The 144,179-nt window shown below is 39.2% G+C and overlaps 4 protein-coding genes and 1 long non-coding RNA gene across 7 annotated transcripts; all 5 read left to right on the top strand.

Moving 5' to 3' along the window:
• The first annotated feature begins 41,532 nt into the window (after positions 1–41,532).
• LOC115745822 (disease resistance protein At4g27190-like) lies at positions 41,533–47,445 on the top strand. Its single transcript, XM_048279794.1, has 4 exons — positions 41,533–44,421; positions 45,486–45,738; positions 45,859–45,911; positions 46,813–47,445. Exons 1-4 carry the CDS (start codon positions 41,533–41,535, stop codon positions 47,443–47,445), a joined length of 3,828 nt encoding a protein of 1,275 aa, XP_048135751.1.
• A 6,385-nt stretch (positions 47,446–53,830) lies between these two features.
• On the top strand, positions 53,831–54,541 carry LOC125315332. The gene has a single exon (XM_048279792.1). The coding sequence runs from the start codon at positions 53,831–53,833 to the stop codon at positions 54,539–54,541; it is 711 nt and encodes a 236-aa protein (XP_048135749.1).
• A 672-nt stretch (positions 54,542–55,213) lies between these two features.
• Positions 55,214–60,384, top strand: LOC115745824. Its single transcript, XM_030681425.2, has 4 exons — positions 55,214–55,888; positions 55,996–56,712; positions 58,246–58,731; positions 59,554–60,384. Exons 1-4 carry the CDS (start codon positions 55,214–55,216, stop codon positions 60,382–60,384), a joined length of 2,709 nt encoding a protein of 902 aa, XP_030537285.2.
• Positions 60,385–61,612: 1,228 nt separating this feature from the next.
• LOC115733483 lies at positions 61,613–64,243 on the top strand. 3 transcript variants are annotated; one of them, XR_007198526.1, is made up of 5 exons: positions 61,613–61,670; positions 61,931–62,161; positions 62,746–62,923; positions 63,096–63,207; positions 64,044–64,243. It is a non-coding gene; the product is annotated as an uncharacterized LOC115733483 (long non-coding RNA). The 3 variants fall into 3 exon arrangements; XR_007198525.1 differs by lacking the exon at positions 61,613–61,670 and having other exon boundaries at positions 61,688–62,161; XR_007198527.1 differs by lacking the exons at positions 61,613–61,670; positions 62,746–62,923 and having other exon boundaries at positions 61,688–62,266.
• A 464-nt stretch (positions 64,244–64,707) lies between these two features.
• LOC115733030 lies at positions 64,708–66,131 on the top strand. The gene is made up of 2 exons (XM_030663704.2): positions 64,708–64,948; positions 65,477–66,131. The coding sequence occupies exons 1-2, from the start codon at positions 64,756–64,758 to the stop codon at positions 65,617–65,619; spliced, it is 336 nt and encodes a 111-aa protein (XP_030519564.2). The 5' UTR covers positions 64,708–64,755; the 3' UTR covers positions 65,620–66,131.
• The last annotated feature ends 78,048 nt before the right edge of the window (positions 66,132–144,179 follow it).

Raw genomic sequence — 144,179 nt, 5'->3', positions numbered from 1 at the left:
AATCAATTAAAGAATAAGGTCGTGGAAATAACCGATTTTGCAATTAGGGACCCAGCCTAACGCTACCAAAGAGACGGCCACACTTGATGGTTGCCACCATCGAAGATGTGCCCCCTCCCCGCTTCCCCATTCCCTCCCTCACCCACCCCCCCCCCCCCCCGCGAAAGACTTTACTGTTGCTACCCTCGGCACGGCGAAGAGTCGGACTAATACCGAGGAGAAGCAATGGTTGTGGAACAAACCTGATTACGCTTGTGCCTGCTCTCTTCAAAAATTTCATCCTAGTTTTTCATACTCTCTCCCCTGAGATTTCTTTTATCCTGGTTAATCCCTTATGTTCTATCCTAGATAGTTACTAAACAACTAAAGTACACTAGAAGTGCCAAAACTTGTGTACGACGCTCACTTTAGTACGAAAACCTTCAAAACGATCAATTAAGTGCCAATTTTTTTTTTTAAATGATCACTTAAGTGCCAACTTTTTTTAAAAACTATCATTTCGGTGCCAATTTAATTTGAGCTGATGTGGCTTACCGGAAATCCGACACGTGCTATTTTTTATTCATATTCGAGCTGACGTGGCTCGGTGAAGTTGACACTCGAAGTGATCGTTTTTAAAAAATTGGCACTTAAGTAATCGTTTTGAAAGTTTAGGCACTAAAGTGATTGTTTTTCAAAAAAATTTGGCATTTAAGTGATCGTTTTGAAAGTTTTGACACTAAAGTGAGTGCCGTATACAAGTTTTGGCACTTGTAGTATACTTAAGCCGTTACTAAACATAGGATAGATTAAAATATATCACATCTTAACTTATATCATGACGATCAAATGCAATATTAATTACGGGCCTGTTTGGTTCAGCATTTGGCTAAGGGACTTTAAGAAAATATAAATACCTTTCGGCTAAAGGCCTTTTCCAAAATGCAAGTAGTGTTTGGTAAAATGTATTTTAAAAACACATTTGAAAATAACTTTGACGTAAATGTTGTTTGATGAAAAATGAATTTTGTAAAGCATTGTTTCTTTTTCCAAAAAAAGAGAGGCGGTGGTCGGCGGCGGTTGGTGGTGGCAATGATCGGTGGTGGCGGCGACAATCGATGGTTGTGGCGATAGGTGGGGCCAACGGCGAGCAGCGACGGTTGGCGGAAGGTGGTGGGCAGAGGCGACAGGCGGGCGGCGATCGCCGGGTGGCTGCGGTGGCAAGCGGCGGGTGGCAGCAGCCGTCGGTAGTTGGCGTAGGGGGCGGTGGCGGACGGTAGGCGGGTAGCGGGCGAGGGGTGGCTAGTGGCCGTGAGTGGCGGGGACGAGTGGCGGCAAGTTAATGTGACAAATTTAAAAGAAAAAAAATAGTTGCATTTCATAAAAGTCCTTTATCCCAAAGTACTTATAGTGGTACTTTGAGCTAAAGGACTTTAGAGAGCATTTGAGATACAATTGCATCTCTCTAAAGTGAGTCAAAAAATAAATCAAATACCATTTACATTTGGCTAAGGGACTTTAGAGTCTTAATACTCATTCTCAATGCTGAACCAAACATGGCTTACATTTTGCTTTATAGGCAATGTTAGACTATTAAAGTCCTTATTAAACCAGCGATAAATCCAGTCCAATCATTTCTTACTTCGATAGCTGGTAACCATTTGTTTGATTATTTTTCTTAACGCACTTGATGGACCTGCGAAGAAATCAATTTGAGTCCACAACAGATTGAGAAGACCGGTGATTTAGGTCATTTTCCATTTCTGTTTCAGGTCAGTGAGGACTTGGAGCAGTGTGCTGTCAAATTTCTTCCCAAGGATCTGACTAGTGCTTTAATAAGGCCTTAACTCAGCTGAGACAACCGATGTGCATAAATAATAACATATGTCAGCAAAAACTTGCCGCGTTTCCATCACCGGAATCTGACGAATATCGGCCTGTCAAGGATTCAAAGAATGGGAAAGAAAAATGGAAAGGACACAAAGAAAAAGTGATGCTTAGTTACAAATTTCAGATTAGACGATACGTGTCATATTTTAATCGGAGCACGTACGTACATAAATTGATGATGTTATGATGACAAACCACTTAATATTTTCTCGTGAAAAAAGCTTCGAGTCACCGCTACTACTCACCACTACCAGACTTTGATCCTAAAAATATGATTCAAGCTAGCCAGCATTTGGCTCGCGCGTGTGTAGAGAGATGGGGATACCAAACCTATCGATCAAAATGAAATTTACCTTTTATCTTGTGAAGAGGGCAGCTGTTAAGGAGAATTGCTTTAAATTTTTGAAAAGAAGATCCCGTGCACTGTACAAGAATATAAATTATGGTTAATAACATGAAAAACTCCAAACTGTGTTATAAAACTAGTAAAATGTCCATTCATTGCATGGGTATGAGACAATATTTTTTATATTATTTTTAAGCGGTATTCTCGCTCTATTTTTCCTTTGCACCCACTTCATGTCAGTTATTTTCATAAGTTTTTAAATGTTAAGTGTGTTTTTTTTTTTTTTTGGTAAGGTAAGTAGTATATTAATTTTTCGCAACACAACTTACAGTGAGATAGCCGAATACAAAAAATCTCGTACCCGTTATAACACGGGGAAGTGTCATAGCGGGTGGAAAGGTGTTACGGCTAGATAAAAGCAAAGAGTGAGTCCGAATCACATATACACGGCAACTAAGAACAAATGGGCAAAACATATAGCCCAACAAGAAAGTACCGCCGCAAACAAGTGCAGCGACTCCCTAATCAAAGATAGAACCCGAGATCCCCAATTTAAGTTGCATCCGCCTATTTCGTGGTGTGTCCTCCACATGATGAAAAGTGAGGGCTTTGTCGCGGACGACCCTCTCCAAATGCTTCAAAAGTGCGGGGCCAAAGAAAGCGCGATCTCCGAATAGAATGTGATTGCGTTCTGTCCATATAATGTAGCATAGAGCTGCGAAGGATAACCGAGCAATGCATTGATAGAATTGCTGGCCACTAGTATTGTTAATGACCCAATGGAGATTGTCCCGCCACTTCTGGTTCCGCCATACCAAATTGCATCTCTCGCCCGAGGCCGGAATAAGGGTGGCCGTGGATTTACAAGCAAAATATAAATGATTGATGGAGTCTGGTCTACAACGACAAAAGCTACAAACCCCATCCGTAATTCTACGGTAGTTCAGCAAAAATACCCGGGTCGGGAGTCGGTTGAGGGTGGCTAGCCAAAGGAGGAAACCATGCCTCGGCGTAATGCATTTATCCCATATGAAAGAGGCCCATGGAACAGAATTCCTCCTGCGTCTGATTGTGTCCCATGCCGAAGCTATAGAAAAGGAACCCGAATGATGTTTCACCCATGAAAATCGATCCGGGCGTCCCGTGATGAGAACCGGTGCACCCTCGGGCCAAGAAGTAATGGTAGTTAGCGCATAAGAGGGTTGCCACACCGACGACACAAAATCCTTAACCGAGGCCTTCCTTGGGATACCCGATCTATATATAACTACATTGGAGAAGAGCTTATACGGTGGACCCCTATCATGCCGGTGATCAAACCAGAAGGAGATGGAGCACCCATCCCCTAGCTGCCAAATAAAGTGTAACTGGAATTCCTCTCGGAGATCAAGAATCTTCTTCCATGCCCATGAACAAACCGTGGGCTTCGTGGCAATCCAGAAGTTCTTATTCTTTAAGAACGTCGAATGTATCCATCTGCACCATAATGACTCCTTATCCGAAAATAAAATCCATATATGTTTGAGCATAGCAGCACGGTTGCAATCAAAGAGTCCACGTATGCCCAGCCCGCCCTCCTCTCTAGGCAAGCAAACATCACTCCACGATACCTTAGCTCCACCGGTACCTAGGCCCGGGCCCTTCCAAAGAAATTGTCGAAGAATTAATTCAATCCTCGAAAGGATTGACATAGGAAGGGTAAAGACACTAGCCCAATGGACATGGATTGCGTGGAGAACCGACTTAATAAGCTGAAGCCTACCGGCAAAAGATAGGAATCGTTGCGACCATGATTGTGCTCTAGCCATTATAGAATTAACAAGCGAATTGCAGTCTGCCTTGGTGAGCCTAGAGGCAATAATAGGGACTCCAAGATACCGAAAGGGTAGCCTACCTCGTCGGAATCCAAAAGTATGGATGATGTGATCTGCAAGAGAGGTAGAGCCACCCGAGATATACACCTCACTCTTATTAGGATTCGGCTTTAGGCCGGACCATGTTGAGAATTTGTGTAGACCATCCCTTAGTAACTCAGTAGATTGTGAGTTTGCTTCCGAGAAGATAAGGACATCATCGGCGAAGAACAAGTGGGACAGCTGAGTACCTTTGCATCGCCGTAAGAACTTGAACCCGGGGAGCTGAGTTTGAACATTGAGGATTCCAAAGAAGGTCTCCATGACAAGTGTGAATAGGTAAGGAGAGATAGGATCACCTTGACGTATTCCTCGCCCGCTCGGAAAGAAGCCATGGAGTTCCCCATTAATAGCCACCGAGAATTTCGGGAGCGAGACACATGCCATGATAAGTTCGATGAAGAATTGAGGGAACCTAAATGCCTCCCGAACCAGCTGCGGGTATCCCCAATCAACCGTGTCATAAGCCTTCTGAAAATCCACTTTAACGGCACTCTTCGGTAAATATGGTTCATGATGAAAACCGGCAAAAAGTTCCTGTGCAATAAGGATATTGTCACTTATCCTCCGCCCCTTGACAAATGCACTTTGCGGCATGCTTATGAGTGTAGGCAATACATGTGCTATTCGGTTTGCCATAATTTTGGTGATGCATTTATATACCGTGTTGCAACATGCAATGGGCCGGAAATCATTCATAGTCGATGCATTGGGGACTTTAGGCACCAATGTAAGAATGGTGGCATTGAGCTCCCCGAGGAGGCACCCGGATATAAAGAAATCTTTGATGGCTTCCACTACGAAAGGACCAACAATCTCCCAAGAAGATTTGAAGAAGTCAACGTTGTATCCATCCGGCCCTGGAGCCTTACCTTTTGCAAGGGAGAACATGGTGTTCCGAATTTCTGCCTCGTTAACCTGCCGGGAGAGGAACCGCACCTGTTGGTCATCAAGGGTGTTAGCCAATATAGATCGAATCTCCAAGACGTCCGGTCTAGTGGGTGGATCGTTGCCATTGAATAGATCCTCAAAATGAGAGATGATGTGTCCACGAACCAGACCTGGCTCCGTGATAACGGACCCATTCTCGTCCACAACCGAGATGATGCGGTTGCTAAGCTGCCTTTTGTTCACGAAGTGATGAAAGTACTTGGTGTTTTGATCCCCTTCACGGAGCCATTTTACCCGCGATTTCTGCCTGTAGAATGATTCTTCTTGCAATCTAAGCTCAGCAAAAGTAGCAAGCTGTTCCTTTTCTTGAATAGCTAGCATTTGATTAAAAGGGTCTAGAGTAATAGCATCTTGGGTAGAAGTCAATGCTAACCCGGCCTGCGAAGAACGGGCGCAGATATCCGAGAAAGAATCCCGGTTTAGCTGTTTAAGGCGTTGCTTAAGCGACTTCATTTTCTGGCACAAAATGTACATCGGAGTGCCTTCCAACCGAGTGTCCCAAATCCGTGTAACAATAGTTGAAAAGTTGGGATGGGAAAGCCAGAAATTGAAGAATTTGAAGGGCTTCCTCGATCACGTGGGTGACAAAATTCTTATAAGTATCGGTGTATGATCAGATATCCCAGGAGCAAGGAAAGTTGCCTCGTAGTATGAAAATTCCAGGCACCACCGGGCATTCACAAGAACCCTGTCTATCTTTCTTTGCTTACGCCTGGGACCGGATGAAGTCGACCAAGTGAACCTATGGCCAATATATCTCAGATCTTCAAGCCCCGCCTGAGTATGTTAAGTGTGTTGTGTCATGATTATTTGTCAATATCTTTTTAATGCACGTTAATATGTTTAACAAACTACGTAAACATTCCTGTCAAAATAGACAAATATTTGATGGCCCATATTTAACATCCCTAATAGGAAAATTGATATAAAATTAAAAAGAGTACGAGGCGTGTTTGGAAGCTTAAAAAAAAGTTTGGATAAAATAAAACTTAAAAACTAATGCAGAAACAACTTTGAACTTAATGTTGCCACAGTAACATGCTTTCAAATATTAATCTAAGATTGACAACTTCAACGTCGCATTTTATAGAAAATTTCAAGAAAAACCCATGCATGTATTAGAAAAAAATGTATTTAATGAATCTCTTACATTCTAAATTCCGATTCAAAAAATCGCGGTTATGGAAAATTTGAAGAAACCCATGTCAACATCTTTTTAACGTACATAGTATATTTAACAAAATACATGAACATTCATGTCGAAATAGACAAATATTTTATGGCATGAAGAGAGATCTCAGGCATGTTGGGGAGATTTTTGTTGGCAAATTCACTGCTGGTGTGTCTATATGCGCGTTATAAGTGCTTTATATGATCGTTGCTGAAGTGCCCACCGGGAAGCGTTCATATTAATAATCTGAATGACGAATCGCATTTATTGCGATGTGTGTTTGTCTGTTAGATGGTCGATACTTGTTTAATTCTTCCTGCAAAAATGTCTTGCAAAGATGATTCCGTCTACGTGTATGTCACTTTGAGATCGCCAGTTGTAGGTTGCTCTCTTCGGTGGATTCTGGATTAATGTTCCATCCGGGAGGAGAAAGAAATTCTCAGGATTGTCTCTGGAATGCTTAAAATTTCTTTTCCATTGATTTGTGTGTTAATGCCTCATTTGTCTGGAATATGAATATGGTGGCTGGGAGCTTCCTCGGCAAATAACTTTGGTGCCTGTTAAGGTCCGCTTTCAGTATATGAGTCATCATTTCTCAATATGTTTCCTCAGTGAAACGTTGGCCTTAGTTGTTTTGAGTGGAAGGATACGTTTACTTGATTTTTTAACTTATTAAGAAAGAGAGTGAAGCGGGCTACAGTTTGTTGTGTAAACGAAACAAGCAACAGTTGCTGAATTTCTATTCTGTAGGAAGTGGAATCGAACTAGAATAACTATTATGCTTGTTGGTTAACGATGCAGATTTCTGGATTATCTTTATGAACAAATGTTGTCTTTATTTCTGTTGCGAAAGTTTGGTATTTGCTCTGCTCTCTTTCTGATAACCAGACGGCGCACTTCTCGGTTAATTAATGCTTGTTTCTGCAAATAACTTGGGCGCCTGTTATGGCGTGCTCTCAGTATATGGGTGATCATTTCTCAATATGTTTCCCAGACGTTGCATGTTGTGATTTGTAGTCTTATTAGTCATGTTTTGCGGACCACGTAAAATGTAGAATTTCTTATTTCTCTGCCCTTCTCTGCGCTTTGCTTTTTGGATTTATTTTGTGATAATTAGGGCCCTGGACATACTTTAAGTTATGTCGTCACAAGCGGTTCCACCTGGACAAACTAGAAAAGAGTAAAAACCACGAGGTTTGCTAGCAGAATTTTATGAAGCATTGCTCCATTGGTCGGGGTCACCTCATCCTTTTCCTAGACGGAGGCAACTTCGTCTTTGAGGAGATACTATTCTATCCGAGATAGATTATTCCTCAAGCGTTGCAGAAATAATCAGGCCCTGAGGATCGATTTCTCACATAGAAAGGGATGACGTCGTCGTCGAACTCGAAGATTTATATGACTTAACGCCATGTTGAAAACAAGAGAACTCCTCGTCACTCACTCATCATGAGAATTTGATGCTATGATTTGCTTTCTTATTATTTCTGCCTCTCTCACTATATTTTCTTTGATTTTTTTTTCAAATTTTTTAATGATTTTTTATGAGCTTTTCGAATCTAAGATGATACCATAATAATTGGGTATGAAGAGCATAATCAATTGGTTGGTAACTAGCTCTAATATCGAATATCAATTCTGTTAAAACTCCTGAATCTAGTAATTAATACTGCCGTTGCCATCTATAATTTCTTGTGCTTCTCTGATGAGCCTATGCTAATGTCTTGGTCTTCTCTTACATTGGTGGTTCAAACATGCGTATCCAATTGACCGTTCCTTACGGTTTCATCCTGAACCATACCCAAGAAAACAAGAGAATCGTGACTCTCGTGTATTTAGATAATTCATTGCTAGCGAGTTAATTACCTATCCACGCACCGCACCAGCTCTCCTATGTGTCGGTTGGTCCACATTTGTGAGATAAACACATCTACGTGCGAGAGGCGTCTGCCTATTTGATCTCGTTGATTGGAATGATATCGCGATCAGAGTCTAAATTTTCAAAGAATCTGGTAAGGACCCAATTACAGTTGACTGATTGGAATTTGTAGCTATACCTCCTTTATGCTGTTTGATAAACAATGAGAAGTGCATTTTTCTGCTTATGTTGTCTTCCTTTTCTTTTTGGTTGTTAGTTACTTCAGATTCGAGTGAGAGATGAATGTTTAGCTTTCAAGATCATACAATTTGATATGCAAACAACTTCTTTGATGTTTTCATGCTAAATAGAATCATGAAAATTCAGACCATCGACTGTAGAGTTGTCCTTTCTTTGTGTAGGCCCGACCAATCTAATGGCAAGAGCCGTTTTGAAAGGTAACATATGTAATGTGGTAGCTTTTCATTTATTTGTATCATTCACATGTGACTAGTAATTTTCTTATACGTGAAAGTACTTTTGAGATGCTTACTAAATTTCTGCGATAGATATCATTTAGTCAGTACATTATATTATGCTTTGGTAAGTCGCATTTGTTTGAAGTTAATTTGGCCACCGAATTCTTTTATGTGTCGCTTATCCAAAAATGAATGACTGACGATGGACCTAATGAAAATCCAAAAAGGTATTAAAATTAATAGGGATTGTGTTTTTCCAGCTAAATTATAAACTCAGTCTCAAATTTATGATCAGCTCTAACTATATTGACCTAATGCTTCGGCTGACAATTCAACAGTCCTAAAGAAGAAATTGGGCTTATTATCGACACTTAATTGAGATGACCGCTCAACTTAAGTCTTAAGGTATCTTCAAACAATTCCTTTTGATTTACATTTAGGTTTCTAGCCCACTTGGATCTCCGAGAAAAAATTAAGTGTCACGACTTTTGCTTTCTAACAAGAGCCTTGGAATCGGGTAAACTGAGATGCAAAAAGGAATCTTTCATTTGATTATAACTATTGTATTTTCAAAGTAGAGTTTAATAAAGAAAAAAGCCTTAAAAGGCAAAAAGACACAGAAATCAAAGCAGGACTTGACAAACAACATAAAGTTCAAGCAAAGTTAATGACAAATGAAATCACGTGAAAAGCAATATCGCAGTGCGGTCATTGTTTATTCTTATTCTTGTCCAATGACATATTTGAAAAGCGTGCTACGGAGTTTTCAGCTTCCCAACTGTTTGATGATGCTTAGTTAATTTAACTAAGGTTACATTATTAATCTCCTTAATCAATACCCATCTCCTCATTTCTAGTGGTTTGGGTCTTTGTTAAAATTTTGAATCGTTGGATATCCCGTATTTAATCTCCACCTCGATAAGTAGAACATTATCAACACTTGCTGCTGTTTATATAAATAAAAAAAGTACCACGACTCATTTTGTTGAGATGCTGGCCCCACTTTAGTCTTAAGGAATCCTTGCGCAACTCGTTTTGTTGTTCATTTAGGTTTTTGGCCCTCTTGGATCTCGGAGAAAAAAAACAAGTTTCATGACTCCTTGGTTTCTAACAAGAGCCTTGAAATCGGGCAAAGTAAGATGCAAAAGAAAATCTTTCCCATTTGATTATAATTGCAACGGCTTTTGATGTAGAGTTTAATAAACAAAAAATCCTTGAAAGGCACAAAGTAATGGAGATAGAAGTAGGGGTCAACAAACACATAAAGTTTAAACAAGGCTAATGTCTCACTAAGTAAGCTGATCACGTGAAGAGCAATATCATTGAGAAAGCAAACTTGATTGAGAAGACCGAAAGTGGTCATTGTTTATTCTTATTTTTGTCCAATGCCAGACTTGAATGGCGTGCTATCAAGTTTTTAGCTTCCTAACGATTTGATGGTGCTTAATTAACTTAAGTAAGGTTACATTACGAATCTCCATGATCGATACCCATCTCCTCTTGTTTTCTAGTGGTTTGGATCTTTCTTAAGATTTTGAATCGTTGGATCTCTCATACTAAATTTAGATTGTGAATAGGTAGAACATTATCAACACTTGCTAAATCAATAACATGGCCACTTTATGTTTTAGAGATTTTTCGATCTATATACCCTTTTGAAAATTGAACTTCAATATTTTTTTTTCTCGTTCAATTAGGTTAATTATGATGTTACTTCTACAATTTTTTTATATAGGTTCATTGGCCGGCACAAGTAGGGGGTTCGGGACTTATACGTAATGAACATATGTCGAATGATGAAAGTTCCAACTGTTTGCGAGAATTATCCTTTCTTTATGCGAACTGGATCAGTCTAAATGTTGAGTGCCCTTTTGAAAGGTAAAATATGTGATGGTATAACTTTATATTTTTTTATACCATTTACGTGTGATTAGTTATTTTTGTATACATCAGAATAACTTACATTATGTTTAGTAAACCTTATCGCCCTTGTATCTGGAGTTAATTTGGCAGCTAAATTCTTCCACGTGTCACTCATCCAAGTGAATGTGTATATTATATTTCAGAGTGATGGAGAACCTAATGAAAATCCAAAAAGGTATTAAAATTAATATGGCTAGTGCTTTTCCAATTAAATTATAAACTCAATATTGAATTTGAGACCAGTTCTAAATACATTGACCTAATGTTTTGGGCCGACAAACATTTCAAAAGTCCTATGAAGAATTTGGGCTTATTCTGAACACTCAATTGAGCTGACGGGCCCAACTTTAGTCTTAAGGTAATCTCACACCACTCACCCCCTCGGACCTTTGCGAGAAAATAAGTACCGCGACTGTTTGCTTTCTCACCAGAACCTTGGAATTGGGTAAGGTTAGGTGCAAAAGGGTATCTTTCCATTTCATTATAACTATTGTGATTTCCAAGTAGAGCTCGATAAACCTAAAGCCTTAAAGGCACAGAGAAACAAGATCGAAGCGTGCTCGACAAACAACAAAGGTTAAGCGAAGTTTTTTTTTTTGGTCGGAAAAGTTTAAGCTAAGTTAAGAGCAATATAATTGGGTACCACGCATCACAGCAGCATGCGTAGTTGAATAGTAATTTACTAACAATTTGAGCGTTCCAAGGCTATTCACAACTCTTTTGAAGGTGTTTAATAAATTTGAAATCCTAGTCGTCACCTTGTGTTGATTCTCCCAAGCAGCCACATACGCACATCGATGAGAATAGTACCATCGTGACGGGGCTATAAAAATTATTTTTTAAACAAGCGGTAAAACTTGTCGAACCTTTTTCTTACTTTAACAGCTGGAAATCGTTTGTTTTATATTCCTTTTAGCCACTTAATGGAACTGCAACTTATACTTTTATAATGCAAAAGAAACCATTTTTTTTTTTTGGTCAAGCAAAAGAAACCAATTAAAGTTCACATTTTTCGTCTTTGGCTGTCAAGACCGACGACGGTCATTTTTTATTCTTATTTTTGGCCGGTGGAATTGAATAGTGCGCTACCAAGTTTTCCGCTTCCCAAGGATTTGAGATTATTGCTATACTGCAATTTTGCTTGAAAGATTTTTTTTTTTTTATGTTCGAAGTTTGAAAGAGTTGGTAATTCCTCCGTATAACATGCTTAGATCGATGGAAACATTAATATAATGAGAAAGATTAAAGATGCCTTTCTCATATTTTCATGAATTCTTTGGCAATTCCGAAAGGACCACATGTGCGTTTGCCTTGGTATATGGTCCACACCAAAATTTAATTGAAGACATATTGTACATGTCACGTGGTATTGATTTTTTTATGCCACTTGGTGCACATGCAATTTAATAAAGTGCAAAAAGCAATCCATTTCTGTATGGATTGACGTGTTCACAGCAGTTTCTTTCTATTTTTATATTTGGCTATTAAGTTATTAGATTCTCGAGGAATTGATTGTAGTTTAGTTAGGACTTTAATTAAGTTATAGTTTGGTACGATTTGTCAATTTAGTTTTAGATCTTTTAATTATGTTAGTTTAATCCTAACTCATATGATGGTCCGTCAATCTAAACAAACTATAGACATTTGTGGCAAATTAGACAAATGTGAATGACCCCATACATCGACATTTCACGAGAAAAATTGTCATCAATTTAAAGAGAGTATGAGATATGTTTAGAACAGTTAATACCATAAAAAACTCTAAATTGATATACATGTAATAAGTTTACTCAAACTAAATTTTTGTCCACTAAAAATCCTAAACTGATATACCTATAATAAATTTGATTTTATTAGTTTTCCTTAAATTTTACCATCAAATTGTTAAGTTAGATGATATGTGGCAGTTGATGGATATATTAGTTTTGGGTTTTTACCCTCTATTTATAACTAGTGTATCGGTTTGGGATTTTTCGTGGTATTAACACAATTTTTATGGAATGGAAATCCATTTGGGGTTAATGAGGCATTTGTACATTGGTTTGAAATATTTTGTGGTGTTAACTTTGATAAAAATATAGGAGTAAATTTGACATTCCTTTTCCTTATAGACCGAGTTTTTCTTTTTCCACTTAAAAGGGATGATTTGAGGGGGGCATTATCAACAAATCTATGAAGAATTGAAAGTTGATACATTACAGGTAAGATTATTTCACTAAATATTAATTAGGTATGAGGGTTTAAACTAGCCCAAATCTTAATGTCAGTAAGTAAAACATTCTCAAAAATTGATATTCAATAAAATAATAAGATGGTCATTTTATGTTTTAGAGCTGTTATAATCTCTATACCATTTTTACGTTTAAACTTCAAAATTTTTTCCTGTTCAATTAGTTTAATGATAACGTTACTTCAATATTTTAACATTTTTTCATGGACTTGCGCAAGGACGAGGTTCAGAACGAGAAAAGTAAATTGAGCTAACAAACATTATAAAGGTCCTTATACTAGAAAGTTCCTTGGAAGTTGGAAAATTAAGAAGCAAAAGGGAATCTTTCATTTGCTCATAACAATTATGAACCTCAAAGCAGGTTTAAAAAAAATGCCTTAAAATATGCAAGGAAACAGAGACCGAAGCAGCTCACGACAAACAATAAAACGTTTAAGGAATGTCGGGTACCCCCTTCGATTGCTCGCATGCTAAGATACATTTAATTTTAAATTTTTTAATTGTGCCAATTTAATTTTGACTCGTTCAATGATTTGTCAAATTAGTTGACATGAACTATAAACCTTCATGGCAAATTAGATAGACATGGACAGCCTTGTACTTTGACATTTTACGAGAAAAATTGGTATGAATTTAAAGAGAGTATGAGATATCTTTAGAAGTTAAAATTGTTGGGAGAAACCCCTAATATCTAAATTAATGCAGTGAAATATTATTTTACAAATCATTCACAAGTGTATGGATTAAGTTACAAAGGATTGAAATTGGCAAGATAGGCTCAAATGATATTTTGAGGGACTCAAACACTGCATGGAGTTTAGACGGTGGCAAGTAGCTCAAACTTTGTACGTTGAGCGAGGAGCTCAGATGTTATAGCAAGACTTAAGCTTTAAGGGATTATTTCATGCACAACAATCAAATTATTATGAGGTATATTCAAAATGATTTAATTGACATATTACATCATCCCAATGGCTAGCAAATCAAGTTGGATTTGCACTTGAACATTCTCAATCGTGAAAATCAATCAAGGACATGGATTAAAGGAGATGAGAATGATTCACCTAATGAAGAACTCTATCAATAGAAATCCAAGATCATAATTGTATGGTCGATTTAATCTAATGGGAGAATTCTTTTTTTTGGTTAACCTCAATGACTACAAAATCATTTGTATACAATCTCATCCAAACATGAAAGATTGGAGAGCGATCATTTAGAGATCTTGCAATGGGAAGTTAGAGATGGAGAAGTACAAAAGGAGATCTCAAAGCTGAAGCTCGAACGCACGAGAGAACAAAATTTTAAATTTCAAGATCAAGAGAGCTTCTTATTCTCTACATTCCTTTGATGGAAAAGTAAATGTTAACAGTAAAAGACTCCAAACATACCCAAGCATTTGAAAGGAATGGGGGAAATTGCAATCGGAATGAGAGACCACAAAACAATATTTAATGGTGACTTGGAAGCTTTTCCCATATTAAATTTGTGCTGTAAAGAGTATCAGTATTCAAGAAAGTAAACTAGTTAAAAATGTTATAAAAATGGCAAAAGTTTAATTTATTTAGAAATTTTCATCTAACAATTCAGATTGAAGTTGCGTTTGATGTAACAATTACAATAGATATTTTAATCCAACAATTTATTCAATTATGATGTTACTCCTGTATTTTAAATATGATTTTATTGACCCGCCCAAAAAGCAGGTTTAGGACTAGTACCTAGACAGTTCTTGTCCATTAATGGTGATGAAAAGGATGGACTAGGACTAGTGCATTAACGGTGGAAAATGATGAAAGGATTATTTGCGCTGGTAAAGGGTGAAAAGACAGATAAATCATAAATGTCTATCCATTAACGATGAAGGAAATGATGGAAATATGGACATTGATGACAGCAACGGGTCAGAAAATCATCCATTTCTATGCCTAAGGAATTGGCCGATGTTTAGTTACCGCCGAGTAAGGTTAGGTTAACGAGCTCCATAGTCAGTATCCCATCTTCTCTTTCTTCCTTGTTATTTGGGTCTTTGCTAGAAAGTCATCCATTTCTTGGTCTATTGACTGGTGGTAGTGTTATAACTTTCAAAACAATCGATCATTTAAGTATCATAAAATTTTTAAGATGTTTATCCCAAATAGCGAAAATCCAACGTAGCATGGCATTTAAGACGAATGCTTTAAAAATTTTATGACACTCAAGTAATAGAAAAGAAAAGAAGTTATGATATGTAAGGGACCACAATATAAAAGCTACCACACTTCTTTTTTGAGTGGATGTCATATTGGGTTTTTCTTGGATTGTTACGAAATTTAATATTGAGTAAGGTTGGCCTTTGAAATCAATGACGATATCGTATATGTATCTCTAATCTTCCACTCATAATTGCTTCATTGGATAGATAGGTAAAACTTACCAAACTATAAAAGAAAATTTCCCTATAGTTGGCCTTCGGTTCCACCGGAACTTTTGAAAATTAGTTAGGAAGTCCTAAGCCAGTTAATTGAATCAATGTAGTCCTAAATTTTTAAAGAAAAATGCAATCTAATCATTCGGTCAAGTCACACGTAATTTGTCCAACATTAATGCTATCAAATAATTGTCAAATATTCCACAGATCTCTTATCTTTTCTTAGAAATTGTGAAAAAATTGAAATGACACTTATTCTCCAATACATGTAAATTATACTTACATAACATTCTATCTTGCAATTATAGAACATGAATAATATGATAATTTTATTTTAATGTTGTTGTTTTCTCAAGAAAGAACACGTAATGCAAAATTAACTCATTTTTACGATAAGAAACTATGCATGCTTAACCTATTTGGTTTGTAGGATTATGTGCACCTATTCCTCATAAACTAGATAGTTATCACACAAAAGATCCTTATCAACTTAATTACAAAGAAAACGCCCTTCCTGCTATTTGATAAGTCATGAAACTTTTTATTATGTACTGGTCACTATAAATATACAAGTTTAGGAATGATTTTACATTTTCACGTTACGAGTTTCTTTTCGCATAAAGGGATAATTTGAGGGGCTTTTTGTCAGCAAACCTATGAGAATTTGAAAGATGAAACATGAAAGGTAAGACTTATTTCAGCTAATGGTTAACATTAATCGGATGAAAGAATACATGCGACATCCCGAATTCCGACCCACTTTCGAAGCTATGAATAAATGAAATGTCTCATTGATGTATTTCGGTCGAATCTCTCTCAGAATTGATCCCTCTCTAGCAAGCTAACCAAATGACAATGGCTAGCTAGGAAAATCAAGTACGTGGACCTAAGAACTTGATCCTGGATTGACTCTTTGGCCATGAAAATTGTCGAGGGAATATTCTGGACCAATATAGGCTAATCTTAGAATGATTAAGGAACGATTTGGATAATACCCTACGCTTGGATCACGGGTGATTCCGTTTGATCTCGTATGAGTTCCGAACATCCCTAAATTATTTTCAAACGATCGTGTTCATCGGGACTAGTGGTTGACCCTCACAATTGAATGACAACCAAAGTTGCCATGGCTCGAGTAATTCTTACATGTTATATTAATCACCGGTCGATACGCGTAACTCCTAAAAGCCGCCCGTTAGTTTGAGATACGCTAAAATTTCTATTGATCGAGATTGATCGCGAATCGAGCTTCGGAATTTGACGTCGGACCTTCAGGGGTTTCAATAATTAAATTTTGGACGTTTCCTCATCCAGTGTATGAATTCTTCACGGTTCGGCCTAAATGGTTTAGGAAAAATAAAAATTTGGACTGGAAATGGGGAAAAACCCATTTACCCTTGAAGAATACCCAATTTTTTACTTGGACCGAAGGGTATTTTGGTCATTTTTCCCCTTGGCCGAGATTGACTAGTCAACATAGAGGAAAATTCCATTTTTTGCACTTATTGACTTTGAAGACCCCAAAATATCTACCCTTGAATTATCCTACCCTTTTATTAATAAAATTTTTAGTCTTCTTCTTGCTCAAAAATTTCAAGAACCCTTTCTCTCTGTAGCTCACTCCCTCTCTTGGCCGAACTCACCCTTGCTCACTCTCTCTCTCACCGAAAATTCTTCAAACAACCGCCGGTGTCGCCTTGAACCGCCGGAGCTTGACTATCGCCGTGAGCTACTCGGAGTCGCCGGATTTCCGTGGGTTAAAGCCGGTCAAGAGGAGTTGCCGGAGCCGCCGGATTGGGTCAAGATTTCTCCCGTTTTCTCGCGGGAAAACTTACTAAAATAGTGGTAAGTTGGTCCCTAACCTTATATTAGGTATCTAGGATGCTACTGGACTTGAGATTTGGTAGATTTGGGAGAAAAATTGGTTGTTTTTGGCCATTTTTATGCCTTGGCCGAGAATGAATATTTGGGGAGAGAGAAACCATGTTCTTGAAGTGAATAGTGAAGTCAAGAGGATTTGTGTATGGTCAAAGTTGGACCATGATTACTTTATGCCTAACTCTAGTTACTTTATGCCATTATTTAATCATGGTTAGGTTAGTTATTGACTCTAGTTAATTTTTGAACCATGGTTAGATTATATTTTAACTATAGTTAATTTTATGTGACAAAATGTTGTTATGCCATGGTGTTAATTAAATATGGTATTATTATAGCTTAGTACTATAGTAGTGAATTAATTGCACGTTAGAATATTTAAATTGTTCAGCCCCGATAAATTCCTACATTGGTATAATTAAATTGTATGGTGCGTATTAATTGCACGTTAGTATAATTTTAATGTTCGTTGGTGAAATTTTGATTATACGGTGGTTATTAATTGCTACATTGGTAGAATTAATATCGTGTGGCGTAGATTAATTTTAGTAGTGACAAAAATTAATCGTGTGGCCCGATTGGCCATTGGTCTTGTGTGACCTAATCGGATGGTCCCGATTTATTAATTCTCTAACGTGAGCGAATCACGTGGTCTCGATCTATTCTCGGAAAATATGAGGGTCATATTCAATCAAGTCGTCTGAGGCCAAAGTGAGCCATATTCGTTTGATTGTCCGAGACCGAGAAAATATGAGGGTCGTATTCAATCAAGTCGTCCGACGCCAAAGTAAGCCATATTCGTCAGATTTTACGAGACCGAGAAAATATGAGGGTCGTATTCAATCAAGTCGTCTGAAGCCAAAGTGAGCTGTATTCGTCTGATTGTGCGGGACCGAGAAGGTATGAGGGTCGTATTCAATCAAATCGTCTGAGGCCAAAGTGAGCCGTACTCGTTTGATTGTGCGAGACCGAGAAAATATGAGGGTCGTATTCAATCAAGTCGTCCGAGGCCAAAGTGATGCGTATTCGTCTCATTGTTTGAGACCGAGAAAATATGAGGGTTGTATTCAATCAAGTCGTTCGAGGCCAAAGTGAGCTGTATTCGTCTGATTGTCCGAGACCGAGAAGGTATGAGGGTCGTATTCAATCAAGTCGTCCGAGGCCAAAGTGAGTCGTATTCGTCTGATTGTCTAAGAACGAGAAGGTATTAGGGTCGTATTCAATCAAGTCGTCTGAGGCCAAAGTGAGCCGTATTCATTTGATTGTGCGAGACCGAGAAGGTATGAGGGTCTTATTCAATCAAGTCATCCGAGGCCAAAATGAGCCGTATTCGTTTGATTGTCCGAGACCGAGAATGTATGAAAGTTGTGTTCAATTAAGTCGTTCGAGACCAAAGTGAGACGTGTTCAACTAATTGTCCGAGACTTAATCTGGTCGTGTTCCTATGTGTCCGAGACCGAGATTTATGGGTCTTATTCCTTTGTGTCCGAGACCCTAGTATATATACATAGAGTCGTGTTCTATAAAGGTCCGAGACTCAATGTTTTGAACTTGTATGATGTCGGTGGAGTAACGTGGAATTTTCTATGACAGCCTGATATGTTAAACGCGGGCTTTGGATCAATGTGTATATTTATATTATGGCCTGGTGCGTTAAACGCGGGCCTCGGAGCACATGGAATATTTTATTGTCGAGCTAAGGCGTGGAACGCCGAAACGGGAGTAACATAGAATATTTGAGAAGGTGTGGGAATTTTCGGAGAAAGAACGGCATTTTCTAGAATTAAATTGTAGAATTTTTAGTAAGAAAGAAGAGTTGTTGGAAATTGTTCACTGAAAATGTGTCCCAAGGCACTAGAGCCTTAATCTAGGATTATGGGCTAGCTTATCGAGATTTTATCTCACCCCTTCATGGGTTCGTTGTTTTTTCGAACACTCCGCCTCAACAATGAATGATCCGCCCGGGAGATTCGGTATTCCCCGAGGTCATGGTACCGGGAGAAGATGGGGAGGTTGTAGAGCCATTGGATGCGGAACGGCCCCCTGAGCTCGACGAGAATGAGTTGGAGACGAGAGAAGATATAGTACTGGATAGCGAGGACGAGGCCTAGGGTAGTTGGCCTCTTGACTTTTGCTGATTGTTTTATTTTGGATGTATAGTAGGCTTCGACCACGTAATCTTGTTGTTTTAGTGGTCATAGGCTTGTACGGTGGTCTTTGAAGCCGTAGGTTTGGAAAATTGTATAGAACGTGTGGATATGTATATAAGTTTATTTTTACCGTCCCAAGTCATCGTGATGTTAATTGTTTCTGTACGGGGATTCGTTTTTGCTTCCGCACGTGTTGTTTTCGTTGGCCTTTGAATCTCGGAGAACTGTACATAAGCGTGGCCAGGTGGGATGTCGACGAGCTCGCGGGGTTCGGGTCGTAACTTCACCGTTTGGAGTGGTATCAGAGCAAGGTTTGCTTGATCAAATGAGATTGAGACTTGGAGTAATAAGGAGTGATGACTTGAGGACGATTAGATATTGGGACCCTTAGGATAAGGCATTGATTTCCGAATCTTGAGGATTATAGGCTTGAACTTGTACTATATTCTAATGGTTCTAGTATCGTTTTGTTTTATTGGTAATCTTGGGTGATAATATTATTGAGGTTTATAAGTGAGCAAGTAGGAAATTGAGGAGCCATAAGTATGGATTTTGAGGTTGTACATGTGGTTGAGGCTAATAGCGGATTGCCTTTGAGTGAAGGGTCGGTTGGATTATATGACTATGATTATGATTTGTCAATGACTCAACTTGAAGAATATGCTAGAACATAGGCACTGGATCTATGAGACGTAGCGATCGTTGGTGGAATTAGAGATCTTCTATGGATAAGAATTGATTTGGAAGCAACTATGGTACGTCGAGTAACGAGGACAATCATGCGATACAGGTGTTTGCGGCATTAAAACGAAAGTCGATGAATGTGCATGCATGAGCTTATCACGATTGGACTTGATAAATTGTCGCTTGGTATGGGACAAGTGACGGGATACCTATAAACCGTAATGAAGCATGATATGGGTCATGTGGAATAGGACTCTCTCCGTAGAAATATGGCTTATGACAACCCGCAACGATCGGGTCCGATGAGGGCAGGGAGTGATCGCCGAGACAAAGAGGTCCGGACAAAGAGCGGCTCCTGGCAAGTTTCTAAGATAGCAAGGAGGTAGGAATGACCCAAGTCATAATTTGAAAGTGAGAGTTTATGTATCAAATTGAGTCCGATTTCGGTTAAGAGATGTAGTGTACGGAGTTGATCCTCATATTGAATTTTGTAGTGGCTTGACATTTGTAAGGGCGCTTGTGATTGGCGTGATTATGAGTTTCGTACTTGGCGGCGGGAGCCGTTTGAGAAGAAAATTGATGCTTGTGATTGACATTGGCTAAGCTAAGGCTTGCTTGGTATACGACTATTAATTGAGAAACTACCTAGTTGAGGCTGGCTTGTTATGTGGTTGCTGCTTGAGGATGATTTGGGATCATTAGACAATGGGCAATTAGTTGAGAGTTGCCTAAGAACCACTGGATGGTTGATTGCTAGTGATAGATAATGAGATGAGCAGCCTGAAACTGCTAGACTTGAGTAGATGACTTAAGTCTTTAAATTCCTAGAGGGAATTGCAGTGGTTCAAGTGCTATAAGAACCTAATGAGGTCGAAGGACTAAAGTATGGTCACTAGAGAATCATTTGGCTCGAGTATGCAAGATATGAGAAGATTCAAGAATTGAAAGGAATCATGACAAGTGAGTAAAGATGAACCACGAGAGTAGGAGCGCTGGTGGAGCGTTTGGGCCGATCTTGTAATTTGTGCAAGACCCAAGAGTTGAAGGGGTCAAGAGAAACTTGAGAGGAATTTGAAATTCGATGGGTAGGCGGACTAAAGAAGGAGCTGCCATTATTGCCCAAAGCAGATAAGACTGCTACTGTTGATCGTGTTGTTAGCAAAGTAAATGGTAGAGATCGCGAGAAAAACGATAGAGAATGGAAAAGAAAATCGTTTGAAAGAAAGCTTGTAAAAGGATGCATAAGAGTGAGATTGATTAAGTTCGATGGAGAGAGAGTGAATTTAAAACTGCATTTCTCTGGATTGGGGATTATGTAAGGAAACCTCGGAGGTTACGGGTGCACGAATGAAAAGGAGTGACCCTGGCGATTACTAGCCTCAAGAGGTCGTTGTTGATTGGTGAAAGGTCACCAAAGGAAGAGTTTTCCTTGAAGGTATGATATCTTCCTGGATTGTCTTCGTTGCATTGTCCAATGGAAAGTACCTTTCTAAGGTTACTCGAGAACAAGGATTGTCCGAACTTTAATAGCTTTGCAAAGATCCGAAGGCGATCCACTAATGCGAGACAGAGTTCTCAAGGTTGTCTAGGTGTACTAAGGTGGTTAATGACCCTATTAATAAGACGTGAAGTTTCTATGTGGATTGGAATTCGAAAGCCTTATGGCTAGTTGTTACTCCTCGATTCGAGGAATGGTAATGGGTCATAATGAATGAAGTGGATGATCGGAAGAGGAATAAGCAAGAGAATTTCCATTCATGGATTGTGAGTAAGGGAATTTTCACTTATGGAGCATGGAATGTGCCTGTGAGGAATAGCTATTACCTTGGCGTAGAGGCTGTAATGAAAGATTGACGTTTATTATCTTACATCACGGAAAAAAAAAATTGGAAAAGTTATGTCGGTTGTCTAACTTTGTTGATTTATATGCGATGGACTGAGGTTGAATCGGGACCACTGGAAGTGACATTGTAAGTTATCATCCTAAAGGATAGGACGTCGTTTTTAAAGGGTGATTGGATCATGAGATGGTCGTTAATGAAAAGGAAAGGGAATGGACTTGATAATCCCGACTACCCACAGTGTTCATGGATGGAGGAGTAAGCAAAAAGGGGTACTTGGATTGTAACCGCAAGGTGAATTGATTTAATCAATTAAGATATACAAGGTGTGGATGTGCGGAGACCGAGGAAGAACCTCGACTCCTTTGAACCTTGTCACTAAAGATGACTGGGTTATTAGAAGAGAATGTCAAGTGTGGGGGCATTTGAATCCTAGAGTAAGAACACCGCTATTGGCGTGAACTCCAAGGACGAAGTGGATTCGAAGTAGAAGAATGCCACCGTAGTGTATCGTTTCCTTCATAGGGTAAGAGACCCTAGTGTGGAAGGAAGAGAAAGTTCTAATTGTCGTGGCATTAAGATTGAACATCTAGACTGAGAAAGAAAACGCAGAACTCAAATGATCTCCGTAAAATTATTCTAAGGAATTGTCTTGTAGACAATGTTGAATTCCAGGAAATGTCGATGTTCATTGGAATGAATGAAATGGGGATAAGATCGCATTAGCTGGTTGTGGAACCAAGAGATTGAGGCACCGATGCTTCCCGAGGAAAGAGTAACAACAATGAACAAAATGCGGCATGGTCTAACTGGAAATCTATAAAGATAGAGAGCCAAAGTATAAGCTATCAAGTGGATGGTACGAATGATAGTTTAAACGAATCGACACCTGGTAGCAAGAGCTAACAATAGTCGGATTGTGTATCCAAAGAATAAATGAATTAATTGTTACCCTCTTTAGAGACGGTGATCATACTCGTTTAAGGAGTCACGAGAAGCATGACCTTAAGGAAACAATCATTGTATGCTAAGTATGAAGAGTGCGAATTTTGGGTCTAATAAGGTGAAATTCATTGGTCGTGTGAAGTCCGAAAGAGGGGATCCCTATGAATCCTTCGGGAGTAAAAAGTGATGATGGATTGACTAAGGTCGATGTGAGTTATTGAAATTTGAAGTTTCTTGAAATTGATGGATTGTCATAGATGGATCGTAGGAAGATTCCCCACAAGAATTATTCCATTGATGAAAAGGACTAAGGACGAGACGTACAACGAATGGATGAAATTGTTTACGGAGATGGGAGTGTTGCTTGTGCAAGGAATGACCTCGCAACTATGTGAACTACAAGAGTTAGAAATATTGACTGCCCCAAAGGGAACTGAAGGAAAGGTCATGATTGCGATGTCCTTATCGCTAAGGAATGGTGAATTAGGTAGCTGAGGCATACAATTGAAAATTGAGCATCTTGCATTTGGCAACGAAGGGACAGACCTCACCTTGAAGAATAAGAGATTCAACTTCTAAATTGGAAGTTTACCAATTGACTAGTTTGATGGCTACTTGAAGCATCAAGCTTGAAGGTCGAAAAGGAATTGAGAGGTGGCGATGAATGGACCCGGACTTCTAAGGGTCATGGAAACGAATAGAACAAGGAGGACATCCATACTTTTGAGTACTTGAAAAAGAAACCTCGAAGTTGAGGATAGAAATCTTGAAGTTCAATAGACGAGTATACGAGTTCAATATTGGAGAGGAATCTAAAGACATGACCTCATCGGAATTTGAGGGGAGAATTACGGTGTCCAATGGAATGGATTGAAGGTTGGATCAGTCTTACATGTGGTCAAGGATGAGACATGCCGGCCAGGAAGATGCATGACTTTGAAGATCGAAAGATTACTATGATCGTTGGAGATTTTCGAATGGGATTGAGAGCGGATTACTACGAAAGTAATCTTGAACTTGCTTAAGGAGTTAAGAAGGTTACAGCTCGATTTGGATAATAGAGGGCAAGTTGATGAAGGCCACGAGTCTTATGCAATGCTTTGGAAAGACCTTCAGTCCCGAATTAGAAAAAGTTGGATTGTAGCAAAGTATGCATGTTATTCTTGGACCAATAGATAATTGAAGCGGTGATTTGAATAATCGAGGGCGTACTACCAACAAATATTGTGAATGTCGAAAGGGAAGAGGAAGGTGAACACGGTTGAGAACCAAAGAAAACGAGTTTTGAAGGATGAAAACCGTTGCTGTTAAGGACGTTATCGAAGTGTCAAATGACGACAAGAACTACTTTGGAAAGCGTGGTAGCGATGAGGCGTCAGTACCCCCATAAGACGAGATGATTGGAGGATTGCAAATTTCAAGGACGAAACTTTTGTAAGGGGGGAAGAATTGTGACATCCCGAATTCCGACCCATTTTCGAAGCTATGAATAAATGAAATGTCTCATTGATGTATTTCAATCGAATCTCACTCAGAATTGATCCCTCTCTAGCAGACTAACCAAATGGGAATAGCTAGCTAGGAAAATCAAGTACGTGGACCTAAGAACTTGATCCTAGATTGACTCTTTGGCCATGAAAATTGTTGAGGGAATATTCCGGACCAATATAGGCCGATTTTAGAATGATTAAGGAACGATTTGGATAATACCCTACGCTTGGATCACCGGTGATTCCGTTTGATCTCGTATGGGTTCCGAATGTCCCTAAATTATTTTTTAACGATCGTGTCCATCGGGATTAGTGATTGACCCTCACAATTGAATGACAACCAAAGTTGCCATGGCTCGAGTAATTCTTAAATGTGATATTAATCACGGGTCGATACGCGTAACTCCTAAAAGCCGCCCGTTAGTTTGAGATATGCTGAAATTTCTATTGATCGACATTGATCGCGAATCGAGCTTCAGAATTTGACGTCGGACCTTCAAGGGTTTCAATAATTAAATTTTGGACGTTTCCTCATTCAGTGTATGAATTCTTCACGGTTCGGCCTAAAGGGTTCAGGAAAAATAAAAATTTGGACTGGAAATGGGAAAAAACTCATTTACCCTTGAAGAATACCCAATTTTTTACTTGGACCGAAGGGTATTTTGGTCATTTTTTCCCTTGGCCGAGATTGACTAGTCAACATAGAGGAAAATTCCATTTTTTGCCCTTCTTGACTTTGAAGACCCCAAAATATCTACCCTTAAATTATCCTACCCTTTTATTAATAAAATTTTTAGTCTTCTTCTTGCTCAAAAATTTCAAGAACCCTTTCTCTTTGTAGCTCACTTCCTCTCTTGGCCGAACTCACCCTTGCTCACTCTCTCCCTCACCGAAAATTTTTTAAACAGCCGCCGGTGTCGCCTTGAACCGCCGGAGCTCGACTACTGCCGTGAGCTACTCGGAGTCGCCGGATTTCCATGGGTTAAAGCCGGTCAAGGGGAGTTGCCGGAGCCGCCGGATTGGGGTCAAGATTTCTCCTGTTTTCTTGCCGGAAAACTTGCTAAAATAGTGGTAAGTTGGTCCCTAACCTTATATTAGGTATCTAGAATGCTAATGGACTTGAGATTTGGTAGATTTGGGTGAAAAATTGATTATTTTTGGCCATTTTTATGCCTTGGCCGAGAATGAATATTTGGGGAGAGAGAAACCATGTTCTTGAAGTGAACAGTGAAGTCAAGAGGATTTGTGTATGGTCAAAGTTGGACCATGGTTACTTTATGCCTAACTCTAGTTACTTTATGCCATTATTTAATCATGGTTAGGTTAGTTATTGACTCTAGTTAATTTTTGAACCATGGTTAGATTATATTTTAACTATAGTTAATTTTATGTGACAAAATGTTGTTATACCATGATGTTAATTAAATATGGTATTATTATAGTTTAGTACTATAGTAGTGAATTAATTGCTCGTTAGAATATTTAAATTGTTCAGCCCCGATAAATTCCTACGTTGGTATAATTAAATTGTATGGTGCGTATTAATTGCACGTTAGTATAATTTTAATGTACGTTGGTGAAATTTTGATTATACGGTGGTTATTAATTGCTTCATTGGTAGAATTAATATCGTGTGGCGTAGATTAATTTTAGTAGTGACAAAAATTAATCGTGTGGCCCGATTGGCCATTGGTCTTGTGTGACCTAATCGGATGGTCCCGATTTATTAATTCTCTAATGTGAGCAAATCACGTGGTCTCGATCTATTCTCGAAAAATATGAGGGTCATATTCAATCAAGTCGTCCGAGCCCAAAGTGAGCCGTATTCGTCCGATTGTCCGAGACCGAAAAAATATGAGGGTCGTATTCAATCAAGTCGTCCGAGGCCAAAGTGAGCCGTATTCGTCCGATTGTCCGAGAATGAGAAAATATGAGGGTCGTATTCAATCAAGTCGTCCGAGGCCAAAGTGAGTTGTATTCTTCTGATTGTCCGAGACCGAGAAATATGAGGGTCGTATTCAATCAAATCGTCCGAGGCCAAAGTGAGCCGTATTCGTCCGATTGTTTGAGACCGAGAAGGTATGAGGGTCGTATTCAATCAAGTCGTTTGAGGTCAAAGTGAGCCGTATTCGTCTGATTGTCCGAGACCGAGAAGGTATGAAAGTCGTGTTCGATTAGGTCGTCCGAGACCAAAGTGGATCGTGTTCGACTAATTGTCCGAGACTTAATCCGGTCGTGTTCCTATGTGTCCGAGACCGAGATTTATGGGTCGTATTCCTTTGTGTATGAGAACCTGGTATATATACATAGAGCCGTGTTCTATAAAGGTCCGAGGCTCAATGTTTTGAACTTGTATGATGTCGGTGGAGTAACGTGGAATTTGCTATGACAGCTTGATACGTTAAACACGGGCTTTGGATCAATGTGGATATTTATATTATGGCATGGTGCGTTAAACGCGGGCCCCGGAGCACGTGGAATATTTTATTGTTAGGCCGAGGCGTGGAACGCCGAAATGGGAGTAATGTAGAATATTTAAGTGTGGGAATTTTCTGAGAAAGAACGGAATTTTCTAGAATTAAATTGTGGAAGTTTTAGTAAGAAAGAAGAGTTGTTGGAAATTGTTCACTGAAAATATGTCTGGAGGCACTAGAGCCCTAATCTAGGATTAGGGGCTAGCTTACTAAGATTTTATCTCACCCCATCATGGGTTCGTTGTTTTTCAGACACTTTGCCTCAACAATGAATGATCCGCCCGGGAGATTCGGTATTCCCCGAGGTCATGGTACCGGGAGAAGATAGGGAGGTTGTAGAGCCATCGGATGCGGAACAGCCCCCCGAGCTCGACGAGGATGAGTTGGAGGCGAGAAAGGATATAGTACTAGATAGCGAGGACGAGGCTTAGGGTAGTTGGCCTTTTGACTTTTGCTGACTGTTTTATTTTGGATGTATAGTAGGCTTCGACCACGTAATCTTGTTGTTTTAGTGGTCATAGGGTTGTACAGTGGCCTCCGAAGCCGTAGGTTTGGAAAATTGTATAGAACGTGTGGATATGTATATAAGTTTGTTTTTACCGTCTCAAGTCATCGTGATGTTAATTGTTTCTGTACGGGGATTCGTTTTTGCTTCCGCACGTATTGTTTTCGTTGGTCTTTGGATCCTGGAGAACTTTACATAAGCGTGACCAGGTGGGATGTCGACGAGCTCGCAAGGTTCGGGTCGTGACAATACACATCTTCAATTTTTTTTTGTGAACTTTTTTTTTTCACCTAAAGGGACTCCTCAACTCGAGGATCTTTCTACCAACAAATTTAGAAAAGATAATACGTGAAAAGTCAAGATTCATTTCAATAAGGGTCAAAGTTAGCCCAAGCCTAATGTGCCAATAAGGAGGACATTATAAAAAATTGGTGTTCATTATATAATCTTTATGTTGGTAAATCATCGAGATTCTCCGGCTCTTTATTTCTCAAAGAGGATGCTAAGAGGAAGTTGTCGCATCAAGCGCCATCACTGCTCCCTCGACTAGTCTCATTTAATCTCTCTCTCTCTCTCTCTCTCTCTCTCTCTCTCTCTCTCTCTCTCTCTCTCAGAGTCACAATTACCCTAGTTACAGCAATCTTACGTACCCTCAGATGCTTGTCCCAGTGGCGGGAGACGAAAAGACGTGGAGATGGACACCAGTTATGGAGTCTGGTCAAAAAAAGAAGCAACAGTAAAATGTAGAAAAGCCATTCACTTCCAGAAGGAGGACTTGCCGTGTTACCAGTTACCACGAATGATAGCCCTTATCTTCCCCTTCTCTTCCTAAAACAATTTTTATTTTTTGAACGAATTTTTGAATAGAGGGATGAGTTTAATAACGATACAAAATTTTCATTCTCGAAATATAAATTTATTTAACAAGAGCATAAAATTATTACGGTAATTGGTAGTTGGTGACCGGAGATTGACAGATGGCAATCGGGGAATGATGCACGCGACTGGCGGATAGTGACTAGCGGATGGGTATAGATGAGGAAAATAGTTTTTATTTTTATTGTAAAAATAGAAAATAGAAAAGTAAAAAAAAATTTACTTGTTATTTCTATTTCAAATCTACTTTTGAGTTAAAATTTATTCAAAAAATAAAAAATAAAATTATGTTATTAAACGAATTTTTATTTTAAATCTATTCTCAAGGAAAAAAAAAAAACAGAATGATTATGCCATGTCTAACCTCCCACAACGAACCTCGATTACTCTTTCTCTTTCTCTTTATCTCCCTCTCCCACAACTACCATAGTTAAAGCAGTCTTTCGAATATTTAAATGGTTTTCCATGAGCGGTAGGAGGAAAGGCCTGGAGATTTGGACATCAATGACCGAGACTGATCAAGGGCCAACACAACGCGAAAAAACTATCCATTTCTATCACTGGGTGGAGGCGACCGACCTCTGCAGTGGTCTCTTTGTATTTTTACTTTTTTGGCCATTGTCTACATTGGGGCTGTCTGCTTACCATTCAACTTCCCAAGTGTAGCTCCATCCATTCCCATCTTCTCGTTCTTCCCAGTACATAAACTCAGCCCTTTCTTATGAACCAAAGCATTTCAGGAAAATGTTGCTGATTTTTTGGCTCCCTGTCCTTTGAAAAGATTAAAACGAAAGCAAAATTAGGTTCATAAATGATGAAAAGCCGCATATCTTTACTTGTCAATAATTGCATGTTTTTTAAAAATTTTAAAACCGGTTTGGGATGGCTATAATATTTGAAAAGTAAAAGGCTCCAAATAGATCCAAGCATTTGAAAGAAAAGGAAGAAACTTCAATCAGAATGAGAGACCACGAAATAATGTTAGTGGTGACTTGGAATCGTTTCTCATATTAATTTTGTCCAGTAATGAGGAGCACTATTCAAGAACATAAACCGATTTAGATTGTCAATAAAGAATGGTAAAAGTTTAATTTACTTAAAAGTTTTGATCTAACAATTCTACCCGAAGTTATGTCTAATGTAACCATTACCATTGACATTTTAATTTATCAATTTTCTTAATTATAACGATACTTTTATATTTCAAATATGATCACGTTGACCCGTGCAAGGAATGGGTTTAAGACTAGTAACTAATTAGTGTTTGTCCATTAATAGTGGAGGACAAGCGCAGCGGATGGATTGGACTAATACTTAAAGGTGGAAAAAGGTCGAAAGGATCATTTACAGTGGCAAAAGATGAAAGAGTGATTAACTCATCAATATCTATCCATTAGATGTGGAGGAAAGGATGGAGTAAAGGAACAAAAATCATCAATTTCTATGCCTAAGGAATTGACTATTGTTTCGTTTACAATAAACTAAGGTTAGATCATAGTCCATGTACATCTCCTCTTTTTTCCTCGTGGTTTGAGCCTTCGCTAGAAAAACATCCATTTCTATGTCCATTGACAAGTGTTTGTGTCTTGAAATGTTCACTTGATTGTCATATCTTATACTCGATACTTAGTGATCATAATTTTTTTAAAATGTTCATCTCAAGTGTCAGAAATTTAACATGGTATGACACTCGAGATAAAATATATTTAAAAAATTGTGACAATCAAGTGATTTCATGTCACAAATTATGAGAGTTTGATTGTTAAGTCCAGCACGCCTCCTATAGCATGCAGCCAGTCAAACTAATTATTAACTTTTTCAGCAAAAAGTAGCTGTGTTTCTATGCTTTCGTTCCTCCATCCTTCTTCGCACTCAAATCGCTTCGCCTCTTCTATGTATCTCATCGTTTTTGCTATGCTCTGCTTTTTCTTCTTATCGGCACAACTACTCGTCCTGCTTCCTTCTTTTTCTTCGGCATCAATCATCATCAACTCTGTTTGCATGTTTGACAAAAAGGATTGGAAAGGATAAAAAATGAATACATAATATACGTACGTAAATGGAAAAAAAAAAAAAGAGCTCAAAGACCAACTGACAACAGTTCTATTTTTTATTTTTTCATTTTTCTGTTCTGCAAGAACAGATTTAAACAAAAAACCGTTTGGTGTGCAATTTCAATTTTTTGTTTTTGGGATAAATTCATTTACACAAAAACGAGTTTGGAATTGAAACAGGAAGTATAAATTATATATTTTTACAAATAAAAATAAAAATTCTTCTTATTGTTCACTCCTTCTCTCCTGCATTACTACCGTCGGTCGCCGGATGTCGGTTGCCATGACCGCTGGTCGCCTCTCTCGCGTCCCCGCAACCGGCAGTCGGTCGCCAACCACTGTTCTCCGATCCTCAGCTCCTGTTTGCCATTCGATGTTCGCTATCCATAGATCTATTCTCTACCCATAAATCTATTCTAAAAAAAAAAAAACTGATGTACACAAATGAATTACTGTTCTTTTTCTATTTCGGTGCATAAAAGAATAGAAAAAAAAAAGCCACGAAATGTACCCTTAATCTCTTCCTCACGGCTAACCTAGTTACAAGAGTATTACGAATCTAAATAATTGAAATAATGCTTAAAAAAAAAATCTGATAACGCAAATGCACTAAATTACTTAACTTCGTTTGGGAGCGCATGAGATTTTGTCATATAGTAAGCCATATCAGTTACACCAAATGTTTCATGGGATCCATATGATTTTATAATTTTATTGTACAAACTTTTTCTTATGTCTTTAGCTCGTCCGAGGAGAATCGACAAAGTAAAATTGGAATATACATCTCTCGGAGGAAAACTGGCCTAAAGTTGTCCGTAAAGCAACTTTCACACATCGCTTCATGGTCGCTCCTTTTTTTCACTTCCCATCAGTGTCTTAACTGTTTTGGATTTGAATAAATTCTTAAACTACTTCGTCTGAAAATTCGAGGATATTTCCTTCCTTTTCCTAGCAAGGGAAGAAAAAATAAATTGTTAGGAATTGGAGGAAGCAATGACAGGAAAGGTAGACTCTGTTGGCTTTGGCTGGCTACTGCCACGTAAGCTGCGGCTAAATAACCCCACCCGCGCCTTGGGTGAGTCACTGGAGCGAAAACTCCTCCACTGTCAGCTTGTGCTTATCAAAAGCTTGTTAAACACCTTTGCTGGCGTAGTACCCCTTGTTAACAAGCTTGAGTGCATATTCCCCTCGCTCACCAAGCGATCTATTTGTGCTTTTTCAAACTGTTATGATATGAATTTATGAATATCTGCATAGGATTCCCCATCAATAGAGCTTTGTCATTGCTTACTATTATTCTTGCTCTGTTTCTCTCTTTCTTCTTCCCGGCACAACCATTTTTCCTCCTTCCTTCCTTTTCTTCGGCTCCCCATGGCACGGTAGTAAGACGATATCCAATATATATAGTCCACATCATCACCAACTCGGTTCGCATGTTCGACAAAAAGGATTGGAAAGAATAAAAATTAAATATATAATGTACTGACACAATTTATAAAGAAAAAAAAAAGAGTTCAAAGACCTACCAACAACGTTTGCAAAAAATTCAATTACTACGACGCCTAAATCCCTTCCGGAGCTAGCTCGAGCCATAATCTATTTCTTGGAAAATGCACTGAATAATATCGAGACACTCTACTTACCCGAAAAAAAAAAAAACATTGAGACACTCGTTTAAATTGTGTTAGAAAAGTGCCACATCAAAGAATTGATGTGTTGTGGAGTAGTTAATATATAAGTTGACTTATAACTCAATAGTTTTAATTTTTAAGTGAAGATTTTAATTTGATATATTGACATGGTCAAACTTAGACCTTCTTTTAATGAGATTTGTGCTGCGCGCTCTTGACAAATGAAAACTTTTTGTTTTTCAATCTTTGCTAAAAATATGCATAGCAACTCACAAGACATTACTGAGTATCATTCGAGGTGCACACATTTGAAGTGTCTAGAACTGTTTTGTTTTCCAGGTTGCCTTATTTTTTTTATTTTATTTTCTTGGGTTCAACACGTGCATGAAACTACTTCCATTTTGTGGGTCATTGCAAACACATGTCCCTGTGACCACCATTGATATACCACCAGGACAGACTATTGTTTCGGTTGTGGAAAATGGAGCAGCTCCTAAAGAAATTTGAAAGAGAAAAGGATGAAAGTTCTGACCGCTAAGACGAGGACTTCGAGTGAACACATCACCACACTGCACACTGTTTGTACTGTGTAAGGCATCTTGCACGATGCCCTCACAAGTCTGTATTATTGAGTCCACTATGCATTATTGGTGTGAGACTCTGCTCTTTCTTTCTCGAAAGAAAAATCAAAGAAAATTGTCCATCAATGCTGCCGTTTGAGAATAATTGAAAAAATTTACCTTAATCTCATGTCAAGAAGTAATTTTAAAAAGAGCAAGAACAGAGAGACTAGAGAATTTCAACCGTAGCATCACATGGCCATTTTATGATAATTATTTCACATTCCAATCTAATAATTATGGTTAGCATAACAATTAAACAACTTGAATTTTATTTGGTGAACTGAATTTTCTGTTTTCCACTTAAATAATGGCCTAGAGAGACTTTCTACCAACAAATCTGCTAAATATAATACATGAAATGTTAAGACTTATTCTGAATTAATGGTTAATATTGATTAGATATGAGGGTCTAATTTAGCGTAAATCTAATATGTCAACAAGGAGAACATCTCTACATGGGCTAATCATCGAGATCACCCGTCTCTTTTAACTCTTACTTGGACATCACATATCCTCACATAACTAAAGGTTTTGTTGAAGTGAAGGGAAAGCTTCTTTCCAATCACTTATCATATTAACGATACAAATTAATAAAGGAACAGTAAAATGCAGAAGAAGATACCCATTCTACAGAGAGGGACTTGTCACATCGAAGGCCATCTCATCTCCCACAACTGCCATATAATTAAAGCAATATTTGGTATATTTAGATTGTTGTCCATGATCGGCGAAAGAAAGGACGTGGAGACCTAGACATTAATGACGGTCACCGATCAAGAAACAGTAAAATGCAGAAAAAGTAATCCAAATTGTTTAAAAGTCTATTGTTCTTATCTTGACGGAGGCGATCAACGTGTACAGTGGTCTTTGCTTAGTTATAAAGTCACTTTTATATTTTGAATACGATTTTATTGACCCGCGCAAAAAGCAAATTTAAGATTAGCACCTAATTAGTGTTTGTCCATCAACGGTGGAGTTAATGATGAAAAGATGGATTAAGAGTAACACATTAGCGATGGAAAAGGATGATTGACAATTTACTATGACAAGAGTACAAGGACCAGTTACTCATTAATATTTATTCATTAGTGGTGAAGAAAATGATGGAGACATGGACATTGGTGATGTGCTTGGCTCCACTAAAGAGATAATTGGGTTCATTCAATTAAAGAGGCAAATTGGTTTCTTCAAATTTTGGCTTCGACGGCAACAAGGAACATCCTTCGCTTATGCGTGATGGATTTTCCTAAGCCATGGTTATAGGCAAGGTCAAGCTAACATTTTCTATTTTTCTTATTTTACAATTGTTTAAGTCGAAATAGCTCATCTTTTGTATCCTTTCTTATTTTTCTCATTATGTGTGCTTATATTATGGTCTTTCGCATTCACACATTGCTTGTTCAAATATGCATGCGGGCAGACAATTCTCTTTGCATTCTTCAAGGTATATATCGAGGGAAATAATCAAATTACAACTCTTGGGCACTAAGACAAATCGCGTATAGTGAAGCCGAAGATCCATTACATCTTGTCAAAAGAGGATGACTAAATTACATTTATCTTATTATATGCCAAGCCCGAACTGCAATTAAAGAGTTTGGTTGTGTCGATTATTTTTTATAAGCCATATTTTTTCTCGTACCGCTATCTTTTAACTGGTGTAAAATCGAATCGCATTTTTCATGAAGGGCAGGTACTTGAAAATATGAGTTCCTATCGACGATAAGCATTACACGGCGAATTATTTATGATAGCACTCAGTACTCTTAATCTATGCTTTCATTTTCCATGACACCATTTCTAAAGTTATTATTCCATCATTGAAACATGCATGCGGTAGGTGGGGGTCCATATGTGCTCTTCTGTCTGATAGAGCTCCGTCATTGGAAAATAGCTGTGCATGTCGCTCGGGCTCAGAAGATGTAATAATTAAACTAGACATTAAAAGTGGGATGTCCGGCCTCTCTTTCTAGTCCATATTTAATAAAGATGCTTTTAATAATAAAAAAAAGACAAATAGAAGAAAGTGAAGCAGCAAACAGGAGATTTTGGCTACAATGTTAAATCAATAGATTAATGATAAAAGCCAAGATGGCTATCACCAGATCTTTGGCAGTAATATACAAGGAGGAGAATCATGAAAGTTTTAATTGTTAGGTCCAAGCATGCCTCACGCAGCAAGCAATCCTTCAATTCTTTTTTTATTTTATTTTTGCACTCAAATCTCTTCGCCTTCTTCATCCCCCTTCATTCTTGCTCTGTTTCACTCTTTCTTCTCCTCCTCCTTCCTTCCTTTTCTTTGTTCTCCCTGTCTCTCTGTTTTTTTTTTTGGTTGCCTTTTGATTCGTGCGTGATGTGCACAATCTCCAAGCACATGTTGCTGTGAGCTCCGTTGATCTTTGATGAACCATCAAGTTCCTGTGACATCCTGAATTCCGACCCACTTTCGAAGTTATGAATGAATGAAATATCTCATAGATGTATTTCAGCTAAATTTCACTCGGAATTGATCTCTTTCGACGAGACTAACCAAATGGGAATGGCTAGTTAGGAAAATCAAGTACGTGGACCTAAGAACTTGATCCTGGATTGACTCTTTGGCCATGAAAATTGTCCAGAGAATATTCTAGACCAATACATGCCGATCCTATAATGATTAAGGAACGATTTGGCTAATACCCTACCCTTGGATCATGGGTGATTCCATTTGACCTCGTATGGGTTCCGAACGTCCCTAAATTATTTTTTAATGATCGTATCCATCGGAACTAGTGATTGACCCTCGCAATTGAATGACAACCAAAATCGCCACGGCTCAAGAAATTCTTAAACGTGATATTAATCACAGGTCGATACGGGTAACTCCTAAAAGCCACCCGTTAGTTTGAGATACGCTGAAATTTCAATTGATCGAGATTGATCGTGAATCGAGCTTGAGAATTGACGTCGAACCTTCGGAGGTTTTAATAATTAAATTTTGGACGTTTCCTCATCCAGGGTACGATTATTTCGCGGTTCGCCTTAAAGGGTTCGAGAAAAAATAAAATTTGAATTGGAAATGGGAAAAGACCCATTTGCCCTTAGAGAATATCCAATTTTTCACCTTGGTCGAAGGGCATTTCGGTCAAATCACCCCTTGGCCGAATTTGACTAGTCTTTGATAGGGGGAAATTACCTTTTTGCCCTTATTGATTTTTAGACCAAAATATCCAACCTTTTATTATCAATTTTCTTGGCCTTCTTCTTCATTTTTTTCAAGAACACTTTCTCTCTCTTGCTCACTCCCTCTCTTGGCCGAACTCACCATTTCTCTCCCTTTCTCTCACCGAAAATTTTTCCAAGCTTCCACCGGTGTCACCTTGAACCGCCGGAGCTCAACCTCCACCGTGAACCGCCCGGGATCGCCGGAGTAACTTGAGTTGAAGCCGATCAAAGGGAGTCACCGGAGCATCTGGTTGGAATCAAATTTTCTCCAGACTTTTTCGCCAGAAAATTTGCTAGAATTGTGGTAAGTTGGTTCCTAACCTTAGGTTAGATATCTAGGATGCTAATAGACTTGAGATTGAGTTGTTGTGATGAAGAATTTGATGAATTTGTGCTTGATTATCGTGTTGGTCGAAAATGAGAGGGAGAGGAGAGAGAAAAAGATGTGTTCTTGAGTGAATAGTAAAATGCAATGAGTAGAAATGAATGACTAGGATTTAATCTAGTTGATCTTGCTTTAATTGGACGGTCCATGTCGAATCTTGCTTAGAAAGATTAATCTGACGGTCGAGATTAATTCCTGCTTGGTATAGATTAATCGAGTGGTGGAGATTTATCGTACGTGAAGATATTTTAATCGTACGGCCCTGATTAATTGCCACGTTAGTATAGTTTAATTATATGGTACGAATTAATTGTATGTTAGTATAATTTCGATCGTACGGTGATTATTAATTGTTACGTGGGTACAATTAATATAGTGTGGCGTAGATTAATTTTTGTAGTGACAAAAATTAATCGTGTGGCCTGATTGGCCGAAGGTTTGAGTGTGATCTAATCGGGTGGTCCCAATTTATTAATTATTCAATGTGAGTGAATCACATGGTATCGATCAATGATTTGTACAGTACAATTTAATCGAGTGGTCTCGATTGGGCAATTGAGGAAAATTAAAAAGATCGTGTGGTCCCGATCTTTTGTTGGAGAAAAATAGAGAAGATCGTGTGGTTTCGATCTTTTGTCGGAGGAAATTGGCGAGATCATATGGTCTCGATCTGCTAATCAGAAAATTTAGCAAGATCACGTGGCGAAGATTGATCAATCGGAAGGATTTAAGTGATCGTGAGGTATCGGATGAGTGATCGATGAATTATTGTTATTATATGGTCTTAAGTGGAATAATTGAGAGGGAATGTGGAATTTCACCCTGAAGCGTTATGACGCGGGGTTCATATTCTATAAGACCATAAATTGCCTGAGGCGTTATGACGCGGGCTCTGTTATTATTATTTTACCATGAGGCGTTAAACGCGGGGTTGTGCTTATTATGTTATCCCGAGGGGTTAAACGCGGGATAGTGACATGAGGCATTATCACGCGGGTCCGGACTATATAATGGCTTGAGGCGTTATTACGCGGGTCTGTCCGGTTATAATATAGCACGATGCGTTAAACGCGGGCATTTGAGTAACGTGGAATTTTATATGATAGCCCGATGCGTTAAACGCAGGCTTTGGATCAACGTGAAATATTTATAATATAGCTTGATGCATTAAATGCGGGCATTTGAGTAACATGAAATTTTATATGATAGCCTGATGCATTAAACGCGGGCTTTGGATCCACGTGAAATATTTATAATATAGCCTAATGCGTTAAACGCGGACATTTGAGTAACGTGGAATTTTATATGATAGCCCGATGCATTAAATGCGGGCATTGGATCCACGTGGAATAATTATATTATAGCATGAGGCGTTAAACGCGGGCTCTGGTATACGTGGAATATTTTTTATGACGGTCCGAGGCGTGGAATGCCGATATGGGAGTAACGTGGAATATTTGTGAAGGTGTGGCAATTTATGGAAAAGGAATGGATTGTTCAAGAATTTATTTGTGGAATTTTTTATTGAAGAAGGAATTGTTGGAAATTGCTCACCTAGGATGTGTCTGGAGGCACTAACGCCCTAACCTAGGATTATGGACTTTCTTACTGAAATTTATTCTCACCCCGTCGTGGGATTAACATTTTCAGGTCTCAAGTGATGGATCATGTGATTGCCATGGAGTGACATAGGAAGCCATCTTTGGGAGGACTTAGATATTAAGCTCTATTCGGATGTAACCTTTTGTAGCCTTAAGAAATTGATAATTTTATATTGTCTACTTTGACTATGTAGCCAGTTTGGTGAATACTAAGAGAGGTACCATCTTTCGTCCTAAGTCATCTCTATTTATAATGAAAGGAGTTTGCATTCGCTTCCGCATGTGCATTTCTTTTACATTAAGCTCGAGTTTGATGGCCGAGGGATCCCGGGAGACTAAAGGTAGTCGAACGGCCTGGTGAGATGTTCGCGTGCCTGCTGGGTTTGAGGCGTGACGGTTCCCATCAATCCTCAAAAGATGCGCCTATTCGAGTCTGAATTAGTGAGTCCAATCTATGTTATTGGTTTGAGACTTAGCTTTTTCTTTGTCCAGAAGAAAAATCAAAGAAAATTGCCGACGTTTGAGAACAATAGGGAAAATTTACATTAAACTCATATCAATAGGTAATTTTTAAAAGAGCAAGAACAGAGATACAACAACCAAATTCAAACCATTTCATCATATGGCAATTTTGTGATTGTTATTTCACATTCTAATCTAATAATTGTGGTCGGTGTAAAGAATACACAACTTCAATTTTATTTTGTGAATTGAGTGTTTTTTTTCCACTTAAAAGGACTCCTCAACTTGAGGGGCTTTCTATCAACAAATCTAGAAAAGATAGTACGTGAAAAGTCAAGATTCATTTTCAATTAATGGTTGATATTAGTGAGATGTGAGGGTCTAAGTTAGCCTAAGTCTAATGTACCATTAAGGAGAACGCTATCAAAATTGACGTTCATTATATAATCTTTACATTGGCAAATCATGGAGATTCCCTGGCTCTTTAATTCTCAAAGAGGATGCCAAGAGGAAGTTGTCGCTTCATGTGCCATCACTGCTCCCCCAAATATTCTCATTTAATATCTCTCTCTCTCTCTCTCTCTCTCTCTCTCTCTCTCAATTACCCTAATTGCAGCAATCTTACGTATGCTCAGATGCTAGTCCAGTAGTGAGGGACGAATAGAAGTTGAGATGGACACTAGTGATGGTGTCTGGTCAAGTAAAGCAACAGTAGTAAAATGCAGAAATGCCATTCATTTCTAGAAGGGGGACTTGTCGTGTTACCATGGATGATCGCCGTTCACTTCCTAAAACAATTTTTAATAAAGAGATGCATTTAATAATGGTACAAAATTTTTATTTTCGAAATAAAAATTTATCTAATGAGAGCATAAAATTACCATGGTGATCGATGACCGGTGACTGGAGATCGACGGATGGCGATCGAGGATTGATGCACGGCGACCGGCAAATAGTGATTGGCGGACGGGCATTGATGGCAAGAAGAGTTTTTATTTTTGTTTTTGTTGCAAAAATAGAAAAATAGATAATTTTTACTTGTTTTTTCTATTCCAAATCTACTTCTGAGTTAAAAATTTGTTCAAAAAATAAAAAAAATAAAATTATGTTATCAAACAAATTTCTATTTTAAATCTATTCTCAAAAATAAAATAAAATAAAATAAAAATATATATAAACAGAATGATTATCCCATGTCTAAGCTCCCACGACTACCCCCGATTACTCTCTTTCTATTTCTCTCTCTCTCTCCCTCCGTGTCCCACGACTACCCTGGTTCAAGCAGTCTTTCTAGACGGTTTTCCATGAGCGGTAGAAGGAAAGACCTGGAGACTTGGATATCAGTGACGGTGACTGATCAAGGAACAACAAAATTGCAAAAAAATCATCCATTTCTATCCCTGGATGGAGGTGACCGACTTGTGCAGTGATATCTCTTTGTAGGGGCTGTCTGCTTACCATTCAACTTCCCAAGTGTAGCTCCATCCTTTCCCATCTTCTCTTTTTTCCCTAGTATTAAAACTCAGCCGTTTATTATAAACCAAAGCGTTTCAGGAAAAATGTTGCTGATTTTTTTTGCTCCCGTCTTTCGAAAACGAGAGAAAAATTAGGTTCATAAATGATGAAAACCCGCATATCTTTACTTGTCAATAATTGCATGTTTTTGGAAAATTTTAAAATCGATTTAGGATGACTGCAATATTTGAAAAGTGAATGTTAAAAGTGAAAGACTCCGAATAGACCCAAGCATTTTGAAAAAAAGGAGGGAAACTTCAATTGGAATCACGAAACAGTGTTAGTAGTAAGTATTCAAGAAAGTAAACTGGTTTAAAATGTTAATAAAGGATGGCAACAGTTTAATTTTGGTAGAAGTTTTGACCTAACAATTCTAATTGAAGTTAGGTTGACATTCTAATCTATCAATTTGTTTAATTATAATGTTACTTCCATATTTTAAATATGATCTCGTTGACCCACACAAGGGCAGGCTTAGGACTAGTAACTAATCAATGTTTGTCCATTAACGGTGGAGGACAAGCTGAGTGGATGGATTAGGACTTGTATACTAGCAATGGAAAAAAGGACGAAAGAACCATTTTCCATGGTAAAAGATGAAATGATGGATAATTTATCAATGTCTATCCATTAACGGTGGAGGAAATGATGGAGACATGGACATTGATGGTGGTGGCTAGTCCAATAAAAGAACAGTAATGCAGAAAATCATCAATTTTCTTAGGAGCACCGCCCATCTCCTCTTCCTTCCTCGTGGTTTGAGTCTTTCCTAGAAAATGATCCATTCTATGTCCAATGACTGGTGTTTACAAATTAAAATGTTGACTTGATTGTCATGTCTTGAACTTAATCACTTAAGTATAATGTTTTTTTTTTTAAACATTCATTCCAACTGCTGAAAATTTGAACATGACATAACACTTGAGATAAAACACTTAAAAAGTTATGGCAATTAATCGATCACTTAAGTATATCGTGTTACACCTTTTGTTTTGTCAAATCGCATTACACATGTAGCCCTATTGATTCGTGCATGATGTGCTCAGTCTGCAAATTACTTCAACTTTGAGGTCAATGCCAGCACAGTCTCTGTTTGATGTACCATCATGTTCCCATAATTCTACGCCAAAGAAGATGAATTTGTCTGACACACATCCGAGTTTGAATTGTTGAGTCCATTGGTGCCAGACTCACTCTTTCTTTCTAAGAAGAAAAATCAAACGAAATTGTCAATTGATGTTACTGTTTGAGCTATTCGACTTTCTTTAATACGATGTTCTATTGAATTTTAATTGTCGAGAATTCGAGTTTAACCATACATACCTTCATTGATTAGACCATTACAATTGCCCCAAATGCGCTTTTATTCCAAATTAATATATCCTAAATATCTGATTTTGGCTTTTATTTTGGTTAATCATTATTCAATTCAGCTGATTGACATTTGTTGGAATTACACTGATGGAAAAAGTGCACATTATTAAAACTAACATTCCTTTTTTTTTTTGGGTTTTGTGGTTTTTGTGGGGGGGGGCGTGGGGAGGGAGGGGCATTTTCGAGTTGTAGTCTTCTTCTACCAAGCAGCAACCTAAGTAATTAACTGATGTTTAGTTAAGACCTTAAATAAGGTTAGATTACAGGCCTTTCTTTTCTCGCTTAAGTAGATTTGTCTTCGTCGCTCCCCTTCCTTCATCCTCATCTGCACACAAATCTCCTGGCCTTCTTCGTCTCCCATCCCTCTTGCTCTGTTTCGCTGTTCTCCTCATTTGCACTCAAATCTCTGTTTCGTTCTTGCTCCCTTTCCTTCATCCTCATTTGAACTGAAACTCCCGGCCTTCTTCGTCTCCTACCGTTCTTGCTCTGTTCCGCTCGTCTCCTCATTTGCACTCAATTCTCTGTTTCTTTCTTCCTCCCCTTCCTTCATCCTCATCTACACTCAAGTCTCTTGGCCTTCTCCCATCGCTCTTGCTCTGTTTCGCTCTGTTTTCCATCATTCTCTCTCGGTCTCTCTGTTTTCTCGCTCTTTGTTTCTTGGAAAGTAAATAAAAAAAAAATCAAAGAGAAATGTCGATCGAGTGTGGCCTTCCTACTGTATCTGTATGGCAACTCTTGAAGGAGGCATATAATTTGCTCAAGGATCCGGTGGTATACGCCATGTCCTCCAAGAGCTTCTTCGACAGTCTTAAGGAGGAAGTCGGGAAACTGGAGAACGAGGCTCGAAGGGTCGAAGCTTTGGCACAAGCGGCCAGAAACAATCTTCGGAATCTCAATGAAGTCTTCACGGAGTGGAAGAAAAGGGCCGACAAGGCCTCGGAGGACGCGCGGAACCGGTGGGAGGCCTTCGAGGATAGCAAGAGTTGCTGCTACGGGAGACTTCCCAACCCCTATTGTCACTATAAGTTCAGCACGGAGGCCGAGGCCGAGATCAAAGTCATTCAGGATCTCGCTCAAGAAAGCATCAGATTCAGGGGTGTGGACGACATCTGCCTCGTCGGTCCTGCTCCTGCTCCGACTTCCGCCAGGAGAGAAGGCAAAGATGTCGTCCAGCCGACCACTGCAGCGGCCTCCATTTCGTCTGCATCGATGTCGGTTAAGCTTAGGGACCGTGGCGTCTTCGAATCCAGAGCTTCGATGATACGGAACATCATGGACGCTCTTGCTGATAACAGCAAGAGCGTGGTCGGGGTTTACGGGATGGGCGGGGTGGGCAAGTCCACCCTTTTGAATGAGGTGAAAAGGATACTAAGCGAAGGGAAGTTGTTTGATTGGGTGGCTAAGGCCGACGTGTCAAAAAATCCAGACAACGAGACGATTCAAGGAGAGATTGCCGCCGGCTTGGAACTTACTGACATGGAGACCAAAAAGATTATTAGCGTGCGAGCGGAGCTTCTGCGCAACAGGTTGGAGAAGGAGGAGAAAGAGAAAAAGAAGGTGCTCATAATACTGGATAACCTGTGGGAGGGCTTGGACTTAAACAAAGTCGGCATTCCTTGCGGAGATGACAACAAAGCTAGAGGATGCAAGCTGTTGTTGACGTCCAGAGATCTTAATGTTTTGCAAAGGGGAATGGGCTGCGACAAGGCCTTCCCTCTTGGTGGGCTGCTGGAGGAAGAGGCAAGAGCTTTGTTTGAGAGGCTGGTGGGAGACAAAGTTCATCAGGACGAGTTCAGACCCTTGGTGAATGAAGCACTCGACAGATGTGCAGGTGTGCCTTTCCTGATTATTGCTATGGCAAAACGTTTTAAAAATGCCAAATCATTTGAATGGAAGGACGCTTTGAGCAAAATGGACAAGTTTGTAGACAGAGAAAACAACGGTTTGATAGGTGACATGTTGAAATGGAGTTATGATAAGTTAGAACCGGAGGTAAAGGCATTATTACGACTCTGCGTTGTTTCTAGTGTCTCCAAGCCTTCTCTTGACGACTTGGTGAGGTACGGCTTCGGTTTGGGGTTATTTGAACAAGTTGGCAGCCTGGAAGAAGCTACAAATAGGTTGCGCTCTCATATCCGCGCTCTTCAGGCCTCCGCTCTTCTGTTAGACAGCGAAGACGTTGAAGGTTTCAAGATCCATGACTTGGTTTGCGAGTTTGTTGCCTCAGTCTCTTGGAGAGATCACCACCCTCTTCTCATGTTGGAAGATAAAGTTAAGTCGGTAACAGAGTTGCCGAAGGACAAGCTCAAAAATTGTGAGGCGATGTGCTTTCCCAACATGAAGGAGCTTCCGCAAGAGTTAAATTGCCCCGAATTGCGCATCCTTTTGCTGTCCACAAACGACGATTCTCTTCCCATCCCAGACGATTATCTTCCCATCCCAGATTCATATTTCAACTCTATGAGGAATCTCATGGTCTTAAATCTCATAGGAATACGCCTCACTTGCTCTCCTTCGCCGTTTCAATCCTTGGTGAACTTACACGCCCTATGTTTTCAGGATTGTTCATTTGAGGATGTGGCCATTCTTGGCAATCTAAAGGGGTTACAGATTCTCAGCATTGTGGACTCTGAAATTCAGCGATTGCCGAAAGAAATTGGGCAACTGGTAGAGCTCAGGTTGTTAGAATTGAGCCGCTGTTCAAATCTTGAGATAATTGAACCGGGTGTACTTGAAAGCTTGACCAACTTGGAGGAGTTGTACATGGAGCATAGCTTTGATCAATGGAATGCCGTGGAGCAAACTCCAGCAACTAATGCCAGTCTTATTGAGTTGAATAACATGAAGAATCTCCGCACTCTGTATGTATCCATTCCCAATCCAAGTGCGCTCCCAAGGCATCTAGATGTGGAGAAGTTAACCAAGTACAAAATCCGAATTGGTGATGCATGGCGCTGGAGTGTGTACAAAGGATCGAGGACATTGGAGCTGGAGTTGAATTCAAAAAGCGATATTCTTTGGGAAAAATGCATACAAAGTGTCTTATGCAAAACCAACGATCTGTTTTTGAAAGATTTGAACAGAATTGAGCAAAGTATCTGCCGGTTATCCCAAGAAGGTTTTCCACAATTAAAGCATCTAGAGGTCGAGGATAGTTCCTCCCTCCATTACATCCTCGATTGCTCTTCCCTTCCCACTTTTAAGGCGTTGGAGTCATTACTTCTCAAGTGTCTCATCAATTTGGAGAAGATATGCCACAACCGCATCTCCATCGAGTCCTTCAGTACATTGAAAGTAGTACAAGTTGAAAGTTGCGACAAGATCGAAGTTCTATTTCCTCGTTCCGTGGTGAGACGACTTCCATACCTAGAAAAGATCAAAGTTAAAGGTTGCCGGTTAATGCGGGGGATTGTAGAAGCTGATGATGGTCATGGTAAACTTGAGTTGCCCAAGTTGCGCGTATTGAAATTGCATGAATTGCCAAATATCCAGAATTTTATCACCGCTTGTTCGGCTCCTTCGAGCAGTACATCAAACGACCAAGTTGGCACTCAAATTGCATTCTTAAATGGACGACAGGTAACTTTCTTTTAAAAGAAGATTAATTATTAATTACTTTTTCCTCCCTTTGCTAATTAGATGCAGCACATATTATGATGCCTATTCATTTTGTTATTTTCAGTTTATTTTCTTCATAATTGCCTTGTCCGTTCATGCCTTCCTTGCAATTAGATAAAACAAAATCTTCCGTTTCTCCTAATTGAGTAGAAATTCAACTAATTGAATGAAATCCATGTAAATTTAGTTTGTGAGAGGTTGCGAGTTATTTTAAATTTACATTCTGCAAGCGTATTGATATTACTTGGGTTTCACAAAGCAAAATTGAAGGGAACGTTTTTGGCATTAAATTAATTTCATAAGTAAAGTTATTTATACTCCTTCGAAATGGATTCCATTGATGCACGGTTTTTTTATTTTATGTGTATTGTGTTTAAATAAGCACTTAGTCATTGCATAGGCCCCATAATTGTACGAGCGCAGAATTTCGTGCATGCTTATGCACGCCTACAGCATGGATAGAGATGTATTTGTACGGACTTTTGGCATTTGATATCCTGTTTAAATTGGTGGGGCCCAATACTCCAGCAACATGATAGTTTTCCTCGTCCATAAAGAGTCGGTGGAAATATAAATTGTGGGCCCCCACATGCTATTATGCCTGAGTACTTCTTAAATCTTCTTTTCATGCTTTGAGCTTCCACGGAGAGAGAGAGAGAGAGCTTTGCTTTATATGATAATGGAACTATTAACTAGTACTTCTCATTAGACACACTGGCCAAGCATTGCATATTTCGTTGGTTTCCTTCCTTTATTCTACGGATGGAATAAAACTGGCTCACTAGTCAAATTAAGCTCTGCATTGCAACTTTTTTACCGAAGGAAAGACTAGAAACTAGAAACGACATTAGTATGGTGATGCTGATTTTCTTAGTCCGTTTGTTCATTTTATTCTTCTTTTTTTTTTTCATTTTGTGTAACTCAATAATTCCTCTCACCCCTTGGTACTCATCTATATTTACATTTTGGAAGTTCATGAATTCGAGATTTAACTAAATCATCAATTTCATGAACGAATTCCGCAGGTTGCCTTTCCAAGTTTGGAGACATTAGAAGTCAATGGCTTGGACAATGTCGGGTTTATGTTTTCCCCATCCGTGGTTAAATCCCTTGCAAACTTGAGAAAACTAGCAGTAAACAATTGCAAGAAGATGAAGGCGATCATTATGGAGGAAGAAGGGTTGGGAGTGGAAATATCAGAAACTCTGTCATTCCCAATGTTGACCGATTTACTCTTAACTAATTTGGGACGTTGGACGTCCTTCTTTCTCAAAAAATGTAAGGTTTATCTTTTGTTTTCATCATCGAAGATCTTCGGGTAGATGGATTCATCTCCGGAATGCAAATTTTAACAATTCATTTCATCCAATGAAAAATTGATGACGAGTTCACAAGAAGGTCGGAGTCCGGACCGCGTCCAATCATGCTCCAGTGTGCTTTTCAACCGAGAGGTACGTGATTAATCGGAAGCTAAAGCATAGCCAAAATTAAAACTAACTAAATTTACTTACAATCTTTACTTTGGTTGAAATATCTCACAAGAAAATTAGTAGCGCACAAGCACAAATATTTAGAGTTGCCGCAGACATGTGCGGGTTGCAATTTCTTACCGTTAATTTCCTGGTCGAAGGAAGCTTTACTCTCCCCTGGCCCTAGGTTCACCAGCAGAAGAACGAATCTGAGCGCACTACCCGTCAGGAAAGAGCCGTGGAAATTTTAGTCGTGGGTCCCACATGCATGTTGGGGATGACAACAGTCCAATGAAAGAAACACAAAAAAAAAAAAAAAAAGTCAAAAACTACTTGTATGGATGGGAGCGATGGATGGGCGAAGGATTGTCTAGAGTTTTAGGTTCTAGAGTTTTAGCAATGAACCTTTGGAAAAATAGAAAATAAAGCTTTCCATTGTAGATCAGAGACAATTGGGTCTTTTCATCTAAAATCTTATGGTCTCATACATGTAGGCTGCGTATAAAGACTCATCTTTAAAGAAATTTCGACAACGAGGAAGATTAATTGAGATGGGTTATATGAGCTTACCTTACGGGAAGTAATTTACCTTGAAAGCTTTATTTTCCTTTCGCTTTATGGGTGACTAGTTTTTGTTATCACGGGAAAATTGATGGTCGAGTTCATTAGTTGTCTTTTGGGGTCATCTAATTGCATTTTGTATTGTAAATTAGCTTTTGTTTATCATAAATTTTGGTGATGGAAAAAATTATCTAAAGGTTGTGAAGTATCTTGCTTGTAAATTTTCTTCAGTGACCAATTATGATAACTTGCTCTAAGCACATAAATTTCCTGCCCGTCCTTTGTAATTGTAAATTCTATTGTTGATGGGTCCGTTCATCAGGTTTCATTTCCATTCTTGGACTCATTGACAATAGAAGGACTTCTCAATTTAAAAGAGATATGGAGCGATGAATCTCCACTAGAGTCGAGCAATCTCCGATCTCTCAAAGTGGTGCGGTGCGAATCTCTCTTGAAGGTTATCAGCTCCAAATCGTTGGTAAAGCTCCACAAGTTGCAAACTTTAAGTATCAATGATTGCAGTTTGGTGCAAGAAATTTTTTACCTTGAAGGACCAAGCACCAATGGAGATGTTGAGACTCTGTCAGAGTTAACCACCTTGGAATTGAATAAGTTGGGGAGCTTGAGGCGCATATGGAAGGAGAATCCTAGTGGAATAGTGAGTTTCCATAAATTACAGGAGTTTAAGTTGGATGGCTGTGACAAGCTTGAATTTATATTTTTTCCATCCATGGTGAATTCTCTCGCACAACCGAGAGATCTAACGGTATCAAATTGCAAGAAGATGGAGGCGATCATCGCGGAGGAAGAACGATTGGGAATGGAAATATCAAAAACTTTGGCATTCTCTATGTTAACCAATTTACGCTTAGATCGTTTGGAAAGCTTGAAGTGCTTCTCTCGTAGAAAGTGTAAGATCAATTTTTTCTTTTTATTACTAAAGATTTTTGTGTAGATAGATTTATCCTCGGAATACAAATGATGACATTCTTTTCATCCAATGACAAACCAATGACAGGTTCACAAGAAGTTCAGAGTCGGGACCGTGTCAACTCACACTATGCTGCACTCTTCGGTGGAGAGGTATGTGATTACGTTACATCAAATTAGATGCACAAGACAAAGCATAGCAAAACCTCAACCCATAGTTAGAAGCATCATGCCAAGATGCTGTCGTGACTCGGGCGTATGAAATGGCAAATTTTTCTTTTTTTGTCTAGTGTATGAAATGGCAATTGAGATGCAATAGATCTTAACATTCGCAATATGGATAATTAATCATTTTATACATTTAACCTTTATCACATCGAAATCCGACTTAGAGAAGTGTCACAAGCACTATGTAATAGAAAATATTTTGAATACAAAACTAATAAATTAGATCATGACAACAACAATTAATGGCAGAAATTGAGGGTGATTATTTATAGTATACTAAATTCCAGACTAGCAGGTGGAGATGTAGTTAACTGTTTAACTAGCTTTAGTGGTAACATTTAATAAGAGATCCTTTAAAACAAAGCAAATTCCACATGTTAAGTTGGTCATTAATAGTAATTTACTAACATTAAACTGAATTGGTAAACTAATGATAAACAATTGCCCAGTTAAGAAGAAAAGCTCACAGCTATAGTTTACACGGGAGAAATTTGCAGTGGGGTGGAGCGTTTTAGTTGAGTAGACAAGATTGCCCTTTTATAATTTGCTAACCTAATTGATGCACGTTTTTTTTTTTTTTTTGTTGTGCTTAAATAAGTGCTTATTCATTGCATAGGCCCCATAATTGTAAGAGCACAAAATTTTGTGCGTGCTCATGCATGCGAGTAGTACGGATAGAAATACTTGTATGGACTTTGGGCATTTGATATCCCGTTTAAATCGGTGGGGGCCAAGACTCATGCAATATGATAGTTTTCTTGTCGGTAAGGAATCATGGAAATACAATTTGTGGGCCCTACACGCTCTTAATGTCTTGAGTACTAGTACTTCTCATTAGACACACTAGCCAAGCATCGCATATTTCGTTGGGTTTCCTTCCTTTACTCTACGGATGGAATACAACTGGCTCACTAATCGAATTAAGCTCTATATTGCAAGTTCTTTAACACAGGAAAGACTGGAAACTAGAAACCACATTAGTATGGTGATTTTCTTAGTATTTTTTTAATTTTTTTATTTATTTTTTTTCTTTTTGTGCAGCTCAATAATTCTCTTCACTCCTTGGCACTCATCTATATTTACATCTTGGAAGTTCATGAATTCGAGATTTAACTAAATCACCAATTTCATGAATGAATTCCTGCAGTCCCCTTTCCAAGTTTGGAGACATTAGAAGTCAATCGCTTGGGCAATCCCGGGTTTATGTTTTCCCCATCCATGGTTAAATCCCTTGCAAAACCGAGAAAGCTAAATGTAAGCTTTTGCAAGAAGATGGAGGCGATCATTACGGAGGAAGAAGGGTTGGGAGTGGAAATATCAGAAACTCTATCATTCCCGATGTTGGCCGATTTATGCTTAAAACGGTTGGAAAATCTGACATGCTTCTCTCGCGAAAAATGTAAGATTTTACCTTTGTTTTTCATCATCAAAGACCTTCACATAGATGGATTCATCTCCGAAATACAAATTTTGACAATTCTTTCATCCAATGAAAAATCGATGACAGGTTCACAAGAAGGTCGGAGTCCGGACCGCGTCCAATCATGCTCCAGTGTGCTTTTCAACCGAGAGGTACGTGATTAACTAGAAGCTAAAGCATAGCCAAAATTAAAACTAAATAAATTTACTTACAATCTTTACTTTGGTTGAAATATCTCACAAGAAAATCAGTAGCACACAAGCACAAGTATTCAGAGTTGCCGCGGACATGTGCGGGTTGCAATTTCTTACCGTTAATTTCCTGGTCGAAGGAAGCTTTACTCTCCCCTGGCCCTAGGTGCACCAGCATAAGAACAAATCTGAGCCCACTCGCTGTCAGGAAAGAGCCGTGGAAATTTTAGTCGTGGGTCCCACATGCTAGTGTGCCTGAGTACTTGACTTGTCCTCTTTGCGGCGTAATCATTCATTTTTCTAGAGTTACAACGATGAACCTTTGGAAAAACAGAAAATAAAGCTTTCCATTGTGGAGCGGCGACAATTGGGTCTTTTCACCTAAAATCTTATGGTCTCAGACATGTAGGCTGAGAATTTAGACTCACCCTTAAAACTTATTGTATGGGTGGGAGCGATGGGCGAAGGCTTCCTGTTATATATAGACACACACATTGAAAGCAATTGAAAAAACAATTCAGAGGAAAGCGAACAGTAAGGTTCAAGAGTTCGGAGGAAGCCTTACTCTCTCTTAATTTACTACATTTGCACTTACAATTCGTGCGCTTGACTTCATTTGCACTTAGGAGATCTCACTTTTTTTTTCCTGATTGAAGGAAGCTTCACTCTCTTTTAATTGCACCAGCAAAAGGAAATCAGTCACTTAAGTTGAGGGTCCCACAAGGTAGTGTGTCTGAGCAGTGGGTACTGACTGTTCTCCTTCCTGGTTGTGGCTCGCTTTCAAAGATGACTTAAGAATACTTTAGAAAACTTATTGTTGTTCTATGAAATGCTCTGGGAAATTAGAAACGGTATTGATACAGAGATTTTTTTCTCCTTTTATTTACAACTTAATAACTCCCCTCGCCCTTGGCACTCATGTATATTTACATATTGGCAGTTTATGAATCCGAGATCCAACTAAATCACTAATTCCATGAACAAATTTCACAGGTTGCCTTTCCAAGTTTGAAGACGTTAAAAATCTGTGACTTGAAAATTTTCGGGTTTATGTTTTCCCATTCCATGGTTAAATCTCTTGCACAACTAAGAGAGCTAAGGGTAAGCAATTGCAAGAAGATGGAGGCGATTATTATGGGGGAAGAAGGATTGGGAATGGAAATATCAGAAATTTTGGCATTCCCGATGTTAATTGATTTACGCTTAGAATGCCTGAAAAATCTGACGTGCTTCTCTCGCAAAAAATGTAAGATTTTATCTTTTGTTTCATCATTGAAGATCTTCGTATAGATGGATTCATCCTTGGAATACAAAGGTTGACAATTCTTTTCATCCAATGAAAAATCGATGATAGGTTCACAAGAAGGTCGGAGTCGTGGCTGTGTCCAATCACGCTCCAGTGTCCTCTTTAATCGAGAGGTACGTGATTTTCATTACATCAATTAAATATACTGAAGCAAAACATAGCCAAAATTAGAACTAACTAAATTTACATACAACCTTTACTTTGGTTAAATATCTGATTAAATAAGCATTGTGATTATTTGCAATGAACAACCTACTCGTCGGTTAGTGCACGCTACACAGGTACACTGTACATCAGAATGGATATCTGCATTCAAGAGTTTTGAGATCGCACAAATAGAGCGATCCCTTCACAATATACGGAAGCCAAAAAAGCGGAACTCTATTAGGTAGGCAGATATTGCTTGATAAAAAATTCATCTCGTGTTAAGTAATAAAAAAAAAAAATACCGCTCAAACCATATAGTGTTAATTAAAGTAGGATTACATATATTTTGACAACCGGAAAAGCACCAGCCCTTTCATGTGTAAGTTCAACCATCAAGAGCTTCCTTACTAGCCTTAACAAAGCGGCCTTTCACTCGCTTTCTGGTATCAGCTCCGGTCTTCTTCGACTCATATCATATGTACTCATAGATGTAGTTGGACGTACTTTTGGCACCATTACAAACACAAAATTTGTGTTTGATATCATGTTAAATTGGTTATTGATGGTGATTTATTAACATGACAGAGAAGTTAGTAAACTAAGGACAAACAATTACGTAGTTAAGGAAAGCACGCGGCCATTTTGTCTAGCAAAAATTGATGGTGGGGCCCAAGACTTTTGCAATGTAAGTTGAGGGCCCCATGAGGTAGTGTGTCTCACCACGACTGTTCTCCTTTCCAGTTGTGGCTCGCTTTCAAAGATAATTTGCACGCGTACATCATGGATAGAGATATATTTGTACGAACTTTTGGCATTTGATATCCTGTTTAAATCGGTGGGGCCCAAGGCTCCTGCAATATGATTGTTTCCTCGTGTGGGCCCTACATGCTCGTTTGTTTGAGTACTACTAATCTTCTTTCGACGCTTTGAGCTTCCACGGAGAGAGCTTGGTTTCAATGATAATGGAACTACTAACTAGTACTTCTCATTAGACACATTGGCCAAGCATTGCATATTTCGTTGGGTTTCCTTCTTTTATTCTACGGATGGAATACAACCGGCTCACTAATCGAATTAAACTCTGCATTGCAAGTTCTTTACCAAAGGAAAGACTGGACACTAGAAACAATATTATTATCTTGATTTTCTTACTCCGCTCTTTTTTTTATTATTCTTTCTTTTTTCCTTTTTTGTGGAACTCAAAAATTCCCCCCATCCCTCGGTACTCATCTATATTTACATCTTGGAAATCCCTAAGTTCATAATTATGTTTAATCTCTTATTCCGTGAATGAATACCACGGGTTGACTTTTTCGAGATTGGAGAAATTAGAAATCATCGGCTCGAGTAACCTCGGTTTTATGTTCTTCCCATCCATGGTTTTTTTTTTTGGTCGGAGTTCCCATCCATGGTTAAATCTATCATAAAACTAAGAAAACTAAGCGTAAGCAATTGCAAGAAGATGGAAGCGATCATTATGGAGGAAAAAGGGTTGGGAATGGAAGCATCAGAAACTCTTGCATTCCCGATGCATAACGTTACGTCAAAATATTAAATATAACAAAAGGATTAAAATATGCAGAGACAAAGCATGGCCAAAATAAAAACTAACTAAATTACTTTTAAAGTGTGCTTCGGTTATAAAATTTTAAAAGAAAACGAGTAGTGTACAAGCACGAGTGTTGAAAGTTGCTGACATGTTTTATGAGTTGCAATTTCTTATTTTTAATTTCTTTGCACAAAACATGAATGGGTAATACAATTGCAGAACAGGATTTCTAAAAGCTTTCCGAGATTTAGAAGAAACTTAAAAACTCTCAGCAACCTCACATTTACAATATCTTCTTCTTCTTCTTTTTTCCCCCTGATAGAAGGAAGCGGCGCAATTAGGGTCCAGGGCTTTTGGAAGTCACCCCTTTTGAGTTATTGCATGCACCGCGAGACCATTCTTATGAAACTCTTGTTAAAAAAATGAAATACATTTCAGCTGAGTCATCTGACTCGTCGAGTGGATGACGGAAGAACGTTTGAATGGAAAATGAAGAATGAGTACTTTACAGGCGGGTCCACTTGGACTAAACTAAAAGCAATATAGCGGTTATGCAGCCAAATAGGCCATGAAAATTGACCCTCCCCTAGGATTAATACGTCGACTTTCTCAGATTATTTTTAATATTCTATAACGCTACATTCAGGAAAATCTTCAACTATTTGACTCGATTATATGTCAAAATCTGTCATTTGTATCTAGCTATTAGATCCTCCAGTACAGATAAAAGAAAAATGAATTTTAAAAGGAAAATTCAGTCGGTTAAGTGCATTTAGTTCTTTCAAGTGGGAAATCATATAAGTAAGTTTTATTCGTTTGGCAGTTCATTTTTTTTTATTTGTTGCTTTCTATTAGCCTCGCTTCTTAATTGCTTTACAGCGATACGATATTGATTCGAAGCATTCGGTATTAGAAACAATCATACCTCCTTCTGTACTGCACCTTCTGATGGATGATGAATTTGCCTTTTCAATCTCAGTACTTCCATCATGCATTTTCTTTCTAACTGCCAATATTCTTCCTCAGAGTAGGTAAGATTACCCATTTGACGAGGTTCCTGTTTCTTTAGATAAATTCTTCCACGTCTCTAGGTGATTGAACTCTTGCTATGTGTACTAGCTAATTCGTCATTTTAGGGAAGTGACTACATTGAAGTGAGGGAGAGATTTTATTTAAATTTGGGATTTATGGGAGCCTAATTTGATTATATGATAGTTAAACGAGCATGTCCAAGTTACTATTTTGTCCATTGTCAATAGAATCTGGTCAGAACAGAGTTCGTATTCTTTTCATTTGTCTCTACTAATACCGATAGCCTTCTCGTCCTAGAGTTCTTGACATTATGGAGATTTTTTAGTACCTTTTTTGTTTTAGTTTATTCTTTCTTTTTCCTTTTGCGCAACTTGAGACAGAATGACCAATTCCGTGAGTTTGTAATTTACATCTTGGCACTAATCTGTATTTACATCTTGGAAATTCATGAATTCGTAATTTAACCGACTCACCAATTTCGTGAGCTAACACCCGCGAGTTGCATTTCCTAGCTTGGAGACATTATGTATCAGTGGCATGGATAAAATTGAGATGATATGGGATAATCAAATTGCCGCGGATTCTTTTCCCAAGCTAAAATCGCTTTCCGTGGATGAATGCAATAAGTTTGTGACCGTTGTTCCTACTTTCGTTCTAGGACAGCTCAAGAGCTTGGAAAGTTTAGAAGCCAAAGCATGCGTTTCACTTAAAGTTGTTTTTGAACTTCAGCCACTAATTCCTCTAGATGGGCATCCTGTTGCTGTTCCGTTAAGAGAGCTGACAGTATCAAGATTACCAAAGCTAAAGTGTGTATGGGATAAGGAACTCCACCGTCAAGTTAAATTCCAGCATCTACGTTCAGTTAGCGTTTCCTGTTGCAATAGCCTCACCTCTTTGTTTCCAACGTCGATAGTTAGAGATCTAATGCCACTTGAGGAGTTGGAGATCCGTGAATGTGGCATTGCCCAACTCATCGAGAAGGAAGAAGGACTACTAGTTCCCAGGTTTGATTTCCCAAAGTTAACCTCTCTTAAGCTTAAAGATCTGACTAAGTTGAAGCACATCTACACCGGAACACATGCTATACATTGCCCGGCATTGAAAACCTTGAAGGTGGATGGCTGTAACAAAGTGGAGATAATTGCTCACCACACTGAGAATGACATGCCACGTCATAAACAACCTCTCTTTCTGATAGAAAAGGTACGAGCCAAGATTATTTGTTTTAATTCAATAGTGGATATTTGAAGTGATCCTTACGGCCACAACTAAGCATCTCATACAAGTAGCTCTACGTATGAAGATGTAAACCGTAAGACTCACCTTGATACAACAGAAATATTTCAACATTGAAACATCACATTGTCAGATGAATCAAATGTATTTTCGTTGATCCCCTTTTAATAAAGATTTAGGCTAATTTTGATGGTTTAGCTCTCTCCAAAGTGCCACAAAGATGAAAACATGTGGCATGTGTTGTGATCTTACCATCCCGAATCCTATAAAGATTACCGATGTTATGCTAAAAACGGAAAGATGAGACATTATTGTTGACATTAATCACTGAGCTTTGTGCAATTGTGACTGTAATTGATGGACAAGTTATTTTCACAAGGGGTATATCTTTAGAAACGTGGATGTAAGGGGTTACTTGAGTTTAGTATGGATACAAGTCAAATTTAAAAGATTAACGATTATGGGTTTTTTTATATGTAGGAACATTTCCTTCCGTTGAATCACATAAGACCGAACATTTTAAAATGCGGTTATTGTGGGCGATATATAGGACTAAAGTCATAGTACCGTCAGTTGTCTTTCAAATAAGCTAGCTTTAACTTGATTTGATTATTCTTTCAAAACCACTTTAAAATGGGCACATTCCCTAATCTCGAAGAGTTCAAATTGGATTTATACGAACGAATGGAGATATGGCATGGGGATTTTCATGATGAAGAATTCTTCCGCAAGCTTAGAGTTCTTGAGCTTCGTCATCTTTCCAAGGAATCTGCAACATCCACGAGTCGTTTTATTGAGAGTTTAGCCAACTTGGAAGAGCTAGTCATACGTGAATCTTATCTGGAAGAGCCAAGTAGCAATGTGGAAGCCATGGAAGGCCCTAGTCAAGAGCAAAAAGTAATATTACCCTTTTCAAGACAAATTAAACATTTGAAGGCTCTAAATCTATCAGATTGTGATGGGTTATCAAGTATGTTTACACCGACAATAGCTGAAAATTTGGTGGCTCTCGCAAAATTGAGGATAAGTAATTGCAGAATATTGACAGAAGTAATATGTGATAAGGGAAGCAAGGAGGGGCATGAAGTGGCTTTCCATCATTTGAAGTGTATGGAGCTTGATGGGTTGATAGAGTTGAAATGTTTCAGCTTAGGTGGATGCGCTTTGAGTTTCCCTCTCTTGGAAGACGTCATTGTGAATGGATGTCCCAACATGAAGTTCTTCTCCGAGGGGTCAATAGAGGCCCCAAAGCTGAAGAGAGTAAAAGTTGATATGACGGAACAGTATGGACCAACAAAGTACCAGTATTTTTGGAAGGAAAACCTCAACATGACCATCCAAAATATATCTAAAGAAATGGTATGCATCAGCTACTAAATTATGTGCAATTGGTTGTTTTTTATCACCAATAAAGTAACTGCTTTTGTTAACTAGAATTTTACTTTCAATGATGCATTTTCCGATAGGCTACGGTTGCTAAGGCTGAGTTTGTGCGGCTGTTTGAGTTCCCCGAGCTCATTGGAAAGTGGCACCACGAACATAATCCCGTCAATTCATCTTGGCAATTAAAAACCCTGGTGGTGGATAAATGTCCATCATTTATTAACGCTATGCCATCCAAATTGATGCTTATTTTAGAGAAAATGACAAGCTTGCAAGTGCATGCTTGCGAGTCTTTGGAAGAAATATTTGATCTTGAAGGGCTTGAGCCTATGGAAAGCACTTGGGTGCTACCTTGTTTACAGTATTTGCACTTCATCAATCTACCAAAGTTGAGACAACTATGGAACAAAGATCTTCAAGGAATGATGCGCTTCAATGCTCTATCTTCTCTGACTATTTATAAATGCAGCAACTTGAGACATGCTTTCACTTCATCGATGGCTCGGTGCCTTGCCAATCTATATGATATGGAAATAAGGGAGTGTGATCGGATGGAAGGAGTGATCGATGAGGAAGAAGGGCGGGGAAGCACAGTCGAGAAGATTACATTCCCGAGGCTCAATTGGATGATACTGGAATGCTTGCCCAATTTGACTAGTTTTCTATCGGGAAAGAATCATGCGCTGGATTGTCCCAAAATAGAATCTTTGATCATTGTCCACTGCCCCAAAATGAGAAGTTTGACTTGGCAGCCTTCAATGGATATCGACCATGGCACCGCTTCACTTTTCACTCCACGGGTTAGTCTTTTTTTTCTTAATCCAATGCTTTTGTTTTTTAGATAAATCATCTAGTCAAATGAATGGAATGCCAGTAATTGGAATTAGGGAATAGAATGGTGCTTTGCACGCTTCAAATGAAACTATTTTCGTTCCAAAGCAACGCAACATCAAATTGTGGTAATTTGTTTTTGGCAAAACAAAGAAAAAACCCTCGGAGCATGGCATCAATCAAGGATAAGAAATTGGTTTCCTCTTACACACCGAATGTTTTCTGGTGGTTGGATCCAAATCTTTTCAATGTAGAACTAGTAAATTGACCCAATTCGCTTTTTTTAAAGATCATAACATAGGCTATTTTTTCAAGTTGTTATGTTTGCCCGTGCCTGTTACAAATTTATTTTCTTCCAACACAAAAATTTCCATACATAACATAGACAGAACTTGTAAACAATTGCAGTTATTATTATTTATTTATTTTTCATATTGTTTGCCATGAAATTTTTATAAGCAATGCTCGCAATTAGTATTAGTGTTGAATAAGTATCCGTGCTCATAGTAAATAGAGGAAATAATCTCTCTTGCGAGAAGATGCATTGAATAGTGTTGGACTCGAGTTGCAAATTAATTATAAGTTAAGATGCTCTACTCTCATTTGTGCTCCCATTCCATGGCTTGTTGATCTCAGCCATTGATCTGCTTAAAGAAGTTAGTTCTGGAATGTATCCGTATGTACATGGACATGCTTCTATAATCTTCTTCCAAGTCCATGCTATAACAAGCAAATAAGATAATGAGACCGATTCGGTTTTGCTAATAATTTTTAGATGTTTCTAAATCTAGTAGAGATGAAAATGGCAAGTTAATTTTTCTCAATTAAAAGATAATCTAGAACCAACTTATAGCTATCATTGAAGCATCGTAATCTTGCACCCACTAGCGTGCCATTGGTTCCGGCATTAGTAAGAGAGAAGAAGAATATGTATGTATCTCCTGACCGGATTGAAGCACGTGTGTTACACCAGCTTTGAAGTGTGCTTCAGGTTCGTTCATTCCTTGAAGCAAATATATCTGAGAAATTCTTAGCTTATCTAATGTTGCATTATCAAAAGATCATCGCAACCAACTTTGATACTGATAAGTGCAAACAAATCTGGCAAATTGCATGTTCTCCTTGAAGTGCTCTAAACTTTGATAATGATCAGCGCAAGCTACTTTTTATTTCTTAATATTCATCATTGCAACTTTCTAAGAATTAAAGGGATAAAGCATTGCCAGTATTAAGTATCAATTCAACCACGTAAAAGCCGATGCTCAATGAACTGGTGATTATAAATGCATTTATCATTTTCATGCTTTTTGCAATGCAATATATTAGGCCTTAGTCATCAGTCAACTGAAATGAAAGCATCAATTAGCCCCTCCCTATTTATGTCACTAGCAAGTTCTTGCATTCTCATGATTTGTGAGAGCTAGGGAACTTTGAAAATTCCTTCTTTGAGTTCATAACTCAATATGATCACATTCATTCTATCATTTTTCTCAATATGGCAGGTACAATTTCTTGGGCTCAAGCAGATGGTTCTCCGTCACATGGACAATTTAAGCAAAATATGGCCCGACAATCCTCTAGAATCTCTTACTTTTGACTCTCTTCGGAATGTAGGGGTTCAAAATTGCGATAGCCTTGAAAATCTGTTTCCGCATTGGGTGGCTACAAGTCTAACCCAACTTGAGGGGCTTCAAGTGGAGTCTTGTAGGATCGAGGAGATAGTCGCTAATGGAGATGACAATCCACACTCCAATATTGCTCAAGTTCTTTTTCCGAAACTAACCTCTTTGGTGTTACATGATATGCCACGACTCAAGACCTTCTGCCCTAACTTGCCCACTTTGAATTGGCAATTCTTGAAGGAGTCGCGAGTGACTCACTGTGATAAAGTGAACATGTTGTGTTTTGCGGCATCCATGAGCAAGTGGACTCAGAAGGATGATAAACAAGACCTTTCAAACCAAGAAGCGCACTCTTCATTTGAGAGGGTATGATTTCTTCTGCTTCTCCTCAGTTTCTACTTAGTTCTTTAAAGTACCCACAAAATCTCATGTCCTATACATAATCAAATCACATTATGATACTATAGAAAATATGATCTCCCTTGCCAACGAGTTTGTCGACAACATAAGATATTTTTAATATCTCAAGTATACTTTTCATTTGTGGAAACACATAAGATATTCCATTACGTAGAACTACAAAAATAATAACAGATTTTTGTTGACCACAAAATATGTTCGTAATCTACTCTTATCTAATGGCGCTCCTTGGGGAAGCCGATGAGGATTTCACACGAGATCCTCTCCATTGTTTACAAGTCTTACATGTACTTTTGTCCTCCATTTATTTTCTACAAACCGTAAGAAAAATAAACTCAAACAATTTTCTTTTTATAATTTATTCTTTAATACACCCATTATATTCATGTACACTACATAATCACGTTAGAATACAACACCATAGAAATATCGAAACCCCGTTAGCTATAAGTTTGCAAACGATAAAAGATATCTCTTATATCTTAAGCAAACTGTCAAGTTTGTGGAACCCATATTTTTTTTTAGAGAAACATTACGAGTGCACCTCATTACACAATTTCCAAAGCTCTACCAACTTAACCATACCAGTCTCTATTTGAGACTTTAAAAGCTTGAGACTTGTATGTAGGGCTCTTGAGATTTAATGAATCATAAGAAGATGGCGACCTCTCATGTGAATCAACTGAATTAGGTTTAGGTTTTACAACACTTCACTTATTGATGAACCTTTGTTGAATTATTTCTTATGTTGTATTGGTAATTTGACAGGACTTTCCCAACTTAGAAAGACTTTTACTAGTCGAAAAGGATATTCATATGATGCGGGATGGAATATTTGAAGATGACATTTGTGCCAAGTCAAAAGCACTAACATTAGCATGTTTTCATGATGAAAAGGCCGTCTTTCCACCTAGATTCCTCCTAGAGAGATTTCAGAACCTAGAAAGCCTTGAAGTGTTTTGTAGTTCCTTTGAAGATATATTCCCCGACAAAAGATTTGTTGATGAGGGAAAACAACCGGTGCTTGAAAATTTAAGAGAATTTAAGTTAAGCAAGCTACACAACTTAAAGCGTTTGTGGAGAGAAGACCATTTAGTAGCCAAAATTCTTCAAAAGATCGAAACACTTGAGGTTTTGGATTGTCCCGGTTTGACGATGCTATTTCCAGTAGTGACATCCTTCCATAATTTGACGAAGCTAGTAGTGAAAAATTCTTCCGAATTGGTACATCTAGGGACAGTTTCGACGATCACAAGTTTGGTGCATCTTAAGGAGATGACTATAGAAGGATGTGAAAAAATGAAAGAAGTAGTGGCGAACGATGAAAACGGAGAAGGAAAAGTGGTTTCTTTTGGAAAGCTAGAACGGTTGACACTTCAAAATCTGCCAAGCCTAGAATGCTTCTCCTCCGCCGCAAGTTGTAGCTTCAGGTTTCCATCCTTGGGGTGGATTGAAGTGGAAGAGTGCCCCAAAATGAACATCTTTTCCAAGGGTGACCTAAGCACGCCAAAGCTAGGGTTGGGGAGATTGTTCGCATACTGGTGGGATTTGCAGTGGAACGGTGACCTCAATAAGGCCATACAAAAGTTGTCGGCATAAACAAATATATATATGCGCAATAAAAATGAGGTAAGGAAGATCCAATTGAAATTGATGTCTTTCTCAATTTTCATTTTTCCCCTTTTTGGCTATATCCCCCAAGAGGAAGGAGAAAACTTGAATGGTGATGAGATATTTTCATCTTTCGTTTCTTTGCTTCAGTCCGGCGACGTCATCAACCCCCAATCGATCATGGTTTCTAGTCTTCGTCGTCGTTGCTGGAGGGAAGATGAAAGTGCGACGCCGGAGATCGCACCGCCGAGTCTTGGACAGTCCTCACTTCATCAAAGATGGTGCTCTCTTTTCGCTCTTGAATGCGGTAAGTTCGTGGGTTCATAGTTGCTTCGCCTCTGATTTCTCCCGTCTGCCAGAATTTCTTCCGATTTTCGTGTCTTCTTGCGCCTAAATTAGTCCACGTCGGAAGCTGGTTTCGTCAAACCTTCCTCGATCGCTGTCTTTTTCAGCTAGGGCTTTGTTTTTCCCTTTTGCGCCCGTGACTCGAAGATCATGTAGGCTACCTTAGAGCCTGAAAGCACTAGTCCCCAAACTACTAGCAATAATTATTGCCCCTAAAATCTACATATTGCGTGCTTCTCCTATGAGTGTGCGTGGTCTCTTGTTTATCACATTGGCTGTTTTGGAAAATGTGGATGGGCAGAGTACTCCTTGTGGCTTCGTTAAGAAACATATTCATTTGGACAGATTTTCCCCTGCGCTTGTGGCCTGTGTGGCTGAAATTCGTGTGTGTTTTTATGAATGTCTACCTAGTGCACTCTAGAGCATAGATTTTGACATTTGACTTTGGATTGCAGGTTAAGATTGATGACTTTCATTATATTCTATTAAAACTCATGAAACTGGCAACTACCGCCCGTAAACTCACGCCTTTGTGTGATTTGATTCTCTCATTAGTATATGCTTATGTTTGGTCTTTTTGCGCCACTTGTTGGTTTTCCAACCATGTACGTGGCCATATTTCTGTTCAATCATCGGGAAATATATTCAGAAAAACAAGCAAATTTTGACTGACAGGTATTCAGACAGGTCATGAATGGTGAAGCTGAGGAGCTATGGATGCGATTGGGGGGCATTCTTTTCTGCTGGTTGGCCCGCATTTGCAGGAGAAGCTCGTCTGCATGTGAAGGATGTTTGTGCGTTTTTGCTCATTGATAGGGATCATGTTGTGTGCAGAGTCTACATATTACCTAAGTTCAGGTAAGGACTTGATTTACATTGATCGAGATGAACTTTGAAAGTGTCACTTTGGCTGGTCCAAAATAATTTCAGTTTTCCAAATAATCTCTCCTTTGTATAGTCTTGATGAATCAGGTTAAGTGTACTTCTATTCCGATTGGGTTTGTAAGTTTTGTAATAATCCAGATGCACACACTCATAAATGCCACATTCCAAATCTGAATGAACCAAAAAGGATGTGCTTCAGGATGTCCTTTTTGGTTGATCCATTCTTGTTATGTTCTTCTTCATTTTGAATTTGAAATCAAGTCTCATAGGCTTATTAAGATTATGGGTTTTATTTTTTCCACAGGGAATACCAAAGAGGTTCATGAGAAAATATGGTGAGAATCTGTTGAAAAGGATGCTTCTGAGTGTGTCAAATGGTGCAATTATTTGGCCTGTGGAATTGGAAAATGTGATGAGATGGTTGGGTTATCAAAGGGTTGGAATGAATTTGCAGAGCATTACTCTATCAAAGAATCTGGACAGTCCTCGCTATCAACATCATATTCTCCCCCCACTCTTGAAGTCCGGCAAACTCGTAAGTTCATGCTTATTCACACATCATTTCTCCAGTCTGCCAGAATTTCTTCCGATTTTCGTGTCTTATTGCACGTAAATTAGTTGTAGGTGGAAGCTGGTTTTGGTAAACCTTCCTCAATTGTCGTCTTTTCCCTTGCACCTTTGACTTCAGATCATGTAGCTTAACACTAAAATCTACATCTTGCGTGCTTCTCCTGTGAGTATAGGTGTTCTCTTGTTTATCACTCTGTCTGTTCGAAAATGTGGATGGGCAGAGTACTCCCTGTGGATTAATCAAGAAACATTTTCATGAAAACAGAAAAGTTTTGGCTCTTAGGCATTTAGACAGATTGCGGCCGGTGAAGATAAGGAGCTTTCCCCACTAGCATGTGGCCTTGTTTTTAGCAATTGAGTCTTGTTTCTGCTTACATTACTCTCTTTTCTTTGTTTTTAACAAATTCTTGAATAGGTTTTAAGAAACTCTTTTGTTTTTCAGTCTTGTTTGATTACATAACCTTGTGGGAATAATACTAACTTCGAATCTATCCTAAATCTTTTCATAGCAAGTCTAATTAATGTAGTGTACATAAACTGTTTCTAAAGCTGTTGTTTTATAATTACTGGGAGGACCAAACAGTCAAGCAGATTGGCATCCTGAGCTGGTTTTTTATGGTCCCACACACCCAAGGCCTCTCATTGCTCTTGAATCCTCCAACATATTTCAAACGGAGCATCCCTTTTCAAGGTGATGATGAGGCCATCTTGTGTTAAGGATGGCATGGTAAGATCCCAATCTTATTAACTCAAACTGGCATGTCTGAAAGTCAAATATATGAAGGCTACTCATATCCTTGCTTCTCTCTAGTGTTTTTCCAAGTTGACTTCGCTTGTGTAAAAAACCACATGACATGTCATTTTCCTAGAAATGTTAATGGGTATATGTTTAAAACCAGGTATATATCTTAACAATGGAATAATTGAAGCAGGCAAAAGAATCAAAGGACAGTTATTGGGACATAAGCTGGTGGATGGAGGTTCGAGAAGATAACAATCTTCTCCTTTTTAGTGCATAGTTGTCTCGAATTATTGGAAAAGCAAATGCCAAGGCCAGTCTTTAGATTAGAATCCAAGTCCTCTTATATGGAGAAATTCGACAACGTTATTCAATGTCGTAAAAGTAGAATATATATGTAAATCGCACGAGGAGACTAGGTTCATATTTCTGAAATTCCATTGTATAATTTTAATGTCAAATAGGAGATATTGTTTAATTTTGTTATATTAATCAGATATTTGGGGAAAAAAGAAAAGATGAGTTTACTTTGTCAAACTGAACCAATAGTTCGATAAAACCTTATTTGAGCAGTGCTTGGAAGAATTTAACAGCTTCAATTAGAATTTTCAATTCCATCCATAATCCAGTCATTGATGTCCTTGCTTTTCCCCTTGCGCTTGTGGTCTGTGTGGCTCAAATTTGGATGTATGTGTAGGACATGGAAGGTTTCTTCTGACTGTTTACCCTATTGCACTCCAGGAGCATAGATTTGACATTTGACTTTGGATTGCAGGTTAAGATTGATGACTTTCATTATATGGTTTGCCCTATTAAAACTCATGAAGCTAGCAACTACCGCATTAAACTCACGCTGTGTGGATTTGATTCTCTCATTAGTGCACGCTTATGTTTGGTCTTTTTTCACCATATGTTGGTTTTTTTACCATGTACATGGGCAGATTGGTCCTCGTCAATTCATCAGGCAACATATTCAGGAAAACAAGCAAATTGCGATTGTCAGGTAGACAGGTCATGGACGGTGAAGCTGAGGAGCTATGGACGGGGGGGCAGGCATTCTTTTCTGCTGGTTGGCCTGCATTTGCAAGAGAAAATCTTCTGCATGTAGAGGATGTGCAGAGTTTACATATTCACCAGTGCTGGTAAGGACTTGATTTACATAGATTGAGATGAACTCTGGAGGTGTCACTTTGGCTGGTCCAAAATAAATTCAGTATTCCAAATAATATCTCCTTTGTATAGTCTTGATGAATCAATAAAGTGTACTTCTATTCTGATTGGCTTTGTGAGGTTCATGATAATCCAGATGCCCACCCTCATTAATGCCACATTCCAAATCTGAATGAACTGAAAAAGTATGTGCTTCGGGATGTGCATTATGTGTTATGCATTCTTGTTATGTTCTTCTTCATTTTGAATTTGAAATCAAGTGCGATAGGCTTATTTAGATAATGGGTTTTATTTTTCCCTCAGGGAATACCAAAGAGCTCTATGAGAAAATACAGTGAGAATCTCTTAAAAAGGATGCTCCTGGGAGTGTCAAATAGGGCAATTATCTGGCCTCTGGAATAGGAAAAATGTGATGAGATGGTTCGGTTATCAAAGGGTTGGAATGGATTTGCACAGCATTACTCTCTGTTTGAGGGCCAATTTTTGGTCTTCAAATCTGAAGGGGACTCCATTTTCCATGCAATCATATTCGATAAAAGCATGTCCAAGATAGAATATCCACTAAACAAAGTTTGGATTTGTCTCGCCAAAAGTGGAAGGAGGACTTTCCTGGTCAATTTGCAAAGCTACATATTCAAGAAAACGAGGAAATGGCTACTCTTAAGTTTTTAGACAGATCGTGGCCGGTGAAGCTCTTAAGTTATATGCATGAAATCCGGGTGTTCTTCGCTGCTGGTTGGCCTGTATTCGCAGAAGTCCTCATCCGCGTATGGGAAATATCTGTGTTTGAGCTCATTGATAGAGATGATGCTGCGTTCCACGTCTCCATTTTCGGTAGTGCCGGTAAGGAGCCGATTTACAGCGTCGATATAAATCCAGGATATCTAATTACCTCCTTTGCTCTGTAGTTGCGAATCAATGAAAAGTAGACTGTTTATGTTTTCTTCTTTTCTGCGCTAGTCTCAATTCTGTAACTTCCATTTTAGAAAGACACTCACAAATTTGGCACTTCTTTAAGGTTTCTAGTTTCTCAACCTGACCTGTAGAACTAATAACGCGTAATAATGTCAGTTAAGACTTTCCTTGAGCAACCTGTGGTTCTACGAGGTCAATTAAACTTACATCACACACTTTTCGCCATCTCTTTTCAAATTCTTGAAGATTTTGTGCAAGTCTTTTTGCACGTTGGTGAAACTTGGTAGTTTGTTAGTTTCTTCTGATATGAAGAGCATCTGTAATTATTTCCATCGCATTAACAGAATTTGGTTTTCATGATAACAGTGATTTCCAGTCTATGCTAAATCTTTCCATAGCCAGTCAAAAAGAGACGTTCAACGCCAATGTCTATAAAGTTCTCATGTTTTGCTGCAGGTGGGATTGAACTGTCCACACGAAGAGCGAGCCATTCTGAGCTGGATTTTCATGGTCCTACACTTTCAAGGCCTCTCACATCTCCTAAATTGGCCAGCGATATTGATTCAGAGCATCCCTTTTTCAAGCCAGTGATCCCGTGATGTCATACCAATAGCCTGCTAAGATCTGGAGCTTACATCATCACTGATATATCTCATGTTCAATATGACGATTTTCATGTTTTGGCTGCTCAAAACATGTACCTGTCCAGGGTCTTCTGGTTGGATTCGACAGGCAACATATTCTGGAAAACAAACAAATATCAACTCTTCGGTATTCGGTTAGATTGTGGCCAGTGAATTAGAGGCCATGGACAAGCCAGAGGAGCTCTTTACATGTCCTTCTCCACCCATTGGTGGGCATTGGTGATCGAAACTCATCAGTGTGCAGCAAATGTCTGCGTGTTTGAGCTCATTGATAGGGATGATACTGTGTTCAAAGTCACCACTTTGAGTGGTGCCTGTAATGTCCTCGATTCGCGTTGATTGAGTTGAACATCGGAAGAATTACTTTAGGCCGTTGCAGCTTGGATATTAATTCAAGATTTGTAAATATGCCTGTTTGATTGAGTAGCGCCGCAGTGAAGCAATGAAAAGCACTCAGTTTCTGCGTTTGTTTTCTTCTTTCTTCCTTTTTGTGCTAGTTTCAATTCTCTTACTACCTTGCTTGGAAAGAACCTCCTCAAATTCGGTGAATCTTTAAGGTTTCGGAGCGGCCGCTTAATCTGACCGGTAGATCTTGAAAAAGTGTTAAGCAATCATGCTCTTATATAGGTGTCACGGAGTATTATTCTTTTGGTTAGGATCACCCCATATTTTCCGAATATAAAGTGAACTTTTTTTTAAAATGACAGTTTGATAGAAGTGCTTCAGAGATAGATTGCCCCTCGTTAATTAATGATGAAATGTCCAAATCCAAGGGTTAGATTCTCTCAAGGAAAGGGAAAATTTCGAAGATGTTGGGGAACTTAAAGATTTTAGAGGAGTGGCAAAAATGGAAGTCAATTTACAGACATCGCCTGCATGATTACATAATGACCTAGGTGGTGCAAAATTGTAGTTAGATTGTTACATCTAACGTGAAGAGCATGTAAGGTTAAAGTCGTCGATAAAAAAAGTCCCCCACATGGATCGATTGAAGAAGACTCAATTGAAAAGCTTCATCTATTGAAGTCGGCAATTGTGAAAATGAGCATGGTAAGTTGCCAAAAGCTCTCAAGGACCATTTATTTTGAAGCCCCCAAATTGGACGAATTCATTTAACCCACTAAAAGTGCAACAAAGTTCTAAAACTTGTCAAATTGGTACAAGTAAGTCCTTTCATTATTTTCGTTCATTTGGAGCTTCGTGATATGTTTTAGTACTTTCGGTGTACATATCCCAAAAAAATAAATAAAGAAAAAGCTGATTTTGCTAGCAATTATATATATATATATAATATATATTGCACTTCTAAATCTCGCGAAGCAAAAAAAAAAAAAACATACCATGCAATCGAAAGCTTAAAAATATCATAGAAGTCTCATGAAATGGTTATGTTCACATATGTAATTTGTGTATACGGATGTGGAAGCATCAATAGGTTTATTTATGGACGTCGGTTTCATTTTTTAGGTTGATTAGAGAATGCACAAACATCGGAACAAGTTCATGCACTTAACCATTTCATGAGACTTCTATTATATTTCTAAGCTTTTGATTGTAGGATTTTTTTTTTTTTGTTTTGCTTCGAGAGATTTAGAAGTGCAAAAAAAAAAAATAAGAATTGCTAGCAAAATCAGCTTTTTCTTTATTTTTGTTTGGGATATGTGCACCGAAAGTCCTAAAACTTATCACGAAGAAAAAAAGAAAGCTAATGTGGTTTAGCACAAGGAATATTGGCCAAAGCTCTTGAATTACCAAACTCAATTTTAAAAATCGACAAATTTCTAAAAACTTTGTTGGACTTAATTGAGAATGAGTAAAATTTTGTACTTGGATGGGGCTCGATCCTGCTAGATGATACAAGCACAATAAAGGGAGAGAAGAATGCATTTCCCAATCATAATTCAGCAAGAGGTTTATAGGTCATTGATGCCATTAAGGCGATCGAAAGCTTAGAAATATCATAGAAGTCTTGTGAAATAGTTAAGTTCACGTCAATAATTTGTGTATACCATTTATAGTTAAGAGGGTGGGGATGGGAAGACCCTGTTGAGGAAAAACATTTAACCCACTAAAAGGGTTAGGAGATTGTCTAAATCATCTCTAATGAGTTCCGCTCCGAGTTCATCAATTCCCTAAGGGGACTTCTCAAACACCTTCAAGAAAGTCTTCAATATACGTATGCCAAATTGTGTGATATATTAAAAACCTATTTTTTAAAGATATGTTTGTAACATAACTATAGTGTTTATTGTGTATTTATAATATTCAGCCATTTATAAAATATATCCTCACTAAAGTACACGTCATTGTGACAATTCCCTCAAGACCTATCGAAATTTATACAATACTGAAGCTCGTTTAAAAACTCTGCAAAAAATCATTGTATCCTAAAGTCAAAATTTATCCTCACCAATTCTAAAGATATACAAATTATGTTCATAAAAAAATGCGTTAGGTTATGATTCATACTCCCCATTGACAAAAAAATATGGGGATCCGAGCTGGGAGGCGTCCCGACGGGGGTCGCAAGGGTAGAGCCCCCGAGCCGTCGGAGGACTTTTATAGTTTGAGCCCACATTTTTTCATTGGTAGTTTGGGTTTGGGCCTATAAATAACTGTGTCTATTTATGGAATCCTGTGCTAGACGTAGCCTTGGTATAATGGCGAACCAGGATAAAATCTAGTGTTTCGATTACTTTTTCTTGCTTTTAAGCTTTACTTCGTTGTAATTGTGCGCATAATCCTAACAAAATGGACCCTTAATTTAATTTTGCATGCTAGTTAACATTTAATTTTCAAATATGAAAGTCAAGAAAACTATCTCATTAGAGTTGTCTATACTTATGTATCCGATCATAAAAGTAACAACTAGTCATGCATTTGGTAAATATGAGAAATTGTCTGATACATTAACATATCTTCCTCACATAATCATATTATTTCTTGTACATTGATTAGAAGTTTATTGCCAAAACATGCATAGCAATTAGAGATGAAAAATTAGAGATTTGCATCGGTTGTAGGTTTATTACCCGCATATGCATAGAAGTTAGAAATGCAAAATCAGAGATTTGCTAAAGGGCCCATGAAAAGCAAACTGTTAGGTAAAGCTTGCACGGGAGCATGCGATTTGGCTCAACTTTACACGAGCTTAACCCACTTTTATATATTTACAAGATAACTCACATTTGGGCTTAGTGACATTGTTTCGCTCCACTTGGTTTTGTACATATGTTTCTGAAGTTATAAATTTTATGCAATATGAACTCCTATTGCTCGTATCTAATTTTCTACGATTGCCCGTGCGATTGTTATTTTAACGGGAACTTTTGTTAATAACTGCTTAATATAAGCATAATTGATCAACTCATCTTGTTTATATATGAATTTCACTTCTCCATTATTGTCCAGGAACGTTATCACTTCAATAGAAGAAAGTGATATTAAGTCAAATAAGCGAATTATTTTTACTTTAACCAAGAACGTAAAATTTTCTTTTCGTTATCTAACCTCTCTTGGTTGTCAAGTGATCTCTAACCACTTTATGAGACTTCCCCGGATCCATAATATTAAATAAAAACATACATACTAAATAGAATAAATAAGGCAATGAAAATATAAAACATGACATGGTCAAAAAAAAAAAATTTTTTTTTAAATTAAAAAAAAAAAAAAAAAAAAAAAAAAAAAAAAAAAAAAAAAAAAAAAAAAAAAAAAAAAAATATAAAAAAACCCTTTGCCGTACCAAACCTAAGCAAGATGAGGACAAGTGTCAACACAATATAGTTTTTAAACCCTCCTTCATATGATAGTAAGCTTGTTATACGCTCTCGTTCATTAATTGATTGTCAAATTTTGTGGACTTAATACCTCAATTGGGGAATTCATGTTGCTCATATCTAGTGCGACAGTCAAAAAGTGAAAGTTGTGCTCCAACACCGAGCGGGCATAACTCTTTAATTTGATCAAAATTGAAATCCATACAAATAACACAATTTGATTGAGCCAGCCAACAACACCCGCTCCACAGTCGAAGCATGTGGCATCGCCTTGAGAAGCACTAGTGTGGTAGTCTAATCCCGCGTTCACGGGGTTGGACCTTAGATCAGTCAGGAGTTGATCCAAAGCTGCGGCATAATCGTTGGTGTACTTTGCTCGCCATTGTGTTTTTGTACATAAGCGTCACGTTCGGATCACTTTTTATGAGAATCGGGCCCCATAAAAGCCCCACGAACATAATTCCGAGTATATGTTATGTGGACATCGTCATAGTAGGGTTCTTTGTCCTCCCTTTTGGTTCTCTTTGCTCTGCTACAAAAAAGCAAACAATTGAGTTTGGCCCCAAAGTGCACTCCGTCATTTATTCTTTGTTTTCTTTTAGACTAAGTCAGTCCCACTTTTCGTCGTTTATGACGTCACATAGATGAGTTTTGGATAACTTTTTTTTTTTTTGGGTCTAATGTTTTTGATAACTTGCACAGCTGCTCTAATGAATTACTCGCCCATTGAGAAAATATTGGCTAGCCACGGGGTATTGCTTACATGATCTCCATATCCATTCATCTTGCGACACGTGTCCCGAGCGAGCCAACCACTCTTTTCTCGCTTCACGATCACGGTCACGATCACGGTCACGGACTGGACTCTCTCTCTCTCTCTCTTTCCCCTCCTCTTCCCGCCGCCGCCCGCCCCGCCCCCCCCCCGGGGGTCTGCCTGACCCTTCTTTCTTCTCTGAACTCAAGCCTGAGCCTCCGCCATTGTTGGCCGCCACAAAGAGCACGATCCGAGTCCCGGCAATGGGCTCACCGCCGATGGATCCTTGTCCCTTCGTGCGTCTCACAAAGATGGACTTTACGCCGTCTAGAATATCAATCGACGAGTATAAACCTAGCATTTTACAGTCATGGGCGATGCAGCCTTGTCGGTTTGCGGCCATGGCCGCCAGATATCGAGCTTACAGTTGCCTCGCCCGTGGTTGGGGAACCCAGATTCGAGCTCGAGCAGCCATGGCTGCAAGTCGCAAGTCGAGCTTGAGCAACCATGGCCGAGGCATCCTTGCCGGTTTGGGGCCATGGCCGCCAAATGTCGAGCTTGCAGTTGCTCGCCCCGTGGCAGGCTAACCCAAAGCGCTCGAGCTCGAGAGGCCATGGCAACTGCAAGCTCGAGGACTCGAGCAATCCTCCCTCGTAGGCCTTGCTGACCGAGCCGACCGTAACTCGGGTGAGCCTGAGCCGCTTGTCCCAAGCCTCGAGCCAATTGTCCATGGCTGGCCACCGCCAGCACCATCTTCATTGGAAAATGTGTTCAGGTTAAGCAAAGAGAGAGAGAGAGAGTGACTGTCCATGACAGTCATCAAGAGAGGAGCGTTTTCCTTTTTTTTTATTGATGGCCGCTCAAGACGCATGTCGTAAGATGAATGGATAGGGGACGACGTAAGCAATACCCCATGGACAGCCGATATTTTCTCCTGGCACATTAGTATACTATATTGTTGCTGTCCGTGCAAACCCTAATAGGCTTATCCTGCGAAAAATTTTGATTAAAGGTTTGAAGTGCTCTTATTTTTTCAATTAAAAATATGAATTAGATTTTATTTTAAATAAGGGTTTGAAATGTCATCATTATTTCAAATAAGGGCCTAATATGAATATTATTCAAATAAAGACCTAAAGTGATGGCCATATCGATCTAAAGAAGGACATCTCACTAATCAATTAGGGGTATTTTCATCATTTAATTTTTTAATTTTTTTAATTTCTTTCTTTGTTTATTCATCTTTTAGTTTTCTAAACATTTAAAAAGAAAACTTAAAAAAAAAAAAAACACATTTGCGGGAGAGGCCCATGGTGGGGCGGCGAAGGTTGTCGCCGGAGTCCTCGGCGCCTCGATGAGGCCGCGACCCCACCGCCGGTGGGAGGGCCGCAAGCCCTGCCGCAAGAGGCAAGGCCCGAACCCCCCGATTTGGGGAGGGGCCCTAGCTCGCCCAGGGGGCGCCCCGACCAAGGCGAGGGGACCGACCCCGCCAGACCGGGAGGGGCGCAACCCTCTGTAGTCTTGGCACACCGTGGCCCTGCCACGATCGTAGGGTTCGGCCCCCACCAAGGAGTCGGCACCCCGACTACAACTACCGTGCCCCACCAACCACAAGCGGGAGGCTAGGCGGGAGGGCAGCCTCCCGCTTGTGTCTCCTTTTTCTTTTTTTGTATTTTAATTTTTAGTTTTTATTTTTAATTTAATTTAACTAAAAATTAAATTAAAATCGTATTTTGACGAAAATGCTCCCGACCGGCTTGAATATTTAGCCGACCGATCCGCCAGGGATGAGAGACCTTTATTTGAAACATGCATAATCACTTCAAGGCTCTTATTTGAAACAAAGACCACTACAAGCCTTTATTTGAGAAAACAAATGTATTTTGGACCTTTAATTGAAAATTTTCCCTTAATCTCGTATAATTTTTCTGTGAAGTATTTCCCCCTCTCTCTCACTACGCATAAAATTTTTAGTCAAAAATTGGACTCTAATTTTACGAAATAAATTTAAGTTATGATAAATGACCCACTTCACTCTTTTTTCCACTTTCTCCTTCTACTTTGCACACACGTGTCTACCTCACATAATAGTCTTGAATATATACATATACAAATATGTATATATATATGTCGATATGCAAAATTGTAAACTTAGGTCATGTAATTAATGGAGTTCAGTCCAAATAACAAGACACCTATGCTCTGCTGCTGCTAATACTACTGCTAGGAGTGTATTAGAAAAGGAGAGAAAAATAAAAACAGAATGAGAAGAAGCTGAAAAAAAAAAAAAAAACCCGGATCGAACCACTCAGACTAGCCCGATAATTTTGGGCTCAAATAGTCTCGGGCTGGGCCACCGGGCCTCAAACAATCTTTGAGTTATTGCCAGATCGGTCAGATTCATACATCAAGAACAATATATACAGTACATATATAGCGCCTTTGCCAAATTCCCTTTCACGCCCGTTGAGAATGCGACCTCTCTCATTCTCCCATCTCTCACGTTGGCCGAGATCCAGCCACTACTAAGCCACCACCGTACCACCGTCGAGCCCCACCACTCACCGTACGCCCTCCCTCCTATTTGTCTCAGTCGCTCCCTCAGGCCCCCTTACTCTTGCTCGTCTCTTAGTCTCCCTTACGTTCCCTCACTCTCTACCACGAGAAAACAGGTTCTTACTGGCCCGTTTGATGTCTTCAAGGGTTCTTTTTTTTCCCGTACATGCTATTTGAATTTCTTATTAGAAATCTTCAAGTGATAAATAGTCCCTCGTTCAAAGACACAGTTACCATATTATAATTCTGGTTTAACAATTTATTAGTTGCTTTTAGATAATGGGAAGTAGTCGAGAGTGGCCCATTTTCACTTTTAAAGGCTAAATGGCGAAAATTGCCACTGAATTCGTTTGAAACCTAATCCGAGTTATTATCATAATTTGGTGTTAAGGTAATTTAGATTGATAGACCAAATGAAGACCTCCCCCTTAACGAATATAAAAATTTGTTAACGTTAGTTACAAAACGTACTCTCCGATATGCTCGAATTAAAATGAGAATTAATGATATACTCGAGCTGCTCGAGTATATTGTCAAATTGATTCGAGCTCGCCAATACTCAACTCACTGAATTTGGTAATCTTATTTTGGAAGATTTAATTGTTATAACATTAGACATAGACATCATCATCCACAAGCACGCGTATATATAAAATATCGACTTCTTATTCGAATCAAGCTCCAACATGAAACTAATACTTGGTCGAGCTCAAATCTAATTCTAAACACCGCACGCAAAGTTGAGTCAATCTTGAGTTTGGCACTATGGCAGCTCTATTAGACCCCTAGGCCCCAACCATGTTGACACCCAATTCGATTAATATCAGTCGACTTGTCCAATGAAGCGCTTAAGAATTCCAACGAGCAAGGTTATTGTTGAGAAATCTCATTACTCGAAATTCGATTGTGTTCTTTATAGTGCAAGTTTTTATTCCCATGTGTTTTTCAATCCCTATAATAACCGATAGCTCAAATGATAGTAGTAAGGGAACATTATTGAATGTAGGAAATCTTTTAAAGTCACCTTTCCTAATTCCTTGCTGTAATTTTGCAGGTACGTAGCTTAATTTCACAAATCCTTGTTGTATCTTTTCTCCGGCAAAATGACACTCCGATTCTATGTATTTGGTACCTTTACTAGAAAACTGGGCTTTTGCTGCAATTTTTGTCACAAGAGACCTTTAATTACGAATCACTATTTGATAATAGAAAAATTCCTCATAAGAAATTTTAAATACCAAATGTCCTTTTGGCTTTTCCTTAAATGGACTCGAAGCGTACACATAAAAATTCTTCATAATTTCAACTTTTGGGCTTGGTTGGCAAGTTCCTAGGTTTGCATTTTGTCATTTACTCGTCTTTTACGATCCCAAATTAGTGCACTTGTGATAAATTTAACATAGTTTAATTTTTTTAACCAGCAAAAATCTCAAATTGGTATAAATTTAACTCAAACAAATTTTTAACCACAAAAAATCCCAAACCGATGTACTTATAATAAATTTACCCTTTGTTAGTTTCCATTAAATTGGGTTAATGCCACGATGAATCTCAAACTAATACACCTATGACAAAAGGAAGTAAAAATACTTAAATTAGTACATCCGTCAATTGTCACATGTGCCAATAGGCATGTGACCTTGCTGATTAAGGGATTGGGGGAATGGGGATGCTAGTATCATAAGTGTGAGGTTCAACTCTCACACTCTGTAAAAAGGTAGATCAAAAGTCGAAAAGAGAAGAGTTGAAGATAGAACAAAAAAAAAAAAAAAATTGCCACGACTTATCCAACCCAACAATATGACATTAAAATTTTACACAAATTAAAAAGGTTTGTTACAGATGTATCAATTTGAGATTTTTGAGAAAAATTTTCAAATAAGAGCTTGAGGTGCTCTTATTTTCTCAAATAAAATTCTAAAGTGAACTTTATTTCAAATAAACGCATGGCGTACCTCCTTTATGTTAAAGAAAGCCCTGATCAAGGGCATTATTGTTTTTTTATTAATTTTTTCCTTTTATGTTTTCCCATTTCCTTTTTTTTTTTTTGCCCTTCCTTCTCCTCAATGGCCGATCTCAAGTGATAGGCGACCGCCTACAAAGGATGGGCGAGTCGAAGATGGCCTTTGCTGGCCTCGTCTAAATTTGGCAAGGGCAACCCTCGCCTAAGCAAGGCTACCCTCGAGGTCGGCAAGGCCAGTCCACCGGCCTTACTTGGCCTTCGCCTAAGCAAGCCGAGGGTTGCTTTGTCGGCGTCCCCCGGATCTTGCAAGGGCCGGTTAGCCAAGGGCGGCCCTCCCTTAGGTGAGGCGAGGTCGACGAGGGCTATCCTCGCCGGTGGCTTGCCAGCCACCATCGAAGAAGGGCAAAAAGAAAGGAAAAAAATGAATGAAAGAAAGAAAAATTAAAAAAAAATTAAAAAAATAAAAAAAAGAAGAAAATGACGAAATACCCTTGGTCAATATTTTTTTAAATAACTAAGGTATTTCATACCCTTATTTGAATACAAACTCCACTTCATGCTTTTATTTAAAAAAATGAAGGCAATTCGAGGCCTGAATTTTTTCGATTTTTCATAGTAAAAAAATTAATTTGCAGTAAATTTATTATAGGTGTACCAATTTGAGATTTTTCATAATATATTAATTCCGATATCTAACATATACTTCTTATCGTCAAAGGGATGTTCCACTTTTATTTCTCACAATTAAAATTCTTAAGAAATACTTTTTTGCAATTTCCCTAGATCTACAATTGGAAAATTTATCGGATTACCAATATGTCATCAACAAGAATTAATAAACGGCTGCGCTATTTTCACTCTAGTTTTGGCTTTGACACTCCCAAAAACATTGTTATTACCATTTTGCCCCTTGTCTTGCATGCTTTGGAAAAAATTTTCCTTGGTTTTACTCATTTATTCAGTTTCTTTGTTTTTTTGGGTCCCACGGTGCTCCTCCTTTTTCTTTTCTGCAGAATCGGGGAGAACGAAACGTCAACTCTCGTCTGCATTGACGTTCATTTTCTTCTTCTTCTTCTTCTCCACAATGTTGGAGACGCGTGTGAGACAGAGGAGAAGGGTGAGCAGAGTAAGATCGAGCACGATTCAAATCATGCGAGCAAAAGCATACGCAAAGGTTCTTTCTCTCTCTATAAACGTCGAAGATTCCACATACAAAAGATTTTATTTTATTTTATTGGAAGAAGACTCTTCGGGGATATTATGGTACTTACCTTAAAAGGCTCAAAAAAGAAAACTGGTAGAAGAAAACACATTCTTTCGATAATTATCTTGCTCATTTAGTCTTCACAGTTTTCTTCACCAACGTCTGACATGTTGCCATTATCGAGAGGTCTTTGTTCTGCTCTGCTCTGTGGCGGCGAGGCCTGAAGAAGTCGAATCTCGTTTGACGGTCATCCACGAGCACTAAGTTCAGTCAGTGACGATCGCTAAAGCTTACATAGTCGATTTGGCCATCAATCGAAGCTTCGTTTCATTCCATTAACTAGTCTACATTGATGTCCTTTTTCACTCTGTTCTTAGAAAGAAAAAAAAAATGAGATGTAATCTTCTCTATTAGGGTCTGAATTGAACTGGTTCCGTCTTTCGATCTGATCTCCACAGTTAGAAGTTCCAGAATCGTTGATTTCGCAGTCGGCGGAGCTCCTCTTCTTCCACGGTTGCTCTCTGCCAAATTCTGAAGCAACACCTAGTACCCAGTGTTATCTACGTAATCTTCCGAATTGGCTATTTATCGGTCTGATTCAGGTTTGAGCCTCAGTTTGATGGAGCCATCATCCAATCCCACCAAAATCTTTGCCTAATCGGGGAATTCGGTTATGCTCGCTCCAAGCTTGCATTGTAAAGTCTTGGATTCAACGCGTGAGCACATCACGCCTCTGTCTTGCATCGTCCTTGTCATATTCATCTCCATTCTCTCCTTCGTTCTCATTGTCTGATTGATTATCACGTTCCTCTTACCTTCGCCTCATTCATTTCCCACACGGTCACTATTTTCTTCATTCTCATCCGCGTCCTCATCACGTGCCGCCTGCGCGATCAATTGGCAATTGAGGCAATTGGCGCCTAAGCTTATTCAGTGGTTTGGAAACTTACAAAGTTTGTAGCTGGCGGTGGGTGGGAAAGAAGTCTGCCGTTCGTTGTAGGAGAGGTTGAGGAGTTGGAGTTTCCTTCGCTGTTATTGGCCAACGTATCGCAAATAAGAAAAGAGATAAGGAGGAAAATTTGACTAAGGCATGCACGATAAAGGGGCAAAACGGTGAAAGCATTGTTTTTAAGAGTATCAAAGCCAAAACTGGAGTGAAAATACCGCGGCCCTTAATAAATCATGATAAATGAATTTCCTCTCGTTAAAACAAATTGGGAATAATAAAAAATAAAGAATTATTGACCTCCGAGAAAATTAAAATGGGAAGAAGAAGAAGAAAACCCGCGGTTTTTTAGAAATGAAATTGCGTTATGTTAATTGACCTACCTCCCCCTTTTTTCATCTTTCTCCTCCTAATTTACACACACGTGTCTTCCTACACGCTAGTCTCGAATATGTATATCAATATGTAATATTCTACACTTAGGTCCCACTAATACTACTACTAGTAGGGTTTTAGAATAGAAAAAAAAAAAACAGCCCGAAAACCCAAATCAAATGGCCCGATAATTGTGGGCTCAAATGATCTGGGGCTAGGCCATCGGGCCTCAAACTATCTTTAAGTTTGGGACCAGAATGATTGCATGACCGGTCCGATTCATAAAACAAAAAAGAACATATATGGGGCAGCCTCTGTCAATCTCCTTTCACGCTCGATGAGGGTTCGACCTCTCTCATTCTCCCGTCTCTCATGCTGACCAAGATCTAGCCACCATAGAGCCGCCATCGCGCTGCCGTCGAGCCCCGCTTATGTAGCCATCGAGCCCCACCACTTTCCGTGCGCCCTCCCTCCAATATGTCTACGTCGCGCCTCAGGCCCCCTTATGCTTGCTCGTCTCTTGGTCTCCCTTACGCTCCCTTACTCTCCACCCGTACAAAATAGGTTCTTACTTGTCCATTTTGATGTCTTTTAAGTTTTTTTTTTTCCCTTTCGCACATGCTGTTTGAATATTTTATTAAAAATCTTCAAGTGATAGATAGTCCCTCGTCAAATGATACAATTAACACTTTCTGTTTTGGTTTAACGATTTATTAGTTACTTTTAGACAACGGGGAGAAATGTGTTGGGTGTAGTTCATACTCCTCATTAACAGGAAAACATGAGGGCTTAGATAGAGGTTAGATGGGGTTGTCCCAACAAGTGTCACTGCCACGGTTCAAACCTTTATAGTTTGAGCCCATATCTTTATATTGGTAATTTGAGTTTGGACTCATAGATAGTTATTGCTATATATTATCTATTTCACTTATAATTAAGGATGTAGCAGAGAGAAGTGAGATACTAATTATAGTGAAATTCATTATTGGATGTAACCCTAATTTAAGGGTAACATAAATCTTGCGTTTCAATTTTTTTTTTTTTCCGTTTTTACTTTACTTCATTGTAGTTTGTGTGTCGTATGGTAATAAAGAGGAGAGTGGCCATTTTTTGCTTTTAAGTGCTAAATGACGAAAATTGCAACTGATTTCATTTAAAATTAAATCCGAGTTATTACCAAAATTTGTTTTTAAAGTAATTCAGATTGAGAGACCAAACGAGGAGCCCCCACTTAAAGAATTTACAAATTTGTTGACGTTTTTATAGACCATGCTATCTGACATCCTCATAGTACAACGAGAATTTACGTAAATTAGCCGACTATTGCTGTCACAAGATATGATCCCTCACCGGGGTTATCAAGTTGGGAAATTTATTTACCAACACCCAGTCCATACTCTATTACTCTCACGGCGAGAATATATGAAGGCCTACTAAGAATGAAACTAAGTCAAGTTATTCACGAATTGTTCGAGCTTAGATTGACGATTATTTGAGAACTAATGTCTCGTCGACCTTTACCTCGAGCTATTCGAATATCTTGTCAAACTGAAATTCGAGCTCGCCAATGCTCAAGATAAATTTTGTAAGCTTACTCTGAGAAATTTAATTGTTATAACATTGGACACGGATATCATCATCCACACATACACACACGTAGATATAGTATATCGACTTCTTATTCACATCAAAGCTCCAACAAGAAATAAATACTTGGTCAAGCTCAAATCTAGTTTTTAACATCAAGTACGGAGTTGATTCCATCTCGAGTTTGACACTATGGCGGCTCGTATTAGACCCCTAGGCCCCGGCCATGTGGACACCCCAATTCGATCAATACGAGTCGACCCTGTCCGGGGAGCGCTTAAAAATTCCAACGTGCAAAACTCGAGTGCAAGGTTATTGTTGAGAAATCTTATTACTTGAAATTCGATCGTGATCTTTGTTATGCAAGTTTTAGTTCGCCTATATTTCTCAATCCTTATGACAACCGATAGCTCAAACGATAATGGTAAGTGAACATTGGTAAATGTAGGAAATCTTTTAAAGTCACCTTTCCTAATTCCTAGCTGTAATCTTGCAGGCACGTAGCGTAACTTCACGAATCCTTGTTGTGTCTTTTCTCCGACAAAATTATACTAATTCTATGTATCTGGTACATTTACTAGGAAACTGGGTTTTTGCTGCAATTTCTGTCACCAAATCCCCTTAATTACGAGTCACTCTTTGATAGAAAGAAAAATTCCTCGACCGATAAGAAATATTAATACCACATCCTTTCGATCTTTCCTTAAAATGGACTCGAAGCGTACATAGAGAAATACTTCATAATTTCAAATTTTGGGCTTGATCGGAAAATTTCTAGGTTTGCATCTTGTCTTTTTCCCATCCTTCATAATCCTAAATTGGTGCATTTATGATAATTTTATCCCAATCTAATTTTTTAACCACAAAAAATTTTAAATTGATACACCGTGACAAATTTACCTCAAACTAAATTTGTTACCATAAAAAATCCCAAACCGATACCTTATGACAAATTTACCCTCTGCTAATTTCCGTTAAATTAGGTTAATGCCACGAAAACTCCAAACCGATACGCGTATGACAAACGAGCTGTAAAAATCCTAAATAGGTACCCCCGTCAATTGCCACTTATCATCCAACTCGACAATTTGATAGTAAAACTTAACTAAAATTAAATTAGGATAAATTTTTCACAGATTTATCATTATGGCATTTTTGATAGTCAAAAAATTAGTTTGGAGTAATGTATCGCGTGTATACTAATTTGAGATTTTCGTTGTATTAAATATACTTCCTATTGTTAAAGAAAAGTTTTCACTTTTATTTTTGCAACTTAAACCCTTTAAGAAATACTTCTTTAATTTCCCTTGATCTATAATTGGAAAATTTACCGGCTTATCAATAAATCACCAATATAGATTGAAAAAATCATGATAAATGAATGTCATCTCCTTAAAGTAAACTAGGAATAATAAAAAAAAATCAAAAATTGTTAACCTCAGAGGAATTAAAAAGGGCAGAAGAAAAAGGTGAAGAAGGTCCGTTAGGTTTTCCATTTCTTCGGTTTCGAGCATCGGTCACTCGGCTTCTTCCTGTTGTTCTTGCAAAATCATACAATCTCCGCTCTCTCCATCTTTCCCCAACCCTCGGGTCGAGCTGCTCAGCCTATATCGTCCTCCGACGACCACCATATCCACGCCGCCAGTCACCTTGGCATTTGGCATCAATGTCCTCTTTCTCTGCCTCCGAACCACCCCAAACCCTAGGTTTCTTGCTTTGATTCTTGGGGATTGTCGAAGATGGATGAGGACCAGGAGATGGAGAGGTTCGGGACGGACATTGATTATGAGGACGCGCAGTGGATTGATGGGGAGTTCTATTACCAGCGGCTGAGAGAGAAGCGCGTGCAGAGACCAAGGAGGACGTGGTCTACAGTGTCTTCGCGTCGTGGGGACTCTGATTCGGACTACGACGACTCCTCCAAGAGGAAGCGAAAGAAGAAGAGAGAATTCCCGGGTAAGCCTGATCTGTCGAAATCTGTGAATTTTCATGTCCGCCGGTGCAGTCATGCTGAAGAGAGAGATTGATGAGAATTCTGAGAGAGAGAATGAGGATGATGAGTCCGCTGCCATGGATGAGGAAAAAGAGGAGTTGCAAGCTGAGGCAGAACTCTAGTAGAAACAACTGAATGGTATGCAGGAAATAATGAGTAGGCTAGGCCGGATTGAAGAGGAAAAATCGATGGGAAGAACATTGACATTTAGACTCCCTATCCAAGTCTTTCGGTGACATGCAAACAAGGTTTCCTGATGAAGCAAAGCCGATCCAAATATAAATTCATTCAACCGTCCTGCAACACCAGAGCACTTAATTAACAAATCGAGTTCGACGAGACCGAATCATCGACTAATTACCCTCGTTACCAAAATGAACACCGATTAAGAGAATAGCAGTTAAGCTATGCAACAACAGGTCACTGATCAAGGTTTATGAGGGCAAAGAGCCATTGAATAGCAAAAAGCAAATTTTTCTACTTGGAAACAAGAGGAGTGTGTCCAGAATTTGCGAGTGATTGCTTACCCTTTCGAGCAAATATTACAAGGTGAGTTTAATCAGCAGAGTAATAACAATGGTCCCATCCTGCATCTGCCATATTATATTGAGCATGTATGTCATGTACATCTCATTTTTCTATGGCTTATGTTGATGCCGTCCATAATAGCAACTGGAAAGCAGAATTGAGTAAACGCCAATTAGATTCGTGACCACGCAAACTATCCACTCCTTGATGACCCTGCATAAGAAATTAGTGACTGCAAAATCTGAAAAAGCAGAGCATGAGTAACAACTTTGGCTGGAGGAACATACCAGAGATGTTACACACACAGTTCATGGGCAACTCTTATTTCGCCATCGATGATTGTCGCATCCGAAAAATCCTGAGGGTGATGGTGATTCAACGAGGCCAGATTAAGTAAAGCTTCCTCCGGTGGAATGGTGACGTCTTTGCACGGCTCGGAGTGTTGGGCACCAACTCCTGCTGCAGCTCTAGAGTCTGCAGGCATTTCCTCATCAAGTGCAGTATTCAGAGCCTCTTTCACACTCAATCTCTTTCGCCTTAGTTCTCCTTAGTGGCATAATTCAGTAACCGCGTTGCTGCAGCACAACTCTTCCCCAACCTCTCTCTCAACAGCACAACATCCGAGCCTCCGGTAGTGGCTTTCCGTCTTAGCACCGACGACATCTTGCGCTCTCAAAGTCGAACTTGCTCTCGTCGCCCGATAAAAGCTCGCTGATTTTCCCTCTCTCATGACCAGGTAATCTTCGAAACAGAGTCCACCTTCGTCATTCCATCAAACAACTTCCTTGCTAACTTGGTTCCTCCTTCACAGCACAACGGACGAGTTCAATCGGAGATGAAACGAAGTAATGATCTTCAGAGAGTTCAATCTGGATGAATCGCGCTGGTGGTGCTCCATTCGCGGTTGCGGTTGCCACGAATCATCAGCTAGAGAGATTCCAGTTGACAGCTTCACTCCTTTTGATTATTTTTTAGTTTTAAATGATTTTAATCATTAAATAAGGCATATATTTAAAATAAAGTCAATCTAAGATTACATGGTGAATTAAATATCGTCAATAAATAAAGAAAAAAATGCATTTTTTTTTTCTTTCTAAAAAGCATATCTTATGTATAATCTCTACTTCTGTGAACAAATTGCAACCTCTACGGTTTTTCCAAAATATTGGCAAAAGAATGTCCCATGGGTTGAGACTTGAGAGACCGAAGGAGGAATCTCTCTCTTCAAAAGTTTACGAATTTGTTGACGTATTTGCATACCCTCATATCCTTGTATTAAGATGAGAATTTATGTAAAACAGCCGACTAGTGCTAGCACAAGATATGATCCCTTGTCATGCCCTATTCCTCTTACAACGAGCATATATGTAGGCCTACTAAGAGCAAAACCAAGTCAAACCATTCATGGCGTGTTTCAGATTGGAATGATAATTATATGAAATCGGCATGACTAATATACAGTCAAGCTCTAACCCAAATTACTCGAGTATCTTGTCAAACTAAAGCTCAAGTTTGGCAATACTCAGTTCAATAAACTTTTGAACCTGATTCAAAAAATATAACCATTATAAAATCAGGAGTAGACATCCTTAGCCACACTCATGTATAGGTAGAATCTCAACTTTTTATTCCAATCAAGCTCCACTATGAAATTAATACTTGATCGAGGTAAAATTGAGTTTTGAACATCGAGTATGAAGTTGAGTAGATCGCAAGTTAGGCATTGTAATGGCTCGTGTTGACATTGCTGACACTTGAATTTCCTTAGCAAGTTTCATATTCATAGAATCCGAGATTAGACTCGTTCTCACCAACGAAATTTGATCCCCGATAAAACAAATAGTCAGTTTGCATAGTCCGGTGTCCATTTTCCCAGCTACTTCCCTTTTGCATTTGGATACTAGACAAGTCGTGGATGGAGGATCTCGGATTTGTTGTCGATAATTTAGGAATTATTCATGCATTTCGTCCCGGCTGATGGTCAAATTCTTCGGTAATGCCGAAGTTCAACCCTTAATCTAGCGACGTTGAAGTTTGGAGACCTTGGGCCAGACAACAAATTTTTGCTCGATGGAGGCCGGTCAACCCCAAGAGCCAAAGTTGACTTTTACTATGAAGCCTATTTTGAATTTTTGAACCAAATCGGGCCCACTAAATATTGTTGGAACGACATCTTCCTGAGCATAAAAATGAATGAATGTCGTCTCCATTAATTTCGCGAATAATGAAAGATTTGAAAGATAATTTCCTAAAAATAATCATTTATCTCACTTATAAAAATGAATGAATGAACAATATTTTTTTATTCATTAAAATATATATATATAAATTGATATTGATAATTGCACCTATTTGTATTGATTGTTTGCTGGTTAGGTGGTATTTTATAGCTTTGCTTTAGACTGGCAAAAGGGTTGGCTCGGCCTGAGCACGACATGGCTAATGGCCATTGGTTGGCCCTTATATATACATATATGTGTGTGTGGGAAAAGCAATGGCTGAGGCGCCTTAAGAACTAGAAGCTAAGTCCTCTTACATGGAGAATTGTTCAATGCTGTAAAAGTGTGTGTAAATCACTCAAGGAGACTAGTTGATATAGACAAGCAAATCGCAAGAATGTCGCTACCTTCATAAATAAAGGGAAACACCCGAAAGATAAGGAGGTGGCTCGTTGTGATGCTAAAGCTTCATTGTAGATCTAATGACCAATAATTTTAATACCAAATAGGAGATACTGTTGTATTTCATAATATCGATCAGATATTCGAGGAAAAAACAGCTTACTTTTCTTTGTCAAATTTGAACCAATAGTTTGATAAATCATTAATTTGGCTGTGCTTGAAAGAATTGGACAGCTTAAGGAAAAGAAATTTCAATTCCATCCATGTTACAATCAGCGATGTCTTTGCTTTTCCCCTACGCTTGCGATCCGCATGACTGAAATGCATGCGTGTTAAGTACATTCAGTGTATTGAAAGGCTTCTTCTGGTTATGTCTAATGTGAAGAAAATGTACACGTTAGCACCGTGATCACGGGTATTGATTTGTAGATCATTGTAACTCGATACAAGGTTTACAGCACTACCTACGAAAATTCTCATTTCTCAAGTGAGCCCCCTAGAGCAATTCTTGCAAGGTCCCACGTTTCTGCGGCTTCCCGCTGCTCCGAAAAAAACTAGAGAATTTGAATCGGAGTATCCATTTATGAAATTGGTAATCTGGCCAATTTTATTAAGGATAGAATTGCGTTAACATGACGGTAACTTCTGCAGCATTACCATGAGAGTTCAAAATTATGTGCGCTATTTGTAGAGTCCATAAGAACGGTATTATGACATTTTAACTTCAAATTTTATGTTGGGAATGATGACTTCTATAAACCAGTAAAGATTGTTAATTGAATTTTCTGAAACTAGTAAATACTAGCATATATTTACATTTCTTTTGTCTTTTCTCTTTAAATTTTGTTTGTATTTGTTCTTTTCCCCGTCATATTACATTGGCAGAGCGTTCCTTGTGGTTTTATAAAGAGATACATTCAGAAGAACCAGTGAATTTCCGACTCTCAGGTGTTTGAACAAATCATGCCTTTTGTGGTTCGCCCATGTTTTTGAGAGAAGCTTGTCTAGATGAAGGGAATGTCTGTGTGTTTGAGCTCATTGATAGGAATGATTTCATGGTCAAAGTCTCCATCTCCAATTATGCCAGTAAGAACCTCATTTAGATTGATCAAGATGAACACTGTGAAGCGTCCCATGAGGCTATATTTTACTAAAGCGAATTCATGCCTCATTTATTCAATTGCGACATGCCTAGGCTTGGGAAGAAGAGGCGACACAATATGTCCAACTTAAGCCATAACTACTGCAACAAGCCTAAGCTTAGCATGACCAAGCTCATGGCAACAACTGGATTGCGAGAGCTACTATTGCAAGCAGTGATGAAATATTAAACCAGAGGATGAATTCCTTTCAAGAAAATGGGAAGAAACTGAAGGCCTCGTGGCCCTAGAAGATTCAGAGGGTTCCTCGCCATGTTGGAAAGTGAGGGCTAAATTGCGTTTACCTTCTTATAAGCCTTCCAAGATGATTTCCGCCTTTACAATTTGCGAGTTTCATAGTAATTAGATTGCACACTCAATGATGCTAAATCGTTTCGTAGTAACTCAAAAAAGTTCACGTGCGCGTCTATGAGAATTCTCATTTTCCTCCTTGGAGATTGAACCATACAACCTAAATGTCAAGTGAGCCAAGCTGAGCCCGTTTGTCATTGACAACTAAGCGTCGTATTCCAGCAAAGTCAGGCATAACGAGGTTTCAATAAGTCGAGAACAAATTGATTTGATGTCATATCATTTTTTTGGTTCAAGGCTTGAATCCAAGTTTCCATACGGATATAGTTCGAACATTTCATCAAACAAGTGATATGCATTACGATGAAGGAGCCCATACGCAGATACAAAGCAACGATTCGCTTCCAGAACATCATAACAACAACAGTACAAGTCCGAGTTGTTAATTTTGCTTCAATCCCGACCGATTTACTAGCAAACATCAGCTAAAGCTCACGGGCTTTATTTCGTTCATCAGAGGCAGAACCAGAGTGTGGAATTTACCTTGATGGGAGTGAGTCTCACCTCGATGGGTGATCAGATCATGACACAGAGTTCCTGGAGACGTCAACTAGATGGTCGGGGCCAGCCGGCGAAGGGGGAACGACCAAGGTTCGTGCACTTTCGGGCGTTCTAACCAGAACCAGAGCAGAACGAGAGGAGGCCTTGCCGCAGTATAACTGGAGAGCGCGGCGCGGCTATGGTGGCGGCTAACAGTGTTTGGTGGACGAAGAAGCATGGGCGTAGTAGTCGAAACCCTTTTCGATCGCGCGGGTCAGTGTAGAAGCATAATCGTCCCAATCATAGTAACGCTCTCCACTGCATACCTTGTCCACGAGAGTCAGCGTCCGGGTCATTTCTTATGACACTCACCATCACCTTCCTCTCTCATCTAACAACCTGTGATTCCCTTTCAAGCTTAGGCGCACGCATTCGGGAAGTGGAATACACAAAACGAGCGCTCAGCAGAAAAAAAATTCTCTGTCGGATCAACCCATTTCCAGAAGCTTCTCCGTCTACACTCTCTCTCCCCGTCGCTCGTCCTCCATCGCTGGCCACAACAACTCTCTCATCCACTCAGCACAGAGCACACAGGGTGGGAAGACTCCGATATTTCTGAACGTCCAGAAAATTATCTCTCTCGGGTTCTTGCTTCGTCTGGTAATCTCCAACAGACCTCCTGGCGCCGCTAGCATCATCTCCGATCATCGCTCCATCGGCAGGCCGTAGCTCTGTTAGCACCTTTTCCCGGTCAGTTTGCTCGGATTGCTTTGAACTTGTTCGTTTCTCCTTCGCTGGCTCCAGTCCTCAGCGTCATTGTCTCGGACGACCTCTCCCTCTGATCTGATTGTCCTTCGTGGTCGGTTGTCGCTCTTCTTCAAGGTATCGCCTATGCTCTGCTTATGTTGCTCCGTATACGAAGAAGAAAGGCCGAGAGCTCTAGCTACCTCTTGTGGGAAAATTGTCTGTCTTCGAGGCTCCATTAATGATTTGAACTTGCTGTGTTTCTTTCATATGGATGCCAATCCTTCTTCTGCTTCTGCATCTAGATCCTTTGGCTGAGATGCTTACCACATATTTGATAATACGCCTGAACGGGATACACTTTCATTGGACAAAATAAACGCTACAATCATTCTTCTCCGTCATTAGCTTCATGAAGAGAGACATCAGGCAGGTTTGTGTGATTGTTGTTGGCAAATTCACTGCCGGCGTGTCTATATGCGCGTTATAAGTGCTTTGTATGCTCGTCGGTCAATTGCTCACCGTGATGCCTCCATATTAAGAATCCGAATCACAAATCACATTCATTGCAATGCATGGTTGCTTGTTGGATTATCGATACTTGTTTACTTCTTCCAGCAAATTGTCTTGCAAAGATGATTCCGTCTAAGTGTATGTCACTTTGAGATCGCTAAGTGTAGGTTGCTCACAATTTCTTTTTTCTGTCGATCTGTGTGTTAATAAATCGTTTGCTTTGATGAATTCAACAGACAATCTAAATCTAAGGTGAGTTCAGATTGTCTGGAATGTGAAACGTCGTTCTTAGTTGTTTCAAGTGAAAGGATTGAGGGACAGCGGGCTACAGTGTTGTGTAAAAGAAAGAAGCAACAATTGATGAACTTCTGTTCTGTAGGAAATGGAAGCGAATTAGAATAACTATTATGCTTTTTGGGTAATCATGCAGATTTCTGGATTATCTTTGTGAGCACATGGTATCTTGTAGTTCATGGAATGAATGCTCATCATCATTCTTTCTGTTGACAGTGAGAGGCACTACAATTATCGTGGAGTATGAATTTAATGACGATGCTGTTGTAATTTGGGACCTATATGGGGTTCAACTTATGCACTTATCGAGTAGCGTTTGGAATGTTTTGCAATCTATGGATCTAATGAGTCTTATCCATTCATGTGCTGGAGACTTCCGGCGGCGGCTCTCGGCCAGGTCCGGATGGGGCTAGCAAACCTTCGTCTAGGGTCGGGATTGAATTGGCACAATTGTAATATGTTTACGATTGTTTTAATAATTTCTTCCTTTTTAACGAGCTTTAGAATGTTGGTTGATACCATAATATTTTGGTGGTGGAGATCGCAATTAATTGGTCGATAACTAGCTCTAATTCGAAGTTTTCCTGATTTCCATTGTTACAATAATTACCAATCTATGCTAGAACATTTCACACTAGGTCGACCAAAGAAGCAGAGACGAAAGAACGGCTTGACAAACAACAAAATGTTTAAGCAATTTGAATGTCCCCGTGTAAGAACATTCGCATTTCACGATTCAAAAAGAGGAATTCAGATCTGTTGGAAAATATTATTGAATATGATGAACAATAGAATCAATTTTGAGACGTGACAACACTCTTTTTAAGAATTTAGTTACTCCACAACATTACTAATGGTTTCGGCAATTATCTTCCAAGATATCAATGAGAGTAGCGGATAGCAATTCTGATATTTTTCCGAGATCTCTCAAGGGAAATAATTGGAAATAATAGTTGTGTATCTTTTGAGAAAAAGAAAAAATAGAAGTTCACAGAGACTGAAAATGAACAAGAGTCACTCAACATATAATACTTGAAAGAAGACAACTTTTCATGTCTCAAAAATGTCATTCAATCACAACTATTCGTATCTAAAGAACAGTTAATTTCGGACATACCATTTCATGTTTGAAGAGCAGTTAATTCGGATGCACCACTTCATGTCCGAAAAGTAGTTAATTCGGACACAACTTTTCGTTGTTCGAAAAAATAGTTTATTCGGACACATCTCTTTGTTGTCCGAAAAACCGCCTCATCCGAAAGATTGCGACTCTTGGACATAAACAGTTAATTATAATTCAAAAATTAAATTTAATAAAATAACCGCACCTCCTACGTGAATAGTCACGCTGTTTCAAGAGGAATCACCAATTTATTTTAATTATAATTTCGAAAAATAAAAAAATAAAAATAAATTGATCGTTGCAAAGTGTCAATAATTATTCACGTTGCAAAGAGCTAAGTGCGCCTAATAATCGCCCAATCACAAGCGCACGCATGCGGGTATGGTGGGTTCCAGTCCACTTGCCCATTTCTCTTTATTTGAAAGACTATAATAGCCTTCCGACTAATAAAAAAAACTTGCTCTCTACCTTCCATCCTATGTGTATGCAAAATTAACACTATTTTTTTTTTTGTTTTTCCAAACAAACTTCGACAAGATCTTGACGAGTTATTGTTCTCGAAAAATTATGCAAAAATTTGTCCAAAAAGTTGCCGGAGCGGTGTGAGAGATAGCTCCGAATTTTTACCCACTCAAACTCATGGATACAATACGAATTTTCGAAAACTCGCTCCTATGATATAGTTCCTCTTATTTCTAAGAAAAAAAATTTTCCCCATGGTATTGTGCTCGAACAACTATGCAGAATCAAATCAAATATCAGTCCAAAATGTTGCCGGAGCGATGTTATAGGTAATTCAGAGTTTTTACCCTCTTAAACTCACCGAGAAAGAGCAATGTGGTTGGGTACCATGCACTCACTCACTCACATTAGTACGGTAGCGGTAGCGGCGGCGGTAGTAGTTGAATCATAGTTTCAAAACTATTTCTGTTTTCTCTAAACCTTGATTTGTCCGATGTTGTGGGTTGGTTGAACCGTCGAACGGGGCTGTATCAATGTCCCGATCGTTGCACGCGCACCTTGAGAACCGATTCAAAAATCGAAAGCCCTCGTCTTCTCCGACACCATTATTTTCTCGGTGACGATGGGACCGTGGCCAGGATGGGTCCCATCAGACTCGAATTCAAGGACCACGAGTCCCCACCCCGTGTCCGTAAGCATCGATATTGGAAAGTAGAGGGTGCCATTTGGGCCCGTGGGCCCGAAACCGGCCCGTTGACCGGGCCCACGGTTCCGGAACCGTGGGAACCTTTAAATTAAAAAAAAAAAAGTGGGACCCGGGGGCAGAGAGCCGTTGGGCTCTCCGCCCCGGGCCCCCTACCCCCCCTCCCTCCCTTTGGGCCGTTGCTTCTAAAAAAAAAAAAAAAAAATAAAAAGAATTAAAAATAATTCTTGCCTATAAATACATATGCTCCCCCTTTCATTTTTGTCACAAATTCTCTGAACAATCTCTCGAATTCTCTCCGAAATCCTCTCAAATCGCTCAAATTCTCCCAATTCTCTTAATCCCGACTCAATTCTCTCAATCGGATTTTCGATCAATTCTCTCAAAAATGGCAAGTGGAAGCAGAAATGCCGACAAGGGCAAGATGACTATGGGAGATTCCGAGTATCCCATTCCCGAATATGATCCTCGTGAGTATGCAAGTTGGGAAGACGACAACGATAATATCAACTATGTCCCGATTCCGAACGTCGAGCACATCCCAACACAAGAAAGTCTTCATCCTCCCACTGGTGTCGAAGAAACGTCAACGGCAAATGAACCGGAACGGAAAGGCCGAGATAATACATCGGACTTGTGGCTACACTTCGACAAGGTACGTGATGAAGTCGAAGGTAAGTATAATATAAAATGTAAATATTGTTCGCAAACATATAAATTTACGAAAGGAGACGGCTACGGAACATTCCGTCGGCATTTGACGAAAAAACATCCAACGCAAGCGGGGATCGACAATACGCAACAACAAATTTCCGGGTACGCCACTTCTAATCCTCATCCTATATTTCGTTTCACTGAAGCACTTTATAAACAAACATTAGGTGAATATGTTGCCCTTGATCATGCTCCGTTTAATACTGGTGAAAATTTTAATATGAAATATTTGATAAATACTGCGTTGGTTCCGCAAGCGCCAACTATTCCAAAAAATACTCTTAAACGCGAAGTTTTTCAACTTTATAAAAAAGGAAAAAAATCTTTAGCAAAAATTTTTGCGGAATTCAATGGACGTGTGCATATAGCTAGCGATATTTGGAGTGATCCTTGGCAAATTCATTCTTATATGGGTGTCACGTGTCATTGGATAGGTGACGATTGGATGATTCAAAAAAGACTTATTGCATTCCAAGTTTTTGATGAAAGACATTCGGCTCATAATATTTATAGAATAATTAGGCAAGTTTTAGAAGAATATAATTTAATAAATAAAGTATTTTCAATTGGTTTTGATAATGCCGCCGCAAATACCGCTTCTATTCCCGAATTAGAAAATATTTGCAAACCCACTTTTGGCGGACAATTTTTTCACATTAGATGTGATTGTCATGTTTTAAATTTATGTGTACAAGATGGGTTACGAACTCTTGACACTTCTCTCGCTCCAATAAAAAGTGCAATTAAATTTTTATGGAGTCATCCCTATTGTATGAAATCGTGGGGAAAATTTTGTAAACAAAATGGGAGAAGGGCAAGAAGATTTCCAAAAGATATTCCGACTTGTTGGAATTCTACGTACGAGTTGCTTCGGCAAACTTTTGAATATAAAGATTTATTATGTATGTTTATTTCACAAAATATTCCCGAAATTACTTTACTTCCTCAACATTGGGACGTTTGCAAGAAAATTTTAGATATTTTGAAAATTTTTAATGATGCTACTAAGACTTTATCTGGTATTTATTATCCTACATCGCATTTATTTTTAATAGAGTGTGTTAATATTGGTAGTGTTTTTAGTGAATATGAAAATGATACCGAGTTAGGTCGAACTATTTTAGTAATGCGAGAAAAATGGTTGCATTATTATTTGCAAATTCCTCTTGTCTATTTAGTTGGTATTGTTTTTTATCCACGTATTAAATTAGACGGTTTACAAGATTATTTGAATGTGTATTATCATGATTGTTTACATTTGGAAGATTCAATAGATATTTCAAATATATTAGGAGATGTTAAAGAATCTATAGTAGCATTATATGGAGAATTTTGTAGTAGATATGGTTTAAGTGATTCCGGATCTTTACAATCTACTGCCTCACGTAGCAAAGGTGGTAGTTCACTTAGTAGAGGGTATAATATGCTTAAGAGTAGGAAAAAAAAAAAACAAAAAGGGGCAACAGGTCGTATTTCTGAATTAGAAAAATATTTAACCACTCAATTTGAGTTTCGTGATGCGGAACATAGTACAGATTTCGAAATCCTAAAGTGGTGGAAGAGTCACCAAATCGATTATCCAGTTCTCGCCCTCATCGCTCGTCAAATATTAGCAACCCCTTCTTCAACGGTTGCGGTTGAACAAGCATTTAGTGTTAGAGGATTAATTTTGGACTCTCGCTGTTTAAAATTAAGCCCGGACTCTGTGGAAGCTCAAGCTTGTGTCGGCGATTGGACGAGGGCGAAATATTGACACCAAGAGTTAGATCGTGAACACAAATTTTTTAGCGATGATATTGGAGATACCACCGCCACGGGTACCACAACGGGTAGCGACGATTGACGATGAGGTAAGTTGGGGTTCTCAAAGGTAAAAGAACTACATGGGCTTTGATTCTTCTATCCCCAAGAAGATATGTAGGCGCTTAATGATAATTCATTAAGTTCAAGCCCATTCCTTCTTCTTCTTTTTCCTCATATTTTATTACAATGTACAATTTAATTGTATTTTATAATTTATAATTTATTATGTTTATTTTATTATTTATTATTTTAAAAATTATTATTAAAAAAGGAATCGGAATGAACCGCGAGTTCCGAAGCGGAACCGGAACCGGCCCGGAACCGGAACCAGCGGTTCCACCGAACCGGTCACCGCTATCGGAAAGTATTCACTCAATCTGTTGCCTTCTAAATTCCGATTCAAACTAGGGATCCAGTATTCCATCGATCTATCATCTTTTCTTCAGAAATTGTCTCGAAATGCATAATACGCTTATTCTTCATAATACAAAAAATTAGACTTAATTAGCAGCTCCATCTTGCAATTATTAAATATCAATAATGCAATAATGTTACGTTAAAAATCGGGGAATACAAAAAAAGGCTTAAACCATTGCACTTGTACCAATTTAATCCCGAACAATTCAATTTGACTAGTTTCACCCTTAATCTTTTGACAATTTAACAATTGAGTCATTCCAATTAATTCTGACCAGAAATCGCTTATGTGGGCGTCGACTGCCCGTGGCACTACCGACACCGGCGTAAACAATTTTTATTACAAAGTACTTTCTTAAAATGTTTATTTCTATATTCCCTTTTTTATTTGCTTATTTTTCTGTGCCAACGAGGGATACTAATGACCCTTGCCAATTGCCAATGCCTCGGTCCGATCCGGCGAGGGCCTTCGTGCCCTCACCCGTGGCTAGCGAGCCCGCAATGACCTTGGGCAAGGGCTTTGCAGCCCTGCCAATCTAGCAAGGGCCTTTGCGGCCCCATCGACGTGATCGGTGAGGCCGCGATGGTGAGTCTTGTTAGGGAATAATCAATCGAGAAAAATGGAATCAAACTTTTAGGCGTGATTAAACTCTCTAGAATGAATTATTTGCCCCCACAATACTACTAATTGCTATTGCCGAAAGTCCTCCAAGATACAATATAGTCTAAACGAGAATACTAAATAGCAATTTTGATACTTCTCTAGGAAGTCTTAGAAAGAAACAATATAAAAAAGGTTGTATATGTTTAGAAAGACACGAAAAATAGAATAATAAATTATTGAACAGATGTGTGACATAACCTTTCAAAGAAGAGCACCTAATAACCATTAGACCGAAATAGAGAATTTGAAATTAAGATAATGGTGAAGAGTCACACTATCTCAATAAGACACTTTAGTTATTTTATAATTATACTGCATTCTAATAATGGAATGTAGAGCTAGTTTAAACATGAACTAGGATAAATCTTATGTATGGATTTCTCTTTTCCATATTTACACTCCACTGTTCTGTGTTTGTACTCCCAAGCTTAACATAGATTGACCAACACACTCTCCTTTATTCTATGTGGGACAAACAAACTGCCAACAAGTCCCTCGCAGCCTTTCAACCCTCGCCAGATCTTCTTACAATATTTTTTTAATTTATTTTATGATTTCAGTGGTGACTTTTGGAATATTAAAGATAAAATAAATATAAACGTTATTTCACGTAAGCATCGAAGTTGCGCGTATTCTTAATGATAATGATGGATTTTTTTTTTTCTGTCTTCTTTAAGGCAAATGGGCACTTATCGAAAAGCCGCATGTAAATTGCTCATTGTTCCTGCTCACTGCCTTTAGCTTTCTCGAGCTCCGGATCGATTCAAGGGGCTGCAAATGCAATTACACGAGATTTCAAGTGAAGCATACATTGCGTGCCCATGGGCAGTAGATAAGGCAGCTTGTGGAGAATATTCTAGTGACTGTCTTTACTTGTTCGTTTCTTCTTGGCTTCACGTTACTCCATAATTAGGGTACACCTTGGACACATTAAGAAAAATGACATGATATTGTTTCAGATCCAAACCATATTCCGTGTAAGGTTGGAGGAGTCTCCTCTTTTATATTTGACCCCATTAGTAGGAGCTGGGTAGCCAAAGAATAAAGAAGAAAGGAAGTAGATGAGCGAAAAACAAAACATCTCAAATGAATCCCGTCTTGAGTGCTTATAATGTACACACTAAGGACAGAAAATATCACTGTAATATTTTCATTACATTAGCGTTGAATGATCTATTTTAACCTTTTTTTTTTCTTTTTATGTAGTAGAAGTCGCAACAGACTGAACTTGGCCCTCTATGGACCCAACAAGTCTTAGGAACTGATGCACCAGGGTATTTGTCGCATGTACCAGGTTTATTAAGCTAAGTCTAGGTCAGTCGTTAATTGTCTAAATCTATATGTGACATTCACGTGAGACACACATGAAGAACGATTATAATGAGCCTAATTTGGTAAAGAGTAAATCAAAGCCCAAGCAAGCAAGGAGTTCGTATGGTGAGTCCTACTTATGTGGCCATGATGAACCCAGAACCACCTCTTTTTTGTTTGAGCTATGTTTTGGTTCACCTCATAGCTATTGGGCCTCAAATGAAAATCACCTATTATTATGAGTGAGATCATTTGGGTTCACACAAAATGGGTTTATGCAATAAAAAGGCCTTTTTGTTTCTTCTAAACATGGTTCTGATGGATTTTCTAAGCTTAAGTTAGGGTTGAGGTCAAGTTGATCTTTATGGCATTTTGGTCGAGGTTAATTTTTTTTTTTTTTGGCAGGATCGTCCTCTTCAAAGTTTTGTCATCTTTTTGACACTTTGGATGAGAGTGACTCATTTAAATAGTAAGATTAGGTAATGGGGTATCATATAAAATGAGTAATGCATTGTCGCCAGGTAGATATGAGAGACTAAATTAGCCCAAGTTGTCGACAAGTTCAGGTAATGGCATCAGAATTTGGTATCAAATCAGTAACACGGCCAGCGAATCATTTTTTGTCCACTAGCGGTGGAGGAGAGGTTAGATTTCATTTTTTGGCCGGTGATGACTTTAAGCATTTTGCTAACAAGTTTTCAGCTACCCAAGGAATTGAGTGGAGTTTAGTTAAGGCCTTAACAAAGGTTAGATTACCGAGCTCTTCGACGCTAAAATTGATTGCTCTTCGAAGCTCCACTTCCTTTTGTCCTCTTTTGCACCCAAATCTCTTCCCTTGCTTGGTCTCTCATCTTTGTTGCTTGAGATATGATTTATAGCAAACATATTTGAACTTGAGATATGTCCGTGATGGATTAGGCTTGAGATCTTACCACTTTACTCCCATGATGTTGTTATATCACCACTTTGACCGATGATCCGAACCAAATTTACAGGCTAATTCAGGGGCAGGGATTGGCTTTGGGATCATAGGACCACAAAAAACTAGCTCAGAATGGTCCATTATAAGTTCAGACAGTTCGTTTTTGCGTTGAGCTAAAACCGAGAACTGGTTGGTCCTTTGCCTCTGCGGGACCCAACTTTCTTCTGTTTCTCCATTTCTCTCCTTTCGTTCTCTGTTTCAGTCGCCCTTTTGACTACTGCTGCTCCTTCTGTACCAACATACGGTTGGAGTTCTCCTGGTTTCCCTGTGTTCCCTTGCTCCCTATGCAGCTTTCCTCTTCTTTGGGAGCTCACCAACCTGCCTTCTGGCTTTCGGTTGCCTCTTTCTTCATTTCTGGTTTCACTCTTTTGTGGCCTCCCTTTACTGTGATCCAGCTCTACTATCTTTTGGGTATTGCTGGTTGTCTTTCTCCTCTGCCCTTGGCATTTGTCTTCATATGCTACCTGGGTCTGCACCTTCTTGTGCTTCTCTCTTAGGGCTTGCGGCTGGCACACTTGCCAAACATTATGCCAATCTCCATGCCAAGTTGATCTGTGCTTGGCATCTCTTGTATTTGCACTCATCCATGTTTTGCCTTCTTTCTCCTCCGGTAATAAGAAGGGAAGAAAAAAAAAAAAAAAGACAAGAAGAGGCGTAAGATAAGAAAAGGAAAGGAAAAAATAAATAAATAAACAAAAAGGAGGAGAAAGAAGTGAAAAGAAAAGAGAAAAAAAAAAAAAGAATTGAAAGGAAAAAAAAAATTGGAGGGGGAGAATTTTTACATTCATATATTTTGGGTATTACGGTCAATATTCCTTACTGTTGATCTATATACCCTTGCAACTTCCAGTCCTTTTCGTTGTTTGGATGCTCCAAGATGTACTACCTAAGCTGGTGTTGTCTTCTCCCTCATTGGTACCTGCTGTGACTCGATTCAGCAACCTCCTGGTGTTGTGCGGCTCCCTTCCAGCTTGGTTTCAGCCCTCTGTTGCAAGCATTGCTCTACCGAACCTACCACTGCCTGTTTTCTTTTTCTTGTTTACTTCTTTTGCAGTTGGTCTGCTGGTTTGCTTCTGTTATGTACCTTCTGTTTTGACATTAGTCAGGCTTGTCCTTTGTTTTGTCGTGTTGTTTTTTTCCCTGGTTGGCCCTGCTCCAATCGTTTGCTTTAGCATCATTGGATCTACGCTGCAGCCCTGTTTGTGTTCTGTTATTCCCCTGTTCTCTCTGGTGGTGTTTTCTTTTTTGTTCCTTTTGGTTCGGTTTTGGGCCTCTTTGTTTCTCCTTTTCTTCTGGTTATCCTGTTTCCAGTCTTTGGTCTTGGTACACTTTGGATCTTACACGCTGCAGCCATCTTTCAGTCCTCTCCAGACTATGTATTGCTGCGGATAAGGGTGGACCTCCGTTCTACTCGCTGCCTTCACAGTGGCTGCTCTCCTTGCTTACTCAGGGAACTCTCATTCTACTGATGCTGCTGATCTCCCGCTGGTTATTACCCGCTTGGATTCCAGGCTCTTCTTCAACACCTACGAGACTCTCCCTCCACTGATGATGCTGGTCTGCTGCTGGTTCCTCCGTGAGGACCTCCACCACACATGCTGATTCGGTTTTTTTGCCTCCCCAACCTACTTCTCGGGTGGATACTGAAGATCATCAACATTGCACCTGCTACATCCAAGGATGCTGCTGATCTGCTGTTCCTCCCTCCGAGAGTTGCCACCTCCATCGATGCTGCTCCTATGCTGCTGTGTCCTCAACCTTCTACCCGCGTGGAATTCTGAAGCCCCTACCTATGGCATCGCCTTTTGCTGCTGCGGTTGTCTCCACAAAGACACCTTGGGGACTCTCCGTCTACTGTTGTTGGTCCTTTGCTGCTGGTTCTTTTTGGAGATGCCTCCTCGTCGATATTATTCCAGCTGTGTTTTTTTGTTGGTTGTTCTTCTTGCTTGGCCGCCTGTTTGGCCTTATGTCTCATTGCTAGCTTGTTGGCCCTTTGGCTCTTGCCCTTCTCTTGGGTGTATTTTGCGACCGGTTCACCGTTGAACTCTCCATGGCACCCAATGTGCCATGTTGAGTTCATGGTTTTTGTGCCCGGTTTTTTGTATCTAGCTTTTGAAAGATCAATACACACTTACCTTACCAAAAAAAAAAAAAAAGATTTATTCATAGATTAGACATTATGATTATTATGAATATCGGAATTCAGACAACTTGACAGATTCTTCACATCAAAAGTGACATATGAAGTAGACATATTAGAAAAATAACATGTCAAATAGTCTCCTGATGCTGCAGGCAAAGGTCGAGCGGGTGGTCCAGCAGTAGCAACCGGTCAAGTCCCTCTCAAACAAAGAACATCAATTTTTTTAATGTAAAGCTTGTGGCAGTATATGTTTCTATACGCGACGACACGTCAATATATCATGATTGAATTTCTTGTCATAATCTTTACATTAAATGTTTGAGGTGTCGGGTCAGGGAAAATGTAAAAGAAAAAAGATTGGAGAATCTCTTGGTTGTGGTGAGAAAACGAAGAGAAGGGCTCTTTGCCGTTCTTCTTCTCTAGGTTTGTCATCTTTTTGGCACTGAGAATTGCTTCATTGGACCGAGTGGTCGAATTTGTCAGATCTTCATTGGACCGAGGGGTGTGTTTCTTTGTCCCTTCCAGGCGATCGTTACGCACCCAATTTAGATTAAATGACCTCCATTTAAGTAAAGTGAACAATGTGTCCTCTTCACATAAGTATATGCTCAATCATTAATAGACCCGCCTTTTATTTCAAAAAATTAAATATGTCTTGTACATTTTCTTATTTATTGGAGACACTTGATAAGAGATTCTGATTTAAATCTTCTCACCTCCTCCTCTTATATCAAGATTTTGGTTATACAAGAATTTATCTGGAATCACTAGTTTGAACTTCCATTTTGGAAGATAGTTATGATTGAGACTTTTACATTGTTAATATGTTATATTTATTTTTTTGTCTAAATATGAGTTGTGATCAATAGATTGTAGCAGCAAATGATGATCATTAAAAGTAATGAGTTATTGCAATAATTCGATTAAGAATACATGTGGAACCTGGATAGACCCTAAAACCGTCCCGGAACTTGTGATATTATCGATCTAGGTTTCAGAGTATGCGGGGTAGGTTTTAGGTTCCAAAAAATGGGAAACTTCTTCCAACAGTAGATTTCGGGTAGAACCTGTCCGGAACTTGAAATGGCTCACCCATAAACATGAAGTTTTAAAGTCCTTATCTCAATAACCTTACACATAATTCTCTTTATGCAAATGCTCACAGACAATGGCTTTGAGACATTAAAAGTTATTTATTTTTCTATAGCTAATCTGTTATTCTGCGTTTACGGTGTTAGAAAATTTGGAAGATCATAGGGTGAGAATTTCATTTTGAGCAGTTGTAATTTTCTTTTGTTTTTCTACACCACTGTTTTCACTTCAAGAACAATGGTTGTTGCTAAACAGGAGAATGGTGGAAGCTCACCGTTTGATTCAACTTCTTGACTATCTAAAAACAATTTTGTGTTGAGTAAAGAGAAATCAACATTTTCCAGAATATGAAATTTTTTTATGTTAAAAATTCCTTATAAACTAGATAAAGGTTGTACTCAATCTAATTATAAGGATAGTGTCCCTCATGACTTTAATTGTTTTTATTAGTCAAAATATTTTCAAACGGTCATAGTTCACTTACAGATTTAGAGGTAAATTGACTTTTCCAACCTAATAATTTTTATCGCCAAATTTGTCATGTGAAAGTAGCAAACATGTAAAATTTTATCCTGCTTAATGTACAAAGTAGTTCTTAGGCCAATATCATGAGTATCTTTCATATGATACTATGTTTTTTAACATTATAATTAGCTTAAAAAATTGTGCAGAATGCAAAGTACTCTTATTCTTTGCAAAATAAAAATTATACTCAGCCTCTCTATATGGAAATTTTCTTATGTCATTGATATGATAAATTCATCTTAAAGTTGTCAGTTTCTTAAGAAATGATACAAAGTGCAAGGTACATTCATTCTATACGATAGAAAATTATGCTTCCCTAACCTCAGGATTGACGCGATTGATCGGGGCGTTAAGGGAATTTCCAACTTGAGAATCTAGAAGTTGTCCACTTTGCGTGCAAATTGCCCTGAATTAAAAGCATCTACATGGGTCCAAGACCGGAGCTTAATCAGTTCATGGGGCTTACACGCTGCTAAAGCTACGTGGCAGACTAGTCTCCACACTCATGCCCCTAAAATATAAAGGGAAAATGCGTAATCTAGGAGAATGCTAACGTTACATGGTAATTTTTTTTTTTATATGTGCACTTTTCCTCATACACTAGGTAGTTGTTATGCAAAAGATCCTCATCAACTTAACTTCAAAGAGAACGTTACGCCTGACTTTAATTGCTCAAAACATTTTTTGATAGGAATTAGTCATAACCTTTTGGTTTGTGCAAGTAGTACGAGTAGTTAAAGAAAAACAAAGTTGGAATGCACTAATTAGAGAAGCTATGTGTAACGATTCAGCAACTTGCATATTAATTATTAAGCCCACGATTTTGTCGGGTTCTAGTTCTATTTGCTTACACTTATATTAAGTACCTTTTATAGCATTTCGCTTTCCCACAAGAAAATTATTAATTAAAAAAAGGTTAAAGAATATTGCTTCGTTAAAGATCAATTGAAGGGTACAATCAAGTTATACTCATGAAGAATTTTCCAACATACCTAATTTTTCATATTGAATGATACGATCTTAAGATTTCGCATCTTTTAATCACAATCAACGACTCGTAAGGTATAACGAATTTATGATTTAGCCTGACCGATTAATTCTATCTCAAAAATCAAGTTATAAGCTTAATGGCACTACGAAAATCATGGTGATTAACTCTTCAACGAAGGAAATATGACACCTTTCACCATGGTCATTCATTCGACTTGATTCCCAAAATCCTGCGACTATCGAGTTGTGTTTTCGGGAATTTTAGGCCGTGATGGGCGTGAAAGTCCGATCAATCGGACATCGGCATGAGGCTTGACGTAGCTCTTTGAACGACAATTTTGGTCCTTGGAAAGGCCAGATGAGCCCTTCCCTCTCCTTTGGAGAAAATATTGGGTATACTAGACTTGGCTTCCTTCTTTTGCAGAAACATGGAGTGAGCGAAGGTGGGGATATCTATAGAAGAGAAGTGGTGAGTGGGAGAGGGAGAGGGATTTTTGAAAAATTTGAAACGTGGGCTTTTACCGGACACGCCCCCTCCCAGCTCAGTCACACGCCCGGCGTAAGAGAGACATCAAATCAAGATTACAAAAGTAAAGACTATCAAAGTTAAAAAGTGCGGGAAAGTATAACCTGATACAGAGTCGGTCAGAGAATATAGACAGGAACCCTCGTGAGTTAAATTTGAATCTAAACACGCGGTTACTCTAGACTGGAGAATGCGAATTCCCTACCTAAACGATGAAAATGAGACGCCGATCGAAAATAGGATGCGGTGTGACTTAGCACTCAATTTTAAATTTAGGAATAAATGTGTTAGAAATCCTAAAACTTATCACGAAAGTGCGATTGAGTCCTACAAAATTCAAAAAGTGCAATTAAATTTTAAAATTTGTCAAATTGATGAAATCAAGCCCTATTGATTGCACTTTTTAAAAGTTTTAGAACTCAATTGCACTTTCGCGATAAGTTTTTGAAGTTGATTGCACCTTTTAAAAGTTTTAGAACTTGATTGCCATGTTGTAAAAAGTTTTGGGACTTGATTGTATTTTTTAAAAGTTTTAGGACTTAATTGCACCTTCGTGAGAAGTTTTAGGATTTCCAGTGCAATTATCCCTTAAATCTAAAGTGCAACGTCCATTTTTTTGTCATTGTTTCATTGATCTTATTATTATTATTCCTTGTCAGGATATTGAATGACTGTAAATATGCAATTAACTAGCTCTGGTGGTCGAAAAGAATACACGAACTACACGTCTCATTCATAAACCACACTCTTTAACGAATGGGAGAACACATGATTTTGTTGGAAGAGGTCCATTTCTGTCTAGGCCCGAAAGAGATAGTCGCTTGAAGGCCTGCATTCTTTGCAACAACAGCTTGTCTATACTGCTCGTAACTTGGAGCACATAATTAACAAATCGAATTCGACTAGATTGACTCATCGACTAATTACCCTTGTTACCGATTCGAATGACAATTGAGAAAACAGCGGATAAGCTACAGAAACAATAGGTCGCCAATCAAAGTTTACATGGGCAAAGAGTCGTTGAATAGTAAAATAAAATTACTACTTCGAAACAAGACCAGCAATTTGCTTTAATATTACTGACATTGATGTTACATAGTTCACGAGCTAACTCTTATTTCGTACGCCTTGGTCTTGGATGATTCTTGTGCACGATATATCCTGAGGGTGACACAGTGATTTAATAAGGCCGGATTCGGTAAAGCTTCCTGTAGGTGCGATGACGGCCGCTTAGAAGGGCTTTGTGAGTGTGCTGTCGGGCACCAACTCCGGCTGCAGCTCCTCTTGAAACTATAGCGACTTAATATATGGCGAGCCGACATGTAGTTCGTTTGCAGCAGAACTTATAATGTGGTCAATCGCCAGCATAGCGAAATCGAATGTCAATAAACTCCACGACAGGCCTGGAACCGTAGAAAGCGGGGCCGACTTCAACGCCGGGGAAACCGACAGCAATGTAATTTCGGAAGACAGTGAGAGAACGGGTGAAATCAAAACGGAAGAGAAACAAAACAGATAAATTCGGATAAGGGTGAATGTTCATTGACGGATTCCGTCAAACACTCGAGCGTCGGGAGAGTTTGTTCATTTACTAAAATAATCGTTATTTACTAGAGTTTTCCCCCATCAAGAAACTTTCTAGATACAATCAAATTGGCCGAAATTTGGTCGGGTTTCGATTAGTTACAAGTTCTGAAGTTCATTGGACGATTGGAATCAAACTTCAATGACCCGGTCGCAAAAATGCGCTACATAATTCAGTCATCACAATTGATTGACCCTAAATAAGTAGGTCTTATATTTTGAAAATCAGTCTCAATGCGTCTAATAATATTCTTGGACTAAGCAATACTAACATTTGTGTTCTTTTGGATATATATGGCACGGATATATAAATCACGGATATATAAATCCGTCGTCTTCTACGATGTTCTCATCCATTGTGTCCCTTTAACAAATTTCAAGACTAAGTCCACTTTTCCCCTTCAACCTAGCGGCCACTCGTAGCCTCCTCCTTCTCCCCCATCTTCACCATCACCACTGTAATTCGCTTTCGGTGGAATGAAAACCTGCCGAGCGAGCGTTATGCGATCTTTTGAAGCCACTTTGGCTCAGTCTTTGACGGTTGAGCTGAATAACTTTTGGGAAAGCACAGGCAAAAGGAATTTCTGTGTCCACCGGCACAGTCAAGCTCGAACAGAGAGATTGACAGAGAATTCGAAGAGAGAGAATGAGGATGACGAGTCCGCTGCCATGGATGAGGAAAAACACAAGCTGCAAAGCTGAGGCAGAACTCCAGAAGAAAAAAACTGAATGCGAATGGCGTGCAGGAAATAATGAGTACGCTAGGCCAGATTGAACTTGCTCTTACGGCCGGATAAAGCGCGCTGATTTTCTCCATCTCTTGAACGGGTACTCTTTGAAACAGTGTCCAGCTTCGTCATTCCATCGAATAACTTCCTTGCGAACTCGGTTCCTCCTCCACAGCACAACCGACGGCAGTGGAAATTCGAAAGACAGCGAGAGGATGGGAGAATACAATAAACGTAACAGAAATCAATAGACATATTTGGAACGAATCGAAATGAACTCTGGAGTTAAATCGGAGATGAAACGAAGCAACGATCTTCAGAATTTTTTGACGTGTTTGCAAACCATGCTCCACGGATTTTATCATATGTTTGTCGACATATGACCTTCAGTACTCAGCAATCGCAGGGTCCTTCTATACCAAGGAAGGAAAACATCTAGTTAGCTAGGCTTCGTACATATATGCTTTCGTCCAAGGATCCCAATATTCTTCATAGGAAACACCTTGGCATTCTAAGGTATTTCTCGTGCCTAGCTCTACAATCCCGGAGCTGGATTTGGGCCCTAGAGCTGTGTTCGCATTCGTTTTTTAAATAGATCCTGCGCGTTGTTTCTGCATGCGGTACGATCCGGACTGCTCAATGCCCCATTGCACACTCCATGGCTGGACTTCTCGCCGTCTTCGGATTTTCTGTCATAATTGCACCTATTGTTCACAAACAGGACTGCGATTTTGTGCACGGTGGACATGATGATAATGCTCGTACCAAACATTACAAGCTGAGTTTAATGAGAGTAACAACAATGGTCCCATCCTGTGTCTGGGTGGTCGTCATATTTTTCTGTGCTTATGTTGATACCGTCATAGGATAATAGCAACTGAAAAGGGGACTTGAGTAAAGTAACGCATTCGAATTATGCGACTGACCCACTGCAGTAGCAATTAATGACTGCAAATCTGAAAAAAGCAGAGGATGAGGTAGAAGTTTGGTTGGAAGAACATACCAGATATGTTACGCAGTTCATAAGCAAACTCTTATTTCGTACCCCATGGGTGATTCTCGAGTCTGATAAATCCCGAGGGTGATGATTGACTCAACAAGGCGGGATCTGGTAAAGCTTCGTCCAAGTGGGATGGCGACGTCTTCGCAGGGCTTGGGAATGTTGGGTGCCAAATAAGGGAGTGCAACTGGATTGGGTAGAACTAGGAACCGGACCGGACTGCCCGAAGAACCGGTCTGTTCCCCGTCCCAAGACAATGAAGACATTGACTCCAGAGGGAAGAAACACACGCCGACGCACACTGCTGTTTGAGAGGACACGCTCAAAAGAGGAGGGTAATCCTTTTTAAAAAATGTCATCTTTACATTCTATCACATGTTTCTCTTTTTCTCAGGATCCACTAATAAGTCATCATCCACACACAAGAGTGCTCTCTGGATGATCACTTTTCAAGCGAGACATTAGATTACAGAGGATAGCAACCTTGTTGTGATTCGCGAGCAATGTACCCACACCGTGGATCACTGGTGTCCCTGTTCTTGGTTGTGATTTATAGCTATACCCACGAGCATAACAGCCTCACCGAACAACCCCCAGTCGTTCGAAGAGTCAGCCGCGATCCCCGTCGGCTTCCCCGCTTATGCCCCTTAGGAGAATCCCAAGGACAAATCCGGTAAAGCTTCAGAGAATGGTTCAATTGTTCAGTTAATTAACTCGGCATTTTGTTGCATGTTTAGGTCTTTAATTAATTCGCACGTCATATTGTCAATCTGTTAGACCGTAACATGATTGGTACATTAGCTTACTTAAATTGCATGTCATATAGAATAGTCATGTAGTTAGTTAAATTAATTTCATATACATTAACTTAGGATAGTTTGCTTTCATCCATGTCATTGCATTTTTAAAATAAATTCATCCATGGCATACAGGTTACTCTTTCCCCTTTAAAAAACGAAAATCATAGAAATAATTCTGTGGCACATGCTTCTTCCAAATTTTTTGAGTTCTGATTGTTCATTTAATTATTGTGCACCCCGTATGATAAAACTAGCCTCCGTGATTGAAGTATCAACAACCCTCTGAGGTCCTTACTTCGGCGAAAGAAGACCAGCCTCTGTGTAGGCTCCTTGGTGTCATCCGACCTCCTCGCCTATTAGAAAGACTTCAGGATATGCAGACATTTCCTCATCAAACGCAGTATTCAGAGCCTCTCTCACACTCATCTCTTTCGCCGCAGTAGCCTAACTCCGGGACTGCGCCGCACAACTCTTCTATCACCTCTTTCTCAACATAACACAACTTGCGAGCCTCCCCCAGTTGGCTGTCCTCTTAGAATCGACAACATCTTGCGCTCTCAAACTTGAACTTGCTCTAAACCGCTAGATAAAGCTTGCTGATTCTCTCTCTCTCTCTTGATTGGGTAGTCTTCGAAACAGAGTCCAGCTTAGTCATTACGTCGAACACCTTCCTTGCGAACTCGACGCCTCCCCCATAGTGCAACCAACAACAACGGAATTTCAGAAGGCAGCTAAGAGAATGAGAGAAAACAAAAACGAAACAGAAATCAATTGGGAATGAATCGAAATTAATTCTAGATTTCAATCGGAGATGACGAATGCCGTCATCCCCTGAGTGTGGCAAGGAACCGGCTCTCTGTGGAGATTTCTCGAAGCAACGACCGTCCAAGAGAGTTCAATCTCGATGAATAGATGGTGGTGCTCCATCCGCAGTTGCAATCGTCAACTAGAGGGATTATTTTTCGTTCGTCGTATATAACTTTTATCGTTAAAAAAGGGCGTATTATTAAAATAAAGTTTATGTATGATTACATGGTGAATTCAAAATCGTCAATAAATAAAGAAAAGAAAGCATTTTTTTTCCTCCAAAAAAGCATATATTACGTCTAACAAATTGAAATTCTTACGGCATTTCCAAAATAATGGCAGAAACAAAAACTTAATAGCGAAATTAAGTCAAACTATTCACAAGCTATCCGACCTTGGGTTGATGATTACTTGAGATCCGCTCAACCGGTATTTGGTCAAGTTCTAACTCGAATTATTCATGTATCTTGTCAAACTAAAGCTCAACTTTGCCAATACTTAGATTCCAACAAGCTTTTGAACCAAACTCAAAAAGTCTAATAGCTATAAAGAAAAGAAATAGACATCCTTAGCTACGCTCATGTACATGTAAAATCTCGATTTTTTTTATTCGAATCAAACTCCAATATGAAATCAATACTTGGAAGAGGTAAATTTTGAGTTTTTACCGGCGAGTATGAAGTTGAGTAGATCTCAACGTAGGCACCGTAACGGCTACCCCTAAGTACAGGCCATGTTGATATTGGTGACACTTGAATTTGGCTAGCAAGTTTCATATTCTAAAATCATTTTGAGTCTAGACTCGTCGTCGGCAGCGAAATTTGACCCCCGACAAAGAGAAAATAGTCAACTCCTTCCCTAGCTGGAATCGAAGGCTTCTCGGACTCTCTCCCCAGATTTTCGGCGACCAGATTTTTTTGCATTCTTTACCCTCTCACTCTGGATTTCCGTTCATCTCCACCAAGTCATATCATCCCGTCCCGAACAACACCATCGGATTCCATAATCGACTTGCAGGTTACAAGCAATTCACGTTCATTTCCATCTCTCTTCAAGTTCGATTACGTTCGCTATCTGAATCTTTCCTTATTATTGTGTCTTCCCTAGTTGAGTTGGTCCGTATTGGAAACCATATGACAAGAGTCATTTTTCTTGGAGTGAACTTGGGGCATCCCAATGCCAATGGTGCGGTGCAAATGTATATGCAAATCTTGACTCCATGCGACTTTATTGTCCATGAAAATGACACTACAATCTTTGAGACTACACATGGAATCCTTTTACATGAAATAAAGATAAGTGCTCCAGAAACTTCAAAAATCTCTAAATAAAGTACAACCAAATCCTAAGATATATCCAATAAGTTCAACCAAGTAACTTTGTTAATCAAACCTTTAAACAACGTGTTTCGTTCACTGAAAATGGACTATATAGTGGGAAGTAATTGATAATATTTTAAAGAATTTCTAGGACTTGATTGTATCGCTTCAAAGTTTGAATTGCTCTGTACTTGTAGATTTTATACCAGTGATATAACTAAATTTGGTAGCATTTCTTGTTTTCTTTTTATAGTGACACTAATAAACGAAGACATTAGTAGATGAAATACAAGACAAGTGGTGTACTAATTTGAGCGTGATCAATATAAATTGATGTCAATTGTTGGACTAATCATGAGCTGTGAATGATCCGGGCTTGTGCAGAGCTCTTGAACCGGCCAGGAGATTTAAACCCGAGTATCGTCTCTTCCGAACTGCAGCGAGTCGAATATATCTGAAGAAAAGCAATGTGGTAAGATCCTCATGGCAAGGGACAACTCTTGGATTTAAATCACATAGAGTCGCTAGACTCTGTTAGTTCAATAGGTTAACCGTGCATCTTGTCGATAATTTCTCTTTTTCTATATTTCATATGGTTGTTTTCTTCTTTCTGACGACAAAATTGCAAAATGTCTACTTGAGAGCAGAGAGTTCCCAATTCATTCTTTGAGACGCACGTCAAGAAACGCCCGCAGGCCGTGGCTCTCATATTTCAAGAAAAATCAAAGGCCGATGAAGCTCATCAGCCACGAACGTCATGGAAAGTTATCTGCCAATTGGGCCGCATTCACAAGAGAAACTTCTTTGATGGCAGGAGACCTGCGTGCGTTCGAGCCCATTAGAAGGGTGATATTCAGAACCACTGATAAGACTTTGGTGAACAAAACTATGCAGTACGACACAGCAGAGAAGCATCGCTGCAGATCACTTTTGGTGAGAACAGAACTTGAGAATTGCTAGGCTGAATTCTGCTTCCAATTCGGCAAAACAGATAAGAGCATGAGTCTTGTTCCAATCAACGGAGTGGCAAAACAGATAATGTCGGCACTTTAACTTCCGTTTCAGAAAGAGTCTCTGGAATTAGGTGCTGCTTTATGGAGTATCATGACCTTTGGAACTGTAAGTGAAGTAACATCAAGTGTACACTTCCCTTACGCCATACGCCAACTCTGAAATTCAAGGCATATGGGTTGAGATTTTGGAGTACATTCTGTTAAATTGTTTGAATTTTAATTATCATGATAATCATAATTTCTATTCTTTGCAGTACGCATAGATCTTTTCATAGTAAGACAACTGAAGAAGCGCTCGTATTAAAGACTATTAAAGTTTTCTTTTTTAGCTAAGCATAGGAACGGACAGTCTAGACAGTAGACACAGAGTGAACCATAGCCGGTTTTTCGCGGTCTTACACCTCCAAAGTCCCCAAGTACTCCAAAATTAGCCAGTGAATGTGATTCGGAGCATCCCTTCTTCATAGTGCTAATAGAGTAAGATCACAAGAGTAAAGTGGGTAAGATCTCTAGCCTAATCCATCATTGGCAATGGTTGTTAACAGTTCAGGTTTCTTTTTTTCTTTTTTTTTTATATACCTGAACGGAAACTGTCGTTATGTGCTTGTTGTGACCCTAAACATAACTCAAACTGCATCTGACCCAAACCAAAAACACGGTTCCGGTTTTCAGTTCTTCCTCCTCTTCTTCTTCTTTGCTCAGACTAAACTCACTCAGCCTCTTGTTGCTCCTTTTTGTTTTTCCTTAGGCACAATTATGATAGCACAATATCGTGAGTTTCAATTGCTCAGAATAAGCTGTACACAACGTCCAGAATTGAGTTCAAGTACGCTTCAAGCATATGAATGTGATAGTCTAACATGAAATCAATATAAATCCAAACTGTCACTTTCTTATATGAATACCACCTCGCAGGAAGATTCATGCTTTTATAAATGAAACTTTTCGTAGAGAATCGGAGAGAAAGGTCAATCCATTGTCCACTCTGTGTCCCGAATAGAGGGAACGTAACTCGAGGACCACTTGGTTGCCGAGCAAAAAGGTCTCTTCTTTTCGTTCACTTTATTCCTTAATGTGAAACTTGCCATTTATACATGCCAAGGAGGTCCAAGTATGAATAAGTAACATCAACAACTAACAACTTTACTTGATTCAAATCTTGGGAACATGGAATCCTATCATTTTTGTGTGTTTCATGCCTTGAAACGTTCAAATTGATGGAAAACAAATGTAACATCAATGCAGCATCTCTCTGTATATTCACATGACTAAAACACTACTACATAAATGAGATCAAATTCCTCACATTTCACATTTTAAATGCCCATCTCACTATGCATATTTATACACCTCAAGGACCATGCTTATAACATCACACGCATGTCATTCGTACCAAAACTTATCGTGTCCAGCAGCTTGGATGGACAACTACTTCTTCAAGAACGCTTTAGATTGCAGGTTGAGATCGACGAATGCTTTAGATTGCAGGTTAAGATCGACGATTATTTGTTTTGCTCTTGATTAACCATTATTTGTTTCGGTCGATTGATTTTTGTTGGTATTACACTGATGGAAAGGAAATAGTACTAAAAATAACTTGTTACCACTAATGAGTGATTTTACAACATCTGAAATGTTTTACCATGAAACACATTTCCACAATGATAGATACATCTATTCCATACTAGTAGCATTTATTAAGGGAATGTGCAATCTTATGAATAGGTTAAAAAAATGAACTATTCATGTTGCCTGTACTACTTTTCAATAAAAATCTTAGCTTATTGTTAGTTCGTTTGAGGATGGAAGCCCCTCTTAAGACATTTTTCATAAGGGGGCCTTGCTTTCTCTGGATCCCTTGGAAAATCGAATTTCATACGTGATACTTCGTTCGGGTGGTTCCAAATTTTACCGTGATATTCCCTCAAGCGACCAAAAAGGAAAAAAAAATGCTAAAATAACACATTTTAAGATTGCCATTGCCTTTCTTGTCTTCGTGGTTTCTATATCATGACCTGCATAATCTCTATGTGTGGAAAGGGCTCTGAATTTAATTATGCTTATCGTTGTGTTTGTTGGGTGTAGATTTTTCCCCGTGACAAATTATACTATCATAAACAAAAACACTCACTTTACGCACAAAATTATATAAGGATATATATGCACATGCTTCACTGACCTATCACGTGGGAAAGAAAAGAGAGAACGGAAGAATAGTAAACATAGTACATCGCAAAAAGATTCTAAATATGACAAGTCCCCATGAATTGAGAAGAAGGAAAATAAAAACGGGACAAAACAAAATGAGGCCTTCCTAGCTCTAGTTTCAGATGAGCTTATAAATATCTGAAGAATTATTGAGAACAGTCTTTTCCTTAAGAGGAACCTCTATGATTGATACATAGAACTCTAGATAACTAGAAAGGATTTTCATTCTTCCAAGAATTGGATTTGCTAAATCCTCCATTAAAAAAAAAAAAAAAGAAATTGCAGCCACCTAAGCTAATGATGTAGTACCGACCAGAAAGTCCGCTATTTGGACCACAATTTGTCCACTCACTCATGAAAGTGCTGACGAACTTGTACGTCGTTTGTGGGCATGATATCCCTCTGTTCATCTTAAACAAAAATTTCGGCCGTAATTGTAGATGAATTTATATAAATCTAGCAAAATGTCTGTTCATTGCATGGGTCCAGGCCTATATTTATATTCTTTTCTTTAAGATGTCATTTAAAACTATTTTTGCTTTGTTCCCACTTCAAGTTAGTTAATTTTCGTAACTTTTTAAATTTTAAGTTTGTTGTATTGTGATTATTCGTCATTATTTCTTTAATTCAAGTTCATATATTAAACAAACTATATAGACATCTGTCAATATAGAGGAGCCCATAATTTAACATACCAACGAGAAAATTTGGTATAAAATTAAAAAAGTATGCGATATTGATTAAAAGTCGAAACAAAGTTTGGGTAAAATATAACTTAAAGGCTGGTGCGGATAATACTTTAAACTTGTTTGTTGCTGTAAAAATGTGTTTCGGAATATTAATCTATACTATTACTTAAGAGAATCCACTTCAACATCACAACTTTACAAAGAAAATTCCATGAAAAGATCGATAGATTCACTTTAAAATTAATTCAGAAGCAATACAGTGAATCTTTTACCTTCTATATTCTGATTCAAAATTGCGGTCAAACATTCCATAAAGCTCTCATCTTATCATAAGAAATTGAGCAGAATGCGAAGTACACTTATTCTTTACAATTAAAAAAGCAATTAGTTACTTAGCATCTCTATCCCGCAATTGTTGAATGTCAGTAATAAGGAAAAATTCTTAAAAAAAAGTCCTAAACTTATTGCATTTATACCAATTCAGTCCTAAATATTTTATTAATGTTAATTTAGTCCTAAACTTTTTGTATTGATGCTAATTTAGTCATAAACATTTTATTGGTGCCAATTCAGTCGTAAACCTTTTGCATTGATACCAATCCGGTCTAAATCTTTTGTATCCGTTAATTGAGTAAATCGGACAAATTTTAGTAGGAAATTCGCAACGTGGATGCCGATTGTCATACGTGGTATGGCTAACTCTGTCGTGAATTTTTTTTAATATTTTTTGGTACTTTAAATATTTTTAATAAATATTTTTGTTTTTTCTTTTTCTTTTCTCAATCATTTAAAAATTTATTAGAATTATTTAAAAATATTAAAGTTATATTTTAAAATATCCACGCTAGCGCCGGCCATGCCACGTAGGACAATCGACATCCACGTCAATAAATTTTTGATCAAATATGTTTGGATTGACTCAATTAATAGAAATATAAAAGGTTTGGCATTGAATTAGCAACAAGACAAAATATCTAGGACTAAATTGGTACCAATAAAGGATTAGGACTAAATTGGCACAAATGTAAAATGTTTATACCTAAATTGGCACTAATGCAATAAATATATGAACTTTGACACTTTTCCCTCAATAATATGATAAATTATCAATGTCATTGTAACGGCCTTGGGCCCCACGCGCTTCAGCTGCGCCACTCTGCAAGATATTGTCCGCTTTGGACACACAGTCCTCACGGTTTTGTTCCTCCGAGCGTCGCCCATACAACGCCCGGAAAACGCGTCTTGCAAGTCTAAGGGCACCCAAGCCTTATAAAGCCTTCCCAAGACCTCCTCCTAGGCAATGTGGGACTAGGGATGTCACATAATCCCCCCCTTAGCGGCACAGCGTCCCCGCCGTGCCCTCGCCGGCACCCGCGAGCGCGCCGTTGCGGCCCACATGCGGTCGGAGGTCGCCTCCGATACCAACCGTAATGTGACCTTGGGCCCCACGCGCTTCCGCTGCGCCACTCTGCAAGATATTGTCCGCTTTGGACACACAGTCCTCACGGTTTTGTTCCTCCGAGCGTCGCCCATACAACGCCCGGAAAAAGCGTCTTGCAAGTCTAAAGGCACCCAAGCCTTATAAAGCCTTCCCAAGACCTCCTCCTAGGCAATGTGGGACTAGGGATGTCACATAATCCCCCCCTTAGCGGCACGGCGTCCCAGCTGTGCCCTCGCCGGCACTAGCGAGCGCCCGGAGCGGCACTAGCGAGCGCCCGTTGCGGCCCCACATGCGGTCGGAGGTCGGCTCTGATACCAACCGTAACGGCATTGGGCCCCACGCGCTTCCGCTGCGCCACTCTGCAAGATATTGTCCGCTTTGGACACACAGTCCTCACGGTTTTGTTCCTCCGAGCGTCGCACATACAATGCTCGAAAAACGCATCTTGCAAGTCTAAGGGCACCCAAGCCTTATAAAGCCTTCCCAAGACCTCCTCCTAGGCAATGTGGGACTAGGGATGTCACATAATCCCCCCCTTAGCGGCACAAAGTCCCCATCGTGCCCTCGGCGGCACCCGCGAGCGCCCGTTGCGGCCCCACATGCGGTCGGAGGTCGGCTCTGATACCAACCGTAACGGCCTTGGGCCCCACGCGCTTCATCTGCGCCACTCTGCAAGATATTGTCCACTTTGGACACACAGTCCTCACGGTTTTGTTCCTCCAAGCGTCGCCCATACAATGCTCGAAAAATGCGTCTTGCAAGTCTAAGGGCACCCAAGCCTTATAAAGCCTTGCCTTGGGTCCCACACGCTTCCGCTGCGCCACTTTGCAAGATATTATCCGCTTTGGACACACAGTCCTCACGGTTTTGTTCCTCCGAGCATTGCCCATACAACGCTCGGAAAAGGCCTCTTGCAAGTCTAAGGGCACCCAAGCCTTATAAAGCCTTCCCAAGACCTCCTCCTAGGCAATGTGGGACTAGGGATGTCACAGTCATTTTCTTGAGAAAGGATACCTAACGCAAAATCAACTTATCCTTTACGATTAAAATATATATACACACACGCTTAACCTCATGATTGGGCTCTGGGATATTTTCAACTCGGAAAATGGAGGTTTGTACTTAACGATTTAATGGGACTTGCAGGATTATAAGTACCAAATCCTCATAGACTATTTAGTTATTATAAGAGCATCGTCACAGAAATCATTACGAAGAGAACCCCACCCATGACACTTAATTAGTCATAACATTTTATTTGTTTGAAATTAGCCATTAACTTATCAAATAGCAATATACAGATACAGAAGTAATCGGACATTTTTTCCTTTGTAAATTGAGTTTTCCTTTCACTAAAAGGGAAAAGTATATTCTTAGTGCCAAAAGTTGTGTAGGGAGATCATCTTGATGCCAAAAGTTTCAATTGGATCACTTTAGTGTCAACTTTTTTGAAAAACAATCACTTCGCGCTAAATCCTATTTGCTTCGCCGAAAATCCGACATGACACTTTTTTTATTAATATTTTCGACTAACGTGGCCCGCCGGGGGTCCACCATGACTTTTTTTTAACTTGAATTTTTTATTTAAAAGAATTTGAGAAATAAGCTGAAAAAGTTACACATAAAAAAAGTTAGGCGGCGAGAGTTGTTGTAACCCTCGCCGCCATTGCCCCACCACCGCCGTCAACCACCGCTGGTCATGCCCCACCCTCGTCGGCCATTGTCGATAGTCGTGGGGCGGCAGCGGCGAGGGTTGCTCGTAATATTTTTTAAAATTTTTATTTTTTATTTTTCAAATTATTATAATTTATTTCAAATAAAGTTTCTATTTTAGATTTTTTTGTTAATTTTTCTTTTTAAAAATATTATTTTATTATTTTTATTTTTTCTGAATTTTGAAGTCCACGTCGACCAAAATGGACTTCATTTTTTTTAAATACCAATTAAAATTCGAAAATTAATTAAAAATTCCATGTGGCCATTTTGGCCGAAATTTTTTACCGCGGGCACCAAAATGATCCTTTTATCTTCGACTTGACACTAAAGTGATATATTTGAAACTTTTGGCATTAAAGTGATCTCCGTACATAACTTTTGGAACTAAAAGTGTACTTTTACCTCAAAAGGGAACACTTGAGTGGCTTGCTATCAACAAACCTGTGAAAATTTGGAAGACAATAGATGATAAGGTAGGACTTGTTTCAACTAATGGTCAATATCTAATGTCAATAAGCAAACATCTTCAAAAATTGATATTCAATAAGTAAATCAATAGCATGGCCATTTTACGTTTTAGAGTTGTTTCAATCTGTATATCATTAGAAAATTAAACTTCAAATGTTTCCTTTTCGCTTAGTTTAATAATAGTGTTACTTCATTCCTTTTTATATGATCTCGGTGACTTAACAAGGAGTGGACATAGGACTCGTATTTTATCAATGTTTGTCCATTAGCGGTGCCGTAAAGTATGTGAAGACATGGACGTTGCTAATAGTGACTAGTGAAGTAATCTAAAACCATTTCTACTTAATCTAGCGAATCATGTTAGTGTTATCACACTTGACTTTATGTGACGCCCTGGAAATTTGACATCCGTTTAATAATAGAATACAGTCTATGGAATAACTGTGAATTCTAGTTTGTTGCTTGAGATTAAATTCTTAAAAAATAAGCGATGGAAATTGGAAATTTCCCAAATCATCGATCGAATTAGATTAGGTTTCGATCGATCAGCCGCCGCACCTTAGAATTGAAATTCTCGCGCGGGAGCCTTGTTTTGACTAAACCAACTTGAGATTGGACTAGAATACCCTCCGTCGGATTTCCAAATGTCCGAATTACCCTTGACTACAAAATTACCAAATTGCCCTCAGCCAAATTTCGAATTGACAAAAATACCACTAGGGTTTCTAATGGATGCCAAGACAAGGAAATCAATGCTTGTGGGACCCATTCTATCAATTAAACCCCCCAAGTAGAGGCGGCCGGTTCCGGTTCAGGAATCGGCTGTTGAAAATTCCGGTTCCGATTCCGGGCCGGTTCCGGTTCCGGGTCGGTTCCCGGGCCGATTAATTCCGGTTCCTTTTTTAATTTTAATTTTTAAAATAATAAATAATAAAATAAACATAATAAATTATAAATTATAAAATATAATCAAATTGTACATTGTAATAAAATGTGGGGAAAAAAAAGAGAGAAGAGGAATGGGCTTGAACTTAATGAATTATCATTAAGTGCCTACATATCTTCTTGGAGATAGAAGAATCAAAGCCCATGTAGTTCTTTTACCTTTGATAACCCCAACTTACCTCATCGTCAATCGTCGCTACCCGTTGTGGTACCCGTGGTGGTGGTATCTCCAATATCATCGCTAAAAAATTCGTGTTCTCGATCTAGCTCTTGATGTCGAAATCTCGCCCTCGTCCAATCGTCAACACAAGCTTGAGCTTCCACGGACTCCAGACTTAATCTTGAATGGCGAGAGTCCAAAACTAATCATGCAGCGCTAAATGTTTGTTCAACCGCAACCGTTGAAGAAGGAGTTGCTAATATCCGACGAGCGATGAGGGCGAGAACCGGGTAATCGATTTGGTGACTCTTCCGCCACTTTAGGATTTCAAAATCTGTACTATGTTCAGCAACACGAAACTCAAATTGAGTGGTTAAATATTTTTCTAATTCAGAAATACTACCCGTTGCTCCTTTTTGTTTTTTTTTTTTTTGCCTACACTTGAGCATATTATACCCTCTACTAAGTAAACTACCACCTTCACTACGTGAGGCAGTAGATTGTAAAGATCCAGAATCACTTAAACCATATCTACTACAAAATTCTCCATATAATACTACTATAGATTCTTTAACATCTCCTAGTATATTTGAAATATCTATTGAATCTTCTAAATGTAAATAATCATGATAATACACATTCAAATAATCTAGTAAACCGTCTAATTTAATACGTGGATAAAAAACAATACCAACTAAATAGACAAGAGGAATTTGCAAATAATAATGCAACCATTTTTCTCGCATTACTAAAATAGTTCGAGCTAATCCAAGATCATTTTCATACTCACTAAAAACACTACCAATATTAACACACTCTATTAAAATAAATGCGTAGTAGGATAATAAATACCAGATAAAGTCTTAGTAGCATCATTAAAAAATTTCAAAAAATCTAAAAAAATTTTGCAAACGTCCCAATGTTGAGGAAGTAAAGTAATTTCGGGAATATTTTGTGAAATAAACATACATAATAAATCTTTATAATCAAAAGTTTGCCGAAGTAACTCGTACGTAGAATTCCAACGAGTCGGAATATCTTTTGGAAATCTTCTTGCCCTTCTCCCATTTTGTTTACAAAATTTTCCCCATGATTTCATAAAATGGGGACGACTCCATAAAAATTTAATTGCACCCTTTATTGGGGCGAGAGAAGTGTCAAAAGTTCGTAAACCATCTTGTACACATAAATTTAAAACATGACAAGCACATCTAATGTGAAAAAATTGTCCCCCAAAAGTGGGTTTGCAAATATTTTCTAATTCGGGAATAGAAGCGGTATTTGCGGCAAGATTATCAAAACCAGTTGAAAATACTTTATTTATCAAATTATATTCTTCTAAAACTTGTCTAATTATTCTATAAATATTATGAGCGGAATGTATTTCATCAAAAACTCGGAATGCAATAAGTCTTTTTTGAATAGTTCAATCGTCACCTATCCAATGACACGTGACACCCATATAAGAATGAATTTGCCAAGGATCACTCCAAATATCGCTACCTATATACACACGTCCATTGAATTCCGCAAAAAATTTTGCTAAAGATTTTTTTCCTTTTTTATAAAGATGAAAAAGTTCGCGTTTAAGAGTATTTTTTGGAATAGTTGGTGCTTGCGGAACCAACGCAAGATTTATCAAATATTTCATCTTAAAATTTTCACCAGTATTAAACGGAGCATAATCAAGGGCAACATATTCAGCTAATGTTTGTTTATAAAGTGCATCAGTGTAACGGAATATAGGATGAGGATTAGAAGTGGCGTACCCGGAAATTTGTCATTGCGTATTGTCGATCCCCGCTTGCGTTGGATGTTTTTTCGTCAAATGCCGACGGAATGTTCCGTAGCCGTCTCCTTTCGTAAATTTATATGTTTACGAACAATATTTACATTTTACATTATACTTACCTTCGCCTTCATCACGTACCTTGTCGAAATGTAACCACAAGTCGGATGTATTATCTCGGCCCTTCCGTTTCGGCTCATTTGCCGTTGACGTTTCTTCGACACCAGTGGGAGGATGAAGATTTTCTTGTGTTGGGATGTGCTCGACGTTCGGAATCGGGACATAGTTGATATTATCATCGTCGTCTTCCCAACATGTATACTCACGAGGATCATATTCAGGAATGGGATACTCGGAATCTCTCATAGCCATCTTGCCTTTGTCAAGATTTCTGCTTCCACTTGCCATTTTTGAGAGAATTGTTCGGAAATTCGATTGAGAGAATTGAGAGAATTTGAGCGATTTGAGAGGATTTGAGAGAATTGTTGAGAGGATTTGTGAGAAAAATGAAAGGGAGAGGATAGGTATTTATAGGCAAAAATAAAAATAATTCAATTTTTTTTATATAAATGGCAACGGCCAATTTGGCCGTTGCATGCATGTGCAACGGCTCTTTGGGCCAACGGCCCAAAGAGCCGTTGGGTGGGGTTTGTTTGGAGGGGGGGGGGTAAGCGGGCCTGGCGTGGGGCAACCGCCACCTTTTTTTTTTTTTCTGGTCGGAACCGGCCCGGAATCGGCGGTTTCGGGCCGGTTCTGAAACTTATGGGACCGTGGGCCCGGTCAACGGGTCGGTTCCGGGCCCACGGTTCCAAATGGCCACCTCTACCCCCAAGGTCGGCAGCCCTACTCTCTCTCTCTCTCTCTACCCCACTTTCTCTTTCACGGAATTGACTACCCTTGCCCCCTTTTCTTTTTCTTCGTTCTTCTTCTTTCTTCTTTTCCTCCGGCTGAACGACACCCACCAAGCCACCGCGATACACCACCACCATCGAACATCCTCCGTCCCCGTCGAGCCGCCGCACCACCCCCACAGCCGCCGGGAAACCGCCGGAGAAGCCGACGCCAGCTCTGCTCTGTTTTGGGCCGAAGCTGCCGCTGCTGTTGTTCTATGGCTCCCGCTGGTTGCTCCACCCCTTCGACAACCACCAGCCACCTCCGTCACCCCCCTCAGCTGTCGCCATCCACCGCACGCCGCCGGAGCAGCTCCCAGTCATCGAAACCCCTGCTCCAGCCCCCCTGCTCTGTTTTTTGCCCCTGGCGCTGCCGTCGCTGTTATGACTTCCTCCGGCCAGCTCCGCCTCTTGCAGACCATCAACAGCGACCTTCCTCGATCCCCCGACGCCAGCCAAGTCCCAGGTGGCCGGCCGTTGCTCACTAAACCCCGAAATAGCCCCGGACCAGCTGCCTCCCCTGTTTCCCAGAGTTGGATTTGGGCCCCAGTGCTGTGTCCGGATTCGTTTTTTATTCGATCCTCCGCGTTGCTCATGCATGCAATGCAACCCGGATTGCTCAATGCCCTGTTGCACGCTCTGTGGCTGGACTCCTCGCCGTCTTCGGATTTTCTCTCGTAATTGCATCTATTATTCGCCGTTTTGATACTTAGGTCATTCAGGAGGTTACGTTGGGCGGTGACAGTGAAACAATGGATGATATTGTTTTGACTAGTGACTGTCTTTCTAGGGAAAAACTTTGACTGCCACATTTGTGCGATGCAAGCTGCGCTTATAGACAGAGCCATAGGCTCCCATTCCAATCTTAAGACTTTCAGAGAATGATGATGTAGCAGCAACAATCTCTTCCCACGCGAACATCTGACATTGCAGCGCCTGGCCCAAAAGAGCACTCTCCAGCTTTTCCTTCTCTTTCACATCATGCAAGGCCTTCATCTCCACCTTCTTCCTTTTGGATAAACACAAAAAATTTAGGATTGGATTGAAAAATGAAGAGAAAGATTTATGACTGAATTTGCATAATTGCAATAGAATGATGATCCTTTTGGTAATTTTTCCCTTCATCGCAGTTGCATTGAATCATTAGCTAGAAATCAATCCCCTTCATTCAATTGGAGTCATCTCTTTCCATTTCTTCTCCGGCCATGCATCATTCTCGCTCTGTCCATCCTCATTTTTCGACAAGTCTTCCTCCATTTTTTTCTCTCACTCAAACTCACCGGCTCCACCATCACTATCGTCAAGCTCTTTCTCTAGCTGTAGCCAAAAGGCTTCTCGGACTCTCTCCCCGGATTTTCTCCGACCAGATCTTTTTGCATCTTATTAACTATCTTGCTCTGAATTCCCCCTGTTCACCTCCGTCAATTCAAGATCATCCCGCAGTGAGTGATGCCGTCAGATTCCATATTCAAGTCACGTAGACGCTATCCCTCGTCACTAAGTCTTCACCGATTCTAAGTCTTCCCTCCCCTATCCTTGCACATGTCTGGACTAGATTCATCTATCGCCGGGCCATCTTGAGCTCACACTGCTTTGGCTGTTGATTTTTGCTTCCTCCCGTTCTCTTCCATTCCATTGCCGCCTTTCGAATTTCGTTGCCGTTGCCTCGCTCGCTCGCTTGCATCCTTCGTTTTGCCCGTCTACGTTGCACACGGAGGGGATGTCGCCTGGTATTTTCACAAGAGCTTCATCCGATTGCAAGCTCGGGTTTGTTTTGCCCGTCTAACTTTTTTCATATTAACTGCGTGTGCTCTGTTTTTCCATATATTCGAGCGATTAGTTGCCGATAATCTTGATTTTCTACGTTATGATTTCGCCCATTACATTATACCTGATTCCTATAGGCTATAGTACATTCTAATAGTAGACACATCATGACATGATATTTTCTAAAAAAGTTGGAGATTGAAATCCTTCCTCTTTCAATTTAGTTATTATATTTGTGGCGAGCTCCGGCGAACAAGCTCGGATCTTTTTGGCGAAACCATTAAGGAGGGCCCCCGACGAGTCTTGGAGCACTAGGGGTGTCAACGGGCCTGGTATCAGCCCGGCCCAAGCCGGCTCGAAACTAAACAGTGCCAAGCCCGGCCCGAACCCTCTTCGGGACGGGTCGGTTTCTTTTTTTTTCTTTTCTTTTTTTCTTTTTTTGAATTAAAATCACTTGACATGTCCATCGAATGAAAGAATATAAAAAATAAAAATGAAAATAAGAAAAATTAAAAAGAAAACGTGGGTGAAAAAAAAAGTCGGAACCGGGCCGGCCCATTCCTAAAGTACCAAGCCGGCCCGAAATTTAGGGTGAATTTTTGGGCCAGGCCGGGTCAGATTGGCGCGGGCTTTTTTGACACCCCTACGGAGCACCCCTGCGCAACGGATCCTTCAGCGCCGTTCTCCCCCAATGATGCATTTATATTCAACTTTAGGTACCCTTCCTTCAGTGGAGTCCATGCTTCATGACGTTGAGCTATTTTCTTGCTAAAGGTTGAGAGTTTACCGTTTTTTCTTAAATAACAGCATCCCGTTACTTCTGCAGACGCGATTAGGGTTTTAGATTTGGGGGTTTTCCCTCAGAACACGGAATCATTCCTCTCCTTGCAGGTCTAAAACTGCCAATTCTGAGTGAGGTCAAGCAAACATTGTCGGATCAAATTGATTCATACTCGTAGACAGATTGATTGGTTCAGACGTATATAAAGATCAGGGACGCCAACAATGTCATTCGTTCCATATCAAATTATTTCTCATTTAACTGAAATCTTATTCAATTATGCATTTTCTTAGACGGCATACATCATGATAGTGGATATTTCCAATAAAAGCTTAGCTTATTCCATCACTGAATGCTCCTCGTACCTAAGTCTACGATCGCGAAGCCAAAGCTGCGGCGCACACTCTCTGGACTTCATTGTAGGCGAAATCCATGCAGCTAGTACAACCAGCGTGTGTCAACGCCCGATTGCACGCACTGTGGCTGAAGCCCTTGGCATGATGGAGAGAAGCATGGGTGTAGTAGTCGAACCACTTTTCCGCGGTGGTGGACCTCAGATCGCGCAAGACGGTGTAGAATGCCTCGGCATAATCGTCCCAATCGTAGTAATGCTCCACATTGCATGCCTTGTCTACAAAAGTCGCGTCCTCAGTTACTTCTTATGATACAAAAACAGGGCCAAAGTACTACGAGCAGGATTGGGATTTTGTGCGTGGTGGACATGATGATAGTGCTCATACCAAACATTACGATCTGAATTTAATCAGAGTAATAACAGTGGTCCCATCCTGTGTCTGCCTTGTCATATTTTTCTGTGCATATGTTGATACCATCATAAAATAATAGCAACTGAAAAGGTTACTTGAGTAAAGTAACGCATTCGAATAATGCGACTGACCCACTGCCATAGAAATTAGTGACTGTGAATCTGAAAAAGCAGAGGATGAGGAAGACGTTTGGCTGGAGGAACATACCGGAGATGTTACGCAGTTCATGAGCACCCTCTTATTTTGCACCCGATGGGCGATTCTTGAGTCCGATAGATCCCGAGAGTGATGAGTGATTTGATGAGGCGGGATCCGGTAAAGCTTTGTCCAGGTGGGATGGCGACGTCTTCGCAGGGCTTGGGATTGTTGGGCACTAACTAGGGGTGTGCAACCGGATCGGGTAGAACCAGGAACCAGACCGGACCGCCCAAAAAACCGGTCCATTCCCTGTTCCAACGTGAACAGGTCCAGTTCCGGTTCCAAGTTTTTATAACCAGTTTGAATAGGTCCAGTTCCCGATTCCAAGTGAAGACCCATCCAAAAACCGAACCGTTTTTGGAATCGGTTCTTAGCTACAATAAAAGCAACATATTTCTTTAAGTTGAATCTAACTCTACTTCGCCTCATTTGTTTCTTCTTCATTCTTTGTCACATATCTCTATTTGTATTGGATCAATATTTCTATGAATGAATGGAGAAGAGAGTTCAAAAAATTTATTTTGATAAATGGGGAACAAGTGTCATAAACTATGTTTTATGTTACGTGTTTGAACTTTTTATTGCTTATAATTATACGTGATTATGTGTTTGGACTTTTTATTTATTGTTGTACGTGACCATGTGTTTGGTGGATAGGGATCTCTATTAATCATCTTTTACTTGGAAATATTTTAAATAAGGGCCCGAAGTGTTCTCATTTTCTCAAACAAAAGTCACAAGTGAACATTGTTTCAAATAAGGGCAGAAGTGGCCATGAAGTCTTAAAAAAAAAAGGCCTGATTTCCTTTATTTGTTTTTTATTTTTATTTCTTTTAGACTTTTCCTTTTTCTGTTTCCTTGAAAAAAAGAAAAAAAAAAAACAGAGGCGGGAGGATAATCCTTTGTGTGTGTGTATATATATATCATCTTTACATTCTATCACATGTTTCTATTTTTCTCAGGATCCACTAAAAGTCATCATCCACTCACAAGAGTGTTCTCTGGACGAGCACATTTCAAGAGAGACATTAGATTACAGAGGATAGCTTGGTGATTCGTCAGCAATATACTCATACCGTGGATCACTGGTGTCCCTGTTCTCGTTTGTGAACTGTAGCTATACCCACAGCACAACAGCCTCACCGAGCACACCAAGTCGTTCCAAGAGTCAGGCGCGATCCCCATCGGCTTCCCCGCTCATGCTCTGTAGTCTGTACCAGTCGTGGTTGAGCCCCTGTTTAGCTTGATTCGCTTCAGTTTTTGCAGGTTGTCACCAGTCGACGAGCACGAGTCATGCCTCCCCCAACTTCGGTGTCCTTGTCCGTGATTCTTCTACTAGCGCTCACCAAATTCCAGTGAAGCCCATCAGTATTTTTATTTTTATTTTTTGTTCTTTTAGCTCGGTTAATACAGATTAACATTTGGTTCCTTTGGTTTGATTAACAAATCCGGCATGCCCATTAAGAGAATGCCAAGGACAAATCCGGTAAAGCTTCAGAGAATGGTCCAATTGTTTAGTTAATTAACTAGGCGTTTAGTTGCATGTTTAGGTCTTTAATCAATTCGCACGTCATGTAGTCAATTTAGTTAGACCGTAACATCATTAGCGCATTAGCTTAATTAAATTGCATGTCATATAGAATAGTCATGTAGTTAGTTAAATTAACTTCGTATACATTAACTTAGGGTAGTTTTGCTTTCATCCATGTCATTGCATTTTTAAAATAAATTCATGCATTGCGTACAGGTTAGTCTTTCCCCTTTAAAAAATGAAAATCATAAAAATAATTCTGTGGCGCATGCTCCATGCAATTTTGTTGAGTTATGACTGTTCATTTAATTGATTATACACCCATATGATATAACCTATGATAGTGACTTATGTTAAAATCAATTAAATTATTTGCTTAAAAATGTTTTCATAAAATGAAATGATATCGAAAGAGTGTTAGAGTAATCTTGCGTAATCAAGTCCTGGAACACATTATCTCTTGTTTGTAGACAAAAAATAGTTTTTCTCGTTATTTTATTTAGATTTCTAATCAAGTTGACAACTTCGAATTAAAATATTCGCATGTTAATATTACACCATAAATTGCGATTTGGTAGAGCATGGGAGAACTCGAACGAGGTTAGCTAATTTAATTAATCTAGTAACCTATTAGCATGAAACCGATAATTAGGTCGCAACACGACTTCAACTCCAATGAAACCGGCCTCTATGATTGGAGTATCAACCACCCTCTCAGCTCCACACTTCGGCGAAAGAAGACCAGCCTCTGTGTAGGCTCCTTGGTATCATCCGACCTCCTCACCCATTAGAAAGACTCTAGGATCGGCAGACATTTCCTCACCAAGCGCAGTATTCTAAGCCTCCCTCACACTCATCTCTTTCGCTACAGTAGCCTAACTCCATAACCCCGCAGCCGCGCAACTCTTCCGCCACCTCTCTCTTGGCACAACATAGCTTGCGAGCCTCCCCCAGTTGGCTTTCCTCTTAGAGTCGACAACATCTCGCACTCTCGAACTTGAACTTGCTCCAAACCGCCAGATAAAGCTTGCTGATTCTCCCTCTCTTGATTGGGTGGGTGGTCTTCGAAACAGAGTCCAGCTTAGTCATTCCATCGAACACCTTCCTTGCGAACTCGACACCTCCTCCATATTACAAACGACAACAACGGAATTTCAGAAGATAGCTGAGAGAATGAGAGAAAACAAAAGCGAAACAGAAATCAACAGACAAATTGGGAATGAATCGAAATTAATTGTAGAGTTCAATCGTAGATGACGAATGTCGTCATCGCCTGAGTGTGGCGAGGAACCGGCTCTCTATGGAGATTTCTCGAAGCAACGATCTTACGAGAGACAGATCTCTCCCTTAAAATGCACAAATTTGTTGACGTCTTTGCATACCATACTCTCTCATATCCTTGTATTATAGTGAAAATTGATGTAAAATAGCCGACTAGTGCTAGCACAAGATATGATCCCTTATCATGCTAATTAAGTTGGGCAAATTATCACATACAGCCAATATATACCTTATTCCTCTCGCAATCAGCACATATACAGAGGCCTACTGAGAGCGAGCTAAGTCAAACTATTCACAAGCTGTTCAACCTTGGGTTGATGATTACTTGAGATCCGCTCTACTGGTATCCGGTCTAAGCTCTAACTCGAATTACTCAAGTATCTTGTCAAACTAAAGCTCAAGTTCTCCAATACTTGATTCACACAAGCTTTTGAACCAAACTCAAAAAGTCTAATAGCTATAAAGAAAAGAAATACACATCCTTAGCTACACTCATGTATATGTAAAATCTCGACTTTTTATTCAAGTCAACCTCCAATGTGAAATCAGCACTTGGAAGGGGTAAATTTGAGTTTTTACCAGCGCGTATGGAGTTGTGTAGATCTCAAGTTAGGCAATGTAACGGCACAATTTGAACCCTAGGTGCGGGCCATGTTGACATTGTTGACACTTGAATTTGGCTAGCAAGTTCCATATTCTAAAATCATTTGAGTCTAGGCTCATCGTCAACAGCTAAATTTGATCCCCGACATAGAGAAAATACTCAGCTCTTTCCCTAGTTGGAATCGAAGGCATCTCGGACTCTCTCCCCAGATTTTCTCCGACCAGATATTTTTGCATCTTTACCCTCTCACCGTGGATTCCCCCAGTTCATCTCCACCAAGTCAAATCACCTCGTCGTGAACAGCACCATCGGATTCATATTTGAGTCGCAGGTTATGAGCAATTCACATTCGGTCCGTCTCTCTTCAAGTTCGATTATGTTCGCTATCTGTATCTTGCCTCATCATTACGTCTTCCCAGCTTGATTTGGGACATAAGGACACCTTAAGTATTGATATTTGAGTATTGCGCTCATGTTGGTGCCAATATTTTTTTGCGATTACTTAAGTGGCAAATTGAAAAAAAAAATGATCACTTTAATGCTGATGGCGAGAAATTCCGGCGAATTCACCGAAGTTGGCATTTAAATAATCATTTTTTAAAAAAAAAATTAGCACTTAACTAATCCAAAAAAGACCACTTTAGTGTCAAATCGGATAACAAAAGATTACTTTAGTGCCCCGGCAAGAAATTATGGCGACCGATGAGCGTCATACATAGATATTGGCACTCGTGGTATCCTTTTGCCGTTGATTTGGTTAGTATTGGAAACCATTTGACAAGAGTTATTTTCTTGGAGTGAACTTGGGGCATCCCAATTGTGGGGTAACATAGAATTAGGGAAAAAGGAAAAAAAATAGAAGTAAAGACTATGATGAGGTCGGGATGGGAGAATTACTAAAAAAGTCATACACCTATTATAATTGTGTCAATTCAATTATAAATTTTTTTTTCTTTGCCAATGCAATCATAAACCTTTTACAACTGTGTAAATTCGATTCATTTGACCGACCGACGCCGACATAACAAATTTTTAATAATATTTTTATATTTTTCGAGTTGTTTAACTATCTTTCAATAAATTTTCCTATCTTTGTTTTTTTTTTTTTTTGGCTTTGTGCTGGCAGCATCCCGCAAGCCCTCGCCGGTCGCAAGCGAGGGAAGTCCGGATATGATACGGCAAAAAAAGTCATGGTTACTTAAAAAAAAAAATGGACAAGTCTACTCTAATGCACAAGAACTCCTATTTATCCCTTTATTATCTTAGAATTTATAAGCATTTTAAGGAATAGTTTTGTAATAGCTATTACATCAAGCTATATTTTAGTGTATTGGGCAATCATAATGATTATACACATGATAGAACGGTGCAAATAAACTTAATCACTAAAACTCATCCATGAAATGTGGGCTAACTCAATATAAATTTGGATACACTACATTTGCAACTCTGAATAGTTGATACAATGGTAAGAAAGAAAAACCCGATAACGCAAATACACTAAACCGCTTAACCTCGTTAGGGAGCACATGAGATTGCTATATGGTCAGCCATATCCGTTGCACCAAATTTTTTCTTAAGATCCATGTAATTTCACAATTTATTACTACATGCTTTTGAATGTCTTTAGCTCATCCAGGGAGAATCGACAAAGTAAATTGGATCATATGTGATATCCATCTTACAAGTTTGGCGTGCAAATGTATATGCAAATCTTGACTCCATGCGACTTTATTGTCCATGAAAATGACACTACAATCTTTGAGTCTATACATGGAATCCTTTCACATGAAATAAAGATAAGTGATCCAGAAACTTTAAAAACCTCTAAACAATGTACCACTAAATCCTAGGATTTATCCAATAAGTTCAACCAAGTAGCTTTGTTAATCAAGCCTTTAAACAAAGTGCTTTGTTCACTGAAAATAATGACATGGTTTCGTTGTGGAAAGGGCAGCGAGAAATCACTGAGCATTACTCCACTGGCCATTTGCACCTCAGAGTTTTCAAATATCAAGGGAATTTGTCTATTATTATTATTATTATTATTATTATTATGCAACGAGAGTACCTTGGAGATATCATGATAACGTACAATTGCACAAATATGCAATTACTAATTTAAACTAGAACAATTGCACAAATATGCAATTACTAACTTAAACTAGGCAAGCAATGTAGTATCCCCTGGACACGAAACGGTGCTTCTTACAGTTGCCCAAGAATTCCATGCTATTTTGTGAGAGAGAGGGGCCGGGCTTCTAATGGGCCTTTTTCCGACCTAAGCTTCATAACTGAAATGGGCCGAGCTTCTAACGGGCCTTTTTCCGACCTAAACTTCATAACTGAATTGGGCCCATTTGTGTTCCACGACATCCATATTAAAAATGGACCCAATTCCGCCCTTTGGGCAGCCAGTTTCGCCACAACACTGGCTGCTTTAGCTAATCGTCCACTTATTATTCCAAGAAAGCAACCCCGCATTATCAGGAGAATCCCATCATTAAAGATGCAATAATTTGGAAAAACATTAGATAGTGGGGGTGTCCCATCTATCTCCCTCAAAGATGCTTTATTGAAAAAAAGATGAAAAGGACAAAGGCGTTGATTATTCATCAATGGCTTAGCACAAGGGGCATTTCACACAAGAACTTTGACCGATTAGTATCGACGTGACGTTAAAGTGATAATTTTAAATAATATTTTAGTATTTTATCAAATTTCATATTTTATATTTTGTTCATTTTTTCTTTTCTTTTCTTTCCTTTTCTTAACATTAAAGATCTTAGTCTTTACTTTCGTTTTTTCACGACATCCATATTAAAGTTGTTATCATCGAAATCCCATCATTAAAGATGCAAAAATTTGAATAGACAAAAGATAGTGGAGGTGTCCCCTCTCCCTCTCGAGTCCACCTTTAATAAAGGTGCTTTATAATAAAGCTAAAAGGATGAAAGTGTTGACTATCTATAAATGGCTTAGCGTAAGGAGCGTTACACACAAGAGAGTTTTGCTAGAATGTGGAAATAAATCTATAGGTTAATGATTTAAAAAAAAATTGGTTGTCCATCGGCAAATTTCATTTTTGACGTTGAAATCGCTTCTGTTTTGTAGTGTGCCTTTTTTTGTGGTGAGTTTGGCGTACTTGTGTACTAGTTTTGTTTCAGACGGGTCGTGTCGCTTTGTTGGTGGGGCTACTCGGCCTTGCGCCCTTGCACTGTTGTGTACCATCAATCCTTTTGTTTAAGTCTAACATTAGAGCTAAATATTTAGTGATTTGGGGCTTTAGCCGCTCGGCCAAGTAGTAGTTCATGTTACACCATCTTCCTTACACATAGGACTGCGGTCATGATTGGACTAGCACGTCAGATTAATTAGGCAAAACTTAATCGAGAGTACTTGATTACACTTTTCCCGTACAATATGTTTGATATTGATTGTATAATTTTCCAGCAACACTACAGCACCAGCACCCTGAACTTTGATGAGAATGGAAGATTCCCGTACATGTCTCCATATTGATCATGACAGAATCTTAACCTCGCACATTTCATTGTTTGAGTAAAATTGATAATATGCTATTGTCAAATTTGATTGTTTGTTTTTATCTACTCCCAAACTATATTTCCATATGTTAAATGCGCCACGCTATTGAAATATATAGATAAGTAGCATTTGGAAGAAATTTGGGTTCACCGTGGATCATTTTAGTCTCAAGTGAAAATCACGAGACATCGAGTAAGATCATTTGGGTTCTTGAGGATGGGTTCATGCAATCAAAATACCAGTTTTTTTTTTTATTTTGCTTCAAAAATTTGGCTCCAATAGCAACAAGAAAAATCCTTCACTCATGTGTGATGGATTTTCCTAAGACATGGTTATGGTCAAGGTCAAGCCGATCTTTTCTATTCTTTTAATTTTTACAATCGTTTGAGTCGAAATAGCTCATCTTTTTCGAGTGCTGCTATTTTTGAAGTTGTAATGTCATCTCGGTCTAGAGCTTAGAGTAAGCTTGTGACTGGCCCGGCACCAATCAAGATGAATCAACAAAGAGTAATACTACAACTATAAAGATTTAATCATAAAATTGATTTATAAAAGTGATGTGAATAATTAGTCAATTATCAATTATTCTTAGTAGGATTCACTTTGGTGATGCAGCTATCTTTCCATGCTTAATTCATTAGTGTCATGTCTTCAAATTGGAAAGCTTACCTGGTAGTTTGCTATTGAGTTTTCGCTTTGTTTGCTTTAATCCCTTACACCGTGGCTAAGACTTGAGATAATATTATGTACCAAAACTCATACATGAAATGTGTGCTAACTCAACATAAATTTAGATACACTACACTTGCGAATCTAAATAATTGAAACAATGCTTTAAAAAGAAAATCTGATAATGCAAATGCACTAAATTACTTAATTTCATTTGGAAGCACATGAGATTTGTCATATAGTAAGCGATATCAGTTGCACCAAAAGTTTCATGAGATCCGTATAATTTCCAAATTTGATAGTACATACTTTTTTTTTTTTATGTATGTCTTTGGCTCATCCAAGGAGAATCAACATATTAAAATTTGAATACACATCTCCCGGATGAAAACCGGCCTAAACGTTTTCACGAAGCAACTTCCACGAGTCGCTTCATGATCATCGTTCCTTTTTCCATTTCCTCTTAGTGTCTTAATGTCAATCATCTTTCCCTTAGTCACCAAGCAATTTATTTGTGCTTTTCCAAACCGTAATGATATGAACTTACGAATATCCGCATAGGATTCCCAATCAATAGAGCTCTCCAATTGCCAAAAAAAAAGCTATGAACGATGCTCAGGACCTCAAGATTCAATAATTTGACTAAGACATTGATAATGGGGTGTGACCTCCACTCCCCCTCGAGTCCACGTTCTATAAAGAGGTGACTAGACCTACTATTACTTTGTTCATTAATTTGATTACTCGTCATACACTATAGCCGAGAAAACCATCAGGATCATGAGAAGGCAAAAGGAAATCTCATTTAAGAAATAAATTGATAAAATGCGATTAATCCTCCGAAATTTGAGATGAAATCTTTTTTTCAAGAACGTACAAACCGTTTCATATGGATGAATAATTAATCCTTCAAAGTATGATACTAGTTATTGATTAAGCACATAGATTATTTAAGCACTATCAACTAATGTCTTTTTTTTTCAATTTAATCAATCTTTTGTTGGTGTGTACCTGCCTAAGCTATTGAATCCTAGTATTAAGGAGTTAAAACTCCAAAGGGCACTTCAAAAGCAGTGTCAAATAGTGCCGATAACTCATCGTCTAATGGCAACTTGTGCAGTACGAGAATCTCTTCAAAAGCAGTGGACGGTTGATTCCTTGATTTTTTTCCAAGAACATAATCAGTTTGAACTCAAAGAAAATTCATTAGTTCTCCTGGGCTGGACTGCTGTCGACGTCGGTCGCGATCGAGGGCATCGACGTCTTTTCACTTCCAAGAAAATGAAAAGCCAGCTTCGAGTTGGACGAAACAAGCCGACATTTTTATCTCTTATCCCCGTACCGCATCTCCACGAAATCCAGTCACTGCCCCAGCCCGGCCCCACCTGTCCCAGGTGCCAATCAACGGCCGTGGATTCGCCATCCCCGAGCTTCATCATCGGCCGAGGACCATCACAGGGACCGAGGATCGCGCGCGAGGGCAGAACCGTAATTTCGTCTGTGTGAACGGCTACTTTTTGTACGTGGTGCTGCTTTTGCTCCAGGGGCTTTACGTCTTTGCCTTTTCGAATTTTCAGCGGACTCCCAAATATGCCCACGCATGTCCCAATCTGTTCCAATAAATGCCACGCATTGATTAAATTCTTTTGGACTCGATTTCCGTTTTCCTTATGGGAAAAATAATAATAATAATCAAAAGCGTGACATTTAAAATTCAAATTCGAATATAAAAAAGACGTGACATTTTCTATCGATCGACCGGTTCGCCCAGTAAATATCCAACTGAATCGGGGTCATTCGGGGGATATGAAGCTAGCAAAACTTGACCGAAAAGACTTGATTACACTTTTTCTCAAAGAGTTGGGGCTAAATTGGTTTAACCGAAAGGTTTAAGACCCAATTACATTCTCTACAATATGTCCAAAATCGATTATGCTATTTTCCTCTGCAATACTAAAACACTAGTACCTCGAACTTTGATGAAAATGGAAGAGTCTTGGGCATGTCTCCATATTGATCATGACCTGATTTTAACCTCGTACATTTTGTAATTCTCGAGTATATTGATAAATGCGCTTGTCAATTTTGATATTCTAATTTAATGTCCTTCTTTCATCGTGAAACTCTATTTCCACATATTAGAAACTCCACACTATTAAAGTATTTAGGCGTAATGATGTTTGGATATCAATGTTTATAATTTGAGTCCCAGGTGAAAATCAATTGATACAAAGAGTGAGATCAATTTGGCTCATAAGGATTGTGTTAATGCATTAAAAAAAAAAAAGAGATTTGTTTTTTCAAAATTTGGATCCGAAGGCAACAAGTAACATCCTTCACTCATGCGCGATGGATTTTCCTAAGCCATGGACCATGGTTATAGTAAAGGTCAAGCTGATATTTTCTATATTTCTTATTTTTACAATTGTTTAAGTTGAAGTAGCCCATCTTTTCTTATTTTTATCATTTTAAGTGCTTATATTATGGTCTTTCATACTCATACATTGCTTGTTCAAATATATGCATGCGAGCAGACAATTCTCTTTGCATTCTTCATGGGTTATATTAAGGGATGCAATCCAATTACAAATCTTAGGCGTTCAAATATGTCGTGCATGGTGAAGTTGAGGATCCATCACATCTTGTTAAAAAGACGATGATTAAATTACATTTATCATATTCTTTGCTAAGCTCGAACCGTAATCACAAGAGTTTGGTGATGTTGCTTGTTGTTTTATAAATCATATATTTTCTCGCACCACTATTTTTCAAATAGTGTTAAGTTAAATTGCTTTTTTTTATACAAATAGCAGGTACTTAAAAGTATGAGTTCCTATTAACGATAAGCATGACGCGGGCACATGATTTGATGATAGCCCTCGGTGTTCCGAGTCTATGCTTTCATTCTCCTTGACATCATTGCTAAAGCTATTATTCCAACGAGGCTGCCATGGATTTTTACCACAGTTCAATAACCGAACCATGTTGCATGTGTACTCTTTTCTTCAATAGAGTCCTGTCGTCAGAAAATAATTTTAACTTGACATTTAATAAAGATGCTTTTGCTTAATAGACGAAAGTGAAGCATCAAACACGAGATTTTGGCTACAAATGTGGAAAATAAATCAATAGATTGATAATATTAAATTTGTCCACATTAATATCGATCGTATCACGTAAGATGGCCGGCATTCACGTCAATGATTTTGATCAATTTTAGCTGCATAGACTCAATTAATATCAATACAAGAAGGCTTAGAATTGAATTGGTTCAATTATAGATTTATGACTTTTTTTTCACTACTTTTTCCTTTATTCTTGCTCTGTTTCTCTCTTTCTCTTCCCAGCACGACCATTCTTCCTCCTCCTTCCTTCCTTTTCTTGGGCTCCCCATGGCGCGGTAATCACACGATATCCAACGTATATAGTCTGCATCATCACCAACTTTGTTTGCATGTTTGACAAAGAGGATTTGAAAGTATAAAAATTAAATATACAATGTACGGACACAATTGATTGAAGAAAAAAAAAAAGAATTCAAAGACCTACTGTTACGACCCGAACCCTACGAACCGTCGACATCCCACTTGGCCTCGCTTGGTACAGTTCTCCAGGATCCTCAGGCCAACAAAATTAAACAACACATGCGGAAGCAACAACAATCCCCGTACAGAAAACCAACAAAACTACGATAACTTGGGATGGTAAAAACACACATATGTACATATATACATAGTTGTTACAAACTGTCAAACCTAAGGCTTCAGGGGCCACCGTACAAGCCCGTGACCACCTATAACAAAAGACACGTGGTCGAAGCCTGCTACACTAACAAAATACAACACTCCACAAAAACCGAGAGGCCGACTATCCTAAGCCTCATCCTACTCTGGAGGCTGCTCCGTATCGGAAGGCTCCACAACGTCCCCATCCTCTTCGGGCGCCACGACTTCTGAGCTAGGCTCCACGTCATCGGGACCAGCGTCCGGGTGAACCACTACACCATCCGGAGGGGGAGTGCTAGTAGGGTCCCACTCCCCAACACCGTCATAGGGGATGTCAAAGCCTGTCAATGATCCCACTAGCAAATCCCCGTGGCGGTACGTCCACGCCACGTACGTATGAGTCTTCCAAAAAGGCTCTCCGGTATCCACCAATATCGTAGTCACGTGCCTATAATACACCTTGTCCTCCCCTACTGGGTACTCTGTCACCACGATTTCCATGTCCCGTGGGATCCCGAACCTTTGAGGCGGGTCATTCATGGCCGAGGCGTAAGGTCCGAAAAACAACGGACCCACGACGGGGTGAGATAAAATCTCAGTAGGAAAATCTCTAACCCTAGATCAGGCCACTAGTGCCTCCAGACACAATCTAGGCGAGCAACAATTTCCAACAACTCTTTCTTTCTTATCCAAAAATTCACAATTAAAATCCAGAAAATCTCATTCTTTCTCCGAAAATTCCCACACCTTCTCAAATATTCTACGTTACTCCCATTTCGGCGTTCCATGCCTCAGTCCGACAATAAAATATTGTACGTGCTCCGGGGCCCGTGTTTAAAGTATCAGGCCTACCATAATTATCCACATTACTCCAAAAATTTCCACGTTACTCCGAAAATATCCAGGCTACTCCAGAATATTCCACGTTACTCCAGAAATATTCCACGTTACTCCGAAAATATTTCACGCTACTCCGTAATATTCCACGTTAGTCCAGAATATTCCACGTTACTCCACCGCCATCAAATAAGTTCATAACACTGAGCCTCGGACCTTTGTGGAACACGGCTCTATATATATAACAGGGTCTCAAACACATAGGAATACGACCCACAAATCTCGGTCTCGGACACATAGGAACACGACCGGATTAAGTCTCGGACAATTAGTCGAACACGACTTACTTTGGTCTCGGACGACTTAATTGAACATGACTTTCATACTTTCTTGGTCTCGGACAATCAGACGAATACGGCTCATTTTGGCCTCGGACGACTTGATTGAATACGACCCTCACATTTTCTTGGTCTCGGACAATCAGACGAATACGGCTTACTTTGGCCTCAGACGACTTGATTGAATACGACCCTCACATTTTCTCAGAATAGTTCGGGACCACGTGATTCACTCACGTTAGAGAATTAATAATTCGGGATCACCCGATTAATTCACACTAATCCAAATATTAATTTAGACTACCAGATCAATTAATACCACCATAGTATCCAATCCACGCCATGCAACCATACTATGCTAACGTAGCAATTTATAAATCATGTGCCATTATAATTATACTAACATGGAAATTTATCACAGCCGAACAATAATAATTTTCTAACATATAATTAATTTACGACTATAGTACTAAACTATAGTAATCATGCCACATTTAATTAGTATTATGGCATAACAACTTTATGTCACATAAAAGTAACCCTAGTTAATATTTAAACTAACCATGGTTCAAAATTAACTAGAGTCAAATACTAACCTAACCATGATTAATAAATAGCATAAAGCAACCATAGTTGAACAAAAAGTAACTAGGGTTGGTAGAGTAACCATGGTCAAACTTTGACCAAACAAATATCCTCTTGCAATTACTATTCATCCCAAGAACAAGCTTCCTCTCTCCTCCTCCATGGAATTTTCGGCCAGCCCCTCCTCAAGCTCAAATCCAACAATTTTCTTCATAAAAAATTCACAATTTCATGGTCTTTTAGCAGCCTAGTCACCTAATTTAGGTTTAGAAACAATCCTACCTCAAAAACTCGCAAAACGTCCGTTGAACGGTTGAGGAAAAGATCGAACCAAGCGGCGGTTCCGGCGATCCTTGCACGGCCGGCGACTCGTCGACGATCTAGCAACTTCAAGTGGTCCAAAGCGACCCCGGTGAGAGCTCGAAGAATTTTCGGCAATGGAGGGTGAGAGAGAGGGTGTTCGGCCAAGTGAGGGAGAGAGAGAGTGAGGTAGAGAGGGAGTGGGTTCTTGGATAATGAAGAAGAAGATGGCCAATATAATAATTAATATAGGTTACTAATAATTAATTATGCCCACAAAGTCAAGAGGGAAAAATAATTTTCTCCCTACATTGACTAGTCAATCTCGGCCAAAAGGGAAAATGGCCAAAATACCCTTCGTTCCAAGTGAAAAATGGGGTATTTTTCGAGGGCAAATGGGTCCTTTCCCATATCCAGTCCAAATATACTTTTCCCGAACCTCTTTGGGGCGAACCGCGAAGGAATTTCACACAGGATGAGGAAACGTCCAAAATTTTATTTATTGAAACCCCCGAAAGTCCGACGTCAAATTATGAAGCTCGATTCGCGATCAATCTCCATCAATAGAATTTTCAGCGTATCTCAAACTAACAGACGGCTTTTAGGAGTTACGCGTAGCGACCCGTGATTAAAATCACGTTTAAGAATTACTCGAGCCCCGGTGACCTTGGTTGTCATTCAATTGCGAGGGTCAATCACTAGTCCCGATGGACACGATCGTTAAAAAATAATTCAGGGACGTTCGGAACCCACATGAGGTCAAACGGAATCACCCGTGATCCAAGCGTAGGGTATTACCCAAATTGTTCCTTAATTATTCTAGGATCGGCCTATATTGGTCCAAAATATTCTCTCGACAATTTTCATGGCCAAAGAGTCACTCCAGGATCAAGTTCTTAGGTCTACGTACTTGATTTTCCTAGGTAGCCATTCCCATTTGGTTAGTCCGCTCGAGAGGGATCAATTCCGAGTGAGATTTGACTGAAATACATCGATGAGACTTTTCATTTATTCAAGGCTTCAAAACGAGCCGGATTTCTGGATGTCACACCTACCGGCAACGTTTGCAAAAACTTCAATTACTGCTATGCCTAAATCCCTTATTAATTTATCCTCCTCCCGAGCTAGTTCGAGCCATAATCTATTTCTTGGAAAACGCAATAAATAATATTTAGATGTACGTGTAAGTTGTGTTAGATGAGTGCCACATCGAAAATTGATGTATTATGGAGTAGTTAATATATCTAAATTAATTCATAATTCAATAGTTTAAATTTTTAAGTGAAGATGAATTCAATTTGACATGTTGACGTGGTCAAACTTAGACTCTCTCTTGGCAATCTCTCCAGCCCAGATTTCTATTGCGTGCTCTCAACAAATATAAAACCTTTTTTTAAATCTTTTCTAAAAATATAGGTAGCAACTCACGAGACATTATTGAGTATCATTTGAGGTGCACACGTTTGAAGTGTCTAGAATAGCTTTGTTTCCCATGTTGCCTTCTTCTTTTTTTTTTTTTTTTGGGTTGAAGGTTGCCTTATTTATTTATTTATTTTTATTATTGCCTTACTGACTCTGCACGAAACTAATTTTATTTTGTGGGGTCAATGCTGACACATCCCCGTGACCTTCGTTGATGTACCACTAGAACAGACAATTGTTTAGGTAGTGGGAAATGGAACAACTTGTCAAGAAATTTGAAAGAGAAAGGGACGAAAGTTTTGACAGCTTAGATGAGGACTTCAAGTGGACACAACACCACACTGCATTATTGGTGCGAGATTCCGCTCTTTCTTTCTCGAAATAAAAACCAAAGAAAAGTATCGATCAATGCTGCCGTTTGAGGATAATTAGAAAATTTTACATTAAACTCATTGTCGCGACCTTCTAAAAAAATAGACGAGTTAATTTTCGGGCTGATGGATTATCAAGTTAATTAATTAACTAACCTAACTCGGACTCTCCCAAGTCCATACCAAATCGCAACTTATGGTTCATGTGATTATCTTGCAAAAGATTTTTCATTTTTTGGAGCCGCCACTAATCATTTTTGGTAGGTTGATTAGAAACCTAAATAAAATAGCGGGAGAAAACTATCTTATTTCCGCGAACCGGAGATTTTGAATTCGGGGATTTGGTTACGCGATTTCTCTAACGCCCTTTCGGTACCATTTTCATGAAAAATATTTGATTTGGCAATTTTGATGGATTTTGCTTGAAATTCAAAGATGCAATTTTTTGGTTTTTTCTTCTTTTTTATGGGGATGTAAAACATTGAACTTTGTACGATATACACCATGGGTGATTTAGAAAGAAAGAAAACGCAGCCAATCACGAGTATTTATAAAAATAAATTAACATGTAATAATGCTAAAATTTGAAACACGTGGCATGTCTAAAATAAACAAACAAATGTTCAAACCAAACGATTACATTTTTGTAGATCGAGATGGAAATGATTACCTTCTATTACATAAAATCTTACTCACATACACATTATAGTTCCCTTCAAGATCTCGGAGCTGGAAGAACGCGACTGTCGTCGAAAATGGCAAGCAATGGCGTTGTTGGGTTGCGAGGGGCGAAATATGTGTCGGGACTCGTCGAAGATGATGCTCGACTAAAACACTTTTCTTCACTCTCGAATTTTCTCTTCTGATTTTTCTCAAGAACTCTCTTTTTCCTCTCTAAAAATTCCTCTCAAAAACTCTCTCAAAACTCTCTCAATTCTCTTCCACTCTTCCTAAAAAACTCTCTCAATTCTCTTCTACTCTCTCTCTCAATTCTCTTCCACTTCCCCCTTCTAAAACTCTTCTCAAGAGCTCTCTCTTTTATAGGCAAAGTTCTTCATCCTTCATTCTTCACCTTCATTTCTTCACCTTCCATCTTCATCTTCTCTTCTTCATCTTCATTTCTTCACCTTCCATTTTCATCTTCCCTTCTTCATCTTCATTTCTTCACCTTCCATTTTCATCTTCCCTTCATTATCTTCCCTTCATCATCTTCCCTTCTTCATCTTCTTTTCATTATCTTCCCTTCATCATCTTCCCTTCTTCATCTTCTTTTGGTATTTGCAATACAGTCCCCGAAGTTCCAAGTATTTGCAATACGAGTCCCCGAAATTTTAAGTATTTGCAATACAGTCCTTGAAGTTTCAAATCTTCTCGGTGTATTTTTCCATCCCGTGCCTAGTCTAGACGCATGCTAAATTAAGTGTTCCGCTTGCCCGATTATATGCCAATGCAATGTACGCTAAAAATAAATATGTGAGATGATTTTTTTATAATTTTTATGCAAAAAATAGATTAATCAAAATTTAGGCGTCAACAGCTGCCCCTCTTTGAGTGGAGGCTCGTAGAGGTTCCGCTCAAAGACAAAATTGAATCCTAAATTTTGATAGTGCAAATTATGGATGAACTTTTTTGGCGGGAGTTTTAATCCCATTTTTTTAATGGAATGAAGTGATGCATGATATGCAAGACTGTAAATAACATGTGTCATAATTCCTCTTTTCCATGTTAGAGAAACATGCACATGGATCGCATACAAGAATACCTGTTTTACCAAATTTCTCGTAAGCTAATGGTTCTCTTAATTTCCAAGTTTCTTTTTACGGATGCAAGGATTTTAAGGTATTTGGCCTATCTCGTTATCGCAGACTTCTCCCTAATGCAAGACAGCGCAAGATATGTGTGTCGTTTGAGATCACAAGAGCTACGTCGTTGTGAGTCGAAAGAAGTGGGATCAAGTTCACAAGAGCTACGTCGTTGTGAGTTGATTAAATGTCGAAATCGCCAAGGCATATGTCTTCACGATTCGATAAAGGGGGAACCAAAATCATAAGAGCTACGTCGTTATGATTTGGTTTGGATCAAAAATATGGGTGCTTATGTCTTCATGATTTGATAAAGGAGCCGAAAATCATAAGAGCTATGTCATTATGAGCCGACTAAAGGTCAAGATCACCAGTGCATACGTCTTCGTGATTCGATATCGAAATCATAAGAGCTACGTCGTTATGATTTGAAGAGATGTCAAGATCGCCAAGATGCATATGTCTTCACGTCCCGAGATTGAAACCATAAGAGCTACGTCGTTATGATTTGATAAGATGTCAAGATCGCCAAAGCATATGTCTTCACGTCCCGAGATTGAAACCATAAGAGCTACGTCGTTATGATTTGATAAGATGTCAAGATCGCCAAAGGCATATGTCTACACGACTTGACGAGAAGAGGCATATTGCTTGAATTGAACAATATTTGATAGGAGCACCATCGAATGGAATCGATAAGTACAAAAGGGGCATATTGCTCGAATTGAATCATAACAACTATCATGAGAAGAGTTGTTAATTTGAAAAGGGGTTCGAGAAAACTTACCCGGGTTCTCCAAACGATTAATCAAGGAACGGGCGCATTGCTGTATCGTACCCGGTAGGCATTTGCCAAAGAAAACTTGCTCATTCAATAATCCTTGGAAGAATTTCGAGACCTTGGGAGGGAACTCGAACATCGGGAATGTATTACCTATCATAGAATGTCGAGGTAACACACACAAACATATTCAACAATGAGTATAATGCAATCACTCATACTATGGTTCATGCATAACCATTCCGTCAAGTTTGCATTACCAATTTTGTCTAGGGAGGTTCTCACATTACGAATACCTCGAATGTGAGCTGAATGGGGGACTTCAGTCCGAAAGGGCTTTCTCTCACTCTCGAGAAAAGCTATTTATCCCGTCTCCGCAGGATTCAAGAGAAATCACTCAATCTTTCCATCATCGCATTCGATAAGGATCCAAGTAATCTCGCAATTGATACGACCGAGTCGATCCGGGAGGTCTTGATTAGGACCGTAATGAGAGCTAGGTCAAAGGTTTACAAAGGGGACTCCAGTTGAGTCAAGGTCGAAATGAATTTCTTCATCATTTGCTCCGGATTTACAAGTCAAGAATCCCGCAAAATGAGAGAGAAATAATCTTGCTCGAACTTCTTCGAGTGATGCTTAAAATCATTTAACTCTACGTTAACTCAAGTGCCCTAATCGAAGAGACTTTGGAGGGTTATAACGTAGGCTAGGATTGGGGACCGAGGAACGAAAAGGCTCGTTTTGGCTCGAAATTAAATGAGAAGGGGCTTGACGTTGGTGATCATCGTTGACTAGTCACCGATCTTGGTCTTTTGGAAATGTCTTCGTAAAGAATACCATCATTGAATGAGGGATGGTAGATTTCTACCGAAAATTGCACTTTGCAAACCGATTTCTTGGGGAGTCTTCTTCATAACAAGTGTCCGTCAAGGATTTGCAAGAGACACAATGCAAACATGTACATGGAATTTACAACTTAACAGTGCAAAAACGTACATTCAAAATTCAGAAGTACTTTACAAATGAATGTGCATTGGCCTTACTTTTGGTAGGCACTTTGCTTTTCCTATGCTTGAAATTTTCATATGAGATCGCCCTTTGCTTTTCTTACTCCCGACTCTCATTTTTCTTTTTTTTCTTCTTTTTTTCGAGAAGAGATTTCTTTTCCTTTTTCTTTGAGAGCTCTTCGACATCTCTTTATTTTGCTTTTTTTTTTTTTTTTATTTTTTTCGAGAGCGGGCCCTTCTCCTTCAAGCTGAGTTTGCCTCTCCTTTTTTTTACAATCCCATGATTTTGAACCAGGAATTACAACAAACATAAACATTTACAAAGAAAAATTATGTAAACATAAAAAATTTAGCATACAAGAAATGAGTCCATTCGGGAATTCTCTGTTGACCCGACCATCTCCGATTCTAATCCTTGGGAAAATGCTATCTTCGTTTGGAATGAGCAAATGATCACCAACAGGGGTTTAAGAAATGAATTTACAGGCTCAAGTGAGCTATGCAAAGAATGAAGTGTATAGGATAGAGAAGTGAATGCTCTTCATCATCCTAAGGCACTTGAATTAAAATTTGAGTATAAATGCAAAGAAACACCCGAAGATTAATGTTAGTCCGAGCAAGAAAATTTCTAACCATTTACCTCGTGTTGCTGCTGGAATTAACTCGCCTGGACTCCGGTGTGGGGTGGTTCTTGACAGGGGTGAAGAAATGAAACCACCGCTCAAAAGGGGTAATCAATGGATAACCCGTAGTGTTTAGGATAGAGAAATGAACGCCTCCGTCACTTCGGTTATCGTACCTTTCATGAGAAAACTCTTTACCTTGGGGAATGCGGAATTTTGCCACCGTTCATCTCGCCTGAAAAAATTGGACGTGTTTGGGAAATGATTGCCTTTCATCATCCTGCCCCGCCCCATTCCATACATTCGATGTATCTTATGTAGTTCATGTTCCTTATTCGGAGTTGGTAAATTAAACATGAGGAACAATCATGCGCAAACTATGCAATGTATGAGTGTTTTTGAGCATATAAAATGCAGCAACTTTTTATCTTGGTGGACAGAATTCGCAAGCACATAAGAAACTTCTTAGGGGCGTGGATTGGGAGTTGCCCCTGCTCATGCAAATGAGTTGCAAAACTTCATTATCCGGTTCGAGACATGAGATTGTCAAAGGCTCCAGGAATTTCTTATTTCATTAATTTTTTCAGGGAGAATGGATACTTCCCTATCTGGAAAGGCAGTGACCCCCGTAAAAATCAAAAGGGAAAGCGTCAATGTATGTCCTCATGTTCTAAAAGAGTTGAAACGATACCGCTTTCCCCTTGTATGTATTCCTTGCGAACTTTGAATTTGAAAAGATCGATCCATCCGGATCGGATTGTAGGTCCGAGATGTTATCTCCTTGATTTTGTAATCATCCGGGCTGAGCTTCGATCGGCACCGAATCGCGAAGCAAAAAGGTTTTTATTAATCTTTGTACATTGATGTCAAATCCCGGGATCGAACCTGGGATGCCTCGGACCATCGTCATTCCCCCAACCACTAGGTCGTGGTGATGTTGGCGTCCACGGTTGGTTCGCTTTTTGCTATATTGTTCTCAAAGCAGTTGGCAATCCCCCGTCGAGAATAAAATAAGCTTAATTTAGAGTTTGAAACGACCGAGAGCCAATTGGGACGATACGAAGTTACCCATCTTTGAGCCCGCTTGGCCTTTTACTCGTATTCTCCCAAGTAAGGCTATTCGGAATCTCTCTTTACGGGCGTTCGGGGGCGTCGTTCACAAATTGATTTGCTACAGGCCTAGCTTAACAAGGAACTCACGCATTTGACAAGAGAGGAGAAAATTCGTCCTTTAACTCTAGGCAAATTCTAGACAGTTAGAAAGTAAAAAATATCCCACGTAGGGGAACTATACATGGAATTAAAGGAGTATTCATGCGAGATTGGTTCCACCTCTCTTGCTGGCCACTTCAACGATCAACCGATTCTGTCTTGGACTAAACACCAACAATCGTTGTTTGAAGACTCATAATAACTTGCTTCGGATCACGGCTCCGGAGGTCCTTCATTTCCAAACAGGCTCATCAAGGTAGCAAGCTCATCATCAAAGTAATCTTCTGATTTTTCGAGCAATTGATACTCGAATTGGGCATTGTTACTTGCTAACACCGGTGACAGATTGCCGTGAGCGCTCGACTCCTTAAGCTTGAGCCTCCGTCGTTGCTCGGGAACTTGTAGGGATGATCAACTCGGTCCGCTACTAGAACCACCAGCGGAAGGTTGGTATGACCTGTATTCTTGATTGGGAAGTGGCCGGGTACCTTTTGCTCGGTAGATTTTCCCGGAATTGATCTTCCAAATCAACTCGGGTCCGGTCGCCTTGGTCCCAAGCTGCATCGTGCTTCCTCGCCTTATCTCTAACCCTTTGAAGGTGATTTGTGACACTTTGCATGGTGAGTCCGTCTATATTCATCATTTTGTGTACAGCCGATGGTCGTCTGAATTGATTCCTAGCCGTCGAACCGCCTCAATGAATATAGAATGAAGCTTGGCGGACCAAAGGGGCCTTTTCTTTTGGACAAAATCGTCGTCGTCAGCTTGGTCGTGGTTTTTTTGTACGAGTAATTGCTTCCTTACAAAGCATGCTGCCAAATGTTTTGGAGCACTCGAACGCAGACCGGCTTCGTAGGACGTCCCGAGCACCATGTGATATGGCCCTCATTATGAACTCGCTGATCATTACTTGCTGATACTACGATGACCCGTATGTCCAACTCGAATCAATGATCTTTAAGAGATCGAAACCGTCCATGTCGATCCCTACCACGGCCGTGACGACGATGTCAAAATCATATTTGTACTGCCTCGCACTTGTAAGGCATCCGTTGCTTTCGCATAAGCAAAAACCCCGTACATGCAACTTCTCAAAGATAGCAACGAGGATTGAGAGGGAAACGGGGTTGCCATCAATGACCATGACTCGCAGATCTTCAGGATAGGAAGGTTCCCATACTTCCGCCTAGAATGAACGTGTTTTTCTTTTAAAACCTTCCATATGTAGATCGAAAATGGTCAGTTTCGACCGGAGACCGAGCTTTAGATGTTCTCGAGACTTGCAAAACAATCGCCCGAAAATCACAAAAGTGATGGTGGTCTTTCGTGACGAGTTCCCGTGATCATTTATAAACTTTTTCTCGATCCGTTAGTCTCACATATAGGTTCTCGTTTTTTCTACGAAAGAGGACAACTTTTTCTCTCCTTTCCGGTCTTAGTGCCTTGGATCCATTTCGTAATAACTCTTGCCTCTCACTCAATCTGTCATCTTTTTCCTTTTCCGATAT

Source organism: Rhodamnia argentea, chromosome 5 (genome assembly GCF_020921035.1).
Source record: "Rhodamnia argentea isolate NSW1041297 chromosome 5, ASM2092103v1, whole genome shotgun sequence".
NCBI classification, from domain to species: domain Eukaryota; kingdom Viridiplantae; phylum Streptophyta; class Magnoliopsida; order Myrtales; family Myrtaceae; genus Rhodamnia; species Rhodamnia argentea.
The sequence above is the reverse complement of the archived record's forward strand: the minus strand, read 5'-3'. Positions and strand labels throughout refer to the sequence as shown.

What these genes read in the sequence shown, in the direction of transcription:
- LOC115745822 (XM_048279794.1), top strand. Translation starts at nt 41,533, where the DNA reads ATGTCGATCGAGTGTGGCCTTCCTACTGTATCTGTATGGCAACTCTTG. An exon ending in GTCCTTCTTTCTCAAAAAAT is followed by an intron (nt 45,739 to 45,858) that starts GTAAGGTTTATC and finishes GTTCACAAGAAG; the next exon opens with GTCGGAGTCCGGACCGCGTC. An exon ending in GTGTGCTTTTCAACCGAGAG is followed by an intron (nt 45,912 to 46,812) that starts GTACGTGATTAA and finishes TCCGTTCATCAG; the next exon opens with GTTTCATTTCCATTCTTGGA.
- LOC125315332 (XM_048279792.1), top strand. Translation starts at nt 53,831, where the DNA reads ATGGATAAAATTGAGATGATATGGGATAATCAAATTGCCGCGGATTCT.
- LOC115745824 (XM_030681425.2), top strand. Translation starts at nt 55,214, where the DNA reads ATGGAGATATGGCATGGGGATTTTCATGATGAAGAATTCTTCCGCAAG. An exon ending in CTTCACTTTTCACTCCACGG is followed by an intron (nt 56,713 to 58,245) that starts GTTAGTCTTTTT and finishes TCAATATGGCAG; the next exon opens with GTACAATTTCTTGGGCTCAA. An exon ending in CGCACTCTTCATTTGAGAGG is followed by an intron (nt 58,732 to 59,553) that starts GTATGATTTCTT and finishes GTAATTTGACAG; the next exon opens with GACTTTCCCAACTTAGAAAG.
- LOC115733030 (XM_030663704.2), top strand. Translation starts at nt 64,756, where the DNA reads ATGGCTACTCTTAAGTTTTTAGACAGATCGTGGCCGGTGAAGCTCTTA. An exon ending in CTCCATTTTCGGTAGTGCCG is followed by an intron (nt 64,949 to 65,476) that starts GTAAGGAGCCGA and finishes GTTTTGCTGCAG; the next exon opens with GTGGGATTGAACTGTCCACA.